General features: G+C 39.8%; 3 protein-coding genes across 4 annotated transcripts; 2 read left to right on the forward strand and 1 right to left on the reverse strand.

The window, feature by feature from the left end:
* Nucleotides 1–16,605: 16,605 nt before the first annotated feature.
* gas7a (growth arrest-specific 7a) lies at nt 16,606–73,506 on the forward strand. 2 transcript variants are annotated; one of them, XM_079638500.1, is made up of 14 exons: nt 16,606–16,713; nt 26,256–26,376; nt 30,295–30,363; nt 34,305–34,390; nt 38,549–38,614; nt 46,739–46,828; nt 49,366–49,478; nt 52,335–52,409; nt 53,211–53,289; nt 53,788–53,919; nt 55,172–55,295; nt 62,665–62,744; nt 64,997–65,095; nt 70,367–73,506. In XM_079638500.1, exons 1-14 carry the CDS (start codon nt 16,711–16,713, stop codon nt 70,478–70,480), a joined length of 1,251 nt encoding a protein of 416 aa, XP_079494626.1. In that variant the 5' UTR covers nt 16,606–16,710; the 3' UTR covers nt 70,481–73,506. The 2 variants fall into 2 exon arrangements, with proteins under 2 accessions (XP_079494626.1, XP_079494627.1); XM_079638501.1 differs by lacking the exon at nt 16,606–16,713 and adding an exon at nt 21,529–21,752.
* Nucleotides 73,507–74,437: 931 nt separating this feature from the next.
* On the reverse strand, nt 74,438–77,492 carry rcvrna (recoverin a). The gene is made up of 3 exons (XM_079638723.1): nt 76,770–77,492; nt 76,332–76,443; nt 74,438–76,231 (listed from the first exon to the last, which is right to left on the reverse strand). Exons 1-3 carry the CDS (start codon nt 77,148–77,150, stop codon nt 76,113–76,115), a joined length of 612 nt encoding a protein of 203 aa, XP_079494849.1. The 5' UTR covers nt 77,151–77,492; the 3' UTR covers nt 74,438–76,112.
* A 10,288-nt stretch (nt 77,493–87,780) lies between these two features.
* On the forward strand, nt 87,781–99,882 carry gsg1l2a (gsg1-like 2a). The gene is made up of 5 exons (XM_079624659.1): nt 87,781–88,272; nt 91,116–91,163; nt 91,863–92,015; nt 97,066–97,177; nt 98,487–99,882. Exons 1-5 carry the CDS (start codon nt 87,972–87,974, stop codon nt 98,761–98,763), a joined length of 891 nt encoding a protein of 296 aa, XP_079480785.1. The 5' UTR covers nt 87,781–87,971; the 3' UTR covers nt 98,764–99,882.
* The last annotated feature ends 3,273 nt before the right edge of the window (nt 99,883–103,155 follow it).

Genomic DNA, 103,155 nt, shown 5'->3' on the forward strand with positions numbered 1-103,155 from the left:
TTGACGATTCCCTCAGTGGACAGGAGGACATGAAGGAACAGCTAGCAATGTCTGAACGCAGGAACTTGCTAATACAGACTAAGATTGAGCTCAGAGCTGCTGTGGAACAGACTGAGAGGAGCCGAAAAATTGCTGAGCAAGAGTTGACAGATGCCAGTGAACGAGTGGGACTCTTGCACTCCCAGGTTAGGAACGGTGGTCTACCATCGTATCCATGAAAACAGAAGTACACCTGTTTTTGATAAAGTACCATCTACCTTCACTTTTTCAGAACACCAGCCTTCTGCACACCAAGATTGAGATCTTCAGACCCTTTCTATATCTTATGGGTGCCTGGAGTTTGCTCCAGGCGATATTAAGGCTATCTTGCATCCCAGCAGTCCCGGAAGTCAGACCAGTTGGTAGTGTGCTTCGGGCCGAAACACATGCATAGGGGCTTCCCACATCCAAACAGACCATCAGTAACTTGATCATTCAGGCTATCTCTATGGCCTATCAGGTGTGCAGCTTGCCTTCACCTTTGGCCATGAGGGCTCATTCAACTAGAGGCATGGCGTCCTCTAGAGCCCTCCTTTCAGGGGCTCAGATCCAAGATGTGTGCGATACAGCAGGATGGGCAACCCCTCGTACTTTTATCAGATTCTATAGCCTGGACATTCCTTATACGCCAGGCACTCTAGTGCTCTCTTCCTTAGTGGGCCTGTGCGCTGCTTCACACTGGGACAGGCAGGGCTTGTTGTGGCAAAGTGGGTACTCATTCCTCAAAGTGTCGTATCGACGCAGTAGGATTTCCCTCGAAAGGGAACATCTCGGGATACGACTGTAACCCTTGTTCCAAGAGAAGGGGACGAGACACTGCATCCCTTTGCCACGCCTTCCCCTTCCCCTGCCTGGGAGCGACTTGTTTCATCGCAAAAGCTAATTCTGTTGTGTGCCGGCATCCCTTTGTAGCTTCAGTGAATGCCGTCACGTTACATCATGACGCAACACCAATCAGGATTGGAATAGTTTCATTCATGCATAAATGTCATCAGTAATCAACAGTGCTCATTTTCGTTGCCCTTGCTTGTGTTGATATAAGAATATTCTTTTTACAACCTTTCATGCAGCCCAGATTTTGCATTGCACAGTTCTTGTGCATATCAAACAGTTTACAGAGAGGTGAGATTTCAGTCCCTCCATGACAGTCCAAGCAACTACCACTTTGACGCTTCAAAGAGTTCGTAAAGAGATTGTACAACTAATCCATATCAATTGAGTGGTTTAGTCCAAATTTTCTGAAGAGACTTGATCGCTTTATATGTAAACATTTAATTTAGGCTTCTATTTACATATCAACATTGATCAACTCACACATCAGTTATGGTAAATGGAAGCTCATGCATGCTTGCATGACGTTGAGAATCACTTTTTTATCTCATCAATGAGATAAAATTTATTATCATAATAAATGATAATTTATTATGCTCCCTTAAGAGAGCAGCCAGAAAAATGGAGCGCAACTGGAAGAAAACAAAACTAGGTGTTTCGGATTTCATGGAAGGAGAGCTCGATTGCTTACAGAGAGGCTTTAAAAGCTGCTAGATCTGCTTATTTTTCAACCCTATTAGAAGAAAATAAACATAATCCTAGGTATTTATTTGAAACAGTGGCTAAACTAACGAAAAAGAAAGCTTCAAGCCCAGAAGTTTCCAAGCAACACAATGACTTTATGAACTTCTTCACTTATAAGATCGATAATATCAGGGACAAAATTATAACTATTCAACCGTCTAATACAGTATCGCATCAGGAAGTGCATTGTAGTCTCCCTGAGGGAAAATTTGATTCATTCATTGCTATAGGAGAGGAAGAATTTTGCAAACTCGTCAAATCATCTAAATCGACAACGTGCATGTTAGACCCTATACCGACTAAGCTGCTGAAAGAGATGCTTCCAGATGTCATAGATCCTCTTCTTAATATCATTAATTCATCTTTGTATACGTACCAAAAACCTTTAAGCTAGCTATGATTAAACCGCTTGTTAAAAAACAGCAACTTGATCCTACAAAACTAGTCAATTACAGGCCGATCTCTAATCTGCCATTTCTGTCAAAGATATTAGAAAAAGCAGTATCCTCACAACTGTGTTCCTTTCTTGAAAGAAATGATATCTGCGAGGATTTTCAGTCCGGATTTAGACCGTACCATAGTACCGAGACAGCTCTCGTTAGAGTCACAAATGATTTGCTCTTATCATCCGATCGTGGTTGTATTTCTCTATTAGTATTACTGGATCTTAGTGCTGCATTTGACACCATTGACCACAACATCCTTTTAAATAGACTCGAACATTATGTTGGCATTAGTGGAATTGCACTAGCATGGTTTAAATCATACTTATCTGACCGTTATCAGTTTGTAGCAGTAAATAAAGAGATGTCTTATCAATCACAAGTTCAGTATGGCGTACCACAAGGCTCAGTACTAGGACCGCTGCTGTTCACTCTGTATATGCTACCATTAGGAGATATCATTAGGAAACATGGAATTAGCTTTCACTGTTATGCCGACGATACTCAGCTGTATATTTCTTCAAAACCTAACGAAACCTACCAATTCACAAAATTAACGGAATGCATAGCTGATATAAAAAATTGGATGACTAGTAATTTCCTACTACTAAATTCAGAAAAAACAGAGATTCTAATTATTGGACAAAAAACTTCCACACGTAATAACCTAGAGTACTGTCTAACACTTGATGGCTGCTCTGTTAAGTCTTCGTCGTCGGTTAGGAACCTGGGTGTGCTCTTTGATACCAATCTTTCATTTGAAAGTCATGTGTCTAGTATCTGTAAAACCACTTTCTTCCATCTTAAAAATATATCTATATTACGTCATATGCTCTCAATGAATAATGCAGAACAATTAGTTCATGCGTTTATGACCTCAAGGCTAGATTATTGTAATGCTCTACTGGGTGGTTGCCCTGCACGCTTAATAAACAAACTACAGCTAGTTCAAAACGCAGCAGCTCGAGTTCTTACTAGAACCAGGAAGTATGACCATATTAGCCCCGTTCTGTCAACACTGCATTGGCTGCCTATTAAACATCGTATAAATTTTTAAATATTGCTGATCACTTACAAAGCACTAAATGGTTAAGCTCCGCAGTACTTGAGCGAGCTCTTAACGCATTATAGTCCTTCACGTCTACTGCGATCTCAAAATTCCGGCCAGTTAATAATACCTAGAATATCAAAATCGACTGCTGGCGGTAGATCATTTTCCTAATTAGCACCAAAACTTTGGAACAGTCTTCCTACCATTGACCGGGAAGCAGACACACTCTGTCAGTTCAAATCTAGACTAAAAACACATCTCTTCGGCCTAGCATACACATAACACATTATAGACTTCTATAACTCAATGTTAGGCTGCATAGTTTAGAACAGCCGGGACCGGGAACACTTCCCGTAAGTCCTGATGTACTTGGTACATCATAAGAAGGATGGCGTCTACGCTAATATTAGTCTCTCTGTCTATCCCGGGGTTTACTGCTGTCCACCGGAACCAGGCCATATCCAGATCTGATGAAGGACCAGCGCCAGGACACGACGACGACGCCGCTGACCTGAAGTGTCAACCAGTCTCTCCACCTCTCCACTCCGACTTCAACCAACCGGAACTGGACAAATACTCTGATTCATTCTGAACTTCATACACTGTTCACTCATTGGCCAGAGGAGAACTGGCCCCCGACTGAGCCTGTGTTCTCCCAAGGTTTTTTTCTCCATTCTGTCACCTGATGGAGTTTTGGTTCCTTGTCGCTGTTGCCTTGCCTTCTGGCTTGCTTAGTTGGGGACATTTAATATTCAACAATATTATAGATCTGCCTTAAAGGTGGACGATGATGAAATTATTTTTTGTATTATTTTCATGTTATCACTGTGAAGCTGCTTTGATACAATCTGTATTGTAAAAAGCGCTATATAAATAAAGATGACTTGACTTGACTTGACTTGATAAATGGAGCACAAGATCTTACCCGCTTTGTCCATTTTGAATGGTGCTGCTGTAGAATCTGGAGATACTGTGACCACTGTGATTGGCAGTACCTTGAGATCCTTCTTTCGGTTGTGTTCCAGTCTTCTGTAACGATGCATGCAGGAAAGCTGAATAAGACTCCGGTTCTTGAAAAACACTAATAAGTTATCTCAAAAAGCAAGCAAACAGGCAGGCAGTGCAAACACATCTAAACATAACAGAGACTAGACAAAGAGTGAAGGCAAGGGTGAGGCTGAAATGAACTAATAATGATGGTAACCATGGAAACTGAACAAAGGCGGGAAACTGAACAAAAAAACATGTGAAACGTAAGACATGAACAAAACAAGGAAACAGATCAAAAACAAACATAACCCTGACAATTACCTTGTTGGAGAATGGTTTTATGTTTCATTTTGACTGGGCTCAGAGTTCTTCTGGCTCTAGAACGATTACACCTGATAAAACGAGGAGCCAATAAATTACTAGCCAAATATGTAAATTACTGCAGTAATATTAAGAAATTTATGGAAGGCAAAAAATAAATGCTTGTTTTTGTTTTTTTACAAAATGGCCAAAAGAATTTTGCATCACAATGAAAGGGTAAAATAGCCTATTTATAATTTTATAAACTCACGCATTTACTCTGTCCGTTATTTTTTACCAAGCCAACTGATGCAGCAGTATTGCTTTTTTTTTTTAGTTATAATCGGCAAAATCAACACATCACACACAAACCGATTTGACTCCCGAGCATTCCCAGGTCAGACGGGAAATCTCGCAAAATCCCTCGAGATAAAACGTGACTTCAGAGTAAACAATCATGGTGGACGAAGAGGATGCAGTGGCGATAGTTTGTAGTTTGTTTTTAACCGGAAAAAAAAACGTTATCCTCCATCTCCGACGTCCAGCGGACTTTCTGGTGCGCCATGCCGCCAACTGTTTTGATTTTGTTTCCCGGTGCTTCCTCGCCGCCTCGTCACCTCACTTTCTGATTGGCTACACGCCACAGTCCACAGGCTGCGTGCTCGTTTGTCCCCGGGGGACACCATACACGAGGGGTAATCGGGCCAAAAAAGTCCAAAATGTTGGATATCCCCGATTTGAGATCGGAGCGGTCCCGACGTCCTTCCGAGCAGACGAGAGCAGTCTTAACACACCACACACGGCAGGAATATCTGATCAGATTATTTTACGATAATCGGAGCTTCCTTAAGATTTTCGGAAGGGTGAATCGGGGCTAAATTATCCTGCCGTGTGAACCAGCCTTAAGCAAGTTTTGGGTTAATCAACTGAGAGTTCAGGCTATGTGACCGTAAGTTAACCTTGCTTTCTGGAATACCCCCCTGTACCAAAAAAATGTAGGATAAATACTGCACAAAACCTCAAGGTTGTTGAATATTAGCTTGCCATAAAAATATAGTTTAAGTTTGTCACGGTGTGGGTTTTGTTCCTGGTTATTGTCTTGTCATGTGATTCTGTTTGTCATGTGATCCTGCCATGTGTCTTGTCATTGGTTAATCATCTGATTATTGTTCACAGGTGTCCCTTGTCTTGTCGTTAGTCTTGTGTATTTAAGCCCTCATGTTTGCCCTGTGTCTTTGTCTAGTAGTGAATGTTTCCTGTCGCTTGTTCTGGTTTCCAGCCTTTGTTTTATGTTTGGTTTAATGTTTATAATTAAAGTTGCATTGGGTTCGCTACATCTTGCCTCCGGTGAAATCTATTCATGACAGAATACTAGACCACATCATGGACCCAGCAATCCGCCTCTTCCGCCTCAGCCAGGGAAACCGTCCAGTCGAGGATTACGTTAAGGAATTCTGCGAGCTTTGCCATGGGGAGGGTTTCAATGATGCTGTGTTAAAGGACATGTTCCGCCATGGACTCAATGAACCACTTTACCAGCTCATGCCAGCCAATACCCCTCGTAACACTCTGGTGGAGTATATTGACTTTGCCCTAATGTGGAGCGGCTCGTCGTGCACTGTAGGCTTTGCGGATGAGGAGCCCCGCAAGCCCACGGTATCCTCTGAGCCAGAGCTTCACGTCAGTCCTGCCGAGCTTCACGTCAGTCCCGCTGAGATTGAGTTTCTTCACGTCACGCCAGCCCTCAGACCGGCCACCAGATCGGACTCTGGACGTCCAAGATTGCTATCCAGCATGACAGACCCACCGCTGGCGTCTGTGCGATCGGCCAGAAGGGCTGCTAGCAAACACAACCCAGGGTTTCGTTCTCCCAAACCTGTTCTTCACGTCAGTCCTGCCGAGCCAGAGCTTTACGTCAGTCCTGCCGATCCAGAGACTGTCCACGTCACGCCTGCCGATCCAGAGACTGTCCACGTCACGCCTGCCGATCCAGAGACTGTCCACGTCACGCCTGCCGATCCAGAGACTGTCCACGTCACGCCTGCCGATCCAGAGACTGTCCACGTCACGCCTGCCGATCCAGAGACTGTCCACGTCACGCCTGCCGATCCAGAGACTGTCCACGTCACGCCTGCCGATCCAGAGACTGTCCACGTCACGCCTGCCGATCCAGAGACTGTCCACGTCACGCCTGCCGATCCAGAGACTGTCCACGTCACGCCTGCCGATCCAGAGACTCTTCCTGTGCCTGGGTCAGTGTCTGTTTCTGTGTTTGTGTCTGTCCTTGTGGCTGTAACTGTTCTAGTGGCCGCTGATCCTGCGCCAGAGCCCGCTGATCCTGCGCCAGAGCCCGCTGATCCTGCGCCAGAGCCCGCTGATCCTGCGCCAGAGCCCGCTGATCCTGCGCCAGAGCCCGCTGATCCTGCGCCAGAGCCCGCTGATCCTGCGCCAGAGCCCGCTGATCCTGCGCCAGAGCCCGCTGATCCTGCGCCAGAGCCCGCTGATCCTGCGCCAGAGCCCGCTGATCCTGCGCCAGAGCCCGCTGATCCTGCGCCAGAGCCCGCTGATCCTGCGCCAGAGCCCGCTGATCCTGCGCCAGAGCCCGCTGATCCTGCGCCAGAGCCCGCTGATCCTGCGCCAGAGCCCGCTGATCCTGCGCCAGAGCCCGCTGATCCTGCGCCAGAGCCCGCTGATCCTGCGCCAGAGCCCGCTGATCCTGCGCCAGAGCCCGCTGATCCTGCGCCAGAGCCCGCTGATCCTGCGCCAGAGCCCGCTGATCCTGCGCCAGAGCCCGCTGATCCTGCGCCAGAGCCCGCTGATCCTGCGCCAGAGCCCGCTGATCCTGCGCCAGAGCCCGCTGATCCTGCGTCGCTGGTCCCGTCCAGTCCAGAGCTTCCTTTGCCGCCGGTCCCGTCCAGCCCAGAGCTTCCTTCGCCGCCGGTCCCGTCCAGCCCAGAGCTTCCTTCGCCGCCGGTCCCGTCCAGCCCAGAGCTTCCTTCGCCGCCGGTCCCGTCCAGCCCAGAGCTTCCTTCGCCGCCGGTCCCGTCCAGCCCAGAGACCCCTCCACCGCTCGTCACGTCCGCCGAGCCAGTGTCTCCGGACAAGATGGCTGCCGCCATGCTGTCTGTTCCTGAGCTGGTGTCTGTTCTCCCCAAGAACATTTTTTGGGGGGGCAATCCCTCACCGCCGTGGCCGCCAGAAGGGTCTTCACCGCTGTGGCCGCCCGAAGGGTCTTCACCGCCGTGGCCGCCCGAAGGGCCTTCACCGCCGTGGCCGCCCGAAGGGCCTTCTCCGCCGTGGCCGCCCGAAGGGTCTTCTCCGCCGTGGCCGCCCGAAGGGTCTTCTCCGCCGTGGCCGCCCGAAGGGTCTTCTCCGCCGTGGCCGCCCGAAGGGTCTTCTCCGCCGTGGCCGCCCGAAGGGTCTTCTCCGCCGTGGCCGCCCGAAGGGTCTTCTCCGCCGTGGTCACGCCCACAGCCTGCTCCGCCCTGGACGCCCGAGGGTCCAACAGCTCCGCCCTGGACGCCCGAGGGTCCAACAGCTCCGCCCTGGACGCCCGAGGGTTCGACTGCTCCGCCGTGGCCACGCCCACGTCCTGCTCCGCCCTGGCCGCCTGCTCGTCCTGCTCCGCCCTGGCCGCCTGCTCGTCCTGCTCCGCCCTGGCCGCCTGCTCGTCCTGCTCCGCCCTGGCCGCCTGCTCGTCCTGCTCCGCCCTGGCCGCCTGCTCGTCCTGCTCCGCCCTGGCCGCCTGCTCGTCCTGCTCCGCCCTGGCCGCCTGCTCGTCCTGCTCCGCCCTGGCCGCCTGCTCGTCCTGCTCCGCCCTGGTCGCCTGCGCAGCCTGCTCCGCCCTGGTCGCCTGCGCAGCCTGCTCCGCCCTGGTCGCCTGCGCAGCCTCAATCTCCAGGCCCTCCTCCACTCCACGGGCCTGGCCCTCCATCCCTCCCCCGAGTCCGCCTCCGCTTCACCGCCCACCTGAACTTTCATGTTTTGTTTTTTTGTCTTTGTTTTTTTTTCCCTTATGGGCGTCAGGAGCCGCCCATAGGGGAGGGGCTATGTCACGGTGTGGGTTTTGTTCCTGGTTATTGTCTTGTCATGTGATTCTGTTTGTCATGTGATCCTGCCATGTGTCTTGTCATTGGTTAATCATCTGATTATTGTTCACAGGTGTCCCTTGTCTTGTCGTTAGTCTTGTGTATTTAAGCCCTCATGTTTGCCCTGTGTCTTTGTCTAGTAGTGAATGTTTCCTGTCGCTTGTTCTGGTTTCCAGCCTTTGTTTTATGTTTGGTTTAATGTTTATAATTAAAGTTGCATTGGGTTCGCTACATCTTGCCTCCGGTGAAATCTATTCATGACAAAGTTGACATTATTTTTACATATTCCAGATGTTAGTCTATATTTATATGTCCCAACTTGTATGAAATGTCATCTATATCAATAAAGCCTAGTCATTTCTCTGCAGCTTTATTGTAGTTTAATGTAAATAGGAATAATAATAATCATCTGAACATGAGTCTGTCTGATAGGAAAGTGAACTTAAGAGGATGTTCTAGTGGTTAGAGTGAAACATACTTGTGTTTTTAGTGCAAGCATGAATTGAGCACAGCACAATTATAGCCTGCTGGTTCTCAGATTATACAACTCGTTCTGGTTTTCCTATGTTTCAAGGATAATGAATAACTCATGATTGTTTTTTTGTTTCTTGTTGTTGTTGTTTTTTCAGCTGCATGTGTTTTCATAAATGAAGGGAATGAGCATATCAGGTATATCAGATGTTAAAGAGAGCAACATGGTCTAGGTAGTCTTATGAGTCAGAGTCTTGGGTGTAAAATCTGAACCGCACTGCATCTTCTGCTGGCAAATAATCTCCCACTTAGACAGGACGGAGCCATATGACTGATGTGTAAACATAACATTAAGGCATGGGTGAATCAGAAATCAATGATGGCACAATATTTGACCAATTATTGTAGAAATTAGTGGAACTTTGTGGCTAGACATTTCAGAGGTCCAAAAATAATAATCACTATTATAATTTAACTTTAAACACAAAGCAAAATATACAGTTCTGCTCGAATTTGGCTTGCTAGTCAGTGCTTCAAATACCATTTCAAAAACCCAATGCCACGAACATTCAGATTGGAGCATGTGATGTTGGAACCGTTTTTATGTAGAACAGAACAGATGGTCTGTTAGCAGTCCACGGGGCTTCATCTGAGGCCCGAAATGTTTGGACAGATAAGTTTGGAAACTTCCACTTTAATCTTTCAACTTCTATTATAAGTTCAATCAGTTGAGACATGGAAGCAGAAATATTAGTTTATGTGCGAATTGTGTTTGTAATGTATGAGTATATCACACACAGAATACTTCAAAAGCTGTTGAAAGTTTTAGAGCTCCATAATATATTGCATCATGGTGAATTATACCCACTTGGATATCATGGAATACTCATTTACTGCCTCACATTGTCACGCATGGTTGTAAAACAGGTGATGAAGAAGAATAGGTTCGGAAAGTAATTTATAACCCATTTAATGATGCATTTCTTTGTTCTGCTGAACACAAAGGAAGATATTTTGAAAAATGTGGAAATGAATGTGGAATGCTGGAAAACTCGGCGTTTTTTATAGGTCGCCGAGAGTTGAAGAATATTCAACTTTGTTTGGGTAAAACTCAGCGCTCATCACTGTCACATTCTGCTTGCACAACGGTAACAAACAGCAGCAACAACAACAACAACAACAAGCACATCTCCTCATCCAAAACTAGTGCTAGAGCAAGTGAGTTACATTTTGTCGACATTTTTATATTCAGAAACAAACTATTTGTGAAATCAGATACTAGTAACACTTCTGCAGACAGTGTTGGGGAAAGTTACTTTTAAAAGTAGTGCAGTACAATATTATGTTACTCCCTAAAAAAGTAACTATAATTGCGTTACTTAGTTACTGTTTATGGAAAGCAATTTGGTTACATTTGCGTTACTTTTTCTCACATGGGCTCACAACAACAACAATGGAAGTTCTATTTTTGGCAAATGTAAAGTCACTTTCACACCAAAAATTAAATGAATCAGTCTCAGGCTGAAGGAAAATGCAAAATCATGTACAGTAGAGGGCGCAGCTCAAACAAACCATTCAGCAGTGCTGCAGCTCTGGATCGCAGAAGAATAGGATGCAGGAGAAGAAAGTTCAACACACTTCAGCAATAAAGCAAAAAAAACAAACAAATGTGATGTTCACTAGTTCGCCTGCCCATTCAGTCTTAAAGGTTAATAGTAAACTAACTTGGCTTGCTGTCCTTGGAGGAGGCTCGAACCCGAGGCTCAGCTTGAGCTCTGAGTTTGGCCCATTTGCATTAAGCTTTGTATCGTCATATTTTTGAATGGTCATGCATTAGTCCCTCATTTTCCCCTGAGAAGGGAGAAATAAGGATTTCAGTGTTGCAGTTCCTGCTTATGATGTAAAAATCGTCATTTTGTGTCATTCTAGGAAGTCAAATATCTTTGTAGAGGGGTTGAGACTACAAACACTCGTTCCTCATTTATCCAGGGGGTGGGACCCACTCACGCTACAGCCCTATTACAGATCAGTGGGTGGGACTTCACTTTCTGAAACTAAAAGCAGTATCCTCCATCTTGTTTGGAAAGCTAAAGCTAACAGGCGCTGTGGAGCCAGATGTGAAGTTACGACAATGGCGGAAGTTAACTTACTCAATATGATATGGAAGAAGAGGATTTCGAAAGTTTGTGGCTATACTTTTACGAGCCGCAATATAGCGAAGAGCAGCTGAGGCTGATGGAGGAACAGGAGGCGCCGGCGGCTTCTGCAGCGGCGGCTTAGTGGCTTGCGGAGCTTTGCAATGTGGTGCATTGTGGGAGTTGTTGTCTTTTATACAAACGCGCCCTAAAGTTACTTTCTGTCTTTTCTTGGTCAAGAAGGCACCAAATTCAAAAATTATTTTTCATTTCGACTACATATATGACCCACTTTCAATAAAGATTAATGTTCCCACGGGTGCAATGCTCCTTTAAGTGAACAATATAACCAATCAGCTTTTAGCAATCACTTGGCACACACAATTGTAGCAAATTAACCAACTGCAGCAGACTGCCTGCACAAAAGACTCTAAATGGGCGAGTGACAGAGGATTGTTTACTGTGTTTTTTTTTGACACAGCTTTTTTACCATCTCTGCACTGAAATGGAACCCACGACGAGTATAGATAGCAGTACTTGAAAACGTCTCTCCACATCAACGTCTTATCATTTCTAATTTAGACACCCTTTAATCAGTGGTGCGGCTGTTCTCACCTTTAATAAGGATTGTGTTAATTAAAACTGGCCAAGTTTACTTCAGACTAATGTCACAGTAAGGTGATTTTGCAGCAGGGCTTTGGTTAAGCTTGGTGGATGGAAACGATACAGGAAGGCTTTTGTTTCAGGCTAATTAATCGCTTGACTTCTCTTGACAGGCGTTGAGTCTCAGACTTGCCACAACCATTTGTCAGTGCCAAGATTTACAGGTTTTCGTTGCATCCACAAGAACACATTCAACACATTGTGGCTGATAAGCTGTTGCAATATGATGAGCCAAACCTGCTAAATAAATAAATGCAAATTGTAAATTGTAAATAATATGTGAAAAAGGACATGAAGATGCAATGCAAACAGGTTTGTCCACAGTCGCCAAAAAAGCCATTTTAACAATTACACGTTTACTTATACTGTCTGTGAACTTTATCCATTGTTCTATGAATTTCCATACTTTCAGAGAATGTACTGAATTTGAAGAACTTTTCAGTTATTCACATATGGTCTGTAATCTGCAAATTACATTGTTTAAAAAAAAAATGTGATAAATGTTTGATATTCAAGGATGAGTTTATTGTCATTCAGCTCATTTAATGACAAAATATTGTTACATCAAGGGCTTCTTGAAATAAAAGTACAGAGCATTGATTTGTAGAGTGGGAGAAGTAAATTAATTTCTCAGTTACAAAAAGAATACCTTGACGATCAAGCCTGTATCATTTTATCAACTCACTTTTGTCATCATATAACTCCAATACGTTAAATCTTCATCTCCTCCTCTCTCCTGCCATCTTGTTACTCCTAACTAGATTCGAATACCTCCCCAGCACTCCTAAAACCTTTGAGCTAGTCTTAACCCTCTGGTGCTCTCCGCGTGTCGGTCAAAAATGACAGAATTTATTATTTAATTTTTTAATATTATTTTATAATTATGATTGAATGAACAATGATTCAATAACAATTTACTATATTTTAGTTCGATAATGTTTTTTTATTTAATATTTTGTATTTTATGGGTATTTTATGGTGCTAAATTATATTTAAGCTGCATTTATAATCCATTTTATTCCGTTTTTGAGCATAGACCTGAAAATGTAATTTCCAACTTGAACTGTCGTAATCTTGAATGCTTTAGAGGACAGACTTAAGTTTTATATCTTTTCAGAGACGACACTTGGCAGATTCGCACTGAAGTGAAAAAAGTTTTAAAAAATTTACTTTTTAGAAAGTTAAAGAATTGTATGTTTATTGCTATGAAAAATGTGCACAAATACTATTTTACATTTTTCATTTGAATTATATATTTTCAAAATCACGCTTTACTCTAAACCGGCAAGAAAATCCAAATTAATAATCAATAAATCTAAACAAGTTGTGTTCCAAATTTGAGCTTGATATCTCATAAAATGGGCTTTAAGTAAGATTTTATTTGGCCGTAGTACTAAAAGTTTTCACCAGATGAAATTCGTCTCCCATTCATTTCCAATGTGGTCATTTTTGACCGCGAACAATGTAAGTGTCATGAAACTGCACAAGGAACAGACAGAGGAGATCCAAATGCAGGCTTTAATAAAGGATGATCCAGAATACACAACGAGTACACAGGCAGAGGGTCAGAGTCCAGGTAAGCAGTCCAATACAGCAGAAGTACAATACAAGGGCAAGGCAAACGGGTAAACTAGATACAGGCAGGGAGTCCGGGAACTGTGAAACACTAAGAAACTAGGAACTGGGCAAACGCTCAGCTTGCAGTATGACACTAACAACACTTAGCAAAGAAAAAAGGAAAACCAAGGCTTAGGCCACATTTACACATAGCCGGGTATTTAGAGAAACGGATATTTCCCCCCCTCCGTTTTCAATAATAACATTGTGCACACAACCCGCATAAATACGCCGTTGAGCGCCATCATAACTATGCCAAACCTATGGGCGGCAGTGTAGGGAGAAGGATAAAGCCATGCAAGCCAATCAGAATCCTCAGAATCGACAAGAGAGAACCTAAAACCCCGTTTCTCACAGTTGACACGACAACATATAACCGGCGTTTTCAGAAATCTCCACTTTGGCCGGAGTTTTTAGAAATAATCGTTTTCTGGGATAAAAACGGCGTTTTCGTGTAAATGACAGGCCAAAACGCAGAGAAATATCTGCGTTTTCCCATCGTGTAAACGGGGCCTTAAATCATAGAAGCTAACAAGCATAATCAAAACCAGGTGAAAGACATAAAGCATAATCAGTCAAAATAAAACCATAAGAAGTAATGAAAAATAGAGAAGGAGTGCCCCCCAGTGGCTCATGCGGGCACTCCAGATGCTGATTGTGACAGTAAGTGTGACTATTTTTTTCAAGACCATTTACCCTCCTCGAATCATGTCCATGATTTTTTTTTTTTGCGTGTGTGTGTGTGTTCACATAACAAGTGCCAAAACCTTTACCAAGTTTCGTACCATTCCGATAAAGAAAAGAAAAAAAGGGAAAAAAATAGGTAAAAGTTGACTGAAGAAAACCATAGGAACCTTATCGGATCACACTTATACTTAAGTCAAGGAATAAGCTTAAAAACACATCATTGTTAGAATTTAGACACACTTAAGATTAAAATTTGACTCTGACCAGTTTTTAGATATGGCCCCAGGTTTTCATTGTGACCTGTTTGTGTTAAAGATTTCTTTGATTACTGTTCATAATACAAGCACCTAGAGAGTGCTTGTATTATAAGGGCACTGCTTTAATTCTGCATGTGTGTTTGATCTAGACTGTACAGTGTTTGTTGACACTGCTTTTAGTCCTTAATGATGTACAGTGCACAATGCCCCCACAAGCAGTGGGTGCTTTCTGCCCACAGATAGGTCTGTTTAACTAGAGGAGTTGCTGATGTGTCATGCACCAAAGATTATTTTGTTCATCTCCATTTAGACCAGGAATTAATGTGAAGTCCCGTTTGTTTGTGAGCAAAACAAGAGGTCAAGGTTTGGTTGGTTTGGTCCAGCAAGCCGTCGATATCGTAACTACAGCATCTGGCAGTAAAAAAACATATTTAAAAGAGTCAGTGCATTCAGACACAATCAGATAGATCCATGTCTATAGGAATACGACGCCTATCACTGTATACATAAACTCCTTCATATTATCAGCAGCTATCGCGTTTCTCAGGAGCTAATTACCCTCCTCCATCCCCAGCTCCTCCTCTCATCAGTCAGGATTAGCATTCTGATTCCCCTTGAATCTAAAATCTTGAATTAATGATATCTGCATAAATTCATAAATGTTGGTTCTGTTCTGTTCACCCTAAGGCGGGTTATTGCTGCTCTCTCTGCTTTTATCGCTGCATGGATGAGCAGGAAGTTCTCGTCCAGAACGGAACTATACCACCAATCCAAACTGTATGATATTTGTCAAACGTATTTGACGATAGTGGTCCTGACAGAAATATGAAATGACTGGTGTCATGCTGTCGTGACTACCCTTCTAGGCTCACTATTGGCTGATTCAGCGGTTGAGGCCACCCATTTTGGGGTTGACATGTTGTAGTCCTTAGTTCACAACACGTAAGTGCCTCAGTTAGCACCTGAGTCAGTCTTAGACTTTGCTGAAGTTGCTTTTAGCTTTCTTATAAAAAAGTATTTTATACTAAGAATTTGTTGACACTCAAGTAAAAGCTTAAGCCTATTCAAAACATTTTTGAGTAGTTTTATACATACTGCCACAGGTACACACACACACACACACATACACACACACACACACACACACACACGTTCATTGAGCCACAAAAACATTAATTGTAATAATTTATAAGCCATTCTCCTCATGTCCCCACAAGGACAAGAATTTTATGTATTGCCATGTTTGAGACATATTTTGATGTCCCCATAATGTGTTTACTAGAACCATGTCATAACCCTATAACCCCCAACATATTTATTTATTTAAATTTTTAATTTTTATTGTCCATCTCTGATGTCACAAAAAATGTAAATGTTTAACATGTTTGACAAAGCAAGTGAAAGTAGAGAAAATAATATTCATCTAGTCATTTTGATACACACGTTCATTGAGGGTGGACAATCTCTAGATTTAAAACTATTAGAATTAGTGACTTGTAAGATTGACTTGGTCTGCAATTGCACAGCATATTTGTTTTAAATCAGTTGTTCAGCCTGCTCCTACATGTTATTTCAAGAAGAAGCCATGAGAAAGTTTGATTTGGTGGTCTGTGGTCGCCAAATTACAAAGATAGTTGTCGTATTCATTTCCTCTAGACGTCTGTCCAAGGATGTGTCAGATTCCCTGCCAGTTAGTGGACTTGAGTTTGTGCAGGAAATCTTTCCTTCAAAATGCCCCATTTAGGCTGCAGTCTCAAGACAGCATTTTGTCTTCTGCCTTCCGCCCTTCCTTCCCTTTTAGTGATCCGTCTTGTCAGTGGCAAGAACAGTAGAGCACTTCTAGCTCTGTTTGAGAGTGTCATTAAAGGAGGAAGTGAGGGACTGCATGGGCAACAGGCGCCGCACACAAGGCTCAATTTGATTCAGTAGAAAAGGAGAGTTTGACAGCACAAAACGGGCCTTGTTGCTTAAGAGAGTGCCATCGGCCCATCCAAACAGTGTCAGACATTGTGCTGCTGCTCAGCCCTCAGAGAACGGCCAGATTTCGGCACTAGACTCTTTTAGTTCTCCTACATCTGGAACTCCCAAACAAAGGCTTTCAGAAATCACTCCAGCCCAGAAACCAGAGCAAGACATTTTTTGTCTGACCCCTTTTTTGTGAAACTTGAAAAGAGAAAAAAAAGAAGTGCTAAGTGATATTCAGGCTAGTTCATTCTTTCTGTGTCTTTAGCTCTGACCATAGGCCATTTGATGCATGAAGGAGTGAGAAGTTTCATGTGTGAGAAGTTTGGCTGCCTCTTTTTTGAAACACTTGGACGGCTCTTGGATGTGCACAGGGCCGTACTTAAAGTGAACTACTTTTTACATCGCTGGGAAAAGCTCAATTGAAATATTATGGTAAGAGCTTTGTTATGTTTTTAAAGAGTGTATGCCTCTGTATGTTACCAAAAGGAATATTCTAGGCTCAATCAATGGAATTTGTAGCATAATGTTGATTAAAGGCATTTAAAACTTAAACCGTGAAGCTCAGCATTTTATAAAAGCACTTACATTAATTAAACTGTTAAAACATGTAAAGTTGTTCTCATCTTGTGCGCAGTCAGTTCAGGGTTTTAGATGTTCGTAAAATTGGATGTACATTGTGGCGAGCAGGACGAGGCCGAGGGCCGAGGGCCGGTGGCGTGATTACAATGAGCGGACACCTGTTATAACAGCCAGATGAACAAATAGGAACGGTGATCTGATGGTGTTGGTTGTGTATTAACATAACCATTATTTCACAATCATTTAACCAGAATCACTGAACTCATATAGAGTCCAATTTATGAGTTAGGTTTAATTTATTAATTTTCGCTGCATATTAGGTTTAGCCTTTTCAATGAAATTAAAACGATCAAATCAATAAAAATAAAAATATATATATACACTTTTCTTTTTTGGGCACACACAGACATCAAGATTTAACGTATGAATCTCAGCAATGGTGAGAAACAGATCACCTCTGATCATAAGCTCATTATTTATTCATGCAGCAATGCATGATGGGAGCTATGAATGAGTTTTGATTGGTGCAACACAGAATGCACTGCAACATGCTTTATAAATGTCACCATTGTTGTGATTCATACACTGATTCTTGATGTCTGTGTGTGCCCAAAAAAGAAATGTGTATATATATATTTGTATTGATTTGATCGTTTTAATTTCATTGAAAAGGCTAAACCTATTATGCAGCTAAAATTAATAAATTAAACCTAACTCATAAATTGGACTCTATATGAGTTCAGTGATTCAGGTTAAATGATTGTGAAATAATGGTTATGTTAATACACAACCAACACCATCAGATCACCGTTCCTATTTGTTCATCTGGCTGTTATAACTTATGTACAGCAGTCAAACAAAACTTAGTTAATAATTTAAGGGTGAAGAGCCCAACTAAAACACACACTGATCTCCATAATGGTAACTTAAAAATTTGATTTTCTCCTTTGGTGATTTTTGCTTTCCTGTGCTTTGAGTGAATGAGAATACATTTGATTAGTCTAACACAATACAAACATGTTGATTCAATTAGTTGCAAAGAAGTTGCATTGACATATTACAATCATGTTCAATTTACAAACCAATATTGTGTTCAAATAAAATATTCAAATCTTGCTTAGATGCATAATGGGTGATACGATTAAATCATGTTCATTCAACAATTTATTTTTTTGAGTGTAACCTCACTCTCAACCAACCCGGAATATAGGAATTTCATAGTTTAAATTGTGTTCAGCACTGATATTTTGCCCATATTTGTGCCTTTACCTGATTTATATAATTCCTTAAGTGAGTTGGTTGCTAAAACAACACAAATAGGATGTGCAAATAAACGTTCATTATTTCCTTTGTGTCTCCCTCTAAGCCTGTGTTCACTTATTTCAGTCATTTCTTCATATTCCTCAATGAAGTGCTGTCAAAAAACAATAATTGTATCACATTTCAGACCTTGCCATTGTATCTCTGAGAGTGTCTGTATTCTCAAGCCCCTGCTGTTGACCTTCCCCCTTGTCTCTTTAAATCCTCCTCTTGTCTTGAAGGAGAACAGAAAAAGCCTACGTCAAATGAAGTCTGGTTTGTTTATAGTCATGTTCATTGGTTTTCTCTAGTAGTAGGGCTCTTCTGTTAGGATTTAGGCCAAAAAAATTCCCTCATACATTTGTGAGAGGGTTATGTTAGTAGCCCCTAATGAATACAGCTCAGCTTATGAATTGAGTTAATCTTTTTTTTTTTTTTATTGGTTTCATTTAAATGTCATTGATACTGTATGTGGCCAGTTGGTTTCTATGGATACTAATAGTAGAGCTGGAGTCAGAGGCAATATCAAATTATGATTTCTGCTATAATAATATGCTTGGCTTAGTGCCTGTTGATCACTGAAAATCACAATAATTTTGAGTCTAAATTTAGGATGTGGTGGTTACACTATTTGTTGGTTTTGGAATGGGTCGTCCCTTGTAAAACTGAACTTTATAATTAGTACACACATAACATAATCATAGGATAATCACATCAAAACATAATCAGTGATTTGGTGTGGCAATGTTTGAGTATGATTGTGTATCAATTTAAAATGGGGGAAAAAATACTGTAAAATACTGTAAGTTGAAAGAAGTTTTTACATTTTTACATTGTACTTTTTTTTCACATTCACCAAATTGCAAAATATTACTATCTCGTTCTGTTTTCTCGAAAGGTCAGAAATCCTATGCTTTTATTGCGATTTTTACAAATATGTAAATTTATATGTGAGTACTAGTTTTGAAGAGGAAAAAAAAAGCGTAGGTCTGATACACAGTTAATGTAAAAAACAGGTAAACAGTTAAAACAGGTATAGTTTAGTTTTGTCACAGTGTCTGGTGATTCCCTGGGTTTAACACTAGAGGTCTCAGTTTTCACGGTGTCTAGGCATTTTCACTACATTTCCCATAATCCTGTCTGTCACTGATTGTTCATTTCCTTCAGCTGTTTCTCGTCACCTTGTTTGCACTTGTGTATATATACCCTGTCTGTTTCAGTGTTTGTCATGGAGTCCTTGTATATTGTCCCCACACTTCCGTTCCTGTTGTTCATGTCTGTCTTGTGTTCTTTGGACTGCCTTTTGATTTCGACCCTTGCCTGGACTGATTGTGAGTACGGATTACCCTTTAAATAAATACTGCAATTGGATCTCTCTCTCCTGTGTGTGTTCTGTGACAGAAGGACTCCGTCACAAATAGATCCAGCAGTACGAGTACGATCCGGTCGGTATGTGGATACCGCGTGGCGAGATTTTCCCTCCGGGAAAGGAGGAAGGATCCTCGATTTCTTTATTGGCATATTTCTCAATGTGTACTAGAAGGAATGAGGAGACCATAGCCGCCAGGCTCGTACAGGAGACGGTAACTTCCCCAGAGATGGTAGGTTCGATGCCACCGAGACGCCATCATGGACGGAGGAGGAGGAGGAGACACAGCCCGTCTTCCCAGTCAGAGACTGTTCACGTCCCGTCTTCCCAGTCAGAGACTGTTCACGTCCCGTCTTCCCAGTCAGAGACTGTTCACGTCACGTCTGCCCAGTCAGAGACTGTTAACGTCCCGTCTGCCCAGTTTGAGACAGATCTAGAGATGCCCATTTGTAGGGCCGCCAAGGCAATGATGGACTATTTGGAGCATCTGGCTCGGATCCTGGACAAGCCAGTGTCTGCCGTTCCAGAGCCGGAGCCAGTGTCTGCCGTTCCAGAGCCGGAGCCAGTGTCTGCCGTTCCAGAGCCGGAGCCAGTGTCTGCCGTTCCAGAGCCGGAGCCAGTGTCTGCCGTTCCAGAGCCGGAGCCAGTGTCTGCCGTTCCAGAGCCGGAGCCAGTGTCTGCCGTTCCAGAGCCGGAGCCAGTGTCTGCCGTTCCAGAGCCGGAGCCAGTGTCTGCCTTTCCAGAGCCGGAGCCAGTGTCTGCCGTTCCTGAGTCGGGTCTGGTGGTTCCGATTCCGGTGGTCCGGAGACGGAAGAGGAGAAGGAGAAAGGCCTCTTCAACGGACCATCCGGTGGTTCCTAACCCAGAGACCATCCCAGAGGTGACTGCCATCCCTGACGCGCCGGTTAGGCATGCTGCTCTGCCGGCCCCGCCCGAGCTGCTTGCTCTGCCGGCCCCGCCCGAGCTGCTTGCCCTGCCGGCCCCGCTCGAGCTTCACGTCACGCCTGCCGAGCCTGTTCCTGAGCCGGTGCCCGTGTCTGTTCCTGAGCCGGTGCCCGTGTCTGTTCCTGAGCCGGTGCCCGTGTCTGTTCCTGAGCCGGTGCCCGTGTCTGTTCCTGAGCCGGTGCCCGTGTCTGTTCCTGAGCCGGTGCCCGTGTCTGTTCCTGAGCCGGTGCTCGTTGCTGTTGCCGTTCCTGAGCTGGTGTCGGTTCCAGTTCCTGAGCCGGTGGTGTCTGTTGCAGTTCCTGAGCCGGTGGTGTCTGTTGCTGTTGCAGTTCCTGAGCCGGTGGTGTCTGTTGCAGTTCCTGAGCCGGTGGTGTCTGTTGCAGTTCCTGAGCCGGTGGTGTCTGTTGCTGTTCCAGTTCCTGAGCCGGTGGTGTCTGTTCCAGTTCCTGAGCCAGGGTCTGTTCCTGTTCCGCCTTGGTCTTCACCGCCATGGCCGCCCGAGTGGTCGTCTTCACCCTTCTCGTCTCTGCCATGGTCGCCCGAGTGGTCGTCTTCACCCTGGTCTTCTCCCCCGTGGCCGCCCGAGGGGTCTTCTCCGCCGTGGCCGCCCGAGGGGTCTTCACCACCGTGGCTGCCCGAGGAGTCTTCACCGCCGTGGCCATCCGAGGGGTCGTCTTCGTCCTGGTCGTCGCCCGAGGGGTCTTCACCGCCGTGGCCGCCCGAGGGGTCGTTTCCGCCCTGGCCACCCGATGGACTATCTGCTTCACCCTGGCCGCCCGATGGACTGTCTGCTTCGCCCTGGCCGCCCGATGGACTGTCTGTTTCGCCCTGGCTGCCGCTTAAGCCGTTCCCCCTTGTTCCTGTTCCCCTCCATGGACCTGGCCCCCCATCCCACCCCCTGATCCTCCACCTTTCCACCTCCCGCCTGGACTCTTGTTTTGTTTGTTTCTTGTGGTCTTGGAGCGTCTGGTAGCCGCTCCGTAGAGGGGAGGTTATGTCACAGTGTCTGGTGGTTCCCTGAGTTTAACACTAGAGGTCTCAGTTTTCACGGTGTCTAGGCATTTTCACTACATTTCCCATAATCCTGTCTGTCACTGATTGTTCATTTCCTTCAGCTGTTTCTCGTCACCTTGTTTGCACTTGTGTATATATACCCTGTCTGTTTCAGTGTTTGTCACGGAGTCCTTGTATATTGTCCCCAGACTTCCGTTCCTGTGGTTCATGTCTGTCTTGTGTTCTTTGGACTGCCTTTTGATTTCGACCCTTGCCTGGACTGATTGTGAGTACGGATTACCCTTTAAATAAATACTGCAATTGGATCTCTCTCTCCTGTGTGTGTTCCGTGACAAGTTTTATTACAGTCATAACTTATGCGGTCATCTTACTTTTATCCACAATTAGTACAAGCCTGTTGTAACGGACCCCATCAGAATGATGGCCAAAACTTTACTGATGAGTTTTTTCGAAGTTTATTGTACATCAAAAGATGAAGCGCCCAGAAAATCACCGTAAGAGCTGAATACAGTACAAGTGCGCATTAAATTCTTATCCGTAAACTCTCTCTCTAATTATCATCAACATTCACAGAGAATTACACAAAAACACTAACAGTAAACAAATATATACAGACTATATTGTGCCTAGTCTTAATAAAGGGGTACTTAATAAACTTGTAAACTTTATTTTCATTCAATGAACTGTAATAAAGTGCATGCTTTCCCTTTCATTACTGCCGTGTCGCTCTGGAGGATCAGGAACCGTTACTGATCCATCATTGAGATAATGTTCAATTACAAAGTTGAAAAGGTAATTTCAATATATAATATAATAATTTATTCCTTTAAAAAAAACTGCATAGAAAACAACGCTACACTGTATAAATGGGTTTTTATGCATCAGCATTTGAATGTTTTGTCATCAAAAGATTTGAAAACCCCTTCCTTAAACAACCACAATGTTCAATTACAAAGTTGAAAAAAGAAAAATGACTTTCTCTAAAGTAATTTTCTTATCTGATATCCTGAAAAACGTTTGTAATTAAATTCTGTCAACTATAGCGGCCAGTTGAATGCTTTTTATTTGCTTTTGCTGATGGATACTTCCCTTTTCCCTTGGTTTCACTAAAATGATAGCTTGTGGCATGGAACAAAAGGTTCTTCATGAGAAAACCTCCACTTTCTGTGCTTCCTTCACAGACTTAGTAGATGAGGCAGATAAAGGGACAGATGTAGGTAGAGAGGTTCAGACAGAGAGAAAAGTGGGGGTGGACGGAGAGGGCGTGGAATCTCTTTTATGTTATGCATCAAAAGAGGGATCAGGCCACAGTGGTCCTCACTGACTGCTGCTGTAAAATGCTATTAGCCCTTAATATCTTTTTGCCTTATTCTATGAGTGGCTCTGTGCTGAGATGGCCAGTGTTCATTCTTTTTTGAAACACTGTTTAATTGCTGCACTAAAAATGAAAAAAAGCTTTCCTGAACAGCTCCATATGGTAATATTCATATGCAAGTAACACAGTTGTTGACTTAAACATATGGCTGCTTCTTCAGTTGAGACCTATTATTAATATAACATTTTAAAATGTATTATTAAACATTTTACACTGTAACACTGTAAATCCAGACAATTAATTAATATTTATATGGTCAAAAAAGTAAGAAAAAAAAAGTATCTCCCAGTAATATGTCTGTAAGGTCAGATCAGGCAAAGGAAGAGGAGATGGGGAGGTTGATCCAGAAGCAGATATAGAACTTTATTTATAAACAAAACAAAGATTTTCCACATCCAGGGGTAGTGAAACATAACAGCTTTGGCACCAGCACAAGGACAACAAAACTGAGATGAAAGGCAAGGGTCTCCCCGCAGAGCTGAGGGGATGAAGACGAAGCTCTCCACCTCAAGCTTGTGGGACCGAGGTGGAAACGTGGGCTCGGCAGAGCAGGGTGAAGCCGGTGGGGGCATGGAGCCGATGGGTCGACAGGCCGAGATGGAGTTCAGGGCTCAGATGCCCAAGGTAAAGCCAGGGGATCGACAATACCAGGGCGGAGCTGGAGACCAGAAAGCCCAAAGTGGATCAGGGCAGCAGGGCAGAACCACAGAATGCGGAGCCAAGAGGCTGAAGGGAGACAGCGAGGGTGAGGCCGAACTTGATTGCTTTGGCAGAGGAGAAGGGAGAGAGATATAGATGGGAGACAATAAACCATTAGCGACGAAGGAAACTTAGAGCTGGGCAGAACCCTTAGCGACAAAGGAGACATGGAGATGAGCGGAATCAGCGGTGAATGAAGGAGACTTGAAGATGAGCGGAACCATTAGCAACGAAGGAGACTTGGAGATGAGCGGAACCATTAGCAACGAAGGACACTTGGAGATGAGCGGAACCATTAGCAACGAAGGAGACTTGGAGATGAGCGGAACCATTAGCAACGAAGGAGACTTGGAGATGAGCGGAACCAGCGGTGAATGAAGGAGACTTAAAGATGGGCAGAACCAGTGGCGACAAAATAGACTTAAAGTTGGGCCGCACCATTGGCAACGAAGGAGACTTTGGAGATGGGCAGAACCAGTGGCGACAAAGGAGACTTAAAGATGGGCAGAAACAGTGGCGACAAAGGAGACTTAAAGGATTAGTTCACTTTTAAAATGAAAATTCTGTCATCATATACTCACCCTTAAGTTGTTTCAAACCTGTATGAATTTCTTTCCTCTGCTGAACACAAAGGAAGATATTTAGAAGAATGTCAGTAATCAGACAGTTTTTGGTTCCCAATGACTGCCATAGTAGGAAAAAAATATACTATGGCAGTCATTGGGAAACAAAAACTGTCTGGTTACTGACATTCTTCTAAATATCTTTCTTTGTGTTCAGCAGAGGAAAGAAATTCATACAGGTTTGAAACAACTTAAGGGTGAGTATATGATGACAGAATTTTCATTTTAAAAGTGAACTAATCCTTTAAAGATGGGCAGAACCAGTGGCGACAAAGAAGACTTAAAGATGGGCAGAACCAGTGGCGACAAAGGAGACTTAAAGATGGGCAGAACCAGTGGCGACAAAGGAGACTTGAAGATGGGCAGAACCAGTGGCGACGAAGGAGACTTAAAGATGGGCAGAACCAGTGGCGACAAAGGAGACTTGGAGATGGGCGGAACCATTAGCAACGAATGAGACTTGAAGATGGGCCGAACCATTAGCAACGAAGGAGACTTAAAGATGGGCAGAACCAGTGGCGACAAAGGAGACTTAAAGATGGGCAGAACCAGTGGTGACGAAGGAGACTTGGAGATGGGCGGAACGTGACGAAGGAGACTTGGAGCTGGGCGGGCCAGCTGCGATAAAGGAGACTTGGAGCTGCGCGGGACCAGTAACAACGAAGGAGACAGAAGACTGGAAGGCATCAGTGTGGACTGTAGACCACAAAACATCATCCATCTCATCTAATAGTACGTCAGTGGGGACTCAGCTCAGCATACTCAGCTGGAGGATGTGTGGGATTACATGCCCTCGAAATGCCTAATGGGACAGACATTGGGGCTGGCTCAGGCTCTGAATCTACAGTGGGCTCTGGCTTGGGTCCTTGGTGGGTGCTTGGTGGATAAAACTTTATTTATAAACAAAAACAAAGAAGATAATCCTCATATCAGGAGTAGTCAAACCTAACAGCTTTGGCATCAGAACAAAATCAATACTTGACTAAACTGAAAAGAAACACAAGGCTATAAATACACAGGAGCAAACAAGCTATATTAACCAGACACAGGAGAACTGGTATATAATTCCACATGAGAGTCCTTTTACAAAAATTCAAGGCAGACAATGTTTGACAATGTTTTAATAAAATAATATTTAAATGCTTAAAAGAATGTATTTTTTATTGTGGAGGCTAATTCCACATTACGTAACGGGTAAACAAATTATACACTAAAGGTGTGCGATATGGCAAAAATATCATATACAATTTTTTTCAGGCAGGATCACAATCTTTTAAAAATTCGTTTTCATGTTGGATTTTGAGTCTATTTTGCAAGTCATTGAGCAATACAGCCAGACAAATCTCCCTATTTTAAAATGTAGTCTGACAAGGTAAAGAAAAAAAGAAAAACAATGACAGACCATTTAGACCAAAGGTGGGCGATACGACCAACATCTTATTTCAATTTATTGTATTTAACCATTTTATCTTTGTTATTAAAATGAAGGATAAAGATGCAAATGACAAATAATAGGACAAATACAATAGGCCTATAGCCTACAGTTCAAATTAAATGCTTTAATTTTTCAGCTACAGTCATTTAAAAGTAGCATCTGAGAAATTGTATGTAAAACACATAGACTTCACTGTATGAATTAAATATACACTGATTCTTATTAAAGTTACTGAAGTTATTCAGTCAAGACCAGTGAGTGATTTTCTCTTTGTATTTTGTTGTTTGACTGACATTAACGACATGGCCATGTATGTATTAGGCTGCCTGTCACTTTAAGACCGAAAGCGTGTAGGCTATACCAGTCTGACACGTATGCATGTCATAATATTCTGACACGCATCCGAACTACATTCACTAACATATAAATGATTGTATTTATGTAAAGCTTGAGTGTATTTGACAGTTTTGCGCAATATAAGACGAAAAACAGAGTTACTCACGCGGCACGGCTTTTGTTGTGCATGCGATTCGGGTGAACGCGCTCAGATAGGTTATGTCAAGCTATAGCTTATTATAAATATTTATATCTGTTAATATTTATATCTTTGCATCTTGTTGCTGCTTGTTTCTGTAGCAGAAGCCAGAAGTCTGCTGCATGCCAACAGAGGAAATCGAGAATGCGTCTCTTCCTGTGGGTTGGAAAAGCTACAGATCACCTGAGGGACGGAAATACTATGTCAACCCAAGCACTAAAGGTATTATTACTGATGTCCTCTGTGTCTTTGAGTGTGTCAGTAAGCTTGTTTTGACTGTCTAGAGTTTGAGCAGTAGCCTATTCTTATGGAAGCTGCTATTTCTTTTTTTTTTTACTCAAAATGTTTTTAGTATTACTGACAGTGAGTGTTCAAGCTAGCAGTCAGATTCAGATACATACTGTACAAATGTATAAACACAAGCTGCCAAAGCTTTTTTCTTGTCCCTTCTTGGATTAGGCTCGCTGAATCTCTAAAACTGTTTTAAGAGACAAACAAAAACAAAGGAGTTCTGTTTATTTATTCATTCAAAGGTGGTCTTTTGTAGAGAAAAATTAACAATGAAAAACACAAAAGCCTTCAAATGGTTCATAACATAACAGTTCAAAAAGACAGTACAATTCTAATAATTCTAGTAATACTCAGGAAAAAGTTTCTCACAAGAAAAGGCTCTCTCTTGTGTGAGAACCTTTTTCTTGAGACAATTTGTGTTTGTTTGGAGGAAGGCATTTGTGGCCAAAACACGGGTTTGAAATGTCTTTTTGAAATGTTCTTTTATGAAATAGCAAGTTGAATCAATTTATTTGTTTCTTTTTCTGAATTGGATTATTGTTTTTGGATTCTCTATAGTAAAATGAAGCAGCATTCCTTACAAAAAAAGTACTGGTTTTCCTGATAACACTGCGACTTTTGCCAGCGTATCTTTTATGTTGCTGATAAACTGATGCTTAAGGGGAAAATTATGCTTTTGGGCAATGTGCCGTATAGAGATAAAAACACTATGTATGTGCTACCAATGTTCTGTGCTTTGAGAATCCCAGTCAGGGTTTGTAGCATGGTATAGTGATGGCATCCTACTGTATACTATCACGATTTCAGTTAGTCTGAAACAAATGACCAGCATTTCTGACACCTGCGCACGTGACATGAATGGTACAGTACAGTATATAAAAGTAAAAAAGCTCCGAGCTAAATTCATTGCCCTTTCCAAATTTATCTCATTTATTGGTCTTTTCACTGCTGCTGTGGTACAAGCCACAGTGATTCATTCATATACCCTCAGGCTTCTTTTTACATGCGTGCGTTGCCTGATAAAAATGCGAAACGTTGATAAGGTATCTCAGAATGTTGTTGTGTAATCATAGAATCCAGTTCTTCCTCGTACGGCGCCACAGGCTGGAAAACTTCATTAGCATTCTCCATCATCTTTATAGCCTATTCATCTGAAGAGGGACGAATCAAGCTGATCTGGATTAATCTGATCACATACTGTTTTCATCTTTCTTCTTCCTCTTTTCTGACAAGGCCCAAGCTCGCTGCCTGGGACGTATAAAGCTGCAATGACCTCTTGTTTTCCACTGAAGCGTAATTGAAGTGAATTTTGAATTCATGGCGGTTTAGTCATGCTAACTATCAGCAATTTAGAAGTTCAGAAGCCAAAGGACATTTCGTATAATGCAGGATAAAGACCAGATGGATAGAAAGACACACAAACTGTATAAAGGCATGTTCAGCGAATATTTTCCCCCAAAGCCGAACCTTGACACATTGGTGCGACTACTAGCCCTTTCGTTTGGGATTTGATATTATATCCTGATGTTGTTTTTGCTCTTCAGATAACTGGATGTTGTGAAGGTTAAACTTTACTGTTCAATGATCTTATGTAAACATGTGCTGTGCATTTCTGTTCATTCTGAGCTGGCACCCAGCATTATTCTCTAACAGTCTGCCACTAAACTATGACTGCCCTGTAAACACTGGCAGAACTGTCCAGAGGCGATCTGTTTGTACAGCGCCGTAACCATGTGCTGCTGTTCTCCCACTGTAAACACTTTCTCTCTATTATTATGCTTTGTTTCTCTTTGCTGAAAAATAAGGAAATGCTGTATAGTCTATTAAGGACTGGCTCTTATTTGAGCAACTAAATTAGACCTGCGCTAATTTTAACATGTACTATATATTTTGGGCATCAAATTGTGTTATCAAATTTCCATGGGAGCTTGTCAGAACTGTTAATATATCAGTGGTTCTCAGCTGGTTTTGATTCAGGAGCCATATTTATATTGGAAATAATTAAAAGGGGACATTATGCCCTTTTTCAAAGTCTTGCTTTTGTTTTTGGGGTCTACTAGTATAGGTTTTCATGCTTGAAATAATAAAAAACATAATTTTTTAGATATTTTACATTGTTGCAGCACCTCTTTCCCCAGTCTGTCAGTAACGCTATGTTTAGTTCCTGTCTCTATAAATCCCCTCCTTCCGAAAAGTGCAGTGTGCTCTGATTGGTCGGCTGGATCAGTGTGTTGTGATTGGTCAACATAACCGCTAGTTAGGCCTAGGCCTCACCCCCTTTATTTAGCAAATTTATGAATGCCAGTACAGAAGGACGCGTTGTGCGATACTCGCCGTTAACAGTCACTCTGTAGTTTGTGCAGCAGCCTCCATAGCAGCAGAAGCCTCCTCCAGGTCCTAGTGCCTGGTCGTTAAAATGTTATATTTATTTAGTGGGGGCACTGTTGTCATATTAATAAAAGGAAAAGTAGAATACTCAGACAACTTGATGTTACTTCAGTTTATGAATAAACAAATCAGTAATTGATGTCTTAAATGACAAGCATGACACTTGTATATTAAATAATTTTAAATTATTTTTTTTTAATCTGTACATTTCATCAAATGGATGATAAAATAACTTGAATCCAAGAATCTCTAAAATAATTGTAGAATTTTTATTTGAAGCTAAAGACCGCATCAACTGAATTCATGCCACCCGCACTTCATGTGTTAACAACTGAAAGAATAAAAAAAAAAAATATATATATATATATATATATATATATATATATATATATATCGTTCATCCCTACTTGGGTGGGAATTGTTTAATTGCCAAATTTTCAAATATTGTGACGTGTGCATTCCCGGAAGAAAGCGCAAGGCTACAATAGAGGCGTTTCAGGGAGTGCATATGGCTACCTCTGGAGTGACTTTGTTACTTTGCAGACCTTTTTCATGCTCAAACCGCAACATTACACACTAAAGAATCAATTGAAAATATAAAAAGTTCTGCTTTAATTACATTTAATAACAATACAATGAACTTCATAGGCCCAATAATATATACACAATTATTAACATGACATAGGCTGAATAGGAAAAAGAAATGTGATTTACACATAGAACAAACACTGGGTCAAAATTTTTATTTTAGTTATAAGTAATAAAATTAGTTATAATAATTTGCCGGAAAATACCATAGCATTTGATTGGAGACACAACCATTAACGTCAACAACCAAATTTATGGGCAGCAGTTTATTTTCACTTTTAGAAGTTTTTAAATCGGTGTTATCCTGATTATGTACAATTATATAACCTCTTTTTTTTTTTTTATGCAGTTAGCATTGCTTTTTTCTGTGGATCATGACCCTATCACAACAGACAGAGAACCACTGCTGTACAGCCCTGGATGGCCTATCTGAGGCTGATTAGAAAATGATGTTTGCACAAGAATGTTTCTGTGTGGGAAAATCGTTTTTGACTGAGTGCTTGGAATGAGGGATGCTGTTTTGCAAGAGTTAGCATAAAAAAATCCATCTTGACTCACAGGAAACATGGGGCGACTATGTAAGTAAAAAAACATGGTAACAATTTTCAGCCATGGCTGTGAAAAAAAACAAAAATTGTTTTTGCAATGTTATTCAGTAACTGCCCCCAACTTGGGCCGACTATGAGGGATATTCTTGATTGAAAAAGACCTTTAGTTTTATTTAATCAGAAACAGTAATATGGCAGCTCAAAGACAGAAAGACAATTTATGTGTACCGTCCTAAACCTAATGTTGAGCAATCAAAACTAGTAAGCACTACCAATATGAGTGGGGCATCTGTAAATAATATTAAAATGCCTGTGTTTGTGTTAGAGACAACGTGGGAACGGCCAAGCACATCCACCACCATCTCAAAAGCTACAGGGTCTCACCGACACTCAGGTAATATTTCCATAAGAGCTTGGAAACAATATTGATTTTCAATTGAATACAATAGCTTTTATTGTACAGAGTTTACAGCTTCCACCGTTTTTCAGTTTGCATCTTATAGTCAAGAGATAACCCAATGAAACGTTGACAAACACAATTATGTTATTGCTAAAGAAAATACTGTAAATGTATCGCTAAATCATGCAATGACATACTCAGACCAATATATCAAGATTTTACCATTTTAAGATGATCTAAATGTGTTCATAACTTTATCATTACCTGCTTTGACAATTAACAGTTAAAGGCAAACGTTTTAATTTTAAATTGCACTGGATAAAAATGTAAGGAGAGAACATGGTGGACAGAACAGGGGTTTTCCTGGACCCAGGTAAAGGAACACGGTCATCCACACACAGCACACAATTTCATAAGAATAAACTATATTTAATGCAATGCTAATTGGCACAGCCTTTGTTATTGTATCGAATGCTATAAAATAACACATGTTCTGCTACATTCTGTGATATTAAGGTCACAGAAGGAAGTTATTTCAAACACTCGACTGACGTTGTATTGTGAGTTTGGAACAAACATGGTATTAATGTAATAAATTGTAGTGTTTTGACGCTATGCTAAGATAACATGCTAGCTAGCCCTTATGCACCTGTTGCTAGGAGCAATTATGTTTTATGACTAATTTAAAAGAGTAAATCCACTTAAGATCATTGGGATGTTTTTTTAATGGGCATTTTTAATGGGCATTTGATACAGAGATAGAGAATGTGAAGTTAGAAGTTTGATTTTTTTTTTAAAGGGATTTGACAGCTCTACAGCTCTACATGGCAACAAGTGTGCCATGCCACCATTACAAGCATAGCAGTAATCTCAGAAATCAAATCAAATGATCAAATAAAGCTTTGGTGGGACACATATTCATTTTGGGGGCCAATTAGAATATTATATTAGAAAAGGTCATGGTGGACAGAGGTAGAAATAGAAGGGGAATGTGATAGAGCTGTGGAGAGAAAATGTGAACAGAGACAAAGAAAGAATAATACATGGTGGACTGAAATGTTGGGAGAAGACGGAGTGGGTGAGGACATGTTGACAGGTCAAGGGAGAGGAGATTATGGAAAAAGGTTTACAAAGATAGAGGACATGGTGGAGAGAGGCACAAAGAGGTTGACAAAGGTTTAAATACAAGACGTGTTGGAAGATAACAGGCTAAGAATCAGAGACATGGGAACAGCAGTGAGATAAAGAATGTCCCAGCATTTCAGGAGAGTGTGTAGTCTGTTTATCAAATGCTGGATGTCAGTGCTTATATCAGGGAAGGCTGGCTCATTAATGCCCTGACTGTGTGTGTTTCTTCAGCCCTGAGGGAGGGAGAGGGACAGCTCAAAGAAGAACAACATAGTGCCACAGCCTCCATCATAATAATCACTCACAGTCAGTGAACACGCACACACAAGGCTGTTCAGCCTTTGCGAGAGCTGAACGTTAGCCATCTGTGGGCCATGGGGCCAGACTCGGTGATATGAATACCATTTGGACATAATGTATTATCTTGCACGTTAGCTTCAGCATAGTGTCAATAAGGGTTTATTAAGTCAGTGCGCACGAGTCACTGCTCGCATAGGCTGATGAAAACATAGAACAAGCTCCATTCCAAAATACAGACTACTGTCTAAAACAGGGGTTCTCAACTCTGGCCCCCGAGGTCCACAGAGCTCCAACCCTAATCAAACACACTTGGGCCCCTTTCACACAGCGCGTTGATCCCGGGAAATTGCCGCGAAATTGCCAGAGTGCCTTCTGTGTGAACGCAAACACGTCCCGGGATTGATGCCGGCCGGGTTGGGGACCTTTAACATTGCCGGGATCAGTCCCGGAACGCGCCATGTGTGAACAAAAGCCAGGATCAATGCCGTAAGGGGTTTGTGTGTCGTAGTGATGACGCAAAATTTGTGTTCGTCATCAACAAAGAAAGAACAAAAAAATGTCTGCAAACTGGAACGAAGCAGAGACCAGCTCCTTACTATCCGCGCTAAAGCTGAGTTAATTCGCCAGCTTTGTGGAACGGTGCGCGATGCGTTAGTGTTCATGTTTTCGACGCGTACATTACACGTCTCATCCTGACGTCACGTGTCTTTACGGGATCTTACCGGGATGTGTGTGAACGCACTCACAGATCCCGGGAAAATCACTGGCAGTGTGAATGAACCAAAATCAAACGATCCCGGGACAAATATTATCCGTGTATTTTCCAGAATCTCTGTGTGAAAGGGGCTTTGAACAAACTAGTCAATGTAGAAAGTTTTATTAGAAAGAATTATTAGAAAGTTGCTGGTAGGTGAGTTTAATTAAGTTTAGATATCAACTCGGCAGGAAAGTGCGTTTTGGTTGATCAGATCACAAGTAGACGAGGGAGACGTATTCCTGTGTACACCTGGTGTTTTAATCCGTCTCTTTTGTCCACTTTCAACCACTTCTGTCCTGATTTCTTCAAAGGGAGGGTCTATGGGCGGGAAATATTATATATATTTTTTCAGATCTTTCGATCCAATGGAAAAAATAAACTCGCACAATTTACATGTGTACACGCCCGGAGACGACGGAAAAACACAGAGAACAGCAGCTTTCATTTCTGCTCTGAAATTATTAGAAATCAGGAATGATGAGAGAACGTTGTGCTTGGTACGTTTTTCGTCTTCAAACCAAACTTGGGTCTTCAGCCCTCAAAGTTTAAATCCCGTCTGGCTAGCGCGATTCCCATAATGTTTACGCATTAAGTCAGTAGGCAGAGAGTAGGCGGCCTTTTGTGGCTGTTCAAACACATTCGACCACATGAGAATTTGCACTAGGAAAGCAATCTAGTTGAATGTATTTTCGACTTTCACTGAAAGTGGGCAAGCTCAAAACGTTTTAGACCCCATTTACACAATTTAGCACCGTCCACTTGTGATCCGATCGACCAAAACGCATCTTAAAGCTCCAGTCTGTAACTTTTTGGAGTTAAAAATTATCGCAAATACATTTTTGAGCAAGTACATAACTAGCCAGTGTTCAAACTATCTGCTTGCCTTAGCTTGATTCAAAACGGTAAGCTTATAATAATGTTTTTAATTCCAGTGGTACTGGTGGCTTTCCGTGGGAAATTTGAGCATGTCTTTGCGTCATTACGTCACATCTGTACACATAAAGAAGGAGTCTCGGCTAGGCTATATTGCGTGTGAGGGTGTTGGAGGTGGAGATTTATAGCCTTTTCTCACAGCACTTGATATAATTAAAGGTATTAAATTGATGGCGGATCCAGAAAGGTTCAAAACGACAATTACCAGTGACAACTGGAAATTCACCCATTGTAAAACGCAAAAGACTTTGGACTTTGGAGTGGCTACAGAAAAAAAGAGACTGCAACCGGACCCATGCAAAAACAAGAATAAATATCGGAAGGGCATCAAATGTATTCACGCAATGCTGATGTTGTTAACATTAACAATTTACAAATTATAATTTGCGCGGTTTGACGTGATATGATAAGCGATGGTTAGATTTAATCAGCGCGATTTACTGCAATGCTTTTTTCCCCTTTTTGTTCCCTTAGCCACCCTCACACCAATCCTGTTTACTTTTCAAATGACTGGATTTTGCAAATATGGCAACAAAAAAATGTGACCGCATCTTTATACCTTTCTAGTTGGGTTCTAGCCTAAAAAAGTTAGCAAACCCCTCACTTCAGGAATCTCAGAGTTCCCTTACAGGAACCATCCCCCTACAGATCCCCCTTGTGATTGGCTGCAGGGCCCATGAGATTATTTCTGAGATTAAACAAGCAACCATCTGGTTATCAGTCTTGAAATTTAATCACTATCGCACACCAACTTTTGAACATATGTGAGGGAAACCTATGAGTTAATGAAGACTCACTTTCTGCCTCTATGTTGCAGTAAATGGCCGTCAGTCTCTCGGAGCCTCTGGTCATGTGCCTGAACATCAAGATGTGTCCCTAAGGAAGACCAACATAAGCAACCAGGTACAGTCCCATTTTGAGATATCACCTGCTCATGAATATCGCATAAAGCAAATCTGAACTTCTGTGGAGTATCTGTGGAAAGATTCCAAGAATAACCGTTTACAAATACCAAATGATTTGGTCTTCCATTGCTGCTTGGATTCTGACAGAAATATATGAGTCAGTAGATCTGGTGCCATCTGCGCCAATCTGGGGACAGTAACAGTTAAAGATGGTGAAGCTGGGCCAAGTAAAACCCTCCCTATCCCACGTGATCTACTAACAGCCAGACAAGGGCAGCTCATGCCATCAGCAAATGGGAGCGGCAAAGAGTGGGCCATATGGGCGGCCCAGTTCTGGATCCTTTTACGCTGTTAGAGTTTGATCTCGGGCCAGGATTGGGAAGGTGTTGGGTTTTAAGCGGAGCTGGTGAGGGTTAGACGGATAGGACGAGGTACGCTGGGAGAGTCTGGGGTGCGGAACAGTTATCGACCGGGACTGGGTGAGCGGCGAGGAACGGAACCGCAGGTTGCGGGCCTGCGCTGACATGTTCTGCAGGACGGTAAGACAGAAAGTGTGTGGTCGCGCACGCTCGTTAGCTTCTCGTTATACGGAGTGCTGTGCATGCTGGATCTTTGTACCGGCCATGTTTTCTATTAGAAAGATGGAGTGTGCACATAGGTGTACAGATGCTCTGCAAATAATGCAAACATGCTCTTTGCTAGTACAGTTAAGCACAGAGGGGAGGCAGTGTACATTGATGCATGCTGGGAGATGTTTGCATATACACATGCTAAGCACAAAGTCTCTAACACCTGCTAACACAAGGATGGTGATGCAGCGTCTGCAGCTTGAAATAAGGCACATGCACACACTTGCACTCACCAGCTTTGGACACACACACACACACACACAGGCACACATCTCTCGGGGCACTAATACTGATGCAAAATGAATACAGATACCTTGAAGCATCAGCCAGTCTGAAAGATAAGCTCACACCAACACACACACACGCGGGCGGTGAGAAATGTTTTGTTTTCGCAGGTCATGTGTTTTTTTGTCTCGTCTGACAGCATGCTGTTGTTTGCTGCTTACCTCCAATGATAATTACCCCCCCCCCCTCTCTCTCTCTCTCTCTCTCTCCTCCCTCCTCTCTGCTCAAACACACGTATGTTGTACAGAAGGAAGGGGGTGTGGTTCTGTTTCAGTAAATAATTTAACTCCCATAATTTTTCTCTCCTTATGTTGTAACCTTTTTTTGTTGTTGTTATTAATATTATTATTTAAATTAGTGGTGTTTGCTAAGACACATCCCTATTACTATTGCTTATTGAGCTGTGGCTCATTGCTCACTTCACACCATTTGTACTGTGAATGATACCTCAATTATGTAGATTGTTGAGGGGATGTGTGTTATTACTTTTATAAGACATATGATGATCTTTTTGCCTGGCATGTAGTTAAACTGGTGAAAAAAAACACATAGTTACCCTGAAAAAGAGACCGAGTCATCTCTAAAGACTAGAATATCATAGAGATTTGGGGGTGGACTCTTTCGACTTGGACCAGTAAGCAACTGCCTAGCAACCACCCTGAACTCCCTAGCAACCGCATAACAGCATGCTAACAACCACTAAGAGCATTTTTCTCAGCTGTTCTCCATAATACGCATCTCTCATGTACGGCTCTTTTTAAATGGACAAACACTCTGGTTTGTTTTTATCTTCCTGTTTTCTTGAGTGAATTTCACAAAAGAAATGTCCAGCCAATATTTTACCCCAAAAATAAGAGAAAAAAAGTGTATTTTTTTTTCACTGTGACTTTGTTTACATGATAATTAATCATATTTCCCCCAATATTTTAATTAAACTTACATTTGGCAAACAAATGAACAAGTTTTTTTTACAGAAGAAAATTTGCTATAAAAATTGGAATTGATTTCTGCATTAATGCAGTATTAAGAAATACAAATTGCCCAAAATGGCCCAAAAAAACAGGTTGTCTTTTTTTTACCCTTTTATGCATAGTGGACAGCTATTCAAAAAGCATTTTCTTGCGTATGCATGGGTTTTGATGGTGCAGTGTCACATCTACTTCCACAGTGGACTCTAGTGCACCCTATACACTGCCACCAAGTGGGAAGCCTTTGTTACTAAAAATACAAGATGGCCGACGGCCAGTCAGAAATGCCAAGTTTCTCTGGAAAATCAATCCATTCCTTCTATCCTAGGAGACTCTTGCAGGTAAAACAAAATGTAGAAGCATCAAGTAACATCTAAGGAGTCATTGTTCAATTTTCCAAGTATTGATTTTAGATTGGGAGGAAATTCTGATTAATCATCTGTCCAGTAGCCATATTTCAGCTACAATTTACTATTACTGTGACTGTTGTTCTTGAAAATACTTAATCCGCAGTAACTGTTTGACCCTGGATCACAAAAATAGTAATAAGTTGCACGGGTATATTTGTGGCAATAGCCAACAATACATTGTATGGGTCAACATTATCGATTGTTCTTTTATGACAAAAATCTTTAGGATATTAAGTAAAGATCAAGTTACATGAAGATATTTTGTAAATTTCCTACTATAAATATATAACTAGAAAAATTATGTAGCGTTCCAAACAGGAAAAAAGTCCTGGTATTGCAAGTCCATGTACTTCAGGTGTGTAAAGCCAATGGTATGTTGAAGAATGAACAAAAGGGGTGGCTAACCGCACACTGATCCAATGGAAAATTCTCCAAAAGAGAATTTAGAAAACAATTCCGCCACTGACCAAGAAAAACCCAGTCTAAAGACAGTGGCGCGTTGAGCGTTAGTCATATGGTATTTTAAGGGCGCATGCTTGGCCATAATGTAGTGTGTGAACAACGCGCATACACATTGATTCTCTAATCTAAACAGACGCAGCAGTTTTCATTTAAAACTCATTTTTCATTTCTAGCATCATAGTAGAAATGAACATCATTTCATTTTTGCAAATCATACATTATTACAAGGAAAAATCATTGTTGTGTCCTTGAAGATGTGGAAAAAATATGCCTGTTTAACCGAAGCTTATTTGGGTGGGTTTCTCCCATCCCCATTCAATGTCACTTCTTTGTATTTTACGGCCCTGGCGAGAACGCCGGTCTCCTCGGCTGTGAACCACTCCTGGCGTGCGCCTGGCAAATCCGCCGTTATAATAGCAATCCGCCATGGATCAAGCGCGCCCGCTCTTAAAGGGAATGTGAGAGGACGCTCTGATTGGTTTATTTCACGTTACGCCCAAACCACGCCTATGAATAATGAAGCTACTTCAGACCAACCCATTTTAGATTTGCGTCAGGCGCAAGAGTCGTTTATCCCGCCGGTATAATAGCAACAGTGCCCGGGATCCGCCCACAAAGTTACTTGCGTTTCGCGTTTGATACTTACGTTTCAGATCGTTAAAATAGGGCCCAATATGTTCTTTGTCTGTTGGTCGAACGGAAACAAACTCAATAATTGAAACTGTATTATATGCATGTATTTTATAGCTTTTCACATGATTTTATATCACTTTATTCACTGGTTTGTTAAATACACACTGTATTATGTTTAATATGGTATCTCCTCAGTTAAAACCAAAAACGCCACTCAAGTGGACATCTGAAAATCTGTTTAGTAAAAAAAATATTTTTTTTCCATGCACTAATCGCCATAAAAACACATAAATCCTGACTGAGGTTGTCATAATTCATACATGAAATGGTTAGGCAAAAAACAAAACACAAAAACCCCCCACAATATTTAATTTTTGGGGTAAAATATGACCTGGATGTGTTCTTGTCAGGTTTCATGAGATTCACCCTATTTACTGTTGACCGTGTGCCCTTTTAACTGTTATTGAAGTCTCGTGTACCTCACCTACTCTCTCTGCCTATGTCTCTCACTCCCTCTCACTCCGTCACGCTTCCACGACCCCCCTCCCCCTGAGACCCCCGCCCCCCCACCACACACACGCTACACTCTGCATCGCTTCCCACAGCAACAGAGCCAGGCAGTCAGACTGCACGCGGGAGTCGAGCAAAAAGAGCGCAAAAAGAGTGAGCCAGCGAGAGAAAGAAAGAGAGGAGGCACGGATCAATGGAGATGGAGGAAAGCTTTGATGCGGAGGGCAGTTTTGACGATGCCTCCTGTCTGTCCCCCCAGAGCCCAGGGTCCACGTCCCCGGCCAGGAGGCAGAATAAGGAGGAGATCAAGGAGACCAAAATCACTGTGAGTATTGACAATTGACTACACACTTGCACTGCTGTCAAGTAGATGTACAGATGAGACGCTCTATACACTCTTAATTGCATCAGTCACTCGATTTATCAGCTTTAATCATAACGTCGATCAGAAAGAGTCAGGATGTGCGTGTTTTGCAGAACTGGCCACTGGGAATTCAAATCAGTGTTTCCCTGAAGTGTTTCACAGATGTGAAACATCTGCTCAGTGTTTTGTGCCACTCTTTTCACTGCTTTGTGTGTGTGTGTGTGTGTGTGTTTCATGAGTGATGTTGCTGGAAGTTTGTGTGTGCGCTTCTGAGAGTCTGAAGATGCACTATGACTAGTGGGTTACATCACCACTGTTTTGCAATACCATGTTTTAAAGGATTCACCAACATGGACGCGTTCATTCAAATAATCATTCCGGGGTGATTTGCTCTGATGGAACTCCCCCTGGGAACTGCTTTGAATGGAGACAAATGGAATAAAACGGAGTGGGAAAAAACTCAGACTCTTTTCAAAAACAACTCTTGTTTTTGTCCATTACATTTTCCCACTTCCCAAGAGACCACTTGGTATTCCTAATGTTCTTGACCAGCGTTCAACCACACCAAGGAAGAGAGTGTTTTGAAAGGCAACACAATCTGTGCGAACGCTCTGTTGTGTGACATGGCCGATGCTCAACAGTGGGAATCTCGCGCACGAACGCGCCGCTCGAAGACGCGCCACTTCTTTTCAAATTATGTATGCAGTGTGAGTGCGGAGACGTGGCTTTGCAGCTGCATTCGAACCCTGCTTTGATCCAGCTTCACCTGGAAAAAGCTCACACTGCTGATGTGCGTTGGGTTTCATTGGAAGCCGAAGCTGTCGAGAAGTGTTGCAGTGCATTTAGAAATGCAGATGTGGTTCATAAAGCAGCGCACAGAAGGTCAGATGTTGCAGCCGCATGCCGCGGCAGGTCAACTCGCAACACTGATTTATTCTCACCTGAACTCTCGCAGGAATCCTTCACTTCTGAATAAGCCCTAACATCCACTTTGAGAGTGTGTGGCAGCCTGAGCGATATTTTTGATAGGTATCTTTCATTCATGAAAACGCACTGATGGTCAGTGGTGATCACTGGCACCTCTACAGTATATATTTACATTAACATTCATTGAGGGTGTTTATGGCAGGCTCGGGTTGGTTAGTGTTATGTAACCTGTAGTGTGAGAGATGTGCAGATATTTGTGTGTGTGTGTGCGTGCGTGCGTGCGTGTGTGTAGGGCAGGTGAGGTGTCCGTCAGATGAGAGAGAGACCGCCCACCAGAGAGAGGGAACTAGAGAACCGGGGAAGACATGGCTAGTCCAGTTTCCATGGTGACAAAGGCAATAGTACTGACTAATGGGTGTTGGAAAAAAATAACGCACACACAAAGAGAGAAAAAGAACGAGCGAAATGGGAGGAATGAAAGAAAGCTGTCATTCAACCTGTCACTGTTTGTTCAGAGAGGGAGCATGCGGTGTGTGTAGTATGCTGCATTTTTAGCGGCAGGTATTAGACTGCTCTAGTATTCATACTGGTGTGCGTTAATAAACGTGTCATTTCCTCTAACAAAGGAAGTCTGTTCGCTTATTCAAGCAGAAGGGATAATGTAGCTACAGTCATTATCGCAAAATAAACCCCTATAGGGTGATAAGAAGGGTCTTGATCAAGGGTTGAAGGCTTTTTTTATTTTATTTTTTATATAATGACCAGCTGGCTGTACATAATTACAATTATTACACATATGGATATATATGGATACACACACACGCACGCACGCATGCACGCACACACACAAACATTAATATTTTTAATGTTTTTTGACAGAAATCTCTTCTGCTCATCAAGGCTGCATTTATATGATAAAAAATACAGAACAAAAATACAGAAAATATTATTACAATTTAAAATAATGGTTTTCTATGTTAATATACTTTAAAATGTAATTTATTCTTGTGATCAAAGCTGAATTTTTAGCATCATTACTCCAGTCTTCAGAGTCACATGATCCTTCAGAAATCAATCTAATATGAGGATTTATTATCAATGTTGGAAATAGTTGCTTAATATTTTTTTATAACTTTTGATGCTTTTTTTCAGGATTCTTTGATGAAGAAAAGTAAAAAAAGTAATTAAAAAAAACAGCGTTTATTTAAAATAGAAATATTTTGTAACTACCCTTCAAAAGTTTGTATTTTCTTTCTTTTCTTTTTTTTTAAAGAAATTAATACTTTTATTCAGCAAGGATGTGTTAAATTGTAAAAAGGGGATAGTAAAGATTTATGTTGTTAGACAAGTTTTCTGTTGTGAATAAATGCTGTTCTTTTTTAAGTTTTATTCATCAGTGAATACTGAAAAAAAAGTATCACAGGTTCCAAAAAAGACAAAAAAAAAAATCTTTAAACAGCACAACTGTTTCCAACATGGATAATAACTATTAACTGAGTATCAAATCATCATATTAGAATGATTTCTGAAGGATCATGTGACACTGAAGACTGACGACTGCTGAAAATTCAGCTTTGATCACAGGAATAAATTACATTTTAAAATGTATTAAAATAGTATATATATATATACATCTGTTATGTGTGGTCTGTTATACGATGAATTATCCATATGTGTACACACACACACACACACACACACACACACACACACACACACACACACACACACACACACACACATTTAGCTCAAATTTGACTAGAAATATCAATATTACAAAGCACATCACTAAAAGTATAATGCATATATATAGATTTCTGTACATTACAAGGTATTTTTAGCTCACTCGAAATGCACAAGAGATTCTCCATGACAACCACTGAATTGGAGACATGTTGAATCAATAGCGTGAGCTTGTTGAAAAAGCTGGCCTTGAAGCTTTCACCTTTTGCTCACCTTCAGTATCTTGTGAGTGTCACTAATGCGGAACCAAACGCATGTCAGTTTGGCTGATTGATCCACTCGGGCTCTCAGTCCTTGATGCACGTTCCTGCGCTTGAAATAATAGCTGTCAATAGCTGGTCGTAGTGCACGCGCTTGCGAACAACTGCATATTGTGAACTAGAAATATCTGGAGACCCCGTTTGTTTGCGGAAAATGTTTTGCACTTAGAAATGATGTCATCCATTATTGGTATTGCACAAATATTGTTTTGTAATGGGGGAAAATGCCCTTACAGGAAAAGCAATTTGTCGCTTAGCAACAGAAGCTGAGGACCCTATCTCAGCAGCGGTTGAGATCTCGGTATGTATGTTGGAGTGAAGCTGACTGGATTTGTGTTTTGTAGATGTATTTGTTTGCTTGCCCTGATGATTGTGTGTCCCTCATGCCTGCCGCATGCTATCATTAGGTCCGTGATATTTGCGGCTGTTCAGCAGAAATGTTTGGTTTCCAGCAGCCGTGTTCATTACTGCATTAAAAGAGAGTAGGGCAGCGGGTTCATGGGCCGGTGCCAGACATACGCTGGGCACAGACATTCGCACACGCGCACACACGCGCGCACCTAAACACAGTTATATACACATTGCTTGCCAGTGTTGTGGTTCATTTCTAAACTCCTGACTTAAAGGCAGTGATTACTGCTCTAGAGAGTTTTTATATGGAATTCAACAAAGAGCTATTTAACTCTTAAAGGGATAGTTCACCCCCAAAATGTCACTTATCTCATCATTTACTCACTCTCATGTCGCCTAAACCTGTATGACTTACTTTCTTCTGTGGAACATGAAAAAAAGACATTGAAGAATGATTGAGTGATTGACGTTTTTTTTCTTCCTTTTTTGTTTTATGTGTTGTTTTACGCTTTGTGTTTTGTTTTACATTTGTTTCATTTTATGTTTTAGATTTTACGTTTGTATTGCATTCCTTTTTTTACGTTTTGTTTTATGTTTTGTTTTACGTTTTACATTTTGCTTGGTGTTTTGTTTCTTTTGTTTTGTTTTAAATGTTGCGGTTTGTGCTTTGTTACTTTGTTTTGTTTTTATTTTGTTTTAAGTTTTACATTTTACACTTTGTTTTGTTTAACTTTTTTTTGTTTTACATTTTACACGTTTTGTTTTGCGTTATACATTTTGCTCTGTTTCTTTTTTGTTTTGTTTTATTTTACACTTTACACTTTGCGTTTTTGTTTTGTTTTACATTTGTTAATGTTTTACATACATGTGCTTTGTGTTTTGTTTCTTTTGATTTGTTTTGTTTGTTTTGTTTTACATTTTACACTTTTTATTTTGTTTTGTTTTACATTTGTTTTGTTTTATATTTTACATTTTGCACTTCGTGTTTTGTTTATTTTGTTTTGTGTTTTGTTTTACGCTTTGCTTTTTGTTTTTTGTTCAACCAATGAAAGTCAGTGGCGTAGAATGTTGTTTAGAGGATGTGAGGCTGAGTAAATGATGACAAAATGTAAAGTTTTGGGCGACCCTGCTGAAAAATCCAGCATTGCCTCTCCCATGATTGAAATAACTGTGGCCCTCATCCAAACTATTTTACTACAATATCAAGAGTAACAACCCTCCCCGCGCTGATGCAGAGTGCGCTGTCCAAAATGGTGATTTAAGTTTCATATTTGGTAGATGTGATTGTGAACTGACCTTACATCAGTCCATATGAAAAAAAGTATGTGGAGGGGGATGTATTTCAGTGTGGACAGAGGGTGTAATAAGCTCCTGATAATGACGTATCACCTCGCTGAGGAGTTATAAGCAGAGGAGATGGGCCTGAATCTGATGAATGGTCTCATTTGGTGGAGGATGAGAGGCTACGATAAACAACAGGAGTGATAGATGTGGCGGCACTGTAAGGGAAAATCTAGTGGCCACGACAATCAGAGGGATCTTCCAGGCATGAAATGAACAAAGTGACGAGGCACGAATGAGTAAATCAGCTCAAACGGCATCAGATTAGGAAGTGTCTGGGGTGAGAGATATGGTCTTATCACCGTGCATATGTATGTATGGTGGTCCATTGAACGTCTTGATCGTGTGTGTGTGTGTGTGTGTGTGTGTGTGTGTGTGTGTGTGTGTGTGTGTGTGTGTGTGTGTGTGTGTGTGTGTGTGTGTGTGTGTATATTTGTGCTCAAGTTTACTATTTGCATTGCGCCATCTTTTCCTTTTTTTTGCAAGTGATGTAAAGCAAATGCTGCTGATGCAGTCGTGGAGTTAGCATTAGAGATGCTTTGCTGAGACAAGATAGAAAAGTCATAATTCATCAAGGCTTTCCCTGATAGTCCTCTGAAAAAAATATTATCCAGCATTCTGTACGTTTTGTCCTTGTAGCCACAATAAGCCATTGTCAGGGAACGGATATCAATATTAGTGTGTATTCCAAATGAGAAATATATAAACTTTGTAGTTCCGAAGAACAGCATTTATTTGAAATGTATGGAAGCTTGTTTCCTCCACAGAATAAAAAAATAAAAAGGTAATTGCTTCTTTTTATCTCATAATTCTGACTATTTTCTTGGAATTGCGTGCTATAAACTTGCAATTCTGACTTTATAACAAGCAATTGCATTTTATTAAAAAGTCAGAATTTTGAGATAAAAAGTTGCAATTATATATATATATATATATATATATATATATATATATATATATATATATATATAATTGTGATATAAAAAGTTTGCAACTTTTTATCTCACAATTTTTTTTATAATATATAAAGCCATATGTATAGATATAGGCTCTATAAGCCAATATGTATGTCTTCACCATTATATAACATTTAAATATAACATTTAATTATCTAATTCTACCTACATGGGGAAAACTTTGCATTTTATGGTATTTTTTCGTTTGCACAATAATATTTTAAATAATTTTATATTAATAATGATAATATGTGTGCATATTTTTGCTATTTGCTGATATTTGGTTGCTTAGGTTGCTCTTAGCCATGTTTGCAACGACCTTTAACTCTGACATATACTTTGAATGCAACACTGAAACCGCATAAAGCATGTTTTGAAGGATAAATGTAATAAATTATATATATACAGTATATATATACAGTATAGTGGCCACGACAATCAGAGGGATTATATATATATATATATATATATATATATATATATAATCAATTACAATGTGCCTATGTGCCAATTACAATGTGTGTGATACTATCAAAATTTACATTATGTTTTGAAATGATTGATGCCAAATTTAATGTAACAGGGTTGAAGTAATTATAGCAAATAGGACTGTTAACAATTCATAACTATTGGTAGTTTGCAAGACCACATATTAATAGAACTGGGGTAAATTACTTTGAATCTGCCTTTGAAAAACTGTGGTCCTCCAGTGTCTATGGTGGTTACTTTATTCCTGAGGTGGATTTCTTAAAAGGTCTGTAGTAACATCTACTAATTAAATTATTAAAAAATACTATAACATTGTTCAGCCTTGATTGAGTTAAACAAAAAAAATTACATTAGCGTGTTAAATAGATAGCAACGTTAATGGAATATCTTAATAATTGACATAACTTTGCAAAATACCGTGCTTACTGAGGGTAAGACTAATTTGTTTACAGTGGAGTATTTGAGCGTGTGAGTGTGCGTGTGTGTGTGTGTGTGTGTGTGTGTGTGTGTGTGTGTGTGTGTGTGTGTGTGTGTGTGTGTGTGTGTGTGTGTGTGTGTGTGAGTGTGTGTGTGTGTGTGTGTGTGTGTGTGTGTGTGTGCGTGCGTGCGTGTGTGTGTGTGAGGCACTGAAGGGCTATGGTAGGGAGCACATCCTGTTTGGCAGTGGCAGGGAGGCGGTACAGATGGTGAGCATTACATAATTGCAGTGCTTACAGGCTAATTGGAGACGCCACGGACCCTAGAGTGTATACGCAAACACTTTATGAGTGCACATAACTGCAGTCTGAGGTAGGAAAAGATAGCAGTCCTGTATGTGGTTGTTTGGCAGTAATCTCACTCTGAACAACTTGTTTAGTGAGCAAATCTCTGGCTGTGTTTTGAGTGGGACGGTGTACTTGCATACCTGCATACTGTGCTAGAGTCCAGCCATTATTGTCTCTCAAAACATGACATATGTGCTACTATGCACTGCAGATGTGTTGTCATAGCGTGCAATGACATACAGTTTATTTAGATTTAGCGGTAAATGGATCGGACATGTAAAGATGTGTCAGATTTACATAGGTAATAAGTATCATTAAAATCGTTTGACCCCATAATGTTGGGCCTTTTATTTTAAGTGTGGGTCCCTGCTTGCCTAGTTTATTTGAAAATGATTTGAAATAAGATCGGCCTTTGATTATGTTTACACGAATGATGTTTCTCTGTAAATATTAAAATATGTTTTATTGTTTTACACTTTGAAGTGCACTTAATTGTATTGAATGTGCACTTGTAGTGTACTTCAAATCTTTAAAGCATAATCTTGGGCTCCCCATGTGGCGATCCAAAAAAAAAATCCTAGGGGATTTTATGGTAATATATTATAGTTATGCAGTAGATATAATCCATGTGTTACTTGTTAAACACTTTTTGAGCATAGACCTGAAAATGAAATTTCCAACTTAAACTGTCATAAATCTTGAATGCTTTGGAGCACAGACTGAAGTTTGGACTCGTTTTAAAGAGGGCACTTGGCAGATTATGTCTGAAGTGAAAAGAAAAGTGAACTTAAAAAAAAACTAAGTGTACTTCTTTTGCACAAAGGTGTGTGCTACTGCTTAAGATTTAAAAAATAAATGCGTGAAACATAATTAAACATGCATTAATGAGCTTTCATTCTTCACATGTGTGAGACAGTGTTTCATGCAGTGTGCTTTGAGAAAACTTGCAGACTCTGCACGCTATACATAGTGCTTGCTCAAAATACTAGGCTTTTAAAAATAGTTTGCCATTCTAAACATACCCTTTCTTTCTCTCTTCCTCCATCACTCTGTTCATTCTCAGGCAGCAATAGGTCACAGTCTATATGACCAGTCTTTCTCTTTTAAATCGTGACCTTTCGTTTGTCTCCCCTCTGAGACTTACACAAGCCAGCTCTGTCTCACTCCTCTGAAAATAAAACCATCCTGACAAAACAACACACACACACACACATGCTATGTGAACTGACCTCCCTCTGTTTTATCTCACCACAGATCAACTGCGTCACCTTTCCTGTGCCCATGTCTACACCGGAGCAGCAGCTTCTCAAGCCCAGTGAATGGAGCTACTGCGACTATTTCTGGGTGAGAGAGAGAGAGAGAGATCGATCATGGTGGCTGAGTGCTGATACCATATAGGATTAGTATCACACAGGTCACATCTAATACAATTAGAAGGACAAAAAACAATTCATTGTGAAAAATCCATCCATTCGTGTGTTTTTCAATTTTGTTATTAGGGGTTCAAGCATGAAATGCTGAAACTCTTTAATTGTAAGGATTTGTAAAACTGATCGTGCAGGCCAAACCGTAAGGCCTAGAGACTTGAATCCTGGCCAGATGGTAGGCCTCAATTTGGGGAGAACCTATCAGAGTATGAGCCCGATTGGCCCATAGGTGGCACTACAGCAACCAAAAGTACTAAATTGCTCATAACTCCTAGACCGTTTGCCTCAAGGTTTTTACACCACTGTGATCCTTGGCTCAAGACGGACAAAATGTATATCTCCAATTTCTATTTGGGCAAGAAAAATGTTCTGCTATGTCGAATTTTGTCCAAAACCTACTAGTCTACCAACTAACCAACTAGTCCCTGGTTTTTGCCCGATCGGAACCAAACCAGTCTAGAGCAATTATCTGGACTCTCCTGATCAATAATTATAGAACAAAAGTTTAACTTTTACATTCGGGTGGCTGTGACAGGGTCGTTTAGAAAAGGGGTGTGACAAAAAAACACTCAAAAGCCTATAAATCCTAAAGCAAAACTCAGAACTTCACAATAATTTATGAGCATATGTGACATAACATGCTAAAGAAGCATGCACAGTTTTATGGAGATCAGACCATAGGTGACACTATAACTGTTAAAAAGCTTTAAAACCATATATGGTAAATTGCCTGTATTGGCTGTAAATGGGGTTTTTCCATCTATGATGTCAGTGGTTAAATGTTTAAATGAGACTACCTGACATAATGCCTTAGATAATTTTGCCTTAGAAATTAAATGAACAAAAAGTTGAATGGTTTTAGGCCCGGATTTACTAACCGCTTGCGCCAGCACAAACCTTCTTTTGGCGTTAAAAAATACTGTCAGGATTTACTAAAGACACGCAGTGAAAAATTTGCCCTAAAAAGGTGTGGGCGGGAAAATTATTTTTAATGAATCGCGCAAGGTGATTTACTAAGGTTTGCGCTCATCAGTTTACTGGTATTTGTGGCATTATTTACAGCCCAGAAAAGCATGCCTTAAACCAGATGCTAATTTGCGCTGCTCTTGGTAGATTGCGTTGGAAATGATCCGGCTGAGTCTGTGTTCTTTCATTTGCAATGTCGTCAGTAGATCACGCGCAGAGCTTTCCACTCCCATCTGCGCTTTTTTGGGATTGCATTCTCGCGCTTAGTTTTACTTTTAGTTAACTATAAGAACCCTAGACAGAGTGAAATGAAATGTCGACATATGTGTCATTCACTATATTTGTTGATCCTGGATATGGAAGTAAAATAATGCCAAATGTTTTTGAAACAAAAAAGCTTGTTGAATTGCACTAATTGAAAAAAAAAATATGCATTGCATTAACCTTGCTTGCATTGTGTTTTTAGAGCTTGCATTTTAATGGGCTGAAATTCAACATGATTGAATATTAAAGCTGTGAATATTTCAAATTAAAACATTTCAGACATTTTCATTATTCAAAAATCCAATAATCCATATTCACCTTTCAGATTTCACTTCCAAAATATTCATTCTGTTTAAAAATACAACCGATAATATTCGACAGACAATTTTCTGTCCATTTTATTTCGCTTTACAAATTCGCTTCCACAAATTCAGTGGTTCAAATTCAACAGAAAATTCAACATTTCACATCCGGGAATGGCAGGAATATAAATAGATTGCCGTTTCATGATCGTCATCTGCTGTTAGTCGACCTCACCAGCAGGGGGTGCAAGCAGCTGTTGACGAAGACTAGAGCAATGGGTGAGCGACTCATTTATTCATAAAAACGGATTTACAGAAATGGAGCAAGCGGTAAGTACTTACAACCAGGGTTAGGTGCTTCTACATCACCATCATTTCGCTTATATGTAGGGTTAGGTTAAGGGGTAGGGATAGGGTTATGGTTAGGACAATATTGTTTTAGACAGGAATGTTGTTCCAGGATCAACAAAATATGTTGACCCATGAACATGTCTTACTTGGCAAAATCACAGGCAAATGCTAAGAGGAGTATTTTGTTGGGAGGATTCTTCCTGGCTGTTCCTCAAGTCAAGCGTGTGAAGAGGTTATGACACTTCTGTCATGTGTGGCTTGGCACATCAACTTCCGTCACAACAGCAGACTCTTGAACCTTAACACACACACACACACACACACATAGAGAAAACACACATTGTATCAGGAGCCCTCACATTATATTAGTCATACCCTCAACAACCTATACACACCCTTCACCGAAACGCACACTCAGTTACACCCGCAAGGCCGTACGCCCCCTCCCACGTGCTCTGATTCATGCAAACCTACGCTGTGACTCACACACACACTGATGGCGCTCACGTGTTGTTGACGGTCTGGTTCTGATGATGTGGTAGTGTGTGTAACGTCTCTCTGTCCTCTGCAGGCCGATAAGAGGGACCCTCAGGGCGCCACGGTGCCAGGGTTCGAGGTGCTGCTGCAGAAACAGCTGAAGGGGAAGCAGATGCAGAAAGAGATGGCAGAGTTCATCAGAGAAAGGTGGGAAAGCCTCGTTCTCATACTGACTCCTTATATAACACCTCACTCTGTATTACGCTGCAAAGGAAAAACATTATTGAAGTCGTGCATGAAAAAGAAGTTGCAATAGTCTTTTCTTCTCTCGAAGAAGACAAATGTAAGGCTGGGCTTGATTTTGCCCATGGGGAATTGATTGTATGGTTGTGGTTTGCTATTGGTGGATCTGATGTGAGTGACAGGTTGCCCCGCCCTCACGCCAGTCAAGGCATCATTAGAGAAGAGAAGAGATGAGCTGCAAGAGGGAGGGAAAGTTATTTTGATTAATGATTATGAGGGACCATGAATTTTTTTTAAAATGGACACACTCTAAAATATGCTGGGTTGTTTTAACCCAATTTTGGGTCAAATATGGACACACCCAAACGTTGGATCAAAAATGCAATTTAAAAATGCAACCCAATGGCTGCCCAGACAGCAAACTAACTCCAGAACGGATCCGCCGCGGAGGTGGGCGGATCCGCAAAACGGGTCCGGAACGGAGTCCACTTGCACAGCGCAACGGATCTGGAACAGATAAGGATTGCGGATCCAGACCAGATCCGCGGCAGACCCTACCCATATCCGCTCTGGACCCGTTTATGAAGCAGCGCGGATCCGATCTGGACCCGTTTATTTAGTGGGTCATTTGGTCTGGAAACCTTTCAGATCCCTCATTCAAAACAAGTAATCTGGCCAAAACTAGCTACAGAAATATTTCAAAGATTACAAGCAATATTATTAATTAAATTTAACAAATTAGAATTGAGTAATAATTAATCAAATTAATTCATTAAATGTTAACCATTTAAAATTAGTAACATTTACAAAATATATGTTATTGCCAACATTGAAGACACCTGATGTTAACAAGCAGAATCACTGAAGGAGAAAACCATAATTAAAGTCACCATTATGGAGATGAGTGTGTGTTTTAGTTGGGCTCTTCACCCTTAAATTATTAACTTTAAGTTTTGTTTGGCTGCTGTACATAAGTTATAAAAGCCAGATGAACACACGGTGATCTGATGGTGTTGGTTGTGTTTTAACATAATTATTATTTCACAATCATTTGACCTTAATCACTGAACTCATAGATTTAGAATTTAGATTTATGAGTTAGGTTAACTTTATTAATAAATAGTTTTATTCATTTATTAATCACTTGTCTTGTAACACCATGTTATTTCTAACTTTTGTAATTTAATCCAAATGATTTCTAAAAACTTTTTCTCAAACAAAAAAGAGACACACAGACATGAATAAATCAGCCTGTGAATCTCAACAATAGTGAAATTTATAAAGCATGTTGCAGTGCATTCTGGGTGCCACCAATCAAAACTCATTCATGGCTCCCATCATGCATTTCTGAATGAATAAATAATGAGCTTATGATCAGATGTGATCTGTTTGTCACCATTGCTGAGATTCATATGCTACATTTTGATGTCTGTGTGTGCCAAAAAAAAGTTTGTATATTATATATATATTTTTTTTCAATTGATTTGATCATTTGGATTTCATTGAAAAGGCTAAAAATGTTATGCAGCAAGAATTAATAAAATAAACCTAACTCTTTATGAGTTCAGTGATTCAGGTCAAATGATTGTGAAATCATGTTAATGTTAATCATGTTGATGTTAAAACACAACCAACACTATCAGATCACCTGTTCTATTTGTTCATCTGGCTTTTATAACTCATGTTACAGCAGCCGAACAAAACTTAAAGTTATAAATTTGAGGGTGAAGAGCCCAACTAAAACACACACTCATCTCCATAATGGTGACTTTAATTATGGTTTTCTCCTTCAGTGATTCTGCTTGTTAACATCAGGTGTCTTCAATGTTGGCAATAACATTTATTTTGTAAATGTTACTAATTTTAAATGGTAAACATTTAATGAATTCATTTAATTTAATTATTACTCAATTCTAATTTGTTAAATTTAATTAATAATATTGCTTGTAATCTTTGAAATATTTCTGTAGCTAGTTTTGGCCAGATTACTTGTTTTGAATGAGGGATCTGAAAGGTTTCCAGACCAAATGACCCACTAAATAAACGGGTCCAGATCGGATCCGCGCTGCTTCATAAACGGGTCCAGAGCGGATATGGGTAGGGTCTGCCGCGGATCTGGTCTGGATCCGCAATCCTTATCTGTTCCAGATCCGTTGCGCTGTGCAAGTGGACTCCGTTCCGGACCCGTTTTGCGGATCCGCCCACCTCCGCGGCGGATCCGTTCTGGAGTTAGTTTGCTGTCTGGGTGGGTTTGTCCATATTTGACCCAAAATTGGGTTAAAACAACCCAGCATTTTTTAGAGTGCACAGATAAATAATTTAATAAATACTGCACTGTTCCATAAAAACATGGTGAGTTTAATTAGTATTTTTGCCTTGTAAAAAATGTCTAAACATCCTTAAAACACAGGTACTCAACCTTTTGGATTCTAAGGTTGCCCACAATATACAAAGGACCCAACCACTGTTATCCATTAAGCCGCTATTTCTGCTGTAATTATGTCAAAACACATTTTTTTCTATCTTTTTTTATTAACACAACTGATTTTTTAAATGCTTAAATTAACCAAAAATCATTCTGTGATTCCAGAAGTTTCAAGAAGTGTATGTTCTTTAATAAAATCAATAGTTACGGATTGATTTTAGGTGCTTTTTAGAATTGTAATTACTGTAGATTAGAGTGGTATTACTTGAATATATTAATAATAATTTATTAATTTAACTAGTTTTTAGTCATCCTGCGGTGGATTTCTTTCAGTAGTACTGAATGAGACTATATGCCACATTGAAATGTTTTGTCTTGACAACGCTTTGTTTCAGGATAAAAATCGAAGAGGAATATGCCAAGAACCTTTCCAAACTCTCCATGTTCCCAATGGCAGCACAAGAGGAAGGGTACGTCACAAGGATGATTTAGTAGTATAGAAGGAGTTTGCATACTGGACACTTGTTTGCTGTTTTTTTATGGAAGCTTGTTTCCGCCACGGAATAAAAAATAAATGAATTGCGACTTTTTATCTCACAATTCTGACTTTTTTTCTCACAATTGTGAGCTTATATCTTGCAATGTAACTTTTTTTTTTTTTTACAATTCTGACTTTTTCTCACAATTGCATGATATAAACTCAGAATTGTGTGATGTAAACTCGCAATTGTAAATTATAAAGTCAGAATTGTGAGATATAAAGTCACAATTACCTTTTTTTTTTTTTATTCAGTGATGGAAATGCTTCCATAGTTTTTCCATCCAGTTAAGGGTCATTTTTTTATATAATTTATTATATAAATAGCTTTGAGCTAGATCCATTTGAAAAGAATGAAATCTATTTTAAAAAAATGGTATTTCAAGAATAAATGAACAAATACATGCTTACACATGCTTAATTTTATTGAGTGTGCACTTGTAGTGTACTTCAAATCTTAAAAGTATCATTTTAAAAAGCTGCACTTGCGGAAAATGTATAACATTAGTGAAATAAAAGGCCAACTGACTGTACTAAATGAGAGTACACTTTCATAACTATATTTAAGTAGACTTTTAATAAGTGCACTTTGTAATAATGGAAAATTAAAAGTTTTATTTTAAAGTGCATTTTAAATCATTATGTTTTAGTAATCTTTCGGGGTGTATTAAAATAAGTATTTTGATATCTCTGAAGAGTAATATGGCAGCTTTAACCTGGTTTGATTGGTTAGGACTCTTGGAGAAGCTTGGGCTCAAGTCAAGAAGAGTCTAGCTGATGAAGCCGAGGTCCATCTCAAGTTCTCCTCAAAGGTGGGCAGTTCTCAGTTCACTCTTATGATGACATTTCTCAGTAGAGGTGGTGATATAAGATCCAGTTGAGAAACTGGCAGTTCAAACTCATGCATTGTCAGTGAAGATGAAGTATCCGGCCTTTATTTCATTCCTGTGCCGTACTGAATAGCTTCCCCTCAGAGATGTTATTAGCTGCCTGTATGTAATGAGCTACACAGCTTTTCTCAGTCTGCTGTGATTTGTCTATTTCCACCGCGTTGACACTCGCGTGCTCCATTTAGTTCCAGTGTGGGTGATTAATTGCAGGAAGATGGAGGTGATTCTGCAGTCTTATTCCCTCAGATCACGCGCGATTTACGGAGACGGCAAAACAAAAGCCTTCTTTCTTAAAGAACATCATCATCATAATCATTACTGGAGCAGAAACTTTGGGCTTGATCCAAATACTGTATGCGCTGAAATGAAGTAAATGTCGTCTTAGAGATGTTCGACTGATTTCAAGGATTTTGTCTCCAGCTCCAGAGTGAAGTCGAGAAGCCTTTCCTGACCTTCAGAGGGGACAACTTTAAAAAAGACATGAAGAAATACGACCACCACATCGCTGACCTGAGGAAGCAGCTGGTCAGCCGTTATGCTGCAGTGGAGAAGGTGCAAACTCTATAAATGTTTTGTTTAAACCCTAGTGAAAAAGAAGTGTACTTAATTCATTTAGATGTGCACTTGTCACATCTTAAAAGACAAAATCTTAATCTTAAAAGACAAAAATCTTTGTCACATTCAAATCGTATGTTTATGATTGGATCATTATTATGTTTCATTATTATGTATCTAGCATGTTATATGTTTGGCAACAGTTCTTCTAACTCTAAATGATGGAGTGTGTAACTTTTCATGTCTTAAACAATGTAGGAACATCATGGTCATATTACAGGATGACAATGTCCAGATTCATCAGGTTCAAATTGTGAAAGAATAGTTGTGAGGAGCATTAAGAGTCCTAGCCTTTTAAAATGTATTATTTCCATAACAAATACTGTTTTTTAAAAGAATGCTCAAGTTTACTTCTTTTTCACAAGGGAACTTTTGAGTCCATTGTGATTTGTGTCTAGCATATTTAAACTTTCTCTTCAAGTCAGTGTGTTGCTGGTACAAATTTCTCTAAAATGTTTCCCAGGTTGCGCTTTATGTCTTGAAGCCAGTGTGTCGACATGTCTATTCAAACTTGTGCATGGACAGCAGATGGCTGGATGAGAAATGAGAACACATCCGAATGATGCCTTGAGAGATTCCCTTGTTTATCCCTCTGATTAAACATCAGCAGTGACCCCAGGCCTCTTATCCGTCATTCATTTCCAGTGAGAATTGGCCATTTCTGGCGACATGAGCAACAGTAACCATAGGCAATGCATCGAAGTTTAGCACAGTTTAACTGTCGCAATGCGGCAGCTATCAGTAGGATTGCAGACAATGAAGCTCACATGATCTATGGCTTGATATGATTGAATACAGCAGAGAACATTTACTAATAATCTAACAACCTGCAGACAACATGACTGTGTGAACAAATTCAGACTAAATTTGCAGTTCTGTTAGCCACTATAGTATCAATTATTTACATTCTATTCAATTTGCGTTCATTTACTTGCTAGAAAATTACAAAATCACACAAATCAGGGTTTCAACCTTTGTTCAACGTCTTAATTTAGTGTTTAAAAATCGCTAATTCCATCGCAATTGATTAGAAAATCTCTCAAGGTTAGGTTTGAACTTTTGAGGTTGATGGTTGACTTTTTTTTTTTTCGAAGAAGGAAAAGCATAATGTTTATGTTGTGCCCTATTTGTGGAAAGTTCCCACATATAATCTGGTCTTCTCATGACTTCTTTGTGTTGTGTTGTGCAGGCACGGAAGGCTCTAGCAGACCGACAGAAGGATCTTGAGGTGAAAACACAGCAGCTTGAGATCAAATTGAGTAACAAAACAGAGGAGGATATTAAGAAAGCCCGACGGAAATCCACACAAGCAGGTCAGAGCATCAGTACAAAAGCAGTTCATTAAGCCCGAACTAGTGTGATCTTACTACACACAATCTTGAAAACACTTTTCTTTGATCTAAGATGCTTCTAAACCCAGGAAATAATTGGAGGTACAATAGTAGTTCAAGTTTTTAGGGGTGATATTATGGCTCTATGGTCCAAAAAATTAAGGATTATTTAAGGAATGTATCTGAGAACTGCAGTGGATGGGAAAGTTTCAAAGAATTACATAATAACGGATAATTTCAGTCTGGTCTTTATACAAAGCTATTGTATATGGCCTCATATACATTTAACAAGCAATTGTCAAGCTTCAAATGCTACCTAAGTATCATAAGTATATACAGTATACTGTAAGTATCATATTTGATTCATCAGGCTCATGTAATATACTGTAATATATGAGAACATGGAGCTTACATTTGAGGAAAAAACTATTCAGAGGCCCAAACTGAGCAAAAATGGTCAGAATAAGATACAATTCTGATAGCTTGTATAATTTAAATCAGTATAAAAGTTTTTCAGCAAAGTTTTGATCATGTTGATAATTTAGAAGCCTTTAGAATTTTGCAAATCAAATATGATGCAATAGGCTTTATAGGGCTAAGAAGTTCATTAAAAAGCCCATCAGAACTATAAGAATCCTCAAGTCATCAGTCCCTCAATTATTTCCAGCTGTCATAACACTGTAGCAGACCAACTTTCTGACTTCCTCAATAGTTTCTCGTTTTAAAAACATCGTGCCATTCTCTTCCACTTATGGCTTTGCAAATTAAACAAACCTGTAATCAGGCATCAGTGCTTTTTACACTATGTTGAGTAAGGAGCTTTCTTTGTGGGGAAATCTTGCGCAGGGCACCACTCGGCTGCCAATGTTGTAGCGTGTGGAGATGGGACTGTGTTTTTTAGCTGTGGAGAGAGGCATGACAAACAGGATGGGAGAGAACGCTGCACGGGGATTGAAGAGGACCGTGACTCAGTCCCAGGAGTCTTTGTTTGAGAGGAGCCAGGCCGTATTGGTTCCAGACGGAGTTGGGAAAGGCATGGAGCAATGATCTATTTTTTGCAGTGGGAAAACGGGCCCTGTGGGAGCGGACGATCAGCACGCCAAGCGTCTTATTCCTCAGAACGCATACTATCAATGGCGGATTTGTCCTGAGCTGGACACTCACGCAATCCCTTACGCAAGAAGACCTGGCAGCCCTGAGATTCACACGGGGGAGAATTCACTCACCCTTCGAGGTTCGGGACAACATGTTGGCCTGAGTGACGGCTGCATTATTGAGGACTCTAACGGTGTCTTATTCGGTTCTTATAGACTGTCTCTATCAGTACAGAGGGCCAAATGACCATGACTGACTCTTGTACAGCCACACTGAGTGTTTTAGTCTACACTGTTAGCCCTTACTGTAGAAAAAGCCCAAATTCTTACAATATCATACCACTTTCCATTAAAACAGTAATATACAGGAATATACCTACAGGAATTTACTGTGAATTAACAGCGCTCAAAGTCGACACTCAGAGGCTGTGTTCCCAATCACACCCTATACCCTCATTCACTATTCCCTACATTAGTTCACTAATATAGTCCACTTGAATGAAAAAAAGTGAGTGAATTGAGACACTGGTGAACACCTGATAAGCAGAATCACTGAAGGACAGAGAAACCAGAACAGAAAAAAGAGAAACACAAGAACTACAACTGACTTCCAGCCACACTGAGTGTGAAACCAGTTTAACATTATTTATTTCATACATGTACAAAAGTTATTGTTGAGAATGAACAGGGATTTAGTTAATAATAAAGTTTGTTGTCACCATGATGGAGATCAGTATTTGCTTTAGTTGGTCTCTTGTAGCTTAACTTGACTTAAACATTACTTCCATTTCTCTCTCTGGCTGTTGTAACAGTGAGTTTATAAAGCACATTTGTTACAGCAAGAAGAAGTCAAGAGGAAGTTGATCAGATGTTTTTGCTTTTTTGTGATTAAATCAAAATCATCCATGAGCGAGTTTTTGCTATTTTTTGTATGTGAGATATAAATTTAATATAATATATTTGAAAATCTATAACACGAAATCCAGCAATCTATCCATAATCAGGTCAACTGAAGAATATTGTTATCATATAGTGCATTAAAATTGTATTTAATCCTGCTTGATTCAGGCACACACAGACATCAGCAATCAGCGTATGAATCTCAACAATGGTGACGATCAAAAGTTTCATGTCGCAATGCATGCTGGGTACCAGGATAGTATAAAACTCCCAGCATGCTCTGCTGCATGAATAATAATCAAAACAAATATTCCCACCATTGTTGAGATGCATGTTCTAATTTGTGATATTTCTGTGTTTCTGTATTACAGCGTAACTCTGTTATTTTTGGTTATGCTTGTGTTAGAAATAAATTAGTCGTTGTTGTGGTTTCACAGTGGTGGTACCGTTAACACTTTTGATTGACAAATAAACTCTGAATGAGTGAGAATTAACTTCTTAGTGAATGAACAGGCTATATAATGATTTCATCATAACCACAATCATTCACAAACTGTGTGTGTGCACAAGTGTGATTTGCAAAAACACTGCTCAAGCAGCAAGAGAAAAACAAATATGTTAGCATCAGCAACCCAACTAAAGCAAACACTGATCTCTATAATGGTAACATTTTCAATTAAACATCTCAATAACTACTTCTGTAGATGTATGACAGAAATAAAGATATACTGGTTAATAATATGTGTTATAATGTGTAATGGCTGGAAGTCAGTTGTAGTTCTTGTGTTTCTCTATTTTCTGTTCTTGTGTTCCTCTTTCCTTCAGTGATTCTGGTTGTTAACAGCAGGTGTTCATCACTAATGCTCAACAATCACTTACATATTCACTTTATTATCTCACTGCAACACTGTCAATGTTACTTTTTACTCTTTGTAGTGTGGATTTTCCTGTGGGGTTGAAAGGGTTAACAGTGTAAGATAAAAAGACACACCCACGAAAAGTATTTTAACAGTAATAAACTGTAAGTTATAAAACAGGTTTATACTGGCAACACTGTTGCCAGTAGTTTACTGTAAAATGTAGTTTTTTGGGTCACCATTGTGCTGAAGAGTAGAGCCTGTGCTTCAGTCCAGCAGAAGATCTAGAAACATCGATGATATGCTGCATGTTGCTTTATTTATCAGGCGGTGACTGTGTAGTTGCTGGTCCAGTGGAAATCTTTTTGTGTACTTAAGTTTTTTAGTGGTTTCTAATGAAAGTTCTTAACTCTTTTCTCACATTATTAATGCATTACACATATTAGTTAATACATTTAAATGACAGTTGGTCAATTTAAGGCAGTCGGTTTCTGCAAGTGAAATTAGTTTTAACGCGAGTTTTAATTTAGTGCATTTTACAGTAACACACTGTATATTACAGTAAAATACTGTAGATTACAGTAAAGAACTGTACAATTAACAGTAAGTTACTGGCAACAGTGTTGCCAGTATTTTACTGTAAAAAAAAAGCGGTAAGGTCTAACAGTGTAGCAGCACTGTGAGAGAAGTTCCTGGTTCACTATTCATTTCCAAAACACAGAATGCACTCACTTTAAAGTAATGAAAAGTAGGCTACCGTGATATTGACATGTTTTGTAACAGAAAAGTTTGGGAATGGTAATTCCATTGTTTTTTTGGGTTAGGTGTTCCAAGCACTACGTACCATGGAATTCCATGTAAATATGGTACATGGCACATGATGATCATTCAGTACCATGGCTTTATTATTCAGGACCATGAATAATATTTCTACCATGCAACCACCGCAGCATTTTTTGTGCTTTTGATCACAATTGCGATTTTTAAAAGCAAAATATTGCTTCAGGAAAAATAAAGCGAAGAGGACAAATGAATGACAAGGAAGAACAAAAAATTAAATCAGTACACAAGAGTATATAGGAGCAAGAGTTGGTTTTGAGTCGTCAGCAGCTCCAGACAAACAATGACACTCAAAAGTGCTTTGTTACTAGAGCTAACATTACAACAACAGCAACAGTGCATCTGAAATTGAATACTTCCCAACTGCATAGTATGCGAAAAACAGTACGCCAACAGAGTAGTATTTCCAAATATATAGTATTCTGTAGTAACTGACGCTGGCAGGTCACGTATGCGGCAAGCAGGGCAGGGCGGAGTGCCATGAGAGAATGGTGTGAGGCCGGTGGCGTGACTGATAATGAGCGTCACCTGTGCGCTGCACCAGTCTCATATCTCTCACGGAGCAGCTTCGGAAGCATAAAAGGAGGAGTGACGACAGTGAAGGATGAGAGAGCAGGCCTCTTCTTTTCCCAGTGATGTTTCTCTGAGCTTTTCTCTTTTGTAATCTCTGTCAGCCATTTCTCTTTCTTCAGTCTTCAAATATCCCTCTTGCACTCTCTCTCCTTCCTCATCATGAGTGACACGCCCCCTACTGCTGATTGGCTCACTCTCTCCTCCCCACCATGAGTGGACACACCCTCTACTGCTGATTGACTCAATCTCTCTCCTTCTTCATCATGAGTGACACGCCCCCTACTGCTGATTGACTCACTCTCTCTCCTCCCCATCATGTGTGGACACGCCCCCTACTGCTGATTGGCTCACTCTCTCCTCCCCATCATGAGTGGACACGCCCTCTACTAATGATTGGTTCACTCTCTCCTCCCCATTATGTGTGGACACGCCCTCTACTAATGATTGGTTCACTCTCTCCTCCCCATCATGAGTGGAGACGCCCTGTACTGGTGATTGACTCACTCTCTCCTCCCCCATCATGAGTGGACACGCCCCCTACTGCTGATTGACTCACTCTCTCCTCCCCCATCATGAGTGGACACGCCCTGTACTGGTGATTGGCTCACTCTCTCCTCCCCCATCATGAGTGGACACGCCCTGTACTGGTGATTGGCTCACTCTCTCCTCCCCCATCATGAGTGGACACGCCCCCTACTGCTGATTGACTCACTCTCTCCTCCCCCATCATGAGTGGACACACCCTCTACTGGTGATTGGCTCACTCTCTCCTCCCCCATCATGAGTGGACACGCCCTGTACTGGTGATTGGCTCACTCTCTCCTCCCCCATCATGAGTGGACACGCCCCCTACTGCTGATTGACTCACTCTCTCCTCCCCCATCATGAGTGGACACGCCCCCTACTGCTGATTGACTCACTCTCTCCTCCCCCATCATGAGTGGACACACCCTCTACTGCTGATTGACTCACTCTCTCCTCCCCCATCATGAGTGGACACGCCCTCTACTGCTGATTGACTCACTCTCTCCTCCCCCATCATGAGTGGACACGCCCCCTACTGCTGATTGACTCACTCTCTCCTCCCCCATCATGAGTGGACACACCCTCTACTGCTGATTGACTCACTCTCTCCTCCCCCATCATGAGTAGACACACCCTCTACTGGTGATTGGCTCACTCTCTCCTCCCCCATCATGAGTGGACACGGCCTCTACTAATGATTGGTTCACTCTCTCCTCCCCATCATGAGTGGACACGCCCTCTACTAATGATTGGTTCACTCTCTCCTCCCCATTATGTGTGGACACGCCCTCTACTAATGATTGGTTCACTCTCTCCTCCCCATCATGAGTGGACACGCCCTGTACTGGTGATTGGCTCACTCTCTCCTCCCCCATCATGAGTGGACACGCCCCCTACTGCTGATTGACTCACTCTCTCCTCCCCCATCATGAGTGGACATGCCCTCTACTAATGATTGGCTCACTCTCTCCTCCCCCATCATGAGTGGACACGCCCTCTACTGCTGATCGGCTACAAGTGTGTTGTGCTGCTCGGTCTTATCCACTTTCAACAGTGTTTCTCCGAAATCTCTTTCTAAGCTCTTTGCTGTAATTTCTTTGGTAACATCAGCTTCACAGATTGGTGGATCTCTCTTAACGATTATGTGAAGTGTAGTGTAGTTCAGCAATTTTAGAAAATATTTCAACAATGAATAAATAAATAATTTAAATAAATTATAAATAAATGTTATATATACTGTACTGAATATTTTAATATTATTATTTTTTCTTTAGTACAGTCACAATATACAGTAAAGGGCAACATGTATATCATCACACTTGTATGCTATTGTATAATCTCTCACACTGTATGGGTCAATATAGATAAATATCGATTTGCCTATATATTTTAGGAAGGTCTTTGGCATCGAAAGGTCTGCAAATTTAACCCTTGCCTTAGACTGAATGTGGAACCCGCCAAAGACCACAATGTTACAGAGACTTGAGTATATGGACTCTTCAACCAGTAAGCTACCTTCTAGTAACCGCCTATATCCACTCAGAACACATTAGCAATGCAAAGCAATGCCCTGGCAGGCAGCCACAACACCCTAGCACAAATTAAAAAAAGATGTAAAAATCTAGATTATATTATCAAACTCATTCGTTATTGATTATAATTACTCGAATTACAATAAGCCATTTGATATAGTGTAAATCAAAAGTCAGCTTTGATTTTCTTTGTTTGCAGAGATCTCTTCCAGTGCTCGACTGCAGGAGATTGTTTTTAATTGTGATGCTGCCAAGAGCTTTACTGTGTTTTCCACTGCAGCTGAGCTCAGTAGAAAAACCCTGAATGATGTTATCTGCGTCTCTCTTTCTCAAACTCCCACGCACAGAGCGAGTCACAGTTCCCGCTATAAATCAACGACCAAACATTAAGCAGGGCTCAAACGCCGGTTTCCTTCAATAATCATGGCAGTTCAAATCACTAATGCAAATGTCTCTAAAGCCTATACAGCTCATTTACATATAGATGGAGCAATCTGGGGGGGGGGGTTCTCAAGATGTCAATACTCTCTTTCTCTCTCGCACACATCTGCCTCCTTTTCCCTCAGATTACCTTTAATTATGCACTTAATTGTAAAGCAGTTGTGGGTGAAAACAGTTGTTCTTGGTTAACAGCTTGGAGTTTGAATGTTAACTGTGATTGTTGTTACAGACGGCAATACAAATAGTAATAAATAAGTTGAGACTGCCATCTGCTGGCAAGCAATGTGCCCACACAGCTATGAAAAATATTCATTATCTTTGTTTGTTTGTTTTACCTGTAAAAATATAAAAATTGCATTTAAACAAGATATATTCAGTTGAGAAGAATAGGTAAAATTATATTTAATTACAAAATGTGTTCTTTTGTATTTTCTTCAATGTTTAGAATTTTGAAATCAAGTTTAAGAAGAAGCAAATGGTTAGGAAAAGTTTATAGTGTCTTTCATTTTTTCCACTTGTTTTAAGCATAAACCACACTATATTTTAAAAAAAAATTGTAATGTAACTGCATTGTGTTTTTTCTGAATAGGTGATGATCTGATGCGCTGTGTGGACCTTTACAACCAGGCTCAGTCAAAGTGGTTTGAGGAGATGGTCACCACAAGCCTGGTAATTATTTCATGATGTTTCCCTGAGCAAGATGATATATCATGCATATTTATGCAGAGATTTTTTAATCTTCTTTGTGAGACAAAACCATGTGGAAATTCAAAACCATTGCTGAGCATTTTCTCCTTAAAACTGCAGTGAATCAAACACAGTCTCAAAACGTCACAACCTACCTTGTAACCAATCAGGTCAACGTGTGATCGTCAATGAGTGGATCTCTGAGCTGGTGTGAGTGAGTGGAGGCGGGGCTAATTTGCATATTCATCGAACCTTGTATTATTCATTACATTCAAGCTATTTTAAGGAATGACAAAAAAAAAATCAAGGAAAAAACATTTAAATATGTCATTTTGGTGATCAAAGATGAGTTTTAAGGGATCAAATAATCGACTAAAGGGGGACGTTAAAGGGGGGGTACAATGGTGTTTCATGTATTCAGAGTTGTTTACAGTGTTAAAGAGATGGATTCTCATGCTAATAATGGCCAAAGTTTGAAAAGTTATTTTGAACGAATAACAGAGAATTTCTGTGCTGAAAATCATACTTCCGGGTTGCAACACGTTTCGGCTGTTTTTTTTCTATCGTAGATCTAATGACGTAGACCAGAGTGGAACTCCTTATATGAGCATTGCTCTCGGAAAAGCGCGTTCACGCACACGTCGACCAGAGGAGAGAAAGACCGCGCTCATGACGCGCTACTACCGGAAATCATCATCAGCAGCGCTAAATAGGAATGGTTGATGTCAAGAATGTCTCCAAAAAAGTGTGTTTTGGGATGTGAGGGAAAGTTTACCTTGTTCAGCTTCCCAAAGAACCCAGTGTTACTGGAACAGTGGATGCAGTTTGTATTTCCGGGACAGCAAAGGAGTGTGGCAAGTGCGGTTTTGTGTTCTGGTCATTTCAGTGACGAATGTTTTATTAACAAGACCCAGGTCGTCGCTGGATTTGCAAACCAAATATATATAGTAATATGGCATACCGCACCACGATCGATAATAAGCAAACCTTCCCGGGCGCTCCCGCTTGACTCTATAGCTCCGCCCACGCCCAGAATCAAGGACCTCGGCTTTTTCCGGTTAGAATCGGAAAGCTGTATTTTTATTTTATAAATATGATGAAACTAAAGACTTTTTGGAGATATTAAGGACGCACTATTACTCTATAGGTACTCAAGATTAACATGAGATTGACTGAAACTAAGTATTTTACCCCCCCTTTAAGGATTATGGGTAGTGTAGTTCTTCACTGGGAATTTATCAATTGAATTGGAAATAAGTTGAATTTTCACTGACCTGTGGCTTCTGTATTATGAATCTTCACTATATAACCCTGCACTCATGGCAGGTATCTTAAAAGGTTTATACATTACTGTGAATAATTAATTTCACCATAAAGAAAATGAATTGTGTTTTTGTCTAAACGTTCAACTGATGTTCCAATGACTGTAAGAAAAGGTTCTACATAGAAGCTTAAAAGTTTATTTTACACACTTCATATAGAACCTTTTAGGGCTTCCTATCCTAAGATTGGATTTTTTAATGTTTTAATTAATTTAATTGTAACATTAAACAGCTCATTAACATATTTTATCAGTAGAAAAAACTTTAACTCATTTAAAGATGAACTATGCAGCTTTTTTACCTTAACCGAACAGCTTTGGAGTCATTGGAATGGTTATATTACTTTTTTCAGGTTGAATGCTGGTCGTCTCGCACCACTAATATATCGCATGTGAGTGGAAAAAACACACTTGCAACTTTGAGCCGGCGGGCCGCCGGACGCGGCGTCAGGAAGTATCGCGTGATATCAGGTCTCGCGATGTAAAGAATTGCTTTACGGCAAAAAGAAATCTGCTAAAATTATGTAATTATTGCGCTCCCTCACGCGGTTCGAACCCGAATGAAGAAGACGTTGTAAAGAATTTCCCGTCTGCTTTGATGCCGTTGATCTACTAGCCTCTGGTATCTGAGAGTCGACAATGAGTTTTTCGACAGTGTTGTCAAATATCTATTCCGGAGCTGTAGGGGGAGCTCTATAGAGAAAAAGCGAGAATACAGCAAAGAAATTCCCGAAACTGCATAGCCCTGCTTTAACATGAAAGTATTATGCAATCATTTAAGACATTTATCTTTATATAGAACCTTTTTGCCTTAAGAAGTTCTTTAAGATTGAGTCAAGAACCACACTTTTTTTCTAAAGGCCGTGCACAGACTGATGCTGGATCTGTGATTGTGTGTGTTTGTGCTCTGAAGGAGTTGGAGAGGCTGGAGGTGGAGCGAGTAGAGATGATCCAGCAGCATCTGCGTCAGTACACCACGCTGCGGCATGAGACCGACATGTTCAACCAAAGTGTGAGTAACAGCAGTATGTTCTTCTGAGTAACAAACCCTCAGCTAAGCGCCATTTCAAAACCCAAGCTTCATCTTCATACAACATCTGCAGCTGTGCATTCCAATTTCAAATGATTTTTCATATGATCAGAAAATCTCATTACATGAGCTTTATTATGGACGCAGTTTATAAGCTTATAATTTCAGAATATCTGAGATATGTTTGCGTAATGTCTTTTACTCAACTAGTGTTTTGGTGATTTTTAATGGATGTATAAGTAAGTTCTCCTCAAGTGCACCCAAGTTTCCTAGCAGAGTAAAGTCGTATATATATCAATACAGTAACTATCAACATCGTCCACAAACGTTTGACATCCAGAAAGCATCCAGATACTTTGCTGCCTTAAAGGGATAGTTTACCCAAAAATGACAATTTTGTCATCATTTACTCACCCTCATGTTATTCCAAAACCCGTAAGACTTTCGTTCATCTTCAGGGGCCGGTTTCACAAAGCTATTTTAGACCGGTCTATAGTGTTAGACAAGTCTAAAATTTGCTCATAGACTAGTCTAATGCAAGTTTGACTGTTTCACAAAAATAAAGACTGACTTAATTTAGACCAAAAAAATGAGACACCTTACCCCCAGGCTAACTTCAGTCTAAGACTCTATGTTAACTTGGCAACCAGCAGTAACAATCAGTTACATCACAAACAGCCAAAAGAAAAGGGAAAATGGCTCAGAATTTGTGGTTTGCAGACAACGTGGAGAGCGCTGAGAAGGGAAAGGGTTTTTAGGGACCGCAGTAACCTACTGGAAATATATAATAATGAGGACTTCATCGTCAGTTTCGTTTTTGTATCTTTTCTGTACGTCTTTGACGCTCAACGGTCAGATTAACGCTGTTAACTGTCATAGCAATCTTTTTCCAAACATTTCTTCTTGTTACTACATTCTCCGCTAAATTTCCCAAGTAAAATGTCCTTGTAACTGTTATACTCCTCCAACAAACACATATTTTCTGCTGGGTTAAACTGCACTGAGCGGCTGAATGCGTTTACTCGATCTGCCATGTTTTTTGTTTTGAAAAGTGTCTTAGTTTAACCAGAATGCATTGCAGTGTAGTCCTACTTAAGATAGTCAAAGTCTTAAGTGCTTTGTGAAACGGTCTGATTTAGATGTCTTTCTGAAGTCTGACTATCTACTATATCTAAGCCATAGTCAAAGTCTATCTTTGTGAAACCGGCCCCAGAAGTCAAGTCAAGTCAAGTCACCTTTATTTATATAGCGCTTTTTACAATACAGATTGTATCAAAGCAGCTTCACAGTGATAACATGAAAATAATACAAAAAAACAATTTCATCATTGTCCACCTTTAAGGCAGATCTATAATATTGTTGAATATTAAATGTCCCCAACTAAGCAAGCCAGAAGGTAAGGCAACAGCGGCAAGGAACCAAAACTCCATCAGTTGACAGAATGGAGAAAAAAACTTTTTTCTCCATTAGTAAATATAGTAAAAACCTGAGAACCCAGGCTCAGTCAGGGGCCAGTTCTCCTCTGGCCAATGAGTGAACAGTGTATGATTATGATTCAGAAGCATTACAGGTCAGAAGTTCAGAATGAATCAGAGTATTTGTCCAGTTCCTGTTTGTTGAAGTCGGAGTGGAGAGGAGGAGAGACTGGTTGACACTTCAGGTCAGCGGCGTCGTCGTGTCCTGGCGCTGGTCCTTCATCAGATCTGGATACGGCCTGGTTCCGGTGGACAGCGGTAAACCTCGGGATAGACAGAGAGACTAATATTCTTCTTAAACGCCATCCTTCTTATGATGTACCAAGTACATCAGGATTTACGGGAAGTGTTCCCGGTCCCGGCTGTTCTAAACTATGCAGCCTAACATTGAATTATAGAAGTCTATAATGTGTTATGTGTATGCTAGGCCGAAGAGATGTGTTTTAAGTCTAGATTTGAACTGACAGAGTGTGTCTGCTTCCCGGACAATGTTAGGAAGACTGTTCCAAAGTTTTGGTGCTAAATAGGAAAAGGATCTACCGCCAGCAGTCGATTTTGATATTCTAGGTATTATTAACTGGCCGGAATTTTGAGATCGCAGTAGAAGTGAAGGACTATAATGTGTTAAGAGCTCGCTCAAGTACTGTGGAGCTAAACCATTTAGTGCTTTGTAAGTGATCAGCAATATTTAAAAATTTATACGATGTTTAATAGGCAGCCAATGCAGTGTTGACAGAACGGGGCTAATATGGTCATACTTCCTGGTTCTGGTAAGAACTCGAGCTGCTGCGTTTTGAACTAGCTGTAGTTTGTTTATTAAGCGTGCAGGGCAACCACCCAGTAGAGCATTACAATAATCTAGCCTTGAGGTCATAAACGCATGAACTAATTGTTCTGCATTATTCATTGAGAGCATATGACGTAATTTAGATATATTTTTAAGATGGAAGAAAGCGGTTTTACAGATACTAGACACATGACTTTCAAATGAAAGATTGGTATCAAAGAGCACACCCAGGTTCCTAACCGACGACGAAGACTTAACAGAGCAGCCATCAAGTGTTAGACAGTACTCTAGGTTATTACGTGTGGAAGTTTTTTGTCCAATAATTTGAATCTTTTTCTGAATTTAGTAGTAGAAAATTACTAGTCATCCAATTTTTTATATCAGCTATGCATTCCGTTAATTTTGTGAATTGGTAGGTTTCGTTAGGTTTGGAAGAAATATACAGCTGAGTATCGTCGGCATTACAGTGAAAGCTAATTCCATGTTTCCTAATGATATCTCCTAATGGTAGCATATACAGAGTGAACAGCAGCGGTCCTAGTACTGAGCCTTGTGGTACGCCATACTGAACTTGTGATTGATAAGACATCTCTTCATTTACTGCTACAAACTGATAACGGTCAGATAAGTATGATTTAAACCATGCTAGTGCAATTCCACTAATGCCAACATAATGTTCGAGTCTATTTAAAAGGATGTTGTGGTCAATGGTGTCAAATGCAGCACTAAGATCAAGTAATACTAATAGAGAGATACAACCACGATCGGATGATAAGAGCAAATCATTTGTGACTCTAACGAGAGCTGTCTCGGTACTATGGTACGGTCTAAATCCGGACTTAAAATCCTCGCAGATATCATTTCTTTCAAGAAAGGAACACAGTTGTGAGGATACTGCTTTTTCTAATATCTTTGACAGAAATGGCAGATTAGAGATCGGCCTGTAATTGACTAGTTTTGTAGGATCAAGTTGCTGTTTTTTAACAAACGGTTTAATCATAGCTAGCTTAAAGGTTTTTGGTACGTATCCTAGAGACAAAGATGAATTAATGATATTAAGAAGAGGATCTATGACATCTGGAAGCATCTCTTTCAGCAGCTTAGTTGGTATAGGGTCTAACATACACGTTGTCGATTTAGATGATTTGACGAGTTTGCAAAATTCTTCCTCTCCTATAGCAATGAATGAATCAAATTTTCCCTCAGAGAGACTACAATGCACTTCCTGATGCGATACTGTATTAGATGGTTGCATAGTTATAATTTTGTCCCTGATATTATCGATCTTATAAGTGAAGAAGTTCATAAAGTCATTACTGCTGTGTTTCTTGGAAACTTCTGGGCTTGAAGCTTTCTTTTTCATTAGTTTAGCCACTGTTTCAAATAAATACCTAGGATTATGTTTATTTTCTTCTAATAGGGTTGAAAAATAAGCAGATCTAGCAGCTTTTAAAGCCTCTCTGTAAGCAATCGAGCTCTCCTTCCATGAAATCCGAAACACCTTTAGTTTTGTTTTCTTCCAGTTGCACTCCATTTTTCTGGCTGCTCTCTTAAGGGCCTGAGTGTGCTCGTTGTGCCACGGCGTTGGACTATGTTCTTTAATCTTCTTTAAGCGCAACGGAGCAACTGTGTCTAAAGTGCTGGAAAAGAGAGAGTTAAAACACAAATGAAGATCTTTTTAATGAAATCTGAGAGATTGCTCTCCCTCCATTGACAGTCTACGCAACTTTCAATCCCCAGAGAGGTAGTAAAGTCATCATTAAAGTTGTATGTGTATGTGTATGTTGTATATGTGGATCTCGGGTTACATTACCATTTGCTGAATGATAGGTTAATGCAAGCTAGACGCATTGTAGATGCACAGGGTTCGTGTCTCAGAGCGTAAACACCTGCTCCAGAGCCCTTGGGGTTGTGTTAGAGAAAGCTGCTAGAAGAGTAGCTGCCAGCACTCTCAACTTCACAAGCCCGTGCAAACAGAGTAACACTTCCCATCAGTCTGAGTATGTTTCAACAGATGGATCTCAAACAGGATCTCAGCCTTAATGTTTTCTGTAACACTTCATGAAGTGGTCAGAATAGACATAAAGATGTTCGAGTGAGCATTTGAAGTCTGTCTCTGGTCAGTGGAAAGACGTATTACTTACTTACTTAATTACTTACTGAGAATAGCTGAGAGCATGCAGCCTTTTCCAATAGTACACCTGTCCACATTCCATACAAAACTCATGTAGATGTTGGCTTACAGGGAAAGTTCAAATGCAAATTCAGTTTCTGGTCCCCATTCTACATCCGCATTCATACGATGGAAGTCAATGGGGACCTGCAAATATTTAGTTACCGACATTCTTCAAAATATCTTCTTTTGTGTACAACAGAAGAAAGAAATCCATAGGGTGAGTAAATGATGACAGAATATTCATTTTTGGGTGAACTATCCTTTCCAATAAAATGACTTTTATTGGTATCATTTTATTGTTTATAAAATAAAAATATAAATATGTAATATAAAAAATACAGTATTGTGAAATATTATTACAATTTAAGATGTTTCCTACTTTAATATGTTGTGAAATGTAATGTATTCCTGTGATCAAAGCTGAATTTTTCAGCATCATTACTCCAGTCTTCAGTGTCACATGTTTCATCTTTCTAATATGATGATTTGATGCTCAAGAAACATTTCTGATTATTATAAATGTTGAAAACAGTTGTGCTGCTTCATATTTTTGTAGAAACCATCATACCTTTTTGGGACTATTTGATTAATAGAACGAACAGCATTTTTTTGAAACAGAAATAGTTTGTAACATTATAAAGGTCTATTCTGGCACTTTTGATCTATTTAATGTGTCCTTGCTGAATAAAAGTAATAATTTCTTTAAAAAAAAAAAAAAAACATCCTGACCCCACACTTTTATAGTGTACATTTGTTAGCAGTGTACTCGGTAGCTAACATCTCAGACCTTTTTTTTGACTGCTCTTGTTTCTTAGACGCTGGAGCCGGTGGACCAGCTCCTGCAGAGTGTGGACCCAGCCAAAGACAGAGAGCTCTGGGTAAAGGAACACAAGACAGGAGATCTGAGACCTGTGGACATGGACATCTAGACCGACTGACCACACACACACACACACACACACACACATTATACTATATGAATCTACCTGCATGCCTGTCTACCTGAGTACTTCAACCTCTCAGCCAAAGCCATACAGGTATCACCCCTTGAAGCACTGCTTGCTTTGTGGATTTCCACTGAAAATATCTGATAATTACAAAAATCAAAGCTTTATAGAAGATTTTCTTAATGTCATGTGGAATGAGTGTCAGGAAAGGACAGCAGACGCATTATGATATTGAGTAGCCATCCATATAATCCTGCATGTCCTTTGAATAACTTTAAGATGCTACTAAAGACTTCCCAGTAGGTCTATTACATTAACATGAAACAAAAAAAAAAAATAGTCAAGGCTCCATTGATAAAGATCTGAACAAATACTGTACAGTAAAACATCTGTTTGTTTAATTGCAGCGGTGGATGCCTGTTAAACAAATTTTATTCAATCAATCTTTTTTTTATCTTTTTGGTGTTAAAGTGATAGTGTACACGCATTGAACTACACAGCTAGTTGTGGATATTTATACTTCCCTCGATTAAAGTGTGGGTCTAAAGTTGCGTTCACACTGCCAGCGACTCTAGTAGCATTTATGAATGACATTCACGGATGTTATTCCATGTTGTAGACTAAATATAAATGGAATCGGTACATAAAATGCTTATATTAAAGATGAAAAAGAAACAGCGAGTGCTCGGTGTCATCGCGGCTATTTATCTGCTGTGAAAGCACAAGCGCAGGTCTATCTGGGTTCATGAAACTATTCGGTCAGCATGGTGAGAACACACAGAGACATACCATAAATTAGAGGAAAGCTGCTGACCAATAACTTATCCTCCGACACTCCACTGACGGATCACATGCGCTCCAATGACTTCACTCATATTGGTTGTCGCTCTCGAAAGTAAATTTTAATTTGCATAAAGTTAAACATATCTCAACTTTGGCCCTGTTTACACCTGGTTTAAAGATCCATTTGGTGGATTGGATCACAAGTGGACGATGCTAAATACAGGTGTAAATGAAGTCTAAAACGTTTTGAGCTTGTCAATTTTCGACCACTTCCAGTAGTTGAAAACGCATGCGACTGGATTGCTTTCGTAGTGTAAACGCTCATGTGATCGAATGCATACGAACAGCCACAAAAGACCGCCTACTCTCTGCCTGCTGACTTAATACGTAAACATTATGGGAATCGCGCTAGCCAGACGGGATTTAAACTTTAATGGCTGAAGACCCAAGTTTGGTTTGAAGATGAAAAACGTACCAAGTACAATGTTGTCTCATCATGCCTGATTTCTAACACGCACTCACAGCGTTTGGCGTGGTCGTGAGGTCCTTGCACACTGAGTCCGAAATAAAAATTAACTCACGTTCAATCACGTTTACACACGGCCTCCGAAACTTTCATCCGTCATAAAAAAAATTCTGGTACGATTTTCTGCGTTTTTCGCATCTGTAGCAAGCATTTTGAGACGTGTTGAGCCACCGAATGACGAATACGAAAAAACTCAGTGTGCAAGAACCTTTATGCTGTCAGAGCAGGAACAAAAGCTGCTGTTCTCCGTGTGTTTTTCCGTCATCTCCAGGCGCGTTCATATGTAAATTGCACGAGCTTATTTCATCTATTAGTTCAAAAGATCTGAAAAAAAACCCATATATTTCCTGACCCATAGACCCTCCCCTCAAAGAAATCAGGACAGAAGTGTTTGAAAGTGGACAAAAGAGACACCAGGTGTAAACGGGAAGGTGTCTCCCTCATCTGATCCAATCGACCAAAGCACATTATAATAACAGGTGTAATGGTCACTGTACCAGGTGTAATGGTCACATGTCGTCTGCAATCGCCAGCTCTCCATTGAAATGAATGGGATCATGTTGTTGTGTAGCTGCGCGTCGCTGGTGGTGTGAACACAGCTTAACATTATGATGATTGTTTCAGTCTGAACAGACAGATTCTGAATGCCAGATAGGTGTTCAAAGACTTAAAAAAACAATCCATCCTTAGCATAACCAGCATCAAAGTTATGGGGGGAAATGCTAAAGCATATCATTGTTTAGTGGTTATATTGTTAAATCTTTATTGTATTGAGAAAAAGTTTTTTTGCAACAAGGAATGCAATGGAAAGTTTTTAATGCTATTTTCACAAACTACACATAAACTGCTGGCAAATCTACAGCCTTCCTTATGAAAGAGGGGTCAGGTTGCATTGTCGAAGTATGGAATTGATATATTTTCATATTTTTGCAGATTTATTTTACAGAAAAGCATGTTTTGTCTAAATGTAGGACTAGTTCTTGTATGGTTAATGGAAAAAATTGATGTGTAATTTGAGTGGTGCTGGTTAGTCCATTGATTGTGTTCATGGAAGATGTGTGAACTACCCAGGACTCGATAGCAAAGTCATATAATTTTTCCCAGTTAAAGCCAAGAAATCCTCTTATGCAGCCAGTTTTACTCTGATGGCATCCAAAATTCTTCTGTAAGTTGCGCTAAAGCAACTTCTAAACGACACTGTTTGTTAATGGTGAAGTTATATGGTTTGGCTGTAGAATCCCGGTGTCAATCAAAGGTGGATCATATGTGAATTATAATGATTTGAGTTATAATGTACACCTTTTAGTGCCTAAAGGTAAATTGCCTTGGAATGTTCACAATCTATTCTGTTACGTGTTTGTACATAACTGTAAATATGTGCGTGGCGTTTTTTTGTCCGTAATTGTTGTCTGGCTCATCCTACATCATGCTCATCTCTCTGTAGTCTTTGTCATAATATGTTTTAACTGATACGTAAACATTTGACTGATGGATGCCACAGTTTTCTGCTGAATGCACATTGTCATAGGCAGCTAATTATCACACTGTTCAAACCGCTCAGCTATAATACTGGAAGTTATATGACACATTTCAATTTTCAAACTTTATACAGTAATATTGAGAAATTTGATATATTTATATGGCACAGGAAGTCAAAGCACACTTTGGGGAAAAGAAAAATATCTGTGCTTTCGTTTAGATTTGTATTTATTTTTACTATTGGTCATTATGACAAGAAATACATTAGTGGTTAGAGTTAGATAAATACACAACCCAATCAAATCAAGCATAGAATTTGTTTGAAATAATAAAAAAACGCAAATAATATAATACTTGTTGCCTGAGATAAACTCACAGTATATGTATGCGCACCAGGAATACATGATGGGAATTTAATTGGATTTGATGTGCTTGGCTAAGAACATTGTAAAATGCACATAAGCACGTCCGATAATGTGAAAGTAAATCTAAAATGGATAAGTCAAAAAATGCTGTACCATGAAAGGTAATGCATTCAGGTTATCGTTTACTTTATTATTTCCTTTATATCAAGTTACTAACAACCATTCTCTTTTCACCTAACATAAGGTATGACTGGTTTACATTTGCTGTTTAGCATGTAACAAGTTGTACTGTACTGCATTGCCCAAGGTATTCTAGAACTACATGTTGCAGAAGTCGTATTGAAAATTGATGTCAATGGTGTGCATTATGTGTATTCTGAAAAACTGTTCAGTTGAATGTCTGTGTTCCAAACTAGATCTTTTATACAGTATATATATAAATATATATATATCATATTGTAAATGTTGATTGATTTGCTCTCAACTTATAGTCTTCGTTGATAAAATTCATTTATCAACATGTTTATGAAGATATGATGTTAATGTTGAACTTGCCCTGGAAATCACACATTGTCTATTATAATAATAAAAACAACTCTAATTGTTTATCACCACTGAGGTTTCTTCTTTTGAGCAACATTAGCATGTAGCCTTTCTGTTTAGCTCAATATTGCTCGTCTGGCACATGCTGCCATCTTTGTTTTATGGGCCTGCAGTTCCATGTTTTAGTTTATTTTTGAGCCAGCCATCCAAATAAGTATTCACTGAAGAAATATCTACCATAACTTGATGGAAAAAAATGTGTATTTCTTCAGAATGCATGCCAACTTTTGAATAGTCGTCAATGGAGAAAGATGTTTTTTGCCTGCAAAGTGTGTAGAAGCTGACTGCTCTAGCTAACCAGCCAAACATTGACCCGCTGGTTCAAAACAAAGGCAGGCCAAACTAAAAACCAGGTGATTCAGGTTTAATGCAACTCTAGTAATAATTATCCTCTATGTGTTTTTGCATGTGATCATTCAGCCTGTTATCCATTGAGTCAAAAGCAACCATGATGCAGAGCTCTGGCCATTGTTTTGCAGCTCGGTGTCCTAGTGTTGAATCCAGGCCATGCATTAGCCTGAGCCAAAGACGGCTTTAAGAAAAGAAAGAGGTAAGCCCCTGCGTTTCAGGCTCGTCCTTAGAGATTTGGCCGTAAGCAGCGTCAACATGACAAAGATATGCATGGTGAGAGCCCTTTCTAGTATTCAAGTTTAGTAAGTCTAAACGTGTTTGGAGACTCTAACCTCACTCCGAACTCAATCGGTTAATTAAAGTTCCAGCTAAATATCCATTTTGAGACACCTTTGTTTTTGTGCGATAATATCATGTACAAAAGTAGGTCATTGACAACAAGTAGTGGTTACATGATATTACCAATTAGTTGCACTGAAAATCAACTAAAAAAAATAATTATATACAGTATATTGAATTGTTATGATTGAAAAAGAAAATAACATGGATAACACACGTTAACATTTGTACTTATCTAAAACTTCAGGCTGCTATATTATTTTACAAATACATGAACAGAAACCACATTTAATTGTGACTGTCATGTACACTGTTGTTCCAACACTACAACAGTAATATTTTATCTAAAATGAACAAAAGGTGTTTGGTTACACTTAAGGTGTCCTTGTTACAGAGTAATTATACATTTACATAACGAGTAATATCAATTGACAATATGCACTTACTATATGGTAGGGTTAGGTTTTGGTTTAAGGTTAGTTGCTTGTAATTATGCATCATTTACTGTTACTTAATACTTCAGTAAGTAGATGTAACATATGTAGCAAGGACACTGTACAACAAAGTGTTACCCCGAGTTTTTATATAGCTAATTGCCATTGGTGGATTGATCAGTAATGACATGGACTTAGAATATGTATTCCTAAAAAAATGTATGTAAAAATTGTCTCTAAAACTGTACATCCTAAAGAACACAGTACAAGAAATTTGTTCTATAAAAATGACCCAGTCAGCTGTTAAACAGATTCTGATGAATGTATGTTGAGCGCTTAAACCACCTTAACCCTGAAGGGATCTAAAAGAGGAGAGCCACTGGACCCTGCGGATTTGTCTTACCCGACCTTCAGATCTTAAGAGGATTGCATATGCTAGAGTTGGACTGTTAACATGAGCCTAATTGCTCATGAGCCTTATTGATTGGACTCTAAAAACAATGGAAATAGCAATGACTTCAGAGGCCCTTCAGGTAGAGGTGGTGGTGGTCCAAAACAGAAGTCTTGTGTGTATTATAAGAAAAGCTATTGTCTGGTTCATAACTCTGACGTGTTTATGGATAGCGTATCTGTATGCGTCCAGTATGTGACCTGGAGAAGCAGTCTGGTTCGTGTAGGTTTGGTTTCAAATAAATAGAAACGAAGCTCCGATCAGTCTCATGGGAATGTGGTCATTAATGCTTCTTTTCCTTGAGTTTTTCCTGAATCTTCTTTGGCTCGTCGAACTGTATCAACCTCAAGATGTCTTTGTTTTCCATGACACCCTGAATGAATTCCCCCTCTTCGATCTTATCTGTGAAGACAATGAGACATTGTGAAAATGCATGGATTATGAGCACACGGCATGATTCACGTTTTCTGCAGCAATAGCACATATTATGATGAGTTATTACCATCATCTTTCTTTCCAAAAAAGGTCCAAATTTTGTCTGCTCGCTTTTCTGGTGAGTTCTCATCTTCTTGAAGGTTTTTCTGGTCTTCGTCCGGAATCATGTTGAAAATCGACTGTTTCCAGAAGAATGCAAAATATTAAAATTCTGTCGCTTTTAACATAATAATAATAATAATAATAATAACTGACACATTGACAACTAATGGCATCGGATATGCTTAAGTGATTGAGACTTGTATTACACCGGGTGGTGTAATCTATCCTGAGCTTCTTGAGCCATCTGTTCACAACTGTTGGACTGTTACCTACATATACAACTTGCCACTAAATGCCACGAGCAGTGGCTGCAAACAAACCCCTAAGTCTTGCGCACTTTCCATACTCCAGCAAATGCATTAAAAAGTATTGTATGTTTAAGCCAATTATGACCAATACTCACTCGTACAATCTCCTGCACTTCGTTTTTACTGATGGTCCCGTTGCCGTCTACATCATACAGAGCGAACGCCCATTCAAGTTTGCGCGTGGTCTTGCCTGACGAGGTAAGATGCAGTGCCACAATGTACTCCTTAAAGTCCAAGGTTCCGTCTGCGTTGGTGTCAAAGCTGCGGAAGACATGCCTAGCATAGGCGCTAGGATCCGCATCTGGGAAGAAACTGGCGTAGATGCCCTCAAACTGTTCTTTGCTGATGCGTCCAGTGGGACACTCTTTGAGGAAGCTGGCGTACCACGCGCAGAGCTCTTCCTCCGTATATTTGGTGTTCAACTTCAGATCTTCCAGAATCTCTTTGGACAAAGCACCGCTCTTACTGTTCCCCATATTCCCAAGCTTTTACACGAGTAAAAGGGACGGATTTCCTGAGTTTCTTCTTGCTTTCACCCACCCTCCTCACTTACCTCCTCTTTTCTCCAACCAGAACAACAGGATGGCGTTGTGCTGAGTGCTGGCCCCTCTTTGGGCTTGGCTCCCCCTGACAACTCCTCTAAGTGCTGAATGGGATTATGTATATCTCTATTTAAATCCAGACAAGCTTTCTGAAAGATTAGTTAGTTACGTAACCCCACTTCTGATGAGTGCTGCATTATGTTGATTTGCTCCTTTACGACATGGTCTAACAATACAAGGATGGCAAACAAAACTTTGCCCTTTGCTATCAAATTACCTGTGTCATCAAGTGTGATGAGCAACTCGGCTGCCATTTTGCTCAGAGTCGGTTTCTACATGTGGTTTGGGGGCTCTACATGGGGGTTCATTTTCCAAAAAAACCCACCAGCTTACAAGACCATCTGCTGTTACGTTACTACAAGACCATTCTGGCACAATATGGCTACCGTCGCATCATCCAGGTGGATGTTGCACATTGGTGGTGGTTGAGGAGATTCCCCCTTCTATGTAAAGCACTTTGAGTGCCGAGAAAAGCGCTATATAAATGTAATGAATTATTATTATTATTATTACTCTAATTGGACTAGGTAATTAACAGACAGGGTTGTGTTACTGTAACGCCTTAAACATCCCAGAGGTGCATTTATAAATAGGAAAACACTGCACAAGCTGCATTGTTGTTATTTTACAAAAATATGAACAATGTGTAGTTTCATGTTACATAAGTATGGTATGGGTATCTTTAGGAATCATTATTTTGGTGCTTTGCAGTTACAATTTACTTAAGTCTGATGTTACGCGTCAGCGTTTTCCAAACTAGCAAGATCAAACAACAAATGGTGCTAATACTCACTTGTGTGCTGTAATACTACCGAATCATGATCCTAACCTTCATTTCCATACCGAAATCTCATATGACCAGACAGTGATTCATATTTTATGATTTGTTAAAGGGGTGGTTGATTATGGTTTCACTTTTCTAACTTTAGTTAGTGTGTAATGTTGCTGTTTGAGCAATAAACAACATCTGCAAAGTTACAAAGCTCAAAGTTCAAAACAAAGGGAGATAATTGCTTTTAAAGAAATCGTTTTTTAAGGACTTCAACTAACGGCTGGTAGGGACTACAAAACATTCCTCCAGGGTTAGTGACATCACCAACCCTAATATTTACATAAACCCCACCCCCGGGAACGCGATTTATAGATTATCAAGACAGAATATGCTACTCAATGACTAATGACTAGAAGATAACTACACATAAGCTACACCATTTCGTCAACTAATCATTCAGAAACTTCTCGTTGCATTCTACATGTTGTCACTTCTTCTTGAGTCTCTCCATCATTGTCTGAAGCCGATTTGAACATAAAAGGCTAAAAGTTTTAGAAATGTTCAGTGCATGTCTGTGTGAGTGCAAACTATTGAAGCTCCGCCCTCTGTGTGGGGAGCAGCAGTTCATTTGCATTTAAAGGAACAGACAAAACTATGCGTTTTTGCTCACCCTCAAAAATGGACAATTTTAACATGCTATATAAAACTATGGGGTATTTTGAGTTAAAACTTCACACTCTGGGGACATCAAGACAAGGGCATTATACCACCCCTTTAAAGTATTGGTGTCCAGGATGCCGTGAGTCTATATGTAATCTACAAGTTTTGAAAGTGTATCTTAAATGTGTGATATGAATAAATAGTGTTCTCAATTACAATGAGTAGAAGCTTGGACCCAGAACCAGTATTCCTTATGGCATGACTTAACAAGATTATTTTTAGAAACTGTTCCCTGAAAAGTTATTTGGGGGACGAAAACGGGTTCTTCTTTGGCATTGCTGCGAAAACCTGCTTTTGGAACCTTATTTTTATGAGTGTACAGGAATAGAGTGGACTTACATTACACCACATCTGCAGCTAATAAAGAAGCTGTCTGCACTGGAAGCGTCGCAATGCAGTTCCAATTGGTTTATTTTAGCATTCATCCTGAGTTTATGATGCATTCTGCTCCATTCAGTTCTGTCAAGCTTTGAACACAAGAACATGACTAGTGCGAACGGCTGCTCATTTGTTCTGTACTGCCTGCTCTTGTTGTGGTTTGGGGAGGAGAGTTTCCTTTAGTAGCATCAGAGGACATGACTTTTCTTTAATTAGAATACTATTTTCTATATTTCTAACACATTTTGGATGCTGGAACTCGGTCATACGTGTCATGTTGATTAGTGTTACTTTTTTTTAATGCAATTTATTTTGGTTGTGCTGGAGTTGTTTTGCTGGGTGGGTGTACTTTTGTTTGGATGGTGAACAGCTTGAGCTACTGACCTTTCTAAACTCATTAGCACACATTGCCTATTTGTGTTGCCTCAAGTCATGGAGGTCAATACTGCTCTACTAACCAGATTATGACTGACGACAGATCTGCCAGCCAAAAAAGGGAAACTGATCTTATTGATAGTGTCTGCTGTGCTTTAATTCTTAGCTTTTTAGGGTATGGTTACAGCACAACGATGTACTTAAAAACGTAAAAAAATTTCCGTTGCACTTTGAAAAGTTTTGCGTAGAGACGGCAGCGTTGTCAAAACCATCCCTGTTCACACAGATCCGCAAAAACGACTAAAAACGCTGTATTATGCAATACGTCTCTGCTGGTTGTAGTAGTAGGGCAGTAAATATACACTTTGCTGGAGAACTCTGTATCTTGAGCAGCACAAACACCTGTAGTCCGCCATTGTTGTTTTGTACTTGTGCATGCCTATTGACTGAACATGTAATACACAATCACATGACGTCACCGTTTTTGTCGTTTACAAGGAGATGATAACTGTATCGGTTTCAAAAACCTGCACTTTGAACCAAAACTTTGCATTTTCAGGTTCCCAAAACATCATTGTCGTGTACATGAACGGCCAAAACGCATACTGTCAAAACGTTCCCTGTTCACCGAATCCACATGGTAATTTCACATGGTAGATAGAACTGGCTACAACCGGTTTGACACAGTGACAGTAGTGGTGAGTAAGCATGCACAGGGATTATTTCATTATATCATGTCAGGCAGATATATTACTCACTTCATTAACACATCTTAACCGATAAACGGCCATGGCGTCAGTGGGTTGGGAAACTGGGCTTATGTCTGACGCCATATACATCCCTATGATGACTACTGGTCAAATCCAGGCCACACAGACTCAGCTATTAAACCCTAACAGTCAAGTATCCAGCCTCCTATCCGCACCAGAACCTTCTCAAAATGTTGATGATAGGCTTCCTTTAAATGTTTTGTTTGTTTGGGGACCCTAGTGAAAAACAAATGGTCACAATTATGTTCTGTCTTGTCCGCACCTGTTCTTATTAGTCCCTGATTAGTTAACCTTCATCCACCTGTGTCTAGTTAGTTCCCTCATTTACCCTGTGTATATATTCTCCCCGTTCAGTTTAGTCCCCTGTCGGTTTTTGTTCGTGTCTATGTCATAAACGCTGTTATGTCCTGTTCACCTGCCTGTGTACATTCAAGCTTTGTTATATTTTGGAATCAAGCTTCGTCTGTCTGCTTCATCAGCCAAAGCGTGATATAAATATACTTAACTGTATTTGAAATACATTTATTTTATGCTAAGTATACTACAAATACATTTACATATGTATGTACTTAATATAAAAACCCTGCAATTGTTCTTTTAGTATACTAAATTGGTATACTTAAAGTCTGCTAAATTGGAACAACTAATTTTGTACTTAGTGTACTTTAGTTATCCTTAAATATCTTGCATTTAAAGACTGATATCATTCAGAGATCATGATCCTTACTAATAGTGATATTAAAACACATTTTTGGCTTAATAATAATAAATGTGCATTGTGCAATAAAGAAGTACTCCAAATAAAGTTGAATTATAATATTTATATCATTAAGTCACAAGCAATATGTCAGTAAAAATGTTAATGGTTTTGTAGTTTACTGTAGTATAATATCAAGGAAATGTAATTACCCTGCCTACTTGTCTATTGTAGATGCCTTTTTGTTACACATATTTAGCCAATGTACTGAATATAATGCATTCTGTACAATGTATACACACTGCATATACTGTATTGGCAGAGATGTACAGTAATTGTTAGTTATGTGCGTTTATGTGTGTGTGCTCAAGGACACAAAAGACTGTGGTTCTACTGTGGTTCTACTCCTAGAACCTGAAAAGTAAATCAGCCATCTTGGTTGAGTTTACTGAAGTTCAAGGACATGAAAAGACGGACAGCTTGCACCTGCGATGCCTTGAGAAGGATCTTGGAAATTTTGGGAAAATTACAGCTTGCGTCAATCAAGAAGATTAGAACCTAACTTCGGTGGGAAACAACAGGAGTATAAAAGACAAGAAGCCCTAAGCTGAAGACAAGAAGCACAGACCTGAAGACAAGAAACACCAAGCTGAGGACAAGAAAGCCCAAACTGAAGACAAGTAGCCCAGAGCTGAAGACAAAAAATCCAGAGCTGAAGACAAGAAACCCCAAGCTGAAGACAAGAAGCCCAGAGCTGAAGACAAGAAACCCCAAGCTGAAGACAAGAAGCCCAGAGCTGAAGACAAGAAGCCCAGAGCTGAAGACAAGAAGCCCAGAACTGAGAACAAGAAACCCCAAGCTGAAGACAAAAAACACAGAGCTGAAGACAAGAAACCCCAAGCTGAAGACAAGAAGCCCAGAACTGAGGACAAGAAGCCCAGAACTGAGAACAAGAAACCCCAAGCTGAAGACAAAAAACCCAGAGCTGAAAACAAGAAACCCCAAGCTGAAGACAAGAAGACTAGAGCTGAAGACAAGAAACCCCAAGCTGAAGACAAGAAGCCCAGAACTGAAGACAAGAAACCCCAAGCTGAAGACAAGAAGATTAGAGCTGAAGACAAGAAACCTCAAGCAGAAGACAAGAAGCCCAGAGCTGAGAACAAGAAACCCAGAGCTGAAGACAAGAAACCCCAAGCTGAAGACAAGAAGCCCAGAGCTGAGAACAAGAAACCCAGAGCTGAAGACAAGAAACCCCAAGCTGAAGACAAGAAGCCCCGAGCTGAGAACAAGAAACCTCAAACTGAAGACAAGAAACCCCAAGCTGAAGACAAGAAACCCCAAGCTGAAAATAGGAAGCCCAGAGCTGAAGACAAGAAACCCAGAGCTGAAGACAAGAAACCCAGAGCTGAAGACAAGAAACCCAGAGCTGAAGACAAGAAACCCAGAGCTGAAGACAAGAAACCCAGAGCTGAAGACAAGAAACCCAGAGCTGAAGACAAGAAACCCAGAGCTGAAGACAAGAAACCCGAAGTTGAAGACAAGAAACCCAGATCTGAAGACAAGAAACCCAGAGCTGAAGACAAGAAACCCCGAGCTGAAGACAAGAAACCCAGAGCTGAAGACAAGAAACCCAGAGCTGAGGACAAGAAACCCCGAGCTGAAGACAAGAAACCCAGAGCTGAGGACAAGAAACCCCAAGCTGAGGACAAGAAAGCCCAAGCTGAAGACAACAAGCCCCGAGTAGTAGTGGTGTCAACAATAATCGATTCGGCGATGCATCGCAATGCGGGATATGCACGATTCAGCATCGATGCGGCAAAGTGCCATAATCGATTATGTCACTGTTTATTTTCTGGCCTTGAGTTGGACAATAAAGTTGTGAAGTTTATTACTTCCGTGGGCATAACAACAACAACAACAATCAAGACGGCTGAGGCGGAGGGAGATGACCGCGATAGACGGGTAATTAAAAACGCACCCAAAGCTTGGAAAAGCGGACATCTGGGCACATTTCGATTCTACGAAGTTAATGGGAAACTTAACAAGACGAGGCTGAACACAGGAGCGCAGCTTCGCGGCTGAGACACGAATAGACTATTATTAACTTAAAGCTTTACTCTTAAACACAAAAGGCACGTCCATTTTAATAAAAAAATGATATTTATTAAACAAACCAGATCAAGAGCAAAAACGAAATAAAGTGCATAACTGAAAAATAAAGCATAGGCTCAAAACTAATACAAACAGTGGCACTGCGCGAGTGCGCGCATTGGGCTCCAATAATATGTTCCCGTCTTCTAAAAAAAAAATGCTGCCGATGTCTTTGTTGACATGGTAGAAGAGGACTGACTATTAATTAAACAGTCTCTCAATTAAATAAATAATATTCAGCAAACCTTAGTAGCCTACTTTCTTCAATCTGTCTCTCCTCCAGTGGGTTGGGATAATCCAAAAGAAGTGAAAACAAGGGGGGTGTTCTGAAGACAGACTGTTACCTGTGAAACAGGGGTGCTCTGAAAACACCCCCCATTAGCAATTAGTGCTTTCCACCTGATGAAATGAACGCGGCAAAACTGATGAAATGAACGCGCAAAACGAATGAAATGAACGCGGCAAAACTGATGAAATGAACGCGGCAAAAAATCGACCAATCAGAATTTTGGTCAAGCCAGAACGTATCGACCAACAATCGGCTAATCGATTGGGAGATTACAGCCCTAGAAAGCAGTGATTTATGTTTTCTTTTTCAGGTTTGAAAATGCCATATACAATACCCTGTACCATTCAATTTTATTTTGTTTAATGACATTTATGTCAAAGATACAGCATTGATAATGGTAGTGATAATACACACATAGCAGCCAATCAAATCTGTTGTTCAATATATGACTGCTTGTATTGCCTCATGACTGATGAAAAATTTGCCTTGTTGTGTGCAGTAGAATTTTGATGCATCGCAATGCATCGTAGAATCGAATTGAATCGAATCGTTACCTGGTGAATCGTAATCGAATCGAATTGTGAGGGCAGTGCCAATGCACACCCCTACCGAGTAGACTACACCTTCAAAGCATGATTATACATGTAATTTTATTTGCCTTTATATTTTTGTTTATTATAAAAAGAAAAGTAACCAATTAAAAGAAATGTAATTGATTACAAAAACTTCCTGAGGCTTGATTTATAGTGTTTTTAAAGACTTTGAACAAGAACATACAGTATATTAAGAAGTCTTCTGACCAAATTGTAAGTAATTTAAAATGCCTTAAAATTTAGGCCAGACTCGACTTTCTTTACCTAACATGAGAATAATCAAAAATAAGGTTTAAGTTGTTAAGATCAAAGTACACCACACAAAACAATATGTATGAAATACATGTATTTTAGTACTACTTACAGTGTAATTGAATTGCAATTGTATAATATATGTGAAGCTTAAGCTGAGTGAAATCAGTATTTCAAAACTTAAATACGTGAGTATATTTAAAGTGCCTACTTAAGTATACTTGGAATAGTTCCACTTTAGCACAAACAAGTATATTAAATGCAAATTTAGTTGAACTTCAGCACTGCTTTTGTACAATTAAAATGCATTTAGTACAAAATTGGTTGGTTTAATAGACTTTAAGTATACCAATTTATAGTGTTGCATAATTACATTTAGTTATACTTAATAAATTGTGCTTAAGTATACTATTTTTTCACTAGGGCATGAGAACTGGTTTTATTTTTCATATGAGCTCTGCTGTTAGGGCTTGCCCTGAGAGAGGTCAAATCTGATTTACGGTATGTAATCAGTCGAGTTCAGTCATTTAACAGGATTATCTAATCTTGACATTGTGATTTTAAAAATGTTCAGAAACAATTGATGTTTTACAGAATTAATTTGTCGCTTCGCATGGATAAATACATGGAATATCTCTTAGTCATGTTGCCAGCACCCATACTGTATTTTACAGCATAGAATATTTTTTATTTTTTTAAAAAGCAATTAAGTTTGGGACAGGAGGATACGCAGGTAAGGATTACATGCTTTAGCTTCCCTTTTCCAGGAGGTTACAGCAAAACCACAATCAAGTGGGCAGCGTGGTCATGATTACAATCTCTGTTCATGAACCATGCACAGATATTGAAGGATTAATTCTGAAATGAATGTATGAAAAATGCAACGTACAGTATAAGTAAAAATGACTCATCACAAAACTGGTTTAGACTTAAAAATTAAACTATTAAACCTGCTGTGGTGTTTGTAGTTTTTTATTTTTTTTTCATATTTCATGAGCACGTCGTTTTAAAGTCAAAATTAAAGTCCTTGCAAAAATGCAACTCAATACGTACTGTGTCTAACAAGGAGAGATAAATGTTTGAGCAATCGCTATTATATAGGGCATATTTGGATGTAGTTTGTATATGTAGGACATGTATGTCCTATAAAGTCATGGTCCTCATCAAATATCAGCGCAGATAATCCTCAAAGCATCTGAAACTCCTTTTTCCAAAGACAAATATGAATGCACTATAGGTTGAATATTATTGTAATCTGTGTTTATTATGTTGAGCATCAGAAATCTAATGGTAATCATATGGATTATTTGTTACATAATTTCACCCCCTACAGAAAATACTGAATACTTCTGCCATATTTCATCGCCGGTCATTATCAGATACTAGCGTTCAAAGCTAGCTTTTTTTAAATACTTAATTTCAGTGAATCATATTTTTCATAGGCCTGAACAATTTCTTAAAAAACAAAACAAAAACAAAAACAACATTTAATCAGCATTGATTTATACTAATATGCATAATATTAATATGGCCATATGCTGAATATGATCGTGTAGAGGTTTGGTTTCTAAATATATTTTTACTGTAATGGGATCATTCTCTGTTTTTGATGGATTCACATTCTTGAAGGTCAATAAATCACCTCACAAAATGCACTCTGGTCACTACAAGCCTTGCTGCAACCTAACCCGTATTTAAGACATACTTTTTGTATAGTTTTGTTTATGGTTTTCAAGGATTAGAGGCTATGTATCATGTCCAGCAACCTGATTTGGTAAGTTTAAATGGATATTACACCCAACATCCAGGTGGATGCTGCACATTGGTGGTGGTTGAGGAGATTCCCCCTTCCATGTAAAGCGCTTTGAGTGCAGAGAAAAGCGCTATATTTAATTTATTATTATTATTATTATTATTAATAACAAAAAAAAACATTTTTTTGTCAGTTAGTTTGTTTTTGGATGTCAGTGGACCAAACGGTGACTTGATTGGTTACCAGTATTCTTCAAAAATCTTATTTTTTTTGTTCCAAATGTAACCAGTGACAGAATGTTCATTGGGATGAACAGAAACATTTTGTTCTAGGTGGACTAATAAAAAAAATAATTCAAAATTTGCCTTAACAAAAGTAGGTACAAGCAATAAAATGTTGCATTCTGTAAAATGAATATCTCTGTGACAGCATGAAATATCCGGAAACAGATAAACCTCAGGATTCCATATTACATAAACATCCTCCACTGTTCTTTGATATCATGAGCCTTAATCCAGTCTTGGTATTTCAGGTTCAACAGCACCTCGGAAAAACATGGGGGAAAAAAGTAATTTCCTCCTTTTCCCTATATTTCCCTCCTTTATCCTCTACTAGGATCCATCCTTGTAAATCTCTTTTCACCCGTTCATGAAATGACTTTGGGGAAAAAAATCACATGGACAATTATTATAACCTACTGTATTATAATACCCTTGTGATATTATATGCCTTACAGAGTTCACTTAAAAAAAAAAAACTCATGTCATGCAAAACCCATATGACTTGCGTAAACACAATACCTCCGTTTCTATCATATGACTTCCAAATTCTAGTGCATAGTGAAATAGACTACGTTTTGTGGTACTTTCATGGTGCTTTTTGTCGTTTTTGTAGTTTGACACCTCCTAGAAACTGTTCGCTTACATTGTGTACGTTTTTTTTTTTTAAGAACAGTGTGGACATTTTTCTAAATATCGCAAAAACTTTAACTGCAAAAAAACCCCTCTATTCTCTCAAAGATAATTTGTGAATTCCTGAATAATAAATGTTAAATAATAATTTACAGCATAAGCCCTTGTGGGCTTAGTCCAGTGTCTGCTTGTGCTGACATCTGTCAGCCCTTAAACATATTTCCCATAGCCATTTGCCTACATTTGTATGAAATATCCCACATTAATCATCCAGCTGTCAAATCAGACAGGATTTGCTGTGTGTGAGTGTGTGAGTGTGTGTGTGTGTGTGTGTGTGTGTGTGTGTGTGTGTGTGTGTGTGTGTGTGTGTTGTGTGTGTGTGTGTGTGTGTGTGTGTGTGTGTGTGTGTGTGTGTGTGTGTGTGTGTGTGTGTGTGTGTCAAGAATTTTTGCATGTGCAAACAGATGTAAGAGCTTCTTCGAATCATCAAAGATGTTACAGATTTATCTTTATCTTCTTTACTGTAAACCATTGTTGAACAAACAGTTGCACTTCATTGACATGTTCACTGAGGCAATCTTGAAAATGGAGGAAGTTCCTACTGAGATTTGGCAGATAGCCCTGCATCAGATTGAAGAATAATCTGATTGATAATCTGTTTTATTGCTATGCTCACAAAAATAAGCTACGGGTTTAGATGGAAGAACAAAACCAAGGTTTCATGCAATTTGCCCTTTGAAATGATAACAGTTAAATGGATGGGGGGGAGGGAACCGTGGGTGGGGTGGGGTGGGGTGGGCAGGGGGGGCGTGGGTAAGTTAGAGCGAAACATAAGAGACTGATAGCATTAGAGCTAGACATGAAGTAGAGCAGCTGTCGTTTGTGAAAGCTCTGCATCCGTCCAGTTGGTCTATCAAGGAGAAGAAGGCACAGATGGGACGCATTAGCAAGCATCTGCAAAACAAAAGTTTGAATGTCTGAAGCAAGGACCTCGAAGCCAGGATTACTCATCTCCTTGTGCCTCCTGGAGCACTATGGGTATACAGCGTGCTCAGAGAGCATCTCTAGCTCTCACGCTCAACTACGTGGCGTTGGCCATGGCGATCTCCGCCGTCACCACCAGCTACTGGTGTGAGGGGACCAGAAAGGTGGTCAAGCCTTTCTGCATGGGGCCGGTGAAAGTCAAGCAGACGTACTGCATCCGCTTTAACAGCTCCGACATCAACGACACGCGGCTGGTGCAGTACATCTATGAGACCGGAGAGGAGAAGTTCCTCATGAGGAAGTTCCACGCAGGCATCTGGTTCTCCTGCGAACAAACCATGGACTTACAAGGTAAGACAGCATTACTGTCTCTGTCTCATGGTTGGACTGCCTACAAAAACCACTGGTGTTTTCATTTAAAGTGCAGTGCAGAAGTTCATTCTCCAGAGCCGACTCTGGACCATGGAGAAATGGATGTAACGCTTTACAATAAAGGGTGTATTTGTTAACATTAGTTCAAATTAGCAATGATCAAAATCTGCATACAGCATTAATCTTTGTTAATGTTAAATTGTGGATATACTAAGCATTTCATAAGAATAATAGCATAAATGTTAACTTAAGTTAATGCACTAGCCAACATGAACCAACAGTGAAAAAGCTCTAAGATCTCTTAAAATCATAGCTTACATTTTTAACATGTGTTAATGCAATAGTTAACGTGAAGTAACAATGAATAACACCCCTTTACAATGTTAATTTATCTTGGTTTATGTAAATGTATAGGTAACCCATCACAACAAGGGTTATTTCTAGCATGAAAAAACAATGAATAATGCTTTTACAGGACTGTTATTATTCCTGGGTTATGTTGAATTCTACACATACTAATACCACCATTTCTAAGTATAAATTAAAGAACTGTTTCCCAACCCTGGTCCTGGAGGCCCCCCAACACTGCACATTTCTGATGTCTCTCTTATCTGACACAACAATCTGAGGTCTTGGGGTCTTTACTAATGAAGTGAATGAAGAAAGAAAGCAATAAAGAAGTAGCATGACAAGCTATGCATCTTGTTCTCTGTTCAGTGAACCGAGATGTTCCTTCCGATAGGTTTACTTGATGCTGCGTTATGTGCCAGGAGTGGTGCTCAACCCTTTCAGACTTTGTAGTTAGGAGGCTTTAGTAGACCACATTGGAGCCAGAGCAACATTCATGAACTTTATAATTGTGCGAGGTGCGAAGGTTAGGCTGAAAGGAAGCACATAAGCTTTTCCCCAAAAAGGAAACCTGAGAAACGTCCTGTGTCTCTGAACGATCTGAATAAGGAAGCAAACCTTCTTCAGATCTATCAACCCCGCCTCCCTCCTGAATTTTCACCATGCTTCAGCATCAGAATCATGAAACTGCAATTCTGAAGAGCGTAGTTCCATCAATGCAAATTTAAGATGGGTGTAGACTCCCTTATACTTTTTCAACACCAGAAAGTGGGCCAGATTTACGAAAAATGGCAAATTAGAGAGAAAGCACAATTCAAAAAAATTGCAGATGGGAGTGGAAAGTTCTGCGTGTGATATATGGAAGACACGCAAATTAAAGCCGAATAATTTTCATAACGACCAACCAACACAATCTACCAGGAGCAGCGCAAATTAGCCTTTGGTTTAAGACATGCTTTTCCGGGGGCGTTAAATAATGGAGCAAATACTAGTAAACTGACTTGCGCAAACCTTAGTAAATCACCTTGCTTGATTCATTTAAATACTCTCCTCCCAAACATTTTGCGTACGAAAGGGAAACTCCTACAACTGCATATGCAATAAGAGTCAGCCGCAAAAATAACCCTGTCCACACCTTTTTCACTGCGTGTCTTTAGTAAATCCTGACAGTAGTTTTTTTAACTACTGTGCTGGAGCAAGCTGTTAGTAAATCTGGCCCAGTATCGACTGTAAAAACCAGACTCCCTTTGAGGAGGAGACACTTCTTCTACGGCTCCTCTCTCCAAAGGGGAAGAACTTCCTGCCCCAAAATGAGAGCCTCCCAACCAGCTATAGGGAGCAGTCCATTGAAAAAAGCGGACCAAGATGAAATTGGATGATGTACCCCAGTTTAATGGTTCAAAGAACCATCCCATTTGGCAAAAGTCTCTACCTTGCTAGATAGGGAGAGAGGCGTCTTTCTGCAAAGCTTGAACTCCAAAAGTCTTGTAGCATGGAGAAAACAGGAGTACATTGTCGTACGGGGCATCACACGATCTGCTTTCGTCAAAGACGCAGGCTGTGATGGAGCTAACCATAGGCGACATGGTCACATAAAAAGGTGTCGTAGTAAGAGAGCCTGAAGCGTCTCCAACCACTACATGAGAAATTAACAGTATAAAATTGGTTTAACTTGATTGCCGACCTTAGTTTAATGCACCTACGTGGGTGTTGGTGTGCCTTTGGACTAGGTCAGTTTCTGGGAGTGGGGAGGACCGCATCGCCTAACCACAATATAGTAGTCTTGTGAGTGAGCCATCTTTAAAACTTACATGACTGCTATCGAACTGCTCTCATCTGTAATGCCACACAGCAGAGCTGACAAGCAGTATCAGTCACGAGCAGCCAATCATACAAACCGAATGTTTAGTAGCACAAAGCAACAAATCAATCACACACTCCCATGCTGTTTTTAAACAGGCTTCAAACTATCATCAAGTGAACCTATGGTAAAATGGTAATGGTAAATGGACTGCATTTATATAGAGCTTTCACAGACCCAATGGCCACCAAAGCGCTTTACAATATTGCCTCACATTCACCCATTCACTCACTCATTCATACACCGACGGCGGTGTCAGCCATGCAAGGCGATCCAGCTCGTCGGGAGCAGCTGGGGTTAGGTGTCTTGCTCAAGGACACCTCGACACTTGGTCAGGTGGAACCGGGGATTGAACCACCAACCTTCCGGTTTGTAGACAATCTACATGAACCACTGAGCCACTGTCGCCAAATGAAAAGGAACAGTATTTACGAATAACAAACAAGCATGAATTAACAATGAACAATAGCATTTATTATTTATAACATGTAACCTATAATAAATTCTGTAAAACTTGTTCCTCAAAAAGAATTCTCAAAAAGAATGTGGATACATTTGTTTGATGCACATTTGGAGCCAGAAGCCAATGTTTACCAGAATTGTCTCTTTATAGGATTTACCTGTAGGAGCTTTTTAGAGATTGCACCTGATCATGAAAGAGGTGGGTAAGTAACAAGTGTTACATGTTATTTATATGAACAATAAACACAAATTACCTAAAACAAATTCCCTTATATCTAGTAGTTCATTACATTCACACAGTAAAACCACCCAAACACTTCCCTAGACAAGGTCATTAGATTTTTCTTGTGCTAACAATATGTACAAGTGTGCATGTACGCTTTGATGCTCGTGAGAGGTCAAAGATGACTTGGAATGAGTTACAGTGTTCAGTAACTGAGAATAAAGTGGCCTAAGGGTGTATCAGTTTATCTGTGTAACACAGATAAACCAAAAAAAAAAAATTTTGGAGTGGACCAAAAACCACAAGTAATGGTGATCAAAAACACAAACAACTTTGTGGTGGTCACCTGAGATGGAAATAGCTACATTTTAAAGTCATTAATCCCTTTTTCATAAAAATGAAACAAAGCACAACTTTTTTTATTGGAATTATATAAAAAATAAAATAAAAAAGTCTACAATAGTAATAGGAGTATGTTCTTAATGTATGCCAATGATGTATGGAATAATGTATAAATGTGAATACTAATGTAAAAGCAAAAGGACAACAATGTCACAGATGATACATAAAGAGATATTCCCATTCTTATCCTCTCTCTCTCTCTCTCTCTCTCTCTCTCTCTCTCTCTCTCTCTCTCTCTCTCTCTCTCTCTCTCTCTCTCTCTCTCTTTCTCAGAAGTGCTCTGGCTGTGTATTGTGGCTGAGTGTCTGTACATTGGTCTGCTGTTCACCGGTGGAGCTATGATGGTCATAGAGATGTGTCCATGCTTTAACATGATGAACAGACTCAAGCTCAATGCCTTTGCAGCTCTGTGCACCGCTCTCTCAGGTAAAAATAAATAAAACACTTAAGAACAGTTGGGGCAGTACATATTTAAGTGCTTATCTTTTTTTATAAATAGTTAATTGCATTTAGTTTAAGATAGCCAACTGTTAGTTTCAAATATCTGCTATAGGGCTGGTATGACAGTACAGTATATTGTGACTAGGGGTGTAACAATATATCGTGCCACAATATATCGCAATACAAAAATGCAACAATACGTATCGTGGATAGTGACAATATGTATCGTGGATAGTTCACCCAAAATAGAAATTACTGTACAAGAAAAAAATCATGTTTTCAGAGTTTTAGTGTCAGTACTACATTAAACTACTATATAATGTTGATTATAATGTATAATAATGCAATGGTCAGCTTCAGAATCATGAATATTTTTATTCTGGTGTCACCATTGTCTTTGAATTACAGCACCAAGTCCAAACCTGTTCATTTAAACCCACAATGTAATATCAAAGTTAGCATTTTAATCAACAGTACATTTTTTGTTAACCTTTTATCATATGTCTTGGGAGTATCGCAATAATATCGTATCGTGAGTTCAGTATCGTGATATATATCGAATCGTGAAATGAAGGTATCGTTACACCCCTAATTGTGACCACGGTATAACGTCTATCATTCGAGATTTTACTATATCGTTTATTTCTCTGTATGTAAATATATCCACGTAGCACAGTACTACTTGCAGTTATATACACGTAAGAGTGATAAAGAAACATGCATGAATGAGAAACTGAAGAGGGACATGCTTGATGATGTTGGTACTCGCGCTGACTGACATTCACCCGAAGTGACTGTTTTTACCACAGTACCTTTAAAACTTTCATAAATGACCTCTGTTAAGATTTGGTCTGTTTACTGATGTAGTTCACACTGTTGTGCATCAGAATTAGCCAAATTGCTGAATACTGAATAAGCACCGGTCTGTAAATGTTGGCGGTAATGTTAATATTTTCATGGATAGGACATCGTAGTGTCACAATCAGAGCTTGCCATGTGACTGGGGCTAGTGGTTTCCCAAAGTTACTAGCGACTCAGCGTTTTCACTGGCCACAATTTTGACATTGATACCATGAGGAATAACTGCCATATAGATATTTTTAATGTTATCTCATAATTTGGTAGCAGGTATATTAGGCTGCTGTCACTTTAAGGCCTGGCAAATGGATACATTATACTGTTACACCTGCATTTTCTTTCTCAACTGTTTACGTTCAGTTAAAACATAACTGACTGTGTTTACGTGAATACTCGCCAAGACCGGCATTTTGTCATTACTTTTTGTGTATTTGACTGTTTAAACGCAATAAGCAGCCAAAAATAACTAAATTTAGTACTAAAAGGCGCCTTTATGTGCCGCAATTTGGGTGTGAGCACAAATAAAATCTTTAGCTCATAATGCAATAACAATATTTACGTTATGAGAAATTTATTACATTATAAACTCACCAAAACCGTCAGATTTTTATAATTGTAATAGCTTTTAAAACATAAAAAATATTTGTATTCCATTACAGTACATTTAAAAAAATCTAAATCCAGTCTTAAACCACCTATGAAATGCAACAGATTTAAATATTCATCCAATTATTATTATTATCATTATTATTATATAGGGGTTTAACGGTACGCAAAAATCACGGTTCGGTACATACCTTGGTTTTAAAGTTACGGTTCGGTTCATTTTCGGTACAGTAAGGGAAAGAAATGCAAAACATTAAACTGCTGGTTGTTTACTATAAACTTTTTTTTAACAATTTGTTTACACTTTTTTAAACACACTTTTTTTAATAAAATATAGGCTAATAAATAGAAAATATATAAAATAAAAAAAGAATAAGAAATAAAATACTGCTGCAAAGTTCTCCACTAAATAAAATACTCTCAAACCAATATTGGCCATGAGCGTGCCGTGTATGTGGTGATCTTTATTTATGCGATATTTATGTCCGAGCCCGACCCGAGTTAAAATCCTATTTTTTTTCTCATACTAATGACACATACGTTTGTTTGTGTGGAAAGCCCGCTTTTAACAGAAAGGCATTCGGAAATGTCCACAGATGAGTACATCAGCGCGCACGGAGCTACAAGCTCTCTTAACACAGGCGCGTGTGCATGTGTTTCGTTGTCACAGCAACATAAACAAATTTCCGCACACAGGAAGACAGATGTAATGGTACTATTTTACATGTATTTGAATCACAAAAACGATTAATCAGATTTAATCAGTGCAACGCGGAGACTTCCGACACTTAATATGTTCGTGTGGAAACTCGGAATTGACGTATGTTCCGCACACAAAACTAGCCTAATTTACGTGAATGATTGCATTCGGTACACATGTGCACCGTACCGAAAGTGCTGTACCGAAACGGTCCGGTACGAATACACATACCGTTACACCCCTATTATTATAGAATATTCAAATCTTAAAGGTTTGATCTATTTTACATGCACTGTAAGAAAGAAAATCTGTAGAAAAACGGAAAAAGCAGTTGAAATTTTCTGCAAAGATTCTCCATTATGTTTATGGATATCTCCTATGACCTAAAACACAGCACAAGGCGATGCATGATTCAAAATACGAGAAACGTCTGTGAAAAATCAACATAGAAAAGTATTAACACAGTACATCGGGGCCCTATTTTAACAGACTTTTCTTTCTTGCTTTCACATTTTTGGCACAGACAGACAGAGGAACACTAGTCCCTTTTGAATGCTCATTTGCCAGAAAAGTAAAAAATCCTTCAAGCTCAACTCCTGCCAGTCATCCCCAGCTGTGAAACAGAGATGAGATTATACAGCACAAATCCAACCGCTTCACGTGTTCCCGACACTTTACAGAGAGCAATGATGGGTCAGCGATGCCCCAGAGACCAACTGAGCAATGCTGTTCATCACAGGAGTGAAAAAAGCGCCTCCCTGGGTCTACACTCTAAAAAATGCTGGGTTGTTTCAACCCAATTTGAGCCGTTGGGTTAAATTTTTACATTACATTTTTAACCCAACATTTGGGTTTGTCCATATTTTACCCAAAATTGGGTTGAAATAACCCAGCATTTTTTAGAGTGTATATTCTACATTATTACTCATTGTTTCCCCTGCGGTGTGTGACAAAAAAAATTTGGGCATACGTAAAAAAAAAAAAAAAAAAAAAAAAAAAAAGATTTGTGTGGCCATTTTTTTATGTTACACAGCAGAAAAAGACAGGAATTAAGGCACTTCAGGGTTTCCACTTCTTACAACTACAAGGAAAACATATCATTGCGCCCCCAAATGGCCAACATCGACACTGCATGCTAACTCTTTTTTGTGTGTGTGTGTGGGGGGGGGGGGGTATTGCTGTGTATATATGGTTTATGTACATATATATATATATATATATTGCTTTGCATTGTTGTAGCAAAATTTGGTGAGGTTTATGCTCAAAACAACAACAAAAACTGCATATAAGGAATCAAAACAATCTTAATTTAAGCATAAATAATCTCTGAAAAGTTTTAATATATTTTATATATTAAAATATATAATATATAACACGCTTTTTTTGGTGAAAAGTAATTATTTCAATATTTCACTGAAAAAAAGAAAAAATTGTGATTGAGAAAAAGTTGTCTTGCAGTGAATGTGTATTTGTGGCAGTGGTGGGAGGTTGTTTTGGATGGGAAGCTGCCTCTCTGGTCTGTCCCAACAGCGTGGGGATTTGGTGGTTTGTGCTGTAATCGGATTGGCGTGGGGGGTTAGTGGTTTTGGTATGTGACATGGCCAGCCGAGACCATCCTCCCTCCCCCTATTTTTTCACTAATCCTAGTTGTAGGATTGCTCACCAACACACTTGATGCACATCAGCACCTGCCATTAGAAGAAACGACACTGAAACAACACAATAGCAGCTTCATCATATGATGCATGTGCATTGCAGCGGTGTGGTCGGCTTCTGAAATATTCGCATTTGGGTTTTTTAGTTATAAATAAATGTTCCATTTAATGTTTACTTGGTTTCAAATCATGATCAATAGCCTAATATAACATTTCTGTCACAATAAAAAAAAATAATCAAGTGTTTCTAACTTATTTTCAGACCAGACAGTGCAGGCGCTGTAATCACTGCAGGTGTAATGAATGTTGCAGGCACTTTAATTGAACTTTGCTGAGCGGTAATTTAATCAGCTCACTCATTAATTCAGATGTGACTAACCGCGGTCTTAGAAAGCAATCCTCATTGATCTCAATAGGACTGATTCGTGGTGTTCAGGGCAAAGTCCTCACTGTTAAAAAAAAATTATTATAATAATAATTAAATGTAAATTCGATTAATGTTGACACTTTTTTAAGGTTAAATAAATGTTACTCACAAATATAAAAAAATCAATAATCAACAACCAATAAAATTAGGCTATATTTTGTATTTTTACAGTAACAATGCAATCGATGTTTAATTAAAACGAAGTATAAAGATAGGCTAGTGCTTATTATCATCATAATTATTCCATAATGGATGCGTTATTTGTTACCTGATGTTCACCTGTTCTTTTTAATAGTTAACTTATTTTCGGATCATCAGTCATCAAGACTCGGTAAAAACTGCAGGGCACAGACATGAGCTGCCCATACAAAACGAATTGCTCACTAAAACAAAAAGCCCTTACAGGTCGTTTTTGACGTGTCAAAGTGGTGATATCTGAGTGGGTGAGTTGTTTACTTACTTTTTCATTTGGTCTTGCCATTACTGTAACATATTTCTTCCGACTGATTCGTGGACGAACGAGCACAAAATTGAGAGGCGCGATTTTTTCCCGCATGAACAGTGCAATAGCCAATCATCGTTGCCTCCTCTCACGTGACTTTCCCACATTTAAACCGGCATAATTTATTTATTTATTTTTGTGAGTTGGTTTTGCACAAAGACAGTATATGGTTCTGCAACTGGACATAGTTTATTCTTTGAATAGACATAATACAGAAACTCATACTGACATCTTGTGGACAAAGCCAAAAATGACAACATATGCACTGTCATTTTTCTGTGCCCCAGGGCTTTTCGGGATGGTTGCACATATGATGTTCACCACAGCTTTCCAGCTGGCTGTTCAGCTGGGTCCAGAAGACTGGAGACCTAAGACATGGGACTACAGCTGGTCGTATCTGTGAGTCTCATGTATGACACTTTGCAAATGAATTTGCCAGCATATAATTCTCAAGTCAGATGCACAGGATAGTTGATCTTATAGACTCTAAAAAAATTATTTTAGCCTACACAAATACAATAAGTTCTCTACACAGTAAGTAAATTTGAACTTATATTCATTTTATATGAACATGAACTCAGTAATCAAATAGGCCTATATTTCACTGGTTTGGCCCATCCTTTCTTAGACTGTCTCACAAATGAATTCGGTTGAATAGCTGTCAGCTGTTAGCCTGGGAAAACCCAGACCACTTCCGGCAAATTTAGATTTGATCTGCAAGTGGGTCTGGCAAAGAGCCCATTGAAACCCATTTCCAATCCGTCGAAATCGCGGCACCAATCAGAAACGTTTTACACGATGACGACAGAGCAGAGACGGTGACGCAGATTTTGTACATTACAGAGATGGATGCCGCCGTGGAACATCACAACATCACTCGTTCGAATCAGCTATCGCGTCTGTTTCAAGCGATTTAAAATGGTCATTTTCGTCAACACAAACAGAGAATTGCTGAGAGTCTCGAGATGTTTCTCCGTCGCTCTGCATACGTCATGTCATTCATCGCTCTGATTGGTTTTAGATCTATCCGACGTCCGGTGGTGACGCCACTGTGGAAATGAATTGTCTATGGAGCTTTGCCAGACCCTTACTCAGTTACAACTGAGAGTGGTCTGGGTTTTCCCATGTCAGCTGTTAAATTTAAGTACACAATTTGATAATACCAATTTAGGTCAACCAATTACCATTCAATGCTTCATTTTGTTCAGTCTGTGGTGTGGTGTAAAAATGTCACATTAGCAATTAAAGAAAAAGCACTTAAGCAAAACCAGGTCAAAGAGTCTGAATCATTTTTGGTCCCATATTTTTATAAATTGTACTGGTAGTCCACTGCACTAAGAATTTTGGGGTATATGTTACAGTTTACTTTATTTTGCTATCCTCACTTACATAAATTAACCCTATAGTGTCACCCACTAGTAAAAAAAAAAAAAAAAAAAAAAGATTTTGATCTGGTGTCTGATTAATTTTTGGTTTGACTGCATATTTACTGTCTGTATTTATTGGTTTGCATCAACTACAGTACATATCGTCACCTTCCTAAAATAATTGGTTTTTAGTCCTTTTCATTTTCAAATGACTTAGGCAATTATTTTAGGAAGGTGACGATATACAGTACAGTGAGTGTCAGTAATTTTTTACTTTTATTTTCAGTAAGAAAATGAAAAATTTGAATATTAAATATGATCTTCTCTCCACTTTTTCTTAGTCTGGCATGGGGCTCGTTCGCCACCTGCATGGGCTCGGCGGTCACGGCACTAAACCGTTACACCAAAACCATCATTGAGTTTAAGTTCAAGCGGAGGACCATTGAGAAGAAACTGCGCATCAAGCAGATTCTGGAGCTGGACGCGCCAGAAGACTTATGGTACATCACTTCATTACAAGAGCAAGCAGACCAACACGCCGCTCTGTATGTGAATGGCACCGAACCGTCCTGCATCAACTCCATAATACTGGACAATTGGGGCAGAGCATACTGCTGAAAACTCAGGAAGGACACCGCTCCTCATTTCTGTGCATTTATATCATAGGGCTTCTGTCAACAGAGCAGGATATGGACTAAAGTTATTTTGCAGTGCCACAACTGTTCTGACAAGACTCGCTGTGCTACCGTGAACCTTGTTGATAACTGAGGTTTAAAGAAATGTTCTGAGTTTAAAAACAAGTTAAGCTCTGTCGACAACAAATTTGACTGCTGTCAGTTATCACGGAATATAATTCATGCTGACACAAGGCTGACATTCTTGACAAAAATATAGTTTGACATACTTCTGAATTAGTACTTAATGGACAGTTTATATTTTTATGGAATTCTACAGTTTTTATAATAATGGATTTATCCGCGCACATCATTATTATAATTCCCATTAATGATAATAACTTCAATTCATTGTTCCTCTTATACAGTATACTATATGGACCCGACCATTGCACCAACAGGGACTGTAATGATAAATACATAGACATTAAAATATGGAGTCCCCTCTTTGATTGAAACAATTGAATTAAATAATTAAGAGGTGTGTCCCAATACTTTTGTACATATAGTGTATATGGGAGTGAAGCTATGTATTTAAAGGGAAACTACTAGGTTTTTAATCAAAAAGCAAGGTATCCAACACTATTGTGAAAAATATTTTCTGTGATGATTGACAGCATGTCACATGTACTGTCATTAGACTTGCTCTCTAACCCAGAGTAGCCTATTATACCATGCATTGTTTGTTGTTATATATATATTTAAACATTTAAAAAATTGATATATGTTCATTTGAAATGTAATTTTCTCTGATATGAACTTTAAACCACAGAGAAGTGTGGACGCCATCTTCTGGACCAACATTTCAGTGCCTCTGGCAGAAATAAGACTCCTTTAATAAAACATGCTCCAGTGCCACATTTATTACACACTTGTGTCAATGCCAACCATCTTGTATATGCACTTGTTGTAGGATGAGTGAAATCCCTCAATCTCTTATGGATGTAAGCGTGGGTTTCTGGATTAGTTCTTCTGTCTTTGATGGCACGGAAAACGGTTGAGTTTTACTTGTATGTGTGGTGCATGTTGATGAAGCGCTGCTTATTAAATGGTTCATTTATATAAAAATGACACCTGTCATCATTAACCCTCATATAGCATTTTCTCATTACCGTGATGCGTCGGATTTATGATGTGTTGGTCTGATTGTTATATACAGAAAGATATTTTTGATAGTGCATGAGTAGCCTATAAGAAATGTGATGGATGTGATAGCATTGATTAGATATCACAAAATCATGTTAATTACAATGTGGTTTTGTGTATATGAAGTATATTTCTCTGTGATCTGTGCAGCTGGTGACTTCTTAGACTAAGTTTGTGTGTTTCAGTTCTGAAAGAGCTCAGAGGAACATCATGATTTACATAAAGCTGAAATTATGAGGCACATATTGTGCAGGTGTATCCTGAGAAAGAGTCATGCATGTCTAAGAAAGAAAATGCAAACAAATGCATGGCCAAAGATTTTTAATTTCAAAACCAAAAAGCATATAGTCATTAAGAAAACCATCTGTCATTTTTATTCAGACAATATTATTTCAAGAACCGCTATAAAGCCAAAACAATCTGTTACCTTAAATTATACATTTATCTCTGTAAAGCAGCTTTGAAACAATCTACATTGTTAAAAGATGACTTGACTTGACTTGACTTGTCATCTTCATTTATATGGTTGGGTGCAACAGATCCCGGGTTCAAATCGAGCCTGTTCTTAGGCTTTGCTTTAAATCTCTTCAGCCTGGTTAGGGTCACTGGCAATTAGGATATTTCTGGGAAATTGGGGAGCAAAGCTGCTGGTTAATTGGTTAGAACGTGGTTCGATCCCCATACGGGCCACTGTTTTGCTCATGGGACATTCAGCTCTGTCTGCACATCTCAAAAGTGACAGGCAGTCTCCCAGAAATCTCTGCTGGCTAAAAATAGCTCAGTTGGGAGAGCGTTAGACTAAAGATCTAAAAAGTCCCTGGTTCAATCCTGGGTTTCAGCAGAGGAACCATGTCTGTGTGTTTTTGGTCAAAGGGGTCCAGTGACCAAACGTCTAGCTCTTATCTACTGGCACTTTTCCACTGCATGGTGCGGCTCTGTAGGCTACGGTTCGGTTCGGCGCGGCAGGTTTCGGCTCGTTTCGCTTTTCCACTGCGTGGTACGACTCGGCGCGGCACGGCTCGGTTCACTTTAGCTCGGTTTGCTTTTCCACGGCAGTTAATATCGCTTCAAAGTGGGATTATAGACTGATCATTAGTTGCGCCTCTCCTTTTTACGTTTTTTTTTTCTTTCTTTTTTTCTTCAAGCAAGTAAAGCAAATAGTTTTGGCGCTGTTATTGAAATCTAGCGGGTTTGGTGTCTCGTGTCGCAAATACAATGATGCTGGTAGTGACGATTCTGTCTGACCAATCAGTGATCTGCAGTGTTTTCACGTCACATTTTAGTATCGGTACGGTACGCTTGGAACCTCAACAGAGGTGGTACCATTTAAAGCAAGCCATACCGTACCATGCAGTGGAAAAGCACCAAAGCGTGCCATACCGAACCGTACCGTACCGTACCATGCAGTGGAAAAGCACCAAAGCGTGCCATACCGAACCGTACCGTACCGTACCATGCAGTGGAAAAGCACCAAAGCGTGCCATACCGAACCGTACCGTACCGTACCATGCAGTGGAAAAGCACCATACCTGAGTCCACATAGCCTCATCGCTATCTGCCTATATCGGTGGTTCCATAGTGTAATGATTAGCACTCTGGACTTTGAATCCAGCGATCCTAGCTCAAATCTCAGAGGAACTTATTATCTCCATAATGGTGGCTTACAATTTGTGATTTTCTCCTTCTGTTATTCTGCTTGTTATCATCAGGTGTTCATCACTAATGCTCAATCATCACTCAATTATTAACTTAATTATCTCATTAACTTTAACACTCTTGAGTGTTCATTTAACACTCATATCTTAACACTTTACACTCTTGAGTGTGGACTCATATAAACTCCCAGGAGTGTTAATTTAACACTGGAGTGTTTTCTGTGAACACTGGAGTTTTTGCTGTGTGGGCTTAAAAAGCAAAGGCTTCACTTGTTCTTTGCTATCATGCTTCTAGGCTGAATGACTTAACTCTCTGCTGCTCGGTGGGTAAAGGCGACCCATGTCAAGGTTGTAATGGTTAGCACTCTGGACTGCGATCTGAGTTCAAATCTCATTGGGACCTGCTTTTGCGCAAGACCTTGTCCGAGAAACCATTTCGACAGCAGTGAGCCTCAAAAGCTTACCTAGGGAGCTCCCCTTGAAGTGAGTCTAAAAAGGGCAGGACACCATGGGAAGAATGCAGGCATCGATCCCGCTTCCTCTCGCATGCTAAGTGAGCTCTCTTCCCTGAGCTAATTCTCTTCGATGACGGAGAGAAGCTGTCCATCACTCTAAAAGACAGCGGCGAGGAGCAGGTGCTGCAGCGCGATTTCCAATGGCCACAAAGAAAAGAGACCGCAACTTTGCAATGGCCACCGTTTATCTGTAGATTCAATTAAAACTGCAGTGAATCAACAGTCTCTCATCGCTGGTGTTTCTGACGTCACAAACAACCTTGTAACCAATCAGGTCAACGTGTGATCATCAACAAGTGGATCTCTGAGCTGGTGTGAGTGAGTGGAGGCGGAGCTAATTTACATATTCATAGAACCGCGTAAATGAGACAGGGTGTAGAGTTATAGGCTATTCAAGCTATTTTAAGGCTATTTCATTTTGGTGATCAAAGATGAGTTTTAAGGGATACAATTATTGACTACAGGGGGACTTTAAATATATTTTAGGACAATGGAGAAGCTTTAGAAGCTTACAAATACAGAGGCTATTGGCCTGATATGTTATGTGATGGATGTATGCCTTACTATCTGACTTTCTTATTGGTTATTTGAAAATGTGATTATTTTTGTTGCTTGTATTTAAATGAGTCTTTGTGTATCTGCAAGCTATTAGCCCTCATGAAGGCATGTGTGCCGAAATGCGTTGGTGAATATCAGTAGTATTTTCTTATTAAAATAATTAATAACGGTAGTATAAAATGCAAGTAACAAATGCAAGTTTGTTTTACAAAAAAAGCATCTGATGTTCTGAAATAACCAAAACCTGATTCTTAGAAACAGTGAGAGCCAAAAACATTAATAAATGTCACTAAATACTATATTTTTGAAGCACTGAATTTTGCTTTGGTGTGTATGTGAATTATTTTTTTTTCTCCCATTTTGCAACTAATTTTAATTAATTTTATTGCTTCTCTATTATTGTTCATGTAGAGATGAAGATTGCCTGATCATTTGCTGTTGATGCTCTTGTCTGGTTGAATG

Source organism: Phoxinus phoxinus (genome assembly GCF_949152265.1).
Source record: "Phoxinus phoxinus genome assembly, chromosome: 1".
NCBI lineage: Eukaryota > Metazoa > Chordata > Actinopteri > Cypriniformes > Leuciscidae > Phoxinus > Phoxinus phoxinus.

Bases quoted from the DNA above. Each gene is read 5' to 3' on its own strand.
- gas7a (XM_079638500.1), top strand. The intron at 30,364-34,304 runs GTAATATTTCCA...TCTATGTTGCAG, and splicing joins AGGGTCTCACCGACACTCAG to TAAATGGCCGTCAGTCTCTC. The intron at 55,296-62,664 runs GTCAGAGCATCA...TTTTCTGAATAG, and splicing joins ACGGAAATCCACACAAGCAG to GTGATGATCTGATGCGCTGT.
- rcvrna (XM_079638723.1), bottom strand. From the start codon at position 77,150: ATGGGGAACAGTAAGAGCGGTGCTTTGTCCAAAGAGATTCTGGAAGAT. The intron at 76,444-76,769 runs GTGAGTATTGGT...TTCTGGAAACAG, and splicing joins AAGTGCAGGAGATTGTACGA to TCGATTTTCAACATGATTCC. The intron at 76,232-76,331 runs GTAATAACTCAT...TTGTCTTCACAG, and splicing joins TTTTGGAAAGAAAGATGATG to ATAAGATCGAAGAGGGGGAA.
- gsg1l2a (XM_079624659.1), top strand. From the start codon at position 87,972: ATGGGTATACAGCGTGCTCAGAGAGCATCTCTAGCTCTCACGCTCAAC. The intron at 91,164-91,862 runs GTGGGTAAGTAA...TCTCTTTCTCAG, and splicing joins TGCACCTGATCATGAAAGAG to AAGTGCTCTGGCTGTGTATT. The intron at 92,016-97,065 runs GTAAAAATAAAT...TCTGTGCCCCAG, and splicing joins TCTGTGCACCGCTCTCTCAG to GGCTTTTCGGGATGGTTGCA.